The sequence below is a fragment of the Anas platyrhynchos genome, chromosome 1, assembly GCF_047663525.1.
Source record: "Anas platyrhynchos isolate ZD024472 breed Pekin duck chromosome 1, IASCAAS_PekinDuck_T2T, whole genome shotgun sequence".
Lineage (NCBI taxonomy): Eukaryota > Metazoa > Chordata > Aves > Anseriformes > Anatidae > Anas > Anas platyrhynchos.
Genome location: NC_092587.1, coordinates 181,801,815 through 181,903,208, shown reverse-complemented (window position 1 = coordinate 181,903,208; position 101,394 = coordinate 181,801,815). Strand labels below are relative to the sequence as shown.

General features: G+C 42.7%; 2 protein-coding genes across 3 annotated transcripts; one reads left to right on the top strand and one right to left on the bottom strand.

Annotated features, from left to right (window-relative positions):
* The first annotated feature begins 34,799 nt into the window (after positions 1-34,799).
* Positions 34,800-41,650, top strand: RFXAP (regulatory factor X associated protein). The gene is made up of 3 exons (XM_038174428.2): positions 34,800-35,519; positions 36,956-37,063; positions 40,134-41,650. Exons 1-3 carry the CDS (start codon positions 34,815-34,817, stop codon positions 40,242-40,244), a joined length of 924 nt encoding a protein of 307 aa, XP_038030356.1. The 5' UTR covers positions 34,800-34,814; the 3' UTR covers positions 40,245-41,650.
* Positions 41,651-44,854: 3,204 nt separating this feature from the next.
* Positions 44,855-87,254, bottom strand: SMAD9 (SMAD family member 9). 2 transcript variants are annotated; one of them, XM_027470553.3, is made up of 7 exons: positions 86,075-87,254; positions 71,913-72,521; positions 65,939-66,196; positions 63,016-63,126; positions 60,982-61,203; positions 56,306-56,562; positions 44,855-51,543 (listed from the first exon to the last, which is right to left on the bottom strand). In XM_027470553.3, exons 2-7 carry the CDS (start codon positions 72,322-72,324, stop codon positions 51,400-51,402), a joined length of 1,404 nt encoding a protein of 467 aa, XP_027326354.1. In that variant the 5' UTR covers positions 72,325-72,521; positions 86,075-87,254; the 3' UTR covers positions 44,855-51,399. The 2 variants fall into 2 exon arrangements, with proteins under 2 accessions (XP_027326354.1, XP_027326349.1); XM_027470548.3 differs by having other exon boundaries at positions 62,989-63,126; positions 86,075-87,249.
* Positions 87,255-101,394: the final 14,140 nt, after the last annotated feature.

Sequence of the window (101,394 nt, the reverse complement as noted above, 5' to 3'; positions counted from 1 at the left end):
ACTTGCCAAGGGTGGCTCTGTGAGCACCCTCACATACTTATTTTTTAAAGTGTTGTGAATATTAATCTCTTCCCTGGTTGTTTTTTTTTTTTTTTTTTTTTTTTTATTGTTTAATGTAGACTGTGGTTTAGTTTCATATCTCTGTGGATGCTTGAAGCTGTGCACTCACCTGCAAGCCTGTTATTCATTAAAATGCAATCAGCAGCACTGACAGTGAATTAAAGGTTGCATATTGAAGCTTCTGATAATTACACAGGGAAAAACAACTATGATCATGCCCAGTGCACTAAGTTACTAAACTATTGGTAAGACATAACTGAAGACAAATTATTGTCAGCTTTGTTGCTGCCAAGTGGACTGAGCAAAAAGTGGGAAGCTGAGAAAACCTCTGCTTCCAGACTTGCACTTGCTGTTAATGTGCCATGTTACATTGAAAGCAAAACGTGGGAGCTGGGAAGGGCCTGAGCAAGTACAGGCTCTCCACATCTACTGAAAGCTCTCCAGCAGATTGGATAGACCTTTACAATAGTGGAGGGATCTGCTCCATCTTCAAGAGAAAAGGGGGCTGCTCTTGGCCTTAATAAACCCACTGCGTCTCGTGCATCCTATCAAGAACCCAGGACACCAGAACTAGCCAGAATCATGGGAATATTGTACTCTGCTAACTTTTGATCATCTGCTGTCCTAAGCTTGTTTTGGGGCTCCTTGGTACCACCACAGAAACCAGTAGAATCTCGTGGATGCTTTTGTATGTCCACGGGCTTCTCACCCATGCCAGGTGCTCAGACTGCATCTCCTGGTCCTGTCCCATTGGAGTTATGGCCCATGCTGGGGAAATCAGCCCTGTCTCCTCAAACCCCCTGAAGTTGCTTTGCAGACATTTGTCTCAGGACAGGATTGTGTTTATGGAGAATAAACAGGTGGTATCATGGATATGTTTCTAAGCTATGTATAGAGTGCAAGTACAGCTATAACACAGCATCAAAATACTGGCTTGGTTTGGTAATTGACTGTTGTAGGTAGGAAGAGCAACAGTCTGAATGAGGAACATCCCAAGGGAAAATAAAAAGAAACTTTGAGAAAACAGCCAGCTAGAATCTGTGAAATAGAAAAAGGCTCCAACATAAGTTATAAAAGGGAAGGGAAAGGGAAATGGAAAGAGAAAGGGAAAAGGAAAAGGAAAGGGAAGGGGAAGGGGGAACTGCTTGCAGGATAACCTACAGAGACACCAATGAAGATGAAATGACATGATGTTTTTCTTGGGCAGGTCTTGGAGGAACCTCAGTTTTAGAAAACATCTACTGAATTAGCAAGAAAGGGCTAGGATAAAGGCTCTGTTTGTTTTAATCTTATTCTCTCTGCTTGTTACATTTCTATGAATAAATAAATCAGAGTAGTCTGGGAAGCAGCTGTGCTGTGTTGTTTTGATACCAGAAGAATGAAGGGTGGCAAATTGGTGTGATGCTAATTTTAAAAAGGCTCCATGGGAGCTCTGAGGAACTCGAGGTTCCTAGTATCCATGTCTATACCAAGCAAATTAATTGAAGTTATACCAAAGATTAGAATTTGTAGACATCTGAATAAAACTGGTCTTTTTGAGAATCAGTGTGGCTTTTGTGAAGAGAAATCCTGCATTGTGAACAAGTTATTTGAGGGGGTGAACAGGAATGCAAACAGAGGTGATCAAGATCATCCCATCTACTTGGATTTCCGAAAGCCTTTTGACTAAGCCCGCTGCCAAGGGTCATTTAGGAAACCAAGCAGCCATGGAGGAAGGAAAACAGTGTTTTCATGGATAAATAAATGCTAAGGAGGATAGAAAACAAACCTGGGGAGTTTTTCAGACTGGAGGTAGGGAGAAGCGTGGAATCTTCTTGATTTTTGACATATTTTGAATGAACTAAAAGAGAGGTTTGGTAACAGGCTACTGTGATATTTGCTGTTGAAACTAAGTCACTCAGGCATGTAAGGATGAAGTTGACAATGAAGAAAGATGGACATCCGAAAAGAGTGAGTGACTAGACAATAAAATGGCAAATGAAATTCACTGTAGGTAAATATAAAAGTATATAATTCAAAATAAAAACATGTAAATAAATAAACCCTAAATTAACATTTGAATTAACGGGATCCGAGATGATCATCCTCACTCGGGAATGAGTTCATGGAGTTATAGTGGACAGACCCATGAAAATGATGGCTTAGTTCTCAGCTGTGGTCAAGTAAACAAGGAAATCACAAAGAAACAGTGGATATCCTCAGACTACTGAAGAAATCCATGGTTTATCTGTATCATGAAAACTGTGTGCAGTTCTATTCCATCATCCCAAAAAGGTTGTAGTAGGACAGGAAGAAGACAGTACGATATTTAAAGGTATGGAAAGACTCAGTAATGGCTCTTTGTGACAGGTCTGGAGAACATACGCTGAGCAGAAATATCACCTGAGGTGATGATGTTTATTGGCTCGTGAGAAATTGTCCAGCACAACACTGTTTAGAAGGGGGAAACTGATTTATAAATTATTGCATAAATCACTTTTTGTTGTAAAACTGAACTTTCCTATCTTTTAATATTTAAGTTGCAATTCGCTTGTAAACCTAATAAGGATAACTGAATTATTTCCATGCTTAACTAGATGACACACTGAAAATTATAAGGTTATGTGAACTAATAAAGAAGTGAAGCAACATAATTACAAGAGTAACCTTGCCAAAACAAGGCTCTTGCATCTCAAAATGTAACACTGAACAGCTATGGCTTAATTTCACAGTGTCTTTTTCAAAATGAAAAGTGATGTAAAATGACATTCTGGAGTTCCATGTGTGTTGTTTCTTGGTTACTTCCAGACTGAACACACCGCCTTTATCAATAAGTGATGTGCTCTGCCAGCCCTGGAAAGCCTGCCTGCCTTCTAAAACCCAGCCTAGCTTCTCTTCTCCTTATGTCTGCTTCAATGCATAGAAGACGTCAAGCTGTGAATTCATTTAAGATTTGTCAGCCCTAAGATCTTTCAACTGTGCTTTATTTTCTATATTTTATTTCTTTACTTTAATTTGTACACAACTCTAAAACCCCAGGTTTGGTGATTACCTTGTTGAGATTGTCCCTAAGGGATTCTCTATAATCAATTTTAACTGTACTATGTATATGAGGTACTTGCAGAACTGAAACACCAAAAAAGAGAATTTCTGCCACAAAAGATCTGAGTGCAAGCACCAGGGAAGTGATTTGTTGAGTAAGAAGATGGCATTTTTACATACTTGCTTTCTCGAGTGTGACTACACTATAATTATTTTTGACAATACATTAAAGTACTCTGATGTATTCTGTAAAATTAATGAAGCCATAGTAATGTCAGGTAGATCAGCAGCACTTTGCTGTTATATCCTCAGGGAGTGGTTAATTATAGAATCAGGTCTGTATAGCAAGTATTTGTCCATTTACCTGCCAGCAGAAGTAGACTCTTGTGCTTTGGAAAATAGATTATTTGTAGGTTAATGAAATATAAACTAACAAAAATAATATAATAAACCAATAAGGTTCCTCTGATGGAGGATGGTGGATCTTTTACAGAAAGAAACCATGTGATTATGTTCAAAAAATTGATCAGTATACCTGCAAAATTGAGTTGTTTGCTGCGACCTGCTTCTTTAAATGCCACCTACCTTGTTCTGCGCAATGCCAGTCACAAAGGGTGAAGTCATTCCAATCTCTTTCATGGACCCTAAAGTGCATTTATTGTAGCTGTTTCTTTTAACTCAAGAATGTTCGGCTGCTGAGAAAGCATGTCTTGCTCACTTTGGGGTGCAGTTTTACTCTTTTTAAGTGTGGGAATAAATCAAAATGCACATTCCTGTTTTGTTGGATGTCTTCAATCCAGGAAACAATGTTGATTTCATCTTCCTGAATCAATAAACTCCTTTCTAAATAGAGAATCATCTAATTTTGTTATCAAAGTCCCTGAGGGCTTTATTAAGGGGTAATAATTTCTGAAACTACATGGGCAGTGAAGGTAAATCCTATATGGGCTCACTAAGAACCAGATCTGAGATCTCTCTGGAGCATGGGGTGGTTGAAACACTAAGCAGATGGCTTGTTCATACTCTGTCAGTCTACCTTCATAAGTTTTTAAACCTTATGCCAGTTCGTAACAAAATGTAACAAACAGAAAGGAAATGTTGATGTATCGTCAGTGTATTCTAGCAGGAGGAATTACAGTCACTTTGGGTTTGATAATTGAAACTAAAAGAAGATAAATCACAGAATCACAGAATCGTAGAGATTGGAAGGGACCTCTGGAGATCATCAAGTCCAATCTCGCTGCTAAAAGCAGGTTCCCTACAGTAGGTTGAGCAGGAAAGCATCCAGACAGGTTCTTGAATATCTCCAGAGAAGACTCCACAACCTCTCTTGGCAGCCTGTTCCAGTGCTCTGTCACCCTCACTATAAGGAAGTTCTTACTCATGCTTGTGTAGAACTACCCACATTCCAGTTTTGGCCACTGCACACCACTGAAAAGAGCCTGGCCCCATCCATTTATCTCCCACACTTTATATATTTATAAACATTGATCAGAAGTCACTCTAGTATCTTCAGGATAGGCCTGGGAGCCAGACTTGCAGAGTGCAACTATGCATAATTCTGCAACTTTATGCAAAAAAGCTGAGTCAGTCCTACATACATGCTGAGCTTTAAACTTGCCCATTGACTTTGCCAGGACTGAATATGCTTCCAGATGTTCTACAAGCCCATTATTGCATTGACTTCACAAGGAAAGCTTACAGTGTATACTGGTAGCCTTGCGTAGAGCTCTCTACAAGAGAAAGCAGGAAAGTGGTGGTTGTATTGCTCACTGCTAAGTAAAGAAAGATCTTTGCATTTAGTTTGATAAGCCATGGAAGGGAAATCAGAGTAAGTGGAAACAGAATCCTAAGACTTTTAAAGATGTTTAATTAAACTGATATTCCCCAACACTTTGGCACTCAAAGCTGCATTTTCAAAAGGTTTTTACAGGGTTATGAGAAACAGCTGGTGAGATGGAAAAATCAGTTAATCATATTCATACAGTGTATGAATAAATTAATAAATTCCCTCCAGTCTTATCATTTAAAAAATCTTCCAGCTGAGCAGATAAGAAACCTTTGGCAAGACTACAATACCTCCATCTTGTTATTTTTTACCTGCTGGCGACAAAAATGAGCCACAGGAATCTAGTAATAAAAAATAAAGAGCACACCAACTGATTTCTCTTTCTACATTTCTTTTTGATGTCTATGATGTCAGGTGAGAAAAAATAAGGGTCTTCTGCCTCGTAGAAATGTAGAACATTTTAATCTTCAGTATAACTGCTCTCATCAACTGTGTTTCTAATAGAGATGAGAAACCTGTCACTGAAGAGAAGTGAAGTTAGTTATGGGCTAGTGAGGAAGAAATGGGCTCACTACTGATGAAGGTTGTCAACACTTCCCCTAGGTGGGAAGTTGCCAGCTTCTGTTAGGGAAATTACAGTATCACGACTACTCAAAGTGTGATCCTGGGCACATTCTCAGTAACACTTTGTTGCCCAGTTTTTAACTTTCTGTTAAAACTACTGGAGACGTAGTTCAGTGTGAGAAACATTTCAAATTCATAGGCTGCCTCAGATATCCTCTGATCTTTTCAGTGTGGGGATGACATAAAATCCAGACACATAGCTAATGGAAACCAGAACAGATCTTTGAAGCTGAGGCCTCAAATATCCATGATGATTTTTTAAAATCAATTTTGTATCTTCAGGGCATGAAACAGAGCTTCTTTTTGCTCAGATATGTAAGGAGAAAGAGGTGTGTTAAAGACTGTCAATGTATCTTTTTAATAGGTTACTAAGTGTAATATAAAGGGGTCCTAAACAGATTTACATCAAGAAATGTCTTCTGAATATGTGTCAGTGTCTTTTGATGGAGGTATGGTGATACAGAATTTAACAAAATGCCAGTTCGGTATACTATGCCATATCTTAAAGTTCCAAACCACTTTGGGATTGCTGTTTGTCAGGTAGACACCTGAAATCCTGCTCCTTTCAATTTTCACGGTTTTGTAAAATTTCTCTGTGCAATAGAATTAGATATGTCAAATATGTCACTATGTATACCTTTACATTATTTGGCCCAAATTATCTGCCTGTCATGGATTTCATGCTGACGGGCCACAGGTAAGAAAAAAACAAAACAAAAAAAAAAAAAAACAAAAAAAAAAACAAGATCCTGACAAAGAATATCTTGTCCTTCAGTAGTAGTGTGGTAACAGAAGAGTTGATAAGACCTGTTTTGTTAAACTGATTTCAGGAGAAAAAAACAACAACAACAACAACAACAAAAAAATAGAGTTATAAAATATTTAGCACACAGTGGTCATTAATACTTGTGAGTGTCTCTTATTTTCATTTTAAAAGACCATTCAGAACAGACAGTTTAGTATTTACACAACTCACAAATTATAGAGCAAGATACTGAAGTTCTTTGTTCGTCACCCAAATATTCTTAGGATATCATCTACCAAAATGAAGTCCAAAGTCATTCTATCTTCTTATATCAGAATAAATTAGCACTGAAATGTATTAATAATTTACAAAGGAGACTGCATGAACCAAGTGATCAAAGCAACACAAATCTGTCATGGGAATTCATTTCCTGAAAGCATCTTTGCTTCTTTTAGTGTCCCTTTCACAGGTTTTTTATGACTTAAACCCTGGTGCCTCACTCAGTATTTCTACAATCAAAAGGCAATGATGGCTTTGCCTCAGAACATCCAGTGTGGCTACTGACCAAAGAACTGCACAAGTCAAACTTGTTCTGCCTAAGGTGCTCTCTTCCCCACAGCTGGAGGCTCACCCTCTCCGTTGAGCTTATGCTAGTGGATTGGACAAGCAACTGCACAAAGATTTATCTTTCTGAATTTGCTTTGGGATTGATCTAGGTCCTTACCATATTCACAACATACCCTCACAAATAGCCCTGTCAGCACAACTGTACTGCAGAGACCTGAAAAGGCAAGGGGTAGGGAAGATGGCAGTGCCTTAAGGTGTCGTTGAGCCACAGCTTTGGATGCATGCACTTTGACTAGAGAGGTCTTAAATTAATGAATAGCTTGTACTACTGCTTCTGTGTATTGTAGTGATATATGCAAACACATCAGTGAATTGATTGCCAGGTCATCTAAGAGTAAGCTGGTCTAAGACTGAAATCTGGCTAGAAACTCCTGTAAGTACGGGAACTAACTCCTGGGAAGGAGTTAGTGAGGTTGATACTGGTTTTATCCAGCACTTCTCTGACAAAGATAGACTCCTCTGTCCAAGGGGTACTTTGAATGAAGTAACTTTAAATTTGTATTGCACATTGCAGAGAATCAAGATTTAGTAATTTCATTTAATTCTGTTAGATAGAATTAGCAATAGAATTTGGAGAATAATTCTAGCATCAGAATCACATCGATTTCAGCATCAAAATTTGGAGGTGAAATTAAATACAATGGCTCAGGCTACCTAGCAGTTTGCTGCTGAAAGGGAGAGTTTTCGCTTCTCCCTCTTTCCTGTGCAGCATCCACATGAAGGCCCTGAGTGCATCACCGCCTTCACCCCACTTCCAAGGGTATGGCTGCCTGTGCTCACGGACAGTTCTTAAATGGGACAGCCACCCAGCCCTAAACACCTAAGTGATAAAGACTCTCCTCCAATGCTGCTAGGTTTGGGATGGTGTCTGTGGTGGCATTAGATGTCCAGCTGGTGTCAGGACAGCTCACGGGTCTCAGCTGCTCCTGTGGTAGCTGGCATTGGGACCCTTCTAGGAAGGATGCTGCAGCCAAGCCAGCAGTTCAGTGTAACCAGCAGGCTATCTGAAAAGAAGGGACAGTTAAAGCAAGCCAAGTCTGCTAACATCCAGGAATATCTGAAAGACAGCACAGGTATGCCACAGTGGGCCATAATGTACCTCTGTTTTTCACCCTGCTAACTGGTTGAGATTAGTTACATTGTTTGTCACCTTGATAACATCTTAAGTTCTGCTTTTAGTAACTGGGCTATATTGCAGTAAAAATTAGGAGGTCTTGCTTATGCATCTCTACAATCTTCAAGCTATCTTCATTTTTATGACAATTACAGTTTTTATTCATTTTTCTTAATGAGGAAGCCACACACCCCTAGAAAATTGGCCTTTTCAAAATTTTCAAATTCAAAATGCTGCTTTGTCAGGAAAGCAGCACAGTGAGAAGAATGCAACTGTAGCAAGAACATTCCCTCTCCCTTCTCTTCTCTTATGAAGGGTGAAAAAAAAAAAAAAAAAAAAAAAAAAGACTCTTTTTCTCTGCTGTGGCTGGTCATCTTGCTTTCTCAGCTTACTCAGTTTAGAAAAGAAAAAGAGAGGAATCCAAAGAAGCATGCTTATCTCTCCACAGCAAAGGGGCTCAAAAAAGCAGTAACCCCTAATAATATGCTCCCCCCTTCATCAGCTCGAGTGCTAACTGGGACCTGCCCAGGAAGTGGTGGTGTTGAGAGCAGCATAAAAGCTAGCAGGAGAAAAGAATAACTGGATGCTTACTGAAGCTGCAATGCCAGAGGTTATAAGAGGGCTTAGAAACACAAAAATAGTGTTAGGTGATAAAAAAAATACTAGTTTCTATCATGCAAAGTTGTGTGTAGGTCTTTTCTCATTTACCTTGTACACTGAGCACCTACTTCAGAGAACCCTGGGCTGCCTTTTCTACCAACGATGAAACACAGGCACTCTGAGGGCATGCACGATGGAAGCTTTTAGCTATCTACTTTACACTTTACACTGAATTCACTTATTCCCTTTGCTGACCAAAAGGAAAGCCCAAAATGGCAGCTATAAACATCCCAACCATTACCTCTTGCATCTCACATACACCCTTTGAACACCTCTCAACACAGAATACTTCTCACTGCAAGAACAGAGAGAGAGAAAAGGAGGTTCACTCAAAGCATTCGAGCAAAGTACAAGAAAGGCGATGTAAAGAAATCATCCATTTCTTTAGGAATGTTTTCACATCACATTCAGAACTTTTCTTTTAAAAAAGGTTAGTGCCTTTTCAATGAGTTGTCTCAGCCCTATGTAGATAATTATCTTGAATGAAACCAATTTGTCATATTGAAATGCTGCTTGGTGTCTCATTACAGAGATTGCAGCCAAAAATGTGCATCCAGTTGAGTTTTTAAATGGATCTTCTTACTGATTTACAAATATTAAGTGGTCTGAGATACCAATACTGTGCCTAGAATGAAAATAAGGTTGGATTCTTTCAGAGTAGCTACACATTCAGTTTAGGAGATGTAAGTTCATTATTTTATTCATGGTCATCCAAAATCAGTGTCATAGAGAGCTTTACTCTGTATTGAGTGCTGACCAAATGTGGTAGAGCCCATCTGGGTCAAACAGCTGAATAAAAATGTGAATAATGCGTGATAATCAGTAGGTAGTATTTTTTTACAAATTCAAAATGAGTTGATTTTGTTTCAAAATGATAGCCAGCAGAGGGGAAAAGCTATCACTTAAGGAGAAAAGAAAAGAAAAGAAAAGAAAAGAAAAGAAAAGAAAAGAAAAGAAAAGAAAAGAAAAGAAAAGAAAAGAAAAGAAAAGAAAAGAAAAGAAAAGAAAAGAAAAGAAAAGAAAAGAAAAGAAAAGAAAAGAAAAGAAAAGAAAAGAAAAGAAAAGAAAAGAAAAGAAAAGAAAAAGACCCACCTATTTTAAAGCTAGGTAATATATCTACAGTACTTTGCAGACTACAAGCTATGTAGACAAAAAGGGTGAAGCGGACTATTATTGCCTCCTGCTTTTGTTCCTCAATTGAGGAAATGAAGGATTAATCCTAGATCCTCAAAGATGATTAATCGCGAATTCAATGGGACTAATTATCTCTGAGGATCAGAGCCAAAGTGATTTACTAAAGGTCACCAGGAAGCCTGTGACCATTTCAGAAAAGGAAGTTGAATCTGGTGAATAAGAATCCAAAAACTATAATGAAAATGTTTCTGACTTCCACTTGAAGTCATTTAAGAGCCCCGAGGAGCCTACTTTGATGACAACGTCCCTGATATGTTTAATGCAGCAACAAAAAGCAGTTACTAATGGGCAAGAGAAGCTGTAGCTTTGCAAAGTATTTGTCACCCTGCAGCTACTCTTCTTTATATTATGGTTAAGTATCAAGTGGCGTGGCTTTGGCAAAAACAGGCTAAGCTAAATCACGAGTGCTGTAGGATGAAAATGTTCTTACAGGCTCTCCCATCAGAGTAGCTGCTGTGGTGTAAACTTGCCTTGCGGTAACTTGTTCACACAGTCACTTCTGCTAGATTCAAGGATTAACAGAATTCATGTCCCAGGGGTGAAATTGGCCACCTCTTTTTATTTTACCCTACTTTCTGTGATAAGTTATATTAAAATATTTTATGGTGGTTTTTGGTGGTGGTGGTGGTGGATTTATGTATTTACTTATTTGCTTGTCTAGTTTTGAATATGAAATAGGCTTACTGCAATTCTCCGACAGGAGACCTGTCATTACTAAGCTGATTAGAGATCCAGGAGCAACACAGCTGAGCTCCATTACAAGCTATCAGTAACAATCACCACTGGGAATTACTATGTACTCCTGAAGAACAAAATCCATTTTCAATCAGAATGAGAGATGTGGGACAGTCAAGGAAACTCAGAAGGTGACTGGGCAGTGTTATCAGTGAAAAAGATTTTATAAAACATCAACTGTTCAAAGCTTTACCTACTAACATGGTATAAGACCAGGCCCTCAGACATTCTGGATCTCATCAGGGGCAAAACTTGGCAGCGAAGAGGGAGCGGGGCTGTAAATCGTCCCTGACAGTTTGGTTCCTTGAAAGCCTGCAGCGGTGCAATCACCCAGCTTCCCAGAGCACTCGATCACACAGCTGGCATGCCCTTAGAGGGCTCCAGCAAAATGCCTCTGACACGCATTATCAAGCAGCACAAAAAACTGCTGCACAGGCAGAACCCCTGGCATGAATCAAAGCCTTGAAGGTTGTCCTCAGCTGACGAGGAACTTCCTGAAGGACATTTGGCACTCTCCCCTCCGATGCCTGACACCATCATCGTGATTCCTGTCTGATGCAGGCCAGCTACGTGCTGCTGTACGAGCGTGCAAGCTGGCAGGGAGCACACCAGCAGCTCTGTTACAGAAGTAGTCCTGATGGCTCCCTTCTTGAACCAGCATGGGGTGACTTATGATCACATAAGGTGGTGTGGCAAGGGCACAAACTGTCAGCATCCTTACAGTTGTTGTAGAACAGCGAGTTCAATAACTATTGCTTCCTCCCCCTCATCATCATCTTCCTCTGAAATGGACTCTTATTGCCTTGCTGCTGTTCGATCCTTATCACGACCTTGGCCATCTCCCTGAGTGATCATTGCTGCCTCTTAATAAGGAAATGTGGTCTTACGTAAGCAGCTAGATTAATGGTCATTAATGGTACAGTAAAATTATTGCAAGTTTCCTCAGACTTCTTTTTTGAGCTACTTCCTTCCTAATTTGGAAGAATTATCTATAGTTGCCAGAAGGAACCACAGAACCCCTATAAATCCACTTTTTTCTTTTTTTCTTTTTTTTTTTAATGTGTTGAACTAGCTAACACACACAGCAAGACAAAAGGTCTAGGAGTGTAACAATTCTCTCTCCCCATGGACTACCAAAGGCCCTTAAATTGCCCGTTGCTAATGATCTGGGACAGATGACTGAAAATAAACATTTTTTAAGAATACCTTGGAGCATATGCTCACTTATTGCTGAATTTAAAGCTGAATGGGCTTGAAAAATATCTCAAAGGGTGATCCCAAAGCCCCAGCTCCCACGATAAACTTATCCTGGAGGTCCCTACAGCTTGTTATCACATTTCCTCAGGACACCACCATTAAGCACTTTTTTTCCCTCTCCATATGCTCTCCTCCCTAAATGCTTAACTTTTATAAATATCCCCAGACAGTGGAAGCCACCATATTAAAATTTGGCAGTGACTGTCAAGGATCCCTTTTAGACAAGACATGGTGTAGACAGAGCATGATACTGGGTGTGGGGAGCTGTGCATTGTGGCTCCTGCCCATGGGGTAACTTCTGGTTTTATTCAAGGATTCTGTAAACTGCGGGATCACTTCAGAGAAGGGAATGCAGGTCTTCACTTTATAAACTTCTCACTGGGGACTCATCTGAGCTCATTGCGTTTGCCTTCTGTGCTGCTTACAGACTTTATTTAGAGGGAGGTGCCGTGGGTACCCTGCCCTTCTCACACGTACAGCCTGGAGGTCAACACACAGTTGGAAGTAAGGGTAGGCAGTTTGCACACACTCTGAGGTTGATGAGGATGCTGAATCCAATCCTCACACTTCTTGGATGACTGAAATTGTTAGAAGATGTGAATTCTGATCCGTCAAGTACTTTTGTCTGGATGTAGCATTCAGTTTGGAGGCACATGAACAGCTTGAAGCTGTGACAAGGACAGTTCAGGCTGGATATCAGGAAAAGGTTCTTCACTGAGAGGGTGGTCAGGCACTGGGACAGGCTCCCCAGGGAAGGGGTCATGGCACCAAGCCTGATAGAGTTCAAGAAGTGTTTGGAGAATGCTCTTGGACACGTGCTCTGATTTTTTTGGTGGTCCTTTTGGGAACCAAGAGTTGGACTCGATGATCCTTTTGGGTCCCTTCCAACTCGGGATATTCTATGATTCTATGATTTTTCTGAAGTAATGTAAAAAGAGAAGTCTCATTAGCTTTGTGATTATACTAATCAACTTCAGCCCAAATTCCCAGTCACAGTTAGACTCCAAATGGGACCTATTTCATAAGCCCTTAAAAAACTGTTCCCCAGCTTTTAAATTCATTACTAATTCTATGATCTTATGCCAAGATTCTTAATTTCTCACCCCCATCACCTCTCCCGGGGCTGGTGCTAGCTGCATCTGCAAGAGAATTATGAGTCAATCATGAGTCATGACAAGCCAAATGCTGTACACAATTAGCTGCCTATTTACAGTTTTAAAGACACACTGATCACATTAGGGTTGCAGTGACTTATGAGTAATTAGGATTCCTAGGATAGGTTTCATTCTTCCTGGTTGAGTAATGGATTGACACAGTCAGATGGCATTGTTTTCTCAGCATAGACCATTCACAAAGAAAAAATAAAATAAAATAATAATAGGACATTCCTATGCAGGAAGATCTGGTGCTAGGAGAAAAACGCAGTTTATAATACACACTTGTAGTCCCAATTTCAGTATTGAACACAGAATGTTTTGTTTTGCTTTGTTTTTCTGGAGTTTTCATAGCATCTGTTCTTTCTCACAAATGGACCCTTCACACTCAATGCTTACCTATGCTTTACACACTGCTAATATTTACCATATCTGATAATACTAGGTCAATGATACAGGGCAGTCTTTGAACAGAAAAGCTCTTTTGGATGCTTATATTGTTTGTTATGCAGTTTGCTTCACGTTGTTCAGTTGAGACAGTGTCAATCATAGTGGACAATCTTTTGGACCTGACTCCACACAAAACCCTCAAGTCTCAACACCCCATGTGGCATTTGACGTTTGTGTTTTACCCCAAGTGCTGCTTATGCCTTGGCTGTGCAGTAGACTTGTAACAAGAATCCCTTCTGCAGATTGTGTTCATAGAGGAAAATCTTCACACACTAGAGCTGACAAACACAATGAACTTCAAGCCTAGAAGACAACGGAAGGCACATTTTCCTCTTCTAGTTTTTTTTTTTTTAATATTATTAAAATTTTTATTAATTTTTATTTTTATATTTTAATATTATGTATGGCATCAAACACTAGGGACTGCATGAGGTAGTTACTCGTCCATCTGCTATTCCAAGGCATTTCACAAACTGATAGATAGAGATCAAAGCTGTTTGTAATGGAAACAGCACTGATCTGCAAAAAGAGATGGCCAGGTTTTAAAATGCAATGACAACATATCCAGCATCTGCTACAGATATGATGCCATTCATTCCCTATTGCATATAGAAACAAGTATGACCCAACAAACCTCAATCTTTTGCTGGTGTATTTGGTTCTTAAAGGTATTTGCCTCAGTAAACTGTTCCGGGAGCGGGGAGGGGTTATAAGATTGCCCAAAGATAAATATCCATTTCTTTAAATTGTTTAAAAACACACCAAATGACAAACAGGACAGGAAGCCATGCTAAATGAACTATGAGAAAAAGTTGGTCATGTACTACTACCTCCATTTTTTTCCTGTTTTTCCACTGAATCTTTCAGAATCAATTCTTTAGGGGAAGCCCAAGTCCAAGACTTTTATGGAGGTATGCCAACAGAGAATTTGCCCCCAGGTTTATTTTGTGTATGATAATTGACAGCCTTGTACCTGTAGCCAAAGGGAGCAGATGGAGGAAGAAATCCTTGTGACAATTTTTTTTCTAGTTTTATGCTTCAACAAAACATAAAACATTGCAAGAAGGTGCTTTCATTCTATCATTTTATATATCAAATGTGGATATCAGAAAAACAGAAGTCTCCATTTTAGTTTACATTCAGCTATGGAAGCTGCAACAGCACAATTTCCCAATAACACTTGGAATGGCTATTAACTGTTCCGCATTAACTGCTTTGTTGTTCTTCCTATTTTCCAGCTTCTGAATATATATATATATATATACACTTTCTGATATTCTGTCATATTTTTGTTATAACTACAGCCAAACCCCATGTTAGCATGCTTGTGACTTAGGTAGGACCACTGAGATTCAGTAAAGTCTCCTGATGTGGACTTGAAGCTGTGAACTCAAGCTTACTTTATGGACATGTCTGGAAGCTATTCCTTTGTTAATCCAGCTGTAAAGGCATACGGACTCAATGCCAGACATGCTATGAGCTGCTGCCTACAAGTATGACAATGCCCTTAACAAACCAATTCAGTAAGTTAATTATACTGTCGATCTTTGTCAATACAATTAGCTTTATAAGGATATTTGCCACATAAAACTCTTATTCACTAGGATATTAGCCGTTAGTTTCAGTGAAGCCTGCTACAACTGCTACTATGAGAGAGTTAACTTTAGAAGCAACTGTGGTATAATCCGGAATAATCTTTTTGTGATTCTTGTAAGGATATGAGATTGGCTGGACAGGGTCAAGTAAGTGATTCCTCTAGCCCAGGATTCAGCCTTCAAAAGAGATTACTGTAGTTTGTCAGCTGGAGCTCATGAGATGTGGCACATTTTTCCTCAGATGTCTCCGTTTAGTTATGCTCCTCTTGGCAATGTCCTTACATCTCAGGAGCGTGGACATCAGTAATCGCCAGACTCAAACATCTGGTATTAGGACTGATGCTTCTGGAAATCACAGAATCAGAATATGAGGGCAGTGACAGATGAGTATCTATGGGGTTTATGCAAACAGCTGGAGGCAGAAGCACCTGGGGGACTGCATCTTGCTCCTCAATTGCGGGAAGAGTATGTTGGGCTATGACTTGCATCAATAGTACTATATATGTAATAACTCTTTAGCATGCTCCAAGATCATGAGAACTCATTGTACCCACTGTTATGGGTTTTATTCTGGACTTTGAGGACAACCACTTTGATGTGCAGAAGTTCTATGTGCTGTGAATGTGGAGGACATACATCCCTGGAACGAAACACTCTGGACAAATATCTGAAGGAAGGGTGTCAAGAAGATGGGACCAGACTGTTTTCAGTGGTGCCCGGTTACAGGATGAGAGGCAATGGACACAAACTGAAGCACAGGAAGTTCCATTTGAATATGAGAGGGCACTTTACTGTGAGGGTGACAGAGGGACAGGTTGCCCAGAGAGGTGGAGTCTCTTTCTCTGGAGATATTCAAAACCCACCTGGATGTAATCCTGTGCAAAGTGCTCAAGGTCATCCTGCTCAGCAAGAGGGCTGGAGCAGATGATCTTCAGAGGTCCCTTCCAGCCTCAGCTGTTCTGTGATTTTGTGCAACAGGACACGAACACAAGTTGCGGGATGAGGTGCTAATGGAAGTGAGTCATCTCTTGGCTGAGGGACTACCTCAATACCTTTGCCCAGCTACATTTCTGCAAACCTCATCATGCACAGGAGGCTTCAGGTGGTCCCTTCACCACACCACATATATCAGTATCTTTCACTGCATCATCTACATGTACTAGGGGTGGCCCTTGCACTTTTCCAGCTGTGGTGTAGATGCAGGGACTCTATGAAATACAAGCACATCTCACTTTTTAATTTCCTTTTCTTCCACACATTGACAAGAACACCATTCAGCGGAGTAGAGCAAGGCTTTGGCCAAACCTGTGCTCATGGCAGCAAACCAACTTCAAAAGTAGCTGGAATGGGTGATGAAGCCACCCCAGTCAAGGGATATTTGCTAAAACACTCTATAGTGCAGTTTCCAGCACCCAGTGCTGTAGGACCACCATCTTTTGAGGAAAAAGAAAAACATCCCCAGGAAAACAGAGATCAGCGTGCTTGATAAAGACAATAAGAAGAGTATTCTCTCAGTAGTACTTTTTCCAAATGCTCTTATGGCAGCCATTCTGCAAATAATGATTTGAGGACTTTCTGAGTCAGAGATTTTGCCACTATGTTTATTACAATTTTATTGTACAATAGTGTAATATAATTGTGTTATACACGATGGCTATTTAAAATATACACCATATGCAGTTATATATGCACTATTGCATATAACACACTGAATTCACATTTTACTTTGAATGCAGTTTTCTTTCATGAATTTGTCCACTCACTTTTTGTAGTATATAAACTTATATCCTCCTCCATACATTTCTGCAGTTAAGACTTCCACAGTTCGACTGAATACTACATGAAAATTCAAACCCTTTGTTTGCTTTTATTTAGTCATCTGCTACTTTCATTCAGTGTTCTCTTGCTTTTGTGTTGGGTGAGGCATCTAATAACTATTTATAATTGTCTTTTCTAACCAATGATTTTCATAGACCTTTCTACCCTCTTGGTTATCTCCCTGCTAGTCTATTCATTTCTCTGTTTATTATTTAGCAGTTCCATACTTTTGATTATCCTTATCATTCATCTCTGTACTTCCAGTTTTGCTGTCTGCCTTGAGATAGAAGAACCAGAAGTGTGAGCTCTTCCTAGAGGCATATTGTGAATATTATTTTCTCTTCAGTTTGCTATTGCTTAATATTTTTAACATACTGGTTGCTTTTTGCACTGTGACTTTTGAGCTGTCATTCTCACTGAGTATGCTTTGCAGCTTTTTTCCTGCAGTTGAGTCACGGAGCTTATATTTTTATGTTTGTTAGCTTTTTTTTTTTTTTTTTTTGGGGGGGGGTGGGGTTGTTTGTTTGTTTTTTCAGCTGTACACCTTTTATTTACATTGAATTTCAGCTGGTCCCTCATGAGAAATGAGACATGAAGTAAGGAATGACAATTCCAGCAAAGAAATTCAAGTTAAAACACTACGAAGAACTTTCCAGTGGTAAGTAAAGCATGGCCATAGATTGCTTAGAGCGGGTACAGATCTGCCTTTTAAGAGTAATTTTAGAACAGATTAGGCAATACATATTGCGTACTATATTGTAAATTATGCCTTGGATTAGAGGATGAACTAGTTGACTCTTAAGGGTTCTTAAATTATTTCCATTAGCATCGAAAACAATAGTTTCAAGAGATTTCCCTAAGCCAAGGTTCATACATTATCACTAGTTTTCTTCTTTCTCATCATGCTGGACATTTGTGATGCAAAGGTAGCTTAATGCATCTGGACTGCAAGTTGATTTGATGGTGCAATGTTAAAAACAGAACAATGAAAAAAAATATATATATATATACCTTAAGAGAAATAGCAAGGAATTATCCTAGATTATCACTTAGCATGAACCATTTATGAACTGATCTTAACAGAAGTGCAGAAGCAGAAAAGCTGTTAAAGGAGTAAAGGAGCCATATATCCTCATAATTCAGAGGTCAAGAAACATGGAAAGACTTCTGCCTCCTACTGGACTCTGAGGAGCCATCTCAAATGAGAGCTTTTATTAAAAAAAGGCTTTTATTAACCTTGTGTTTTTCTTGCCAGCATTTAATGCCCTAAGAAAGGATTATGACATTTCAGAGGGGATGACATTTGAGCAGTATTTCATAACTTACTGGGCCAGAAGGAGATCTAGATTAAGACTTTATGATTCTCAGCCGGGGACAGCATCCTAAGGATCTTTAATTATGTAGCATGGAAGCTGGGACACGTGAGGGGACCGCTTCCTTACATTGTTAGCTACTATCCCAGAAGAAGGCTGTTCCAGCAATTATAGGACTTTCATCTGGAAGGAACTACTTCCATTTGGTATAATTACAAAGATCTAGACTGATTTCATTTTGATTCGTCAAAAGGCCTTTGAATACTAAAACAATTATGTTAGCTCAGTGTTTTCCATACAGATTTGGTTGGAATCAACACAAACACATGGTAACATTTGGAGGACAGCCACTGTGAAGAGGATTCTCCTCTGAGATTTCATGACTTTGACAAGTAATTAGGGTTTGAATTTTGAGGCATGACAGGAAAAGAAGAAAATGAATATGTAAAGAACAGAACAGAGACAGAATAGCATCAACTGAATGAGAGCAAAAAGAGAACTTCAATGGTTGTGATATCGGCACTTTGGTGAGAAATGCTGAGAATTTTTAAGAGTTGCATGAGGAAACTGGGAAAAGAGATGTTTGAGAGAAATCTGTCTTTTGAGAATGACCAATGAAGGAAAAAGAAGCCAAAGGGGACAGAACTAATTTAGAACAAGGCATGGGTGATCCATAACATTTTCAGTACCAGGTACAGCTTAATTTATTAAAGCTATTCAGAAACATTGATGTCGAGATGAGCATTTAAAACTGTTAGACCTCATCTACAGAACAGAGCCGTTGAGGCTCTGTTAAAAAATAAAAATAAAAAAAATAGCAGAACGTTCACATATTCACATGTATTTCTGCACTCACTAAAGTTTTAACCTATCAGCCTCACCAGAATCCTACAGTACTCACTATTTCAGGTGTTCATTTCTAAGAAAATTGGAAACATTTCCATGTGAATGCTGGAGAATCACACAGAACTGTGTGAAGGCAAATCTAATTCCCATATCTTTAGATTAAGAAGATATGTTATTTCAGATCAAGGCTAGAATTTGCTGTTTCAGTAACAGTACTCTAGATTTTGCAAGAATAAAGTGTGAAAGAAAGGAAACTATTCCTAATAAATGAAAGCAGCATTAATGGGTTTTCTTGTAATATTGGGGATTATGAATGTCATTCCTTACCTACTGCACTACAGTGTAATTTCTGAACCCACAATCTCTAAGAAAAACATACTGTGTCATGCATTTAGCAGGAGCAGGAAAGCAATGGCCAATGGTTATTCTGACATTTCAATGTATTAAGTGTTTTATCAGTTATGTGTTTTGAGTGGAGTAAGAGGAGTTGAATTACTGGACTTTTTTTTTTTTCCCTTCAGGCATTTAACAAACGGTTCTTCAGCTGTATGTCTAACTTCAGCTTTTTTGGCCTCTTTAACAGCTTTTGACTTATTTAGATAATTTTAGCTTATGTCTTTTTCTTACGATGATTCTTGGCAATGCCACTTGATGATTCTGGGACTCTTGGTAGGTGCAGCACAGCAAATGACAGAAAAAGCCTATGTGCCACACACAAAAAAAAAAAAAAAAAAAATCTGGGTAAGCACCAGACAGAACATGATCTGGTGGGTAAGACATACTTCACCCACATGAGAACAGGAAGTGAGAATTTAGCACATTTTCTCTTCAAGGAATTTTTCTTGATGGCTCACACCTCACTTCTTCCCTTCCCTCTCCTTCCATCTCCTCCCTCTCCCTTTTCGTCTCTCTCCTCCTCTCCCCTCCCATTCCCTGTTTCTTCCCTTCACTTTCTTTGACTTGCCTTGACTTCCCTCCACATAGTCAAATTATGCCCTCTCTTTTCTCGTCATTCCTCCCAAAACTCACTTTATAACACTCTCCATTTGAGATCTCAATTGAAAGTCCAGTTTTCCCTTAGGATTTCTTCTTTCCTCAAGCCTATCACTAGGAACGGTGAAGAGAGCGGCTGTGCATCTTAGCAGAAATGAAAGGAACATTTTGAGAAGAACATGAAAGGCATTGACGTGACTGACCCAAAAATTCAAAGTTGCCTTCAATGATGTTTTCATTGGACATCCCTTAGAGATGACTTGCACATTCAAACACAGCCTCCCTTGGCTAGAATCTTGCATAAGGGCATAAACAGTAAAAGAGAAGAAAGAATCAAGAGAAAATGGCTCTTGATGGGAACATGGCACAGGGAATATGCCACCAGGTCAAACCATTTTCACCCTAATTTATTTTCCAGTAGCAGTGCATAACTATTAGTGCACAAATACTACTATTAAGCACACCTGCTGCTACAGGAGAAAGGCTATAACCTTATCCTGCATTTTGCTATAATCATTAACTTTGCACATTAGCTGTAATTAAACTTACTTTGTAAGATGGCTATACTCCAAGCTTAAATTAATTCCAAACATGTATTTTATAAAAACATTTTAAAGGCAACAGGAAAATCATTTTTACTGCTGTACTAAAAGCTGAAGAATTTAATGCCACTTTTCTCTGATTCAATATTTATGTCGTATAGAGAAAAAAAAGCCTCTGAAAATTCTTCCCGTGGTATCATACAATGATATTTGCTAAATACTGTTGCCTGGTACGTAAATGCGTACCTTGTGCAAAAAGGCACATTATACTGGTTTTGCAATGAAAGAGAGCTTTGCACGAAGAAAAGAGGATCTGCTTCCTGAAGTGAATCTACTCTGCTGGAGGTGTGAGCTATGTAGGTTTGATTGTGAGTTTTGTCAGAGCAGAAGTTCTTGGGGACTTATGAACTAGTCTCTCACTACTATTGAGAGATTGAGAGACTAGTTCATAATAGTTCAGAAATAAAGCTCTATGTGGCATGTCAGAACTTGGGAGATGGCTGTAACGTGGTCCAGAGGTTGCCCAGGGACAGTACAGTGCAGAATTGGTACCATACAGATCAGAATGACATTAGGTCAGAACGGCTGCCTACACAACAAACCCCAGCCAAAACAGATCTGTGCCAAATGAGGTATTGCCCCTGCGTCCTTATTATTTTATGGAAAAAGAAATATACACTGTATATTAGTAATTATCCAGAGACATAGTGGGTTTAACTACAGCTAAAGCATGGAATTCTTCTGGTCTGTTTAGGTCATGAGTTCACTGATAGAAAATTAAGGGTAGCAGGTGAGAATGAGGTGCAAAAAGAATGATGTCAAGTTAGAGAAGAGTTCAGATGGCTGCAAATGGAACCGTGAAAGCAACAATCAGATGATCCTTGTTTAGAGACATTCAGGAAAGAAGACTATGGTTTATCATCTCTCCTGTAAAGTACACGTGTTTTCTAAAAAAAAAATTAAAAAAAAAAAATATATATATATATAAAATATTCACAGCTAGAGAAACTGTAGAAACAGAGTAACAGTTTTCATAATGCTAGAAACTTTTAGTTGTTAATTTTGGAATATACTCAGTTCTTTATATGAATAGCTAGCAGCATGGAATCTTACCAGATAGTGGGACCAGAAAATAGTAAGTTTTTATAGAGAATCTTTAATGAGAAAGCTAAAGTCAAGGACTTTCTGAAGTCCATTTTGTCCAATTTCTTTCCTCTGGACCAGAAATCAGGGGGTGGCTTTGAAAGCTAGAAATGACAGGCTGCAGGGGACTGAGAACTGTGCTACTGTATGTTACGCTTCCTGGTTCCTGCCAGCTTCTCCGTGAATTCCTCAGCCAAGCCTTTTCATTGGGAAGCATATGCACAGAAAGAACAAGATGAAATGCTGCCTTTAGCAGGGGGTTGTACTTGAGGCATAAAAAGTGTTAGAAAGTGATCTTTGCTCTGAAGTTGCTTTGTCCCTCCATGGAAAAGGCTGCCAGAACCACCACTATCATGGGTTTGGCCTCCTTGCCATGCTGAAATACTTACAGAGAGTGGAGCCAGACATTTTGTCTATTTCTTTTACTCTCCCTATATGATCTGCAAAACTTTTCCCTCACCTTGATTGTACAGTTGTGGTCTCAGCCACAGCCACTGCAGTGGCAACCTGTCTGTAAGAAAACCCTCCTCTTTGTAAGATCATTCTCTGTTTCAAATATATAATTGTTTGTGTGTGATATTACCAGGACTGTCTTTGCTGGGTCTCTTTTGAAGCACGAAGTAGCAGCATTATCTGAAATGCAGCTTTGCAGGAGGTATGCTTCACTCTACCTCGCTGACACAAGAACAGATACAAACTCCCAAACTGCTGTCCAATATGAAGAAAAATGAAAATGCCGTGGAAAGCCCCATTTGTTGCACAGAAGTGTGTTACAGCTACAGCAGCATTGAGCCTGTCTCCACAAACAAGGAGACGCCCATTTGTTCATATCCCAGCTCTGCTTCTCTGAATGCTTTAGAGAATAGATACCACCCGTAGTAGCGCTGACCATTATCTAGCCTAAGAAAACTCATATGAGCAACAATACGGAACAGCTCAGAGGTATAAAGGAAGAGGTGGAAAAGAAGAGGACAAGTTTTTGTGTTTGCCATAGCAAGGAAGTCAAAACCCTATACAACGGAGGGTTCATCATTTGATCTTTTCCCGGGACACAGTGGAAGGGAAAGAAACATCTGCAGAACATTTCCACTAGATTTGGCTCACTTATTATATTTAAACATTAAACAGTTTTGCAAACTATCTGAGCTAGTATGACTGGGCTTCTACGATCATTGATATGAATAACCTGAGTACCATCAAAATCAAGATTAATGGTACCTAGAATTGAGCTGAAGGTGTTTTACAGAGTTTAAAATGAGAAGGGGATATTAGATCATCCAACTTGAATCTCTTGTATTTCACAGACCATTTCACAGATGTATCACCCACTTCCCCTTTTATTGTGGTATCTTGTGTCTGGCTAAACACATTTTCCAGCAATTCAGCTAGGTGTGAATCTAAGAAATTGAAAGCTTGAGAGTCCACCACTGCTTTATTAGCTTAATCCAGTGGTTAAGCAGCTTCACCATTAAGAGTTCATGACTAATATTCCATCTGAAACCTACTGACTTAAATTTCCAAGAACTATTGTTTTTGCTAATGTTTTTTCTTTTTTTTTTCCTATCATTTTCTCTTCATAAAGGTATTCATAATTATGTCATGTCTCAAGTCTTCTTTAGAGAGAACATGTTATGCGTCTTATTCCAAAGCTATCCCTGCATTTTTCTCTAGGTCTTAAACCTATTTTGTAAAGGTTTTTCACATTTATTCTGTTTTCTATATGTTTGTTTTAAAATAGATGAGCTAGGTTTGTTATTTGTCTTTCAGAATCAAGTTTACTGTAAGTATTGAAAGTGATATTTTTACCAGAGCAGCACTGGGAGCCCTTGATGAAATGCTTGCACATTGTGACCTTTAAGCCATTTTCGGAACCCCATTCTTGCAGTAAAGGTTCACCATTCCGTAAGCAGGGCTTGAATTTCATGTTCTTAGTTTTGCATTTGGCTGTGGTAAAGACTGTATCAGTTGAGGGTGCTAGGGACACAATCAAGGCCTTACTGTAATTTGCCATACTCTGCATCTTGAAATGGTCCATAAATTTCATCAGCTGCAAGTTGTTTTTGTTTTTTTTTTCTTCCAGACCATTAATTCAAATGTTGAATAATATAAGAATTTAGTACAATCCCACCAAAGACATTCATTTTCTATGTGGACAATTTATCACTGATAACTGTTTAAAAAATCAGTTCCCAGACTATTTTCTTTACCTGTCAGTTCCAATTCATATACAATACTGAGCTCTATCAGAATGAAGTGACAAGATTTTTACCAAAATCTAAATAAATTACATTTTGTATTTTTATCAAACACATGCTATCTTAAAACACAACTTAAAAAAAAACAGACTTACTTTAGAAGGCCTATTTCCTATTGAAAGGAACGTTCATTGGCATTTATTCTATTTGTTATTCAATTCCTTAACTGCTACAACTAGTTCTCTAGTTCTCACTGTTAAAGTCAATGTATCTGTGACTTATACCACTATATCCTGTCTATACTACTTTGAGCTACCTTCCCTGTGTTGGGAATATTGCCACAGCACTAACAACCTTCCTGTCACTTGGAATAGCTGTGGTGTCCCAAGATTTATTAAAACTACATTTCAGCAGACAGGTCTATCTAGCCAGCTCCTTAGATCTCTAGTTACAAATTGTATTTGCCTGTAGACCTGAGAACATTTTTCTTTAGCAGATGTTTAATATCCTCCTTAGTTGCTATTGAACTATAAAATACTTCTCATTTCCTCTTCTGGTGGAATAGAAGCATCATACATTTTAGAATGAATTACAAGAAATATTTATTAAACCTCTTTTCTTCCTTACTAACCTTACCATCTCCATTTTGTAGTAGGCCTAAGCAGGATTTCATTTCTAATATTCTTCAGCTTCTCTCTTTTATAAGTGTGTGCATAAGTATGCTAGCATTCTTTAGCAATTTTTCTACATTTCATGATTATGTATTCATTGCCAGAGATAGCTCCTTACATATTTTTCATTAGATTTTTTTTTATTCACAAATCTTGTCTTGCCTTCATTACTGTGCCAAGACTGGCTGTATGCCAAAGTTGTCCCTTTCAGTAGATTGGAACTGTCTTTTTTAACCGTCCAATACATTATTCTTTTAAAACAACTTTTTTCATTTTTTTTCTTTTGTTCATTTTTTTTTCTATTTTAATCTTATCTTTAATACACATGCTGTGCATATTTATGTGTAGCACGTATTTTTAATTATTATTTAGATATCTTTTTTCCATAGTGACAGCAACTAGTCTTGGTTACTACTGGTCTACATATAACCACCATTTTTCCAAGCAGTAATTACCTCTCCTTTATCATAATTTGCCACAAACAGTCACTTCACATTTACTGCACCATCTCTCATGTAAGAAAATTATTGTCTCAAATTTTTAGGAAGTTTTAACAATGTCTTAGCACTGCTGACCTGAGCCCTCCCTCCTTGGTGTTCTACATTTCTAACTTAATAGGATATTAAGTTAGAATGGGATATATTTTTTTTAGAATAAACTGTTAAAGGATGGAAAATTTTGTTGATTTGCTTGACTGGGACATGCTTGAAAGACCATTAGTTTAAATACAATCGGTTTATTATATGGGAGTAAAGAAGCAGGTAAGACTAATAAGGCTAGAGATAGGTTAAAGAGCAACTCTCATGGATTACATTAATACACTAAGTAGTGCTGGCTGTCTTGCCTGTCAGCAAGCTATCAAGAAATTAAGGATATTATATATAAGCTCACGTCTGATGCCAGTGGAAATAGGTCAAACCCTGCTGCAGCTGGTCACGTCATTGCTAGCATCTGACACACCTTTGAAACAACCAATTCAGGTCATGGGCAAACTAGGAGGACTAAACAGTGCAAGAAATTATTAACCTATGAAGATGGTGAAGCGTCTGAAGGGATATGTATGAGGAGTGGCTGAGGTCCCTTGGTTTGCTCAGCCCAGAGCAGAGCAGGCTGAGGGGAGGCCATTAGTGGTGAATGATTTTCACGTTAATTCTCTTTTTTTTTTTTTTTTTTTTTTTTCCAAGCAAGATGGATCTTCAAGACCCCACCTGGATAAGTAAAGGAACTGCAATCTTATTTGAAATAAAGGCTTCAGCTGCAGAAGACATTGTCAATAAATAAATGGCTTCTAGGTCCAAATTCTGCTTCGAGTGATATTTGCATAGATATGTGAAAATTGGCAGGATTGACTTTGCTCTTACCAATTTCACCGTGGCTGCTCAAGCTTTAAATCAGAGCTGAATTTGGCAATTAACAGTCTATCATACTAGATAGCAGACAAATATATATAGACATAGGTTCACACTTTTAAATTATTTTTTTAAACTACCAAAACATTAGGACCTATTAATATAGATAAGAGGGTAAACTGTAACATCACGATTCTCTGCATCTAAAAATCTTTCTTAATACAGGCAGTTTCAGCACAGTCCAATGATCTAAACTTCCAGTTTGTGTTTACTATCCAAAACAAAGCATTTGCATTTTTCATCACCACTGAAGAAGTCAAAAATCTGCACCTATGCTCTCCTTACAATGCAAACTGTCAGTCAACTTCATTCTCAAAGCACTGGCCCAAAGCTATTGACCCTCCTTATTTCAGGGTAAGGAAGAGTGGAGGAACCTCTAGGTGGACTAGCAGTGCCACACGGAAGCAAAGAGGGACAGATTTTCAGTTTTCAGACTTTCACACATTTCTGACCACAACTTATAATGGCTTATTGAGAAAAAGCAGCCAAGCAAGAACTCCTTGGTCCTTAGACAACTTCCATACTTTACTTGGAATAAAGTTGTCTTCACTAAAACCCTTGTGTCAAAAGTAATTTATAATAAAATAACACCCACAGGAACCACTTGATTTATTTCATGTTATTGCACAGTAGCAGCATTATAAGGAACTTCTACATTTAGAAGTAGTGAGAAATTTCTATATAAACTACTCTGTTGAAGTGAGGTAAGTCATATTTGTCTTTATGTTAATACATGGGGAGCTAAACAATCCTCAATATTTTGAACATGTTCAAATTCCATTTTGAGCTCCCTACTCTGTTTTGAGCAATTTAAATGCCCAACTCTATATAGGACGGACACAACAGTATTGAAAATTGAGAGTGGAGGGCAGAAAAGCCTAGGTTGCACATTATTTACTTCCTCTCCAAACACAACACCATGGATGATCAGGAGATTCTGACTGTGTGGTGAAGTATTATAACACTGCTTGCAGAACACTATATAAAAGGATGTTGAATACCAATGATTCATTAAGCCTACACGATCCCATAGAGTTAATAATGAAATAAACATCATAATTACAAAATCCTTAGAAAGGAGTTGTCCTTAGTTCTCTCAACATTTAATATGCCAAGACCTCTCAGCACTTTTCCCATTTTTCCCACAGACACTTTCATGAATCCTTCTGCCTTGTAAGGGCATCTTAAATTTGCAGACTCAGCTACTCATTTTCTCCTCTACGACAGCACCGATGGCCCTTGGGAACTCAGGAATCCTATTTTTCTGAAAGTCACTTATTCTGTGCAATTCATAATGTTTGAAATATCATACGTAACATTATATATTATTATTATTATGTATAGTATTCGTAATGTTTGAATATAATTCATAATGTTTACTACGCATTGTCAACTCATAGTAAAGATTAAACAACACTCCATTGATGCAGTCCAAACAGCTTGGCTTCCTGTTCTGAACAGTTTCTGAAAATCTGCCACAGCTGGGACAGCACTAGTCAAAGGAGAACATTGTGCTCTGCTTCTTCAAGAAGGTGATCTTCTCTGACTACCACTTGAAGTAGTAACAGGGTAACTTCCTCACAAAGTTCCATGAATATCTGCTGCTTCTTGGGAAAATTATGTATCTGAAGCTGACCATCCCAAGTGTACAAAGCAGTATAATCTTCACTAATTCTCCTGTACCAGGACATGAAGCCAGTAGCATTATTCAGCGTAGACGTTAAGTCTTCAATGACCAAATTAACTTCTAGCTTTCTGTATGCCAATAGCTGCTTCTAAAATAATAATCAGGATCTGGACAGAGTCTGAGTGTCTACTGACTAGAACCATTGAGCCCAACTAGGAGAAGCTCATCCAGTGAATCACAACAGTTATCTTTCTGGCTGTAATGGCTAAGAGTTATGCAGAAATAAATGTGCCTCGGCCAAATGGGTTGGCAGGCTACAGAGACTTCTGGGTTTGCAAAAAGGCTCTGAAAAATGTTAAGCTCTTTTGCCTAGAAATGGTTGTTGATGCTGAAGTGCAACAAAGTTGGTGATATGTCTCCAGAAATACTTGCAACAGGGGTATGTAGCTGCAATATCAATGTGGTATAAAGACTATAAATCAATATGAATCCTTGAGGTGTAGTTGTATGACAGGACCAATAAACTCAATGTTTGTGTAAAGAGTTCCTAGTGAACTGTCAGTCCCAGGGCATCTAGTAACTAGTCAAGGAGCTGGTCCTACATGCCTGAAAAACAAGATGGAGAAAAGCAATTAAAATTGTGATATATAAGCAAATGACTATGTAGTGCTCTCATGGTCCATTAATGGCTCCATTTTGAGCTGTCCAAGTGCTGGTCTCCGTTGGTTTCTTGAATCTGAAGCTACCTTGATCCAGCTGGTAGTCTGGGCCCTGATTCCTCCAGAATCAGGAACTGTTTAAACATCCAGCTTTAATATAATGGCTTTGAAAAGAGGTGAGACCCAACAGACTTTCCAACAGCCTGTTAATCCTGGATGTTTGCATGCAGGCATTTGGGTCCAAATTAGACACACTCCTCGTTATCAACATGAAAGGCAGAAAATTGCTGTGTGCACAGAGTACAAAGAGAGCATATTTGACTAGAAAATGTTATGCCTGTTCCTAAATATACAAATCTTGTAACATCAGTCTGAGAAAGGGGAGAAGAAATAGCTTCTTAGGCACAGACTGGTTATGTTTTGAGGATCAAGCCATGCTTCAGTCCCATGGAGTGCTAATTCCTTCCTTTTCCCCTGCAAAACAAGTTATTTTCTGTCTCTCATAGACTGAATATGATCATTCTGAAGTCCCTATACATGAACTCCCTTTGTACATGTACTTGCCAAGCATTTCAAAGAGAACAGAGGAGCAACTTCTTGAGCAGAATACAACAACGGTATTCAAAGTCATGAGTTTGGCTGCTTTTTTTCCTGATTTTCTGTAAAGGAGTGAGCTAGAAAAGCATATAAATGAGAGACCTACAGATCTTATTCACTGGCAGTTCTTAACATGTAATTTCATAAACCAGGGTATTTTGTCTTTCTTGTGTCAACTACATTCTACATCTCTGTCCTTCCCTTTCTCCAAGAATGGGTGCACTCATCTACAATGCAGTAAAATAAATAAATAAATAAATAAAAAGGACTGTGATTCTCTTGCTTTTTGAAGAATAGTGGCTTAAACAGAACAAATAAAAACAAAAATCTCCAACTTCCTATTGAAAAACAAAGCAGCAAAACTTCTGTGACTGTGTAGAAGACTTTGCCAAGTTGCTATTTCACAGCTTCAACAAAGTGATAAAAAAGTGTGTAAAAATAACTCCAGTTCATGTAAAGAACTTCCTGTTAATGGGTTAGAGCCACCCATGAAGGGAACTCTCAAGTGTGAAATAAATCTTTCAGAATAACAAGACACTTTCAGAAACTTGTGGTGAGAACTGTGTGGCATTAGGCCAAAAATAGAAAATATAAATTTTGCTGCCAAGATAACTATGCCAGAAGAATTGTATCTTCCAACTTTTGCATATGTAAAACCTTATGAAAACTATTCAGGAAATACTTCACTGATTGATCAAAGTGAGAAAAGACTCCTCAGAACAAAACCTGTGTGAGTAACTCTAAGGTAGGAGTGACCCCAAGGCGTGACTCTTTTAGATCATGAAATAATGTCAGTGCTAAAGGAAAAAAAAAAAAAAAAAAAGTTAGCAAGAGAAAGATGCTGAAATTCAGAGACAGGTATGTGTTTCCTATACTTGGCAGTCACAGATGTTAGCAATGGACAGTGCAGCTGATTAGACATATTTTCCTGCCAACAGAGGATTGCTTCCCTTATCTAGAGCTTTGCTTCCATCTAGTTTTAACTTCCTCAATAAGCAAGGCTCTCCCTGTTTGTACAAGGAACAGAAAGTTTCATAGCATGAAATTGAGCTAATTACTTTTTTTTTTCCTAAATGTGTTCCATTATTTATGCTTGCTGCTTCATTAAGCAGAGTGACTATGACTACTTTTACTACTGTAAGTAATTTTGTTCTGTTATTCACTCTTTCTTGGCTATAAGGAGAGAGATCTGGCATGTTATTTTAAAATAGGCTTGAACCAAATGATTTAAATCTAGAAGGAATCAATCTGTGAAACAATGTTAACTAGAACTAGCAGATACTGACCTTTGCCAAGGTGATTCCTACTCCACACCACAAAGGACTGTATTGCGACTCACATGGAACTGAAGACTTTTCAGGATGCATTCAAAGATGCTGGTTCTGCATGGTGGGAGAACATGCAGTATGACGCTGATTTGCTCTTGTGCTAAAAGTAATAATCAACCATCCATTCACTGCAAATGGAAATTGCCTAGACTAATAAAATGACCTCCAGATAAGGTCTACTTCAGCAACTGAAATCATCATCAAAGAAACACTGTTCTGCAATTTAGAAATGTTCTAGTAATTAAAGCTATTGAGATCACAGGGGCTAATAAATGTCCAGTAAGAGATTCAAGACATATTCTAAATCCTGTCTTGCACATCTTTATTCAGCAGTATTTTGGTTTTATTATATGGTGGATGTGATTTTTGTGCTGGGGGTCACCCAGCTGGAAAGCAGCTCTGCAGAAAAGGACCTAGATAGACACCAAGTTGAACACGAGTCAGCAATGTAGCCTTGCTACTAAGAAAGCTAATGGTATTCTTGGCTCCATTAGGCAAAGTGTCATCAGCAAGTCAAGAGGGGTGATTCTTCCCCTCTACTCAGCACTTCTGAGACTACACCTGGAATACTGCATATAGTTCTGGTCCCGCAGTAAAGAGAGACATGGATATACTGGAGAGAGTCCAGCAGAAGGCCACCAAGATGGTCACAGGACTGGAGCACCTCTCCTGTGAGGAAAGGCTGGGAGAGCTGAGACTGCTGAGCCTGGAGAAGAGAAGGCTCAGAGGGGATCTCATCCACATCTGTAAATCCCTAAAGGGATGCAAAGAAGACAGAGCCAGGCTCTGCTCAGTGGTGCCCAGTGCCAGGACAAGAGGCCATGGGCACAGCCGGGCACCCAGGAGGCTCCCTCTGAGCACCAGGCAGCACTGCTGTGCTGGGCGGGTGATGGAGCCCTGGCACAGGCTGCCCAGAGAGGCTGTGGGGTCTCCTCCTTGGGGAGCTCCAAAAGCCGCCTGGACGTGGGCCTGGGCAGCCTGCTCTGGGTGTCACTGCTTGGGCAGGGCTGGCACCAGGGGCCTCCAGAGGTGCCTTCCAATTTCAGCCATGCCGTGATTCTGTGATTTGTAAGTTGGTTAATTTACTTTGAATTAAAATGAAATAAATGAAAAGGCAGGCTTACTTTCAGCAAACTTATTTACCTGCTGTCTTGAGACAAAGGTAACCACACAAAATGAGATGGTCCTGCAGAAAGAAACCCATTTCTGATGGCCATTTTACATCATACGTACATACAATCCAAACAGAATATATATCCATAATTCAAGTCAAATTTCTATTTGTTTATATGTTTATTTTAAGATTTCTCATTTGCAAAAATAAATCCATCTGTAATTCATACAGGCTGATATGCTTCTGACTTTCTAGTATTGTTGGGAAACAGAGACACTTGAACAGTGTGAAAAGGGATATTTACAATATTTGATAAAATTGGAATCAAAGTTTTTTAAACTTATCTGAAAAACAAGTTTTAACAAACTGCTAACAGTAGCAACACTTGCTTTGTTATTGGTGGAAAGAGCTCAGCATTCATTGTTGTTTGGAAGTTAGTATCTGTGAGCATAATGATCACTCCGCACTTTGTCTTCCTTTAAGGGAAAAGCTGTTTTGATGTTGCTGAGTTTCTGTACCCTTCCATGATTTGCAATTTGACCTGAACCCAAGAGCAAGTGGGAGGAATAAATGGAGAAGTTGCTAAGCAGTACGAGGTGCAACAAAGAAGAAAAATCTCTCTTACCTATATACTCACATTTTGATTCCCTCATCAAATGAAGTGTTCCCAAAGAGATGTGCTTCAAAAATGGTTAGTTCTCAGCTTCCTCAAGAACTCCTCATTCCCTTGTATCTTTCAAGTACCTTTCAAAGCTGTTTTAAAAATTCAAATGCTCTCCTTGACTTGACCTTTTCATTTTATAACCAAGCAATAAGGTTACAAGATGATTTGCATTTAGATTATGTTTTCTTTGTAAGGATATCTCAACACTGGATGCATGAATGTCATGGTTCCACTTCTCACAGAAGTTCTTAATATGGCCTGTGCTCTTAAAGATAAAGGCAAATGCATTTCTGTGTAAAATATAGATAGATACGTAAGTGGCCATTGAGTGAACTGAATTCATAACATCACTCATAGAAACATGCAGAAATAACTTCCAGAATTTGAAAATATTACTGCAGCTATACTCATTAGTACTATTGTATGTTGTTGTTGTTGTTGTTGTTTTTAATACATGTTTCTTCCTGAGACAATTAAGAACCACATACTAAGAACTGGCACAGAAAGCTAGAACATTAAAATGAACTATTTCCCAAGCACAAATGAGACAGCAGAAAATTACAGAATCTATTTAAACAACAAGCTGTCAGCCAAAGGACAAATGAACTTATTAGATTTCAATAATCACATATGGCATCTCCTTTTAATTACACCTGGGAAGGCAAAACATGATGCAGCCACTCCTGGCTGGCCAGCAATGATGTCCAGACCGGTTACAAAATGCTCAAAACATGACCTTCCTTCCCCAAGAGCTGGAATGCAAGAGATGGAAGTGCAGCCCATGGGAGCTTACACTTCGCTTTGTTTTCCATCATGATGTTTGTCTTTTCTGAGCAAACCAGGCAGAAAAAAAGCATCAATGACAGCCTTTTTAAGAAGAGCTTCATTTGTTAGTTGCTGCTAATTTAATTCCTGTTTATATTTCCATGCCCTCAAGCAAGCAGATGACAAGGTTCTGTGGTAAAGAGAATTGGGTTATACCTTACACTGTGGTCCAGTAACAGCTTCATTAAATATCAAATCAGTTTTCTGATTAATTAGCCCCCTTAATATTTTTGTAAGGTATTATCAGCTTTCTGATTTGTTGTTGTTGTTGTTCTTTTCTCCTCATATGAGAAAAAAGAGAACTAAGGAGCTCCAATGAGCAGCCTCTCCAATGAGATTCCCAAATATTACCAGTGTGTCTGAGGCAGAACCCAACTGAATCAAAAAAAGAGGCAGTTTTCAGAAGAGCATTTTCATGGAAGCCTTCATTCTGGAAATAATTTTCTCCTCTAGCCTCAAGCTGCTTAAATCTACTGGTCTTACTGGCCTGTGCCAAAACCTAGCTGTCCCAGTGGGATTTCAGAGAAGCAGTGAGGGAGGTACAAGTAACTCTTCCTCCTGTAATTTTAAAGGTATCAGCTTCCAGTTTCTTATTTGCATTTTAATTACTTATAGTGTGGATGTGTAGAGGTAGTGTGGGTAGAGAGAAATGCTTTTATTTTGGATTCATTATTACTTCTGATTTTATTCTAATTAATGTCAGGGGCACTGAGAATTTTAAGCAGGCGTTCCTTCAAGATGTGTTCCAATTGAAAGAAATCAACAAAATTACTTCAGTGGAGCTGTAATGAGAAAAATTCTAAACATTTACTGGTACCCTCTGCTCCAAGGAGCTCACCGTTTAAAGAGGTAAGAGGCAGGATAACAAGACTACATGTGATTTTTACATGCTTCACTACCAGCACAAATGCAAGTCCTAAAGAGAGGCTCTGGTGAGTCCTCTTTGTCTGCATCAGGGATGAAACAGAAACAGAGGCAGATGTCGGGAGATTCTCCACTGCCAAAAAAAAGAAATAGTCTGTAATTTTAGTTTAAACAGCACTAAGGCAAGGAATTATTTCGCTAATTTTAAAGGTGAGGTGGGTCAAAGGTGACAAGGATAAAGTACTCAGTTCATTGTCTGGGACTATACCATGTGATTAGCTATTTTGATAAATGAGGGAGAACTGTACTAGGCATGGTCAAGGGTGAAAGTGAATGGCTACAACTGTAAACAGCACAATCATTTACCTTAATGACAAGAGAGGGAATCTGTGGTAATTACCAGAGAACAAACAGGGTCAGCACTGTTTCTTTAATATGGGATGAACCTACCCATACAACAAGAAAGGCTGAACTCATGGGGAAAGGAGGTAAGAAAAATGAAGGGGGAGCCAACAGCAGATGGTCACGGAGACGGTTAGTGTAACCTGTCGGTGGGAGTTGGGAAAATTCAGTGCCTGTGATACAGATGGATGAAGCAGAAGGAAAACGGAAGGTAGGCACAATAGTTATGAGTTCTTTTTTGCTGGAATAAAATGCAGAATTTTTCAGAGAAAAAAAAAAAAAAAAAGTATGGATTGAGGAATTAAATGATGGCTGAGATTATGGACACAGGATTAATTTACATGGCAGAATAAAGGTGTTTACTTAGGAGGAACATATTTGTAATGGGACAAATTGGGTGAACAATGCTGCTCGGATGAACCCTTTAATAGGCAAAATGCATCCAAGGTGTCCTGTTAAAGTGAGCAAAGGTGAGAGTGAATACCTGAAACAATGAACGAAAGGGCAAGTAGCAGGGAGATGAAAGATACAAATGCAACAGATCGGTGGTCATAAGGAGGCTGAGCAGGAGGGGATGCAAACGGCACCCTTGGGTCCCACTCTCACTGGTGGCACGGATAGATGGCTAGCATAGGGACGGTATATGTGTCAGGACAGGACGGGTCCAGACATCTACCACCACATATGTCACACGACAGCAGCCTAGTTGGGCACTCTTCCCCCTCAGAACCTAGAAAACCCCCTGCGGGGCCAGGCCGCCTTCCCCACCCCACGACAAGATGGCGCCCACCGCCTGCCCACCGGGGCGCCTGCGCGGCCCGGCCACGCCTGCGCGGCGACCGCGGGGCGGCGGCGGCGGCGGCTGCTGCTGCTCGCGGCGGCCTCGCTGCCCGGTGACCGGCGCCCTGCGGGCCAGCCCCGCCGCCGCTCCCCCTTCCTCCTCCGCCTCCTCCTCCTCCGCCTCCTCCTCGCCGCCGCAGCTGGCGCTGCTCGTGATGCAGCCGTGCGGCGGCGAGGAGGAGGCGGCGGCGGCGGCGGCTGGAGGGGGGGTGCTGCCGCCGCAGCCTGCCCCCGGTGCGGGCGGCCTCATGTTGTTCTACGAGCTGGGGCCCGGCGAGGCTGAGGCGGGGGAGGAGGCGGCGGGCGGCGAGAGCACGGCCAGCCCGGAGGAGATGGACGACGAGGAGGCGGCGGCGGCGGCAGCAGCGGCGGCGGCCACCGCCTCCTCCTCCTCCTCCTCCTCCTCCTCCAGCGGCGAGGCGGCGGCGGCGGCGGGCGGCGACTGCAAGAGCTGCACCTACCAGGGCTGCAGCGAGACCACCACGCAGGTGGCGAAGCAGCGCAAGCCCTGGATGTGCAAGCGGCACCGCAACAAGATGTACAAGGACAAGTACAAGCGCAAGAAGAGCGACCAGGCCCTGGGGGGCGGCGGAGGAGGAGGAGGAGGAGGCGGTGGCGGGGCGGGGGGCGGCCCCCGGGCTGAGGTGAGGCACGGGGAGGGGGGGTGCGCCGGGGGGCTTGGGGTTGGGGTTCAGCTTTTTTGATAGTTCTGGTTATTGGTTTGTGATTCAATCCAGGCAGTGCTGCTTCTGATTATAGTTTTCCCTAATGAGTTAGAGAGCATTTAAGATTTTGTATTCACACCTAAAAAGAGACCAGAATGGTTTTACTTCTGAAGGCGCTGGCTCGTTTGTGCCTGAGGGGACAAGTGTGGGACAGTGGTTGTCAGAAGAAGAAAAAAAAAAAAAAGCTGCTTACCTGGCACAGACACTCCTGCTACAAGTGGCCTTTTTGTGTCAGCATGGCTGTCTGTGGAGCTGTGTGATCATGACCAGGGAGCTGATCTAACTGCAGAGCAGCTAACAAAAATACTGAACATAAAGACGTGTGTGAACTCCAGGTTTACATACTAGTGTGATTTCCCCTGCTCTCTCTCATTTCCTAATAATTCAGCATAGTCAGTTCATGATGTGACTACACAAATACTTGCTATAGCTCAGAAAAGGGGATATTATGGTACAGTTGCAGTATTAACATGTAGTGATGCGTTGTTTTGATCTATAACATGAAGTAGCGATGACTGCGTGTTGGAAAAGAGAGGGCTTGCTTTTCCCATTTCAGTAATGTTGAAACTAACATGCAGTAGTCGAAATTAAGGCCTGAACTTGCAGAAGAAAGCAGGATAGTTAGTGATAAAGTGGGTGTGCCTTTTTGCAGTGCTGATAGTGTGTTTTGGGGTCTTGGCAAACAGCTTGAGTCAGAGTGTCAGTAACCTGTGAATTTCATAAACACAAGGTTAGCATGATGATTGAAGTTTTCCAAAACATGAATGTTTTCTTAACAGAAAATCACAGGGCTACATTGTTTAGAAGACAGCGTAATTCGCCAGTGGTGATTGTACAGGGAACAGAACAAACATACAAACAAAAAGCATACAGATCTTATTGTCTCTTGCCTGTGGCTTTGACAAGTTCGTACAAGTATTCTGGTCTGTTCTATTTTGCAGTGAAGAACATTGTCGTTCCCACCTGATTGCAAATGCTAAATATAATTCACTTATGCAAACTATAGACTGAGGTGTTTTGAATTAGTTTACTCTTAAGAAATGCAATCAAATAAATTCAAGACATTAGCTGGCCATGGTAACTTGGTTAGGTTTGCAATTTAGAAAGCTAACTCAGCTGTGTTGCTGGAGTTGCATTCACTGTGAGTGATGGGATAAGGAAAATAATGTGGGAAGGAAAACAGGCTGATTCTTGCATAAATACATACCCGTTCTAGTGCTGTTATTTTCCTCTGCAGATTAATAGTGCAGATTCTTTTAGGACTCTAAAAGAATCCTGCTCTGGTGGTAAAAAGTAAGTGTATGACACCAGGTTTTACAGCCTCACTTTTCTATTTTTTTTTTTTTCTTTAATAGGATTGTGTTGAAGGTTCAGTTTCTGTTACAAAACAGAGAACTGGCTCCATTGGAGATCGCCCAGCAAGACCTACTCTTCTAGAACAAGTCTTGAATAAAAAGAGACTGGTAAGTTTTGTTTTCTTGGAGGTCTTGAACTCAAATAAATAAAGGCAGTGCAGCAATGTTTAGCTGTTGCCCTTCTGAAAGGTGAATATCAGTTCAGTGATCATACACAGTATGTGCATGTAGATTTGAAATATGCTGCAATTCAGGAGTACGTGTATGTTTCTGCTTCTGCATGAAGAATACAAAGGGGACAGAGTTTATTGGTGGTTGCCATGTTAACCAAAGTTGAATATTTTGGTAGTACTAAATAGGTGTAGTTGTTTCATTAGGGTAAATAGTACTTAAAATATAACTGAGATGTTTTAAACACACTAGCTGGACTTTTCTGTAAAGCTTCTGACAGAACAGTGCATGGGCTTCAGGTCTTCTGTAAACTTTAATCACTATATGTTTTAAAAGTTGTAGGCTTATTATGATACCACACTTAAAATTGCATATATATTTGCTGGTAAGACAAACTGAGTGGAAACAGTACTATGTGTGCTATTTGTAGACTGCATGAATGACTTATGCTGTAAGTTTTGTGTTGCTTCTGTTGCTCCTTTAAGTACATTGCAATAACCAAGCCTAATGAACAGTAATAATGCAGTCCTTACCATTGCTTGGGATGCTTCATTGCAATGCTTTCTACTTCGTTGTTGTTTGGTTTTTGTTTGTGTTTTTTTTTTTTACAATTTCCTTCCTCCAGAAACTAGTAGAATTGTTTGCCTGCTCCCTGTTATCTGTGCAAAGCAATTTGACAATTGCCATTAAAGTGTGGTAGTGCTTGTTCAGAAGTTTCAGAGAATCATAGATTATCCCAAGGTGGAAGGGACCTACAAAGATAATCAAGTCCAGCACCTGAGTCCCCAAAGGACCACCCAAAAATCAGACCATGTTTCTGAGAGCCTTGTCCAAATGCTTCTTGAACTCCAGCAGGCTCAAATTTGAAGTCTGTAAGGAAGCATCATAGAAGTCTTAAGTATACAGCTGTACAGACTTATTTTCTTGGATTAATTCTTAATATTTGGAGAATATCAGATGAACCTATCTGATGGTTATTTCTAAAACTTAGGGGGGTATCTGTAGCTCTTCAGTTGAACTATGAACTTTATTTTCACCATCATGTGTTGTTCGTTATGCCCTGATTACTAAATTGTTGTTCCCTTTCCTGTCTGTTTGTATTCATGTGGCTTTTAATGAAATTTTACAGATTTTTATTAATGAAACATTTTTTTCTGGTATATCAACCAAAAACTCTTGGAATAAATAGATGTTGAGAGCTTTGTGAACAGAGTTCTGTCAAGGCTCTTTGAGGATTAAGGTTTCTTTACATTTTTCTGGGGAAATGAGATTGAGATTCTCTTTGATCTGTTTCATGCTCCTCTCTCTGCTGTGACTCAGCTTCAGTTGGTCAGCATTATTCCTTCTATTATTTATTCTTTGCTTTACGTGTATCTGCACAACACCAGGCCTAAAGGACATGCGGTGACCAGGAAAAAAACACTTGTGACCTCTCACATTTGAGGCTTCTTGTACCTTATGTTGGGCATCTGAAAGTTACTGCATGTCAGTGGTAGCTGCCCGCAAGTTTATCATTTGGAAGAGCAAAGTCCTTCGTGCTTGCTCCTAAGTTTCTTGCATGTTGTGTTCATCTCTGTCAGGAGAGGCTGAGCTTTTTTGGCAGCCCCTTTGTGCCTGGATGTGCAGCTTGCCCTGGATGGAGAGGTAGAAAGCACAGGTGGGAGGCTGAGAAGCCACAAGGTGCTCAAAGAGGAGCCGGCCTCTGGCTTGAGAGGCTGTAGCAGTCAGGGAGGATAAAATGTCATAAAACAGCAGTAAATAAAGGAATTCTTACTGAGAAGTACCTTGTGCAGTGAAGTGACTTGAGGAAGCAAATGTAAGCTGCAGAAAAGCCGGCTGTGTGTCTGTTCAGTGAGATGGCTTGTTGTTTGTAGTCTGACCTATTCGGCTCTAGGTTGAAGCTGTATGCAACATTTACTTTTTTTTTTTTTTTTTCAGTAATAATCTATGCAGAATTGCTTCCTAAGGGCACAAAGTTCCGACACTTTCTTGGAAGCTGCAGGTCCTTTTCAGTGTGAATCTGAATTGCAGAGTTGCAGCACCTCTTTGGTTGCCGTAGTGAAGTGACTGCACAATGAACAACCAGTCTAGGGAATTAATTCAGCTAAAAATCACTTTTTTTCTGCATCGACTTTTGACCCATTTTCCACCTCATTTGCCATTTTGACCTTACAAATGGTAGTGCTGCCACCTTGCAGGAATGAGAATGAACAGTTCAAATTGGATGGCAGACTGCAGATGTTTGGGCCAGTTTATGCAATACTACTGTCAAATGTCAGTCTGCATCCTTGGGCTTTTTTTTTTTTTTTTCCTCATTTCACTTTCTATTTTGGCAAATTTCTACTCATTCACTCATTCTACTCATTCATTCTACTCTACTCATTAATTTAATCTGCCTTAAAAGGAGTTTATTCTTAAAATTTCACGTTCAGTGACAAGCGGTTTCATTGTCTCCGCACAGTGAAAGTTTTCAGTTGCTTTTGTCTAATCTGTTCCTAATTAGCTTTCCTATTCTAGGATAGGTGATACAATGTAAGAGTATCTAAAACTGTCTTCTGACTGAAGGCAGGTTGTTTGTTTTTTTTAATACATTCCTTGTGGCTGGACTACTTTTTTTGAGAAATGTTGAAAAATTACGGAATGCTCGGTGAAGTTTAGCTTTGCTACAGAATTACAATATTTAATTTATATTTATTGTAGCTCAGAAGTACTGTCTGTAGTAGGGAATTGGGAATTTGGCTCAAAACTGAAGCTCAGTTGAGGCTGACGTTGTTCTCAGTGTCTGTAGATTACTATTGTTTGCTGTTTTGTATGGTTTGGGCAATATCACTTGTTCCTTAGGTTCTGAATCTGCTTTTAGAATGTGCATTAACACTGGTTGTGGTTACCAGCTGATGTCCTGAAATGGTTTTGAGATGTTTTTCGTGAGCTTGCTTTGTATTTTATCACTATGGCAGATAATTTAAATTATCTGAGTTACTTAAAGTCCCCTTTCTCTTTCTTGCAGTCCCTACTGAGAAGTCCAGAAGTCGTGCAGTTCTTACAGAAACAACAGCAGCTGTTAAGTCAACAGGCTTTGGAGCAACGGCAGCAGCAGTTTCAAGGAGCACCTGGGTAATCAGAACAGATCAGTGACCTGCAAATGAGTCTGGTGCTGAAGGAGGATTAGGATGTGTATATTTTATTTAATTATAGAGAATCTCCATGTTAAAAGGAAGTGAGAAGTTGCTGCTGTTCTGTGTTTTATTTGTCTCTTCTTTGCACTTTTGAGGTTTTGAGCTGCTTGGGTGTCTGCAAACTTGTCAGCAAATCTGGAGGAGTCTATTTTTTGATTCTTTATAAAAAATCATTGTAATGTTTGTTTTTTTTTTAAGTGAAAATTTGTTTATATCAGTAATACTTAGCTGTGCACCCTTTTCCTACCAAAGTCTTCCACTAAATTAACATTTTTCTATGTAAAAGTTTAATGTTAAACAAGTCACTCTTTGATGACAATCATTGAAGGAAGTCGGTTACTTTCTATGGAAGTTGTGAAATAAAAAGTCCCCTTTGAGCCAGTCCCGTGGCATGACCTAACAGTAATTCCTCAGGGATATGAGAAGCTTATGTCCAGTAGAATCTTGCACTAAAGACAACGTGCCATCAAGAAGTCCAGCAGTGGCTCAGAAAAGTCCAAGCTGAGTGATCCTCCTGCCATATATTCATTATTTTCAAGTTGCGTAGGTTTGAAATGCTTCACTCTCTGTACAATGCACGTAAAGGAATTTGTGTTAAAAATCTCCAAAACAGAGAAACAGCAAAGTACTTTTAAGAAGATTTAGAGGTGGAACGTATGCAGTGGAGAGTTGGACCTTGTTTTGTGTAGTTATTTCTAAGGACCAACGTGTTACACATGAAATCATGTATCACAACTTATGTAAAATGAGCGATATTCTTATCTGTGAGTGAATAAGACTGGAGCTTTTAACTCAAATGCTTAAGGTTTTTAAGAGCAAATGCATCCAAAATGTAAAATGCAGTTGTGCATTTGTTTCCTTTTCATATTCTCTTCCAAAAAAATATAGTTAAAATTATTTGATCAAGACAACAGATACCAAATCAGCTCAAGTGCTGGAATTCTCAGGTTTTCAGCTGATTCAGATGAACTTAAAATTGATTTGGTTAAAATCCAAATGCTGTATTATGTAAATGTTGAATCCCAAATTTTGTCTTTAAATCAGAGTTTTGTATTAAACCACATTTCCTAACAGAGGTTGTCTGAATGGTGGAGATGCTTCTTAAAGTACTACTTGGATATTGCAGCTGTTTGATCTGCTGAATAATATCTGTTCAGGAGTGTTTGTTAGTGTTACACATTTTGTAAGCTGTGTTTTGTGTATGTATAGAAATTGTTCAGTAGGGATTTCTTGTATTTAGTATTGTGCAAGCTGTTCTTTTTTTAAAAGAGATCTAAAAAATTTGTACCAACAGCTCTGGACCAGTAAGTGTTTGAGTAAATCTGTGTCTTTTTTTTAAAGAAAACTATTTTTTTTGTTCTGTTCCATTTGTATGTTGCTTTGTTGTTTATTTCTATATTAAAATGACAAGCTCTAGGTAGGTGACATTAAAACCTCTGTTTTCCCAGACTCTTATGACATAGAAAGTTACTTTTGCTTCAAGCAAAATGAAATTACTGTTTTCAGTACATCAAAATACATGCAAAAACGTAATGGGCTGAAGTTAGAGGAGGAAGTATTTTGTTTTTATTTCAGATGGTCAAGGAGGAAGTATTTTGTTTTTATTTCAGATGGTCAGCTCATGAAAGCATTTAGGCACACAGCTCTGATTAAATGTTTTGAAAAGAATGAAGCAATTCCAGGTACCCAGTCTGGCCTTTACCAGTTTCAGTGGTAGTTGTTTTTCTTCTGTAGCTTTCCGATTTCTGTTCTTATTTTAACATAACGCTTGTTATTTTTAAATTCTCAAGAAGTTTGTTTCAGTTCTTCTTTTGCAAGGATATTTGTAATATTTGGAGTCCTTACCTGTATTTTTTTTTGTCTAATTGTACTCAAGTTATTTTTTCTACTTTTTACACTTTTTCTCTGATACATTTCTTAACAACTACTTGGAAAAATGATGAAGGTTTGATTTTCACTAACAAAATAGGAAAACACATTCTTTGTGTTTCTAGAAAATGTGCTTCCTTTAGCAGACAGAAAGATGTGCTGTACTGATGTCAGGCTTTTGCTGAAGAGAGCATAATTGTTCTTCTGCAACAAAATATTAATGGCCTGATTTGAAGTGACATCTGAGGTGTAAGTTGTTTTTTTTTTTTTTTTTTTTTTTTTTTTTTGCATATTTTTAGGTTTCTAATACGAGTCCCTGGAATGAAAGGTAAAGTTCACCAGCAAGGTATGAGTCACTGTGAAATGTGTAGTTTCTATTAGTCTCACTGTAGAATTATATGGGTTGGAAAGGACCTCCAGTGGACTGTAGTTCAACTGCCCTCTGGAAATGGGTCCCCAGCCGAGTTTTGAACATGTCCAAGGGCAGAAATTTTGTAGCCTCTCTGTGGTGTTTGATCACCCTGGAGGTTTTTAAACAGAAAATTGTCTGTGAATTTAACTCCCTTCAGCATCCATTTATCCAGTCCATGCATCACGAGTTTGGGTATATGGATATTCCAGGATGTCAAGTCAAAGACCTTGCAAAAGTCAAAGTAAACATTGTTTGCTCCTCTCTTGTCCATGGAGCCAGGCATTGTGTTGTGGAAGGCATCCAGGTTGGTTGGCTGTCACTTGCCTATGGTAGTTTGTTGCTGGCTGTTCCTAGACCCTCTCTCATCCTGTATGGGCTTGGAAATGGCTTAGAGGAGGATTTGCCTCGTAGCCTTTCCAGGAATTGAGATGAGACAGCAGCGTGTAGTTTTCTAGATTCTCTTCCTTCCATCATTGAGGACAGGTGTAATCTTTTTCTAGAGATAAGGAACCTCCTCTGGTCACCATGACCTTTCAGAAATGGTTGAGTGAGGCCATGCAGTGATACTGTCCAGATCCTACAGCACCTGTGACTGCATCCCATCTGGTCTCAAGGACTTGTACTTGTCCTGAGTGGCATAAGCAGTTCCTAGCTGTGTCTTCCTCCCGTTTGGTTACTGCTTCACTCTTGGATGCTGCTAGCAGGCTTGAGGTATTGGGAGTGGAGAGGACAAGCCTTATCAGAGAAAACCCAGAGACAAGAAGCACTAGGTACTTTGGCCTCTGTGTCCTTTCACTAGGTATCCTGCCCCACTGAACAGCAGGCCGTTTTCACCAGGAACGGAAATACAGTGTGGAAGAGAAAATCAGTTTTGTGGCAGACCATGTATTTCTTAGAAGACAGCCAAATTCAGCAGATCTTGAGACCCGGGGGACCTTCCTATTGCAGCCTGGTAGATGTGAGTCTGCCTCTGGTCTGTGTTCTCAGGTTCAGCCATAGCTGAGACGTAGCACATATTTCTAACAGACAGATGGACCCACACACATAAAACTAGCATGTGTTGGCCAGACAGCTCAAAAGACAATGCACGTACCAGCACCCAAATAGTCACATAGCACTCACCCAGGCTTGTACAGCACAAATGGGTCCTCAGTCCTCCACAGCAGCTCGCACTGAACAGGGTTGCTGGAACATGCAGGCACATGCGATGAGTCTCTCCAGCAACTCAGCAGTGAATCCACCAGGCAGCCCCTAGATCTTGCCTGGGATGCATTGTTATTTGCAGAAATATGTAACTGTTTTAGAAACAATTATTTAGAGCTGCTAATTCTAGGAACTATGTTTTATCTAAATGTTTTCATTGGGCAGGTTCCTTTGACGCATTTAAGAGCTTCTATTTCAGTTGCTTCTCATACGCTAACCTAAATGTCTCAAGAACTCTGAAGTTAGCTTCAAGGCAAACTTGAAGCTGATGTGCATAGACATTGGGGTGGAAAAGGGACGCAGGGAGTGTTAAGACAATGCTGAATGAGTTACCTCAGGACAAATGAAACATGCTGAAGATCTGCATAGAGATGTGCATCTCAGCTGTCCTGCACTTGCAATGATGTGATACCAGTGCCTCACAGCCTGGTGTAGACATCAGCTGTGCTGATAACAGGGCTGTCCTGTTCAGGTAGTGTCAGAGGGGGCTCTCAGGGGGTGTGCTACCCTTGCAGTCTCTGCGTGGCTCCAAGACCATTACCTATCCAACTCCCACGCTTCTATTGTAGAACCCAAATTCTGAGTTTAAGGAAGGAAAAATCCTGACTTTTATAACCAAGAACCGTACGTTCTTACTCTACCTACCTTTTTCCTTAAGTGATTCTTGACCTGCACTACTACAAATCTGTCCTTCCAGTAATGCAGATCTACTGGCCCACAGCTAGAGCTTCTGTCACATGGCAGCATCACTACTACTCATTAAATGCCTGCCAGGGTCTGGGTGGGTTCATCTGAAAGTAAGCAGAACCACCCTCTTGCATCTTCACATCTACCACTGGAAAATTAATGAGGTATGCGTGTTATTACTGTAACAGGCAGATTTTATGCCATATTAATTTTCAATCTATTTTGTAGTGTTTAGCACCCCATTCTCATCCTCTTTCATAAGACATACTTACATGAATAAAGGCTTTCTAAAAGCTCTGTTTTCAAAAGTTACTGGTCATCAAACTGCTGAGGCCAATCTCTTTCAAAAAGGAGGAAAAAAGGAGGGAACAAGAGAAGGAGTTCTTAAATCAGAAATACTTTATTAACAGTAAAACACAAGACGTGAATAATCCCTTTTACAATAGAATAGTTCCAGCCAAAGAAAATGGAGTGTGTTAAAAAGTGTACTGTTCAAACATCAGGCTAAATATGTTGACTTCAGGATGCCTCAAAGCAGACGCAGCAGTAGGAATACTGGTGAAATCATCCACTTGATTAGCAGTTGTATTCTTGATATGCCAGGGCAGAGTACTCTGGGGCTGATCAGAGGGCTCTGAGCTGCCCTGATCTTGCAGACTCCTGAAAGTGTGTCTCAGATTTTTTGTTCTCAAGAGGCAAGAGTCCAGCTAGCATATTTACACAGTGATCCACACTGTTGTACAGAGTATCACTAACTGTGAATACTACTTACTGTCTTCTTCCAAGTGGTGAAGAAGTTTTGCCTTGACTGCGATGGAAAAGAGAGAGGGCAGAATTGTTCGTGGGCAGAATTGTTCGTAGGCAGAAGTGGTACCATTAAATCTTTGTTTCACGTTTCCCTTTTTTGCACCAGACTGTGATAGCTAGTATTTAACACGAAGAAAACAGACCTTGCTCAAATCCACCATTATGGCCCCTTGGTTGCATACATCCTTGCAAGATTATGGCTTCATCGATCCACCCAAAAAGGCCTGTTTCTTTGTTTTTCTTGTCCCACTTCTCAGCCCAATTTGAATGGCAGAGGCGATACTGAAATGAGGGATTAAATTGCTAACACTGAATTGCTTGTAGAAAATACACCGTGGTACATTTAACTCGTACTTAGTATTATAAATAATTAAAATGAACTCCAATTACTTGAATAAGTGAAAAAAATGTATCTAGAGGTGCATCATCTCTGCTTGTCGTTACATTTGTTCCCTTGCTCTCCTGTTTGCAAAGCATCTCATGGACATAACGGTGAATTAGAAAGATGTAACACACTTCAGCATCAAAAAATCACTTTGAAACAGATGATGTGCTCACTACAGTGAAAGTGCAAGGGGTCAGACTTTACCAACTTTTTTTCTAGCTTTTCTTTGCTGATGAGGTCTGTATTTAAAATTATTAACTGGTTGGTCTAGTTCTTCCTATGCTATTCATACGCAATATTATTTGAAGACTAACACGGAATATAAAATAGCAGCATCCATGGATAATAAAAACACTATGACTGAAGATCTAAAAACCGTTCACAAATAGCTGCAAATGTTCACATTGGCTATAATGGAAGAGTAGCTGACTCTGGAGGACTTAGTGGTTATGTCTACCTTGCATAAGAGACGTGGCCTGCAACTTAGATTCATCAGCTGTACAGGCACCAAGTTTGCAAGCATGGCTTGGGTACAAGTGGAAGCATCCTCCTGACGGGACTCTCAGACATCTCGCCTCCTTGGCAGGTAAATGTGGCATCAATATGGCAATGTAACATAAGGTGCCCCAGGCAAGCTGTTTGGAAAGCCCTGAGGTAAACAGGGAACAGGAACTTGGTCACTCCTGGCCACTCTGGAGCTCCTGAGAGTTGGTGATCTGTACAAGCTAAAGTCCTGTGCTGGTGCACATGCAGAGGAGTCTGCACTAGAGACACTAAGCGATTTCTGTTCACTGAACAAAGACTAAATGCCCACTCAGGCTTTCTGTGCCTTGCAGAAAGGTACTCCCTGAGCTGCACCAAGAAGAAGCCCTCTCAGTGGCTGCAGTGAAGTCTCCAGGCTGAGAAGTGTTCTGTTCCCAGATCTAAAGCCTCGCATAATCTCTCTCCCTACTGCAAGATGGGACCAACTCTACCATCAGTCATTTTTTCAGCGGGTGGTGACCTAACCTCTTACATGCTCTCAGGGAAGCACACTGACCTAGAGGGGCTTGGGTTCGGATGGTCGAGTAACTTCTGGCTTCTCCAGAGCAATGAACTCACCTTTGGCTTGGAGAGCACACGTGGCATGCTGTGTTCAGTAGGTTTGTGAGGAAGACCAAGGGCAGATGAGATAAAGTTAGACACAAATGGCTGATTTGCTCCATTTTAAGAGTTGTGCAGTGGAGATGATGTTTACAGTGAGAGGTGTTTCCAGGGCAGATTTTATACTGAGGGAACATGAATACCTAGCAACTCTGTCCTGCACTGAACTTGTGAAAAAATAGCGGAGGATAAATAAACATGCTTCATCCTGACACCGTCTCTGCTAGCAGAGCTCCTGCCTATGGCAGCCCGCTAGCACTGGGTGTCTGCACAGAACCACAGAGCAATGTAAACGGGAAGGGATCTCTGCAGGGCATCTACTCCGATGCCCTGCTCAGAGCAGGGACCACTTAAGAGGCTGCTCAGGGCGTTGAAAGGCTTGGCACAGCACTTGCTGGAGACATGGAAGGAATTTCTTTGACTCCAGCTGATGTTACTCGGGGCCACAGTTCCCTTTCTTGTTGCTAACACAGACCGAGCATAGCAAAACACGAAATACTGATGAGGAGTGAAGATGCTTGTGGCTTTACAGGAATACCAGCAAGCACACAGCAGAGCCCTTGTGAAAAGTCAACTCAGTGTAGCCTTCAAAGCACGGGGGCTGCCTGGATGTGCTATGGGTGAAATCACCATCAGGCATAGCCAGCTGGGTTGTCTGCAAGGAAGGGTTTGACGGGGAGAAAAAGCATGTGCTGCACCTCTGAATGCTGCAGCCATTGCTCCAACGTACCTGATCTCCTGTTACAGGGCAAGGTCATGGGCCTGAGCAGTCAGCAACAGCGGCACTGAATGGCTTCATGCAGCGTGCCATAGCCGCTTTGGTCACCTCTGGAGGCAAATGGCACATTAATACTGGTGCTCCTGGAGAACTGGCAGCAATTAAGCAGTAATCTCTCAACTACTCAGTAGGAAAACCAGTGGTCTGGTACCATGATGGATGTGCTTTATGCCACCACCCAAACTCCCACCGCTGCCTGCTGATGCATGGTATTTATCCACAGAAACCTTCAAGAGGGTTTGGATTGTTGATGGCTTGCAAAAACATTTGAAAAAAGCTGCCTTCAACTAAGCAGTCTCCCTGTAAGTGGTTTTAAATCTCTGAGGAAGTCCATCTCAAAACTATTAATGAGTGCATTTAAAGGCTTTAAATTGAATATAGGTTGATAGGTTCATGAAGATCTTTCAGCAGGAAATATTTCCTTCCAAAAGGAGATATTTGGGTCTTGTTACAGCGAGATACAAAGTTGCCTAGCTGTAAATTATAAGAAAAACAAATTTTTAATTGATCTTAATTCATATACAAGAGAGGACTCTAAGAGAGAATTTGATCAAAAAGGAAGGGAAATACATGGTTTAGTAGCCTTATTTTTTATCACTGCATCTAGGCAGATCATCTTTCTATTTACTTGTTTGCCTCATCCACTGCTCCTACTTCTCCCCCATGGTGAGCTCTTCCCTTCTCCTGGGATGGAGCTATCAGATGCTCTGTTTGCACAGCAGCTCGTGCAGTGGGGCTAGCCTGGTCAGGACTAAGCCTCTAGAGGCCACCAAAATCAGAAATCATTCACAAAGTGATAACAGCTTGCCCAAAGGCTAATGGTTCTGAGGTGGATGTTGGCTTTGATTGCCCAGAATCAGTGCTTTGATCCAACTTTCAGCAGAGTTACATGATTCATCTCGTCCTAATGTAGACATTTCAAGTAGGACAGAAGAACCACGCTCCAGAAATGCTTGTTCCTTTCCTTACGAGTGAGGGAAATATTTAGGTGACTGCCTTTAATGAGATGCACGTGTGGGTTGCAGTGAAGCCAGAAGGGCTATATCTGCATGAGGATTAGAGAAAAGAGTAGAAATACAGGCAAGGAAAAGCTGCTCAGAATTTACCAACTTCCATTTAAAAACACAGACATTTACTAAGCAAGCATCACTGCCAGGCTGTGAGTTGTTTCACCTCCCCAGGGGCCCACCTCTCCTGCTTGCCCACATTTTGTGACCATGTGTTCCCCTTACACGCAGTGGGCAGACAAAATCATACTCAGGGTGCGGTGTATTTGACCAACCTAAAGCACCTTATGATAAAACAAATGATGCCTCAGAAAAACCTGCTTCTCTCCACTGACTAACCATAATTTTTCTTCTACAGAATCACAGGAAAATGGAAAATGGAGATGTTCAAGAGCAGGCGCACCTTAGCAAGGCCACCTTTGCTCTCTGGGAGGAAGATGACAGTGCTGGGGATGTCTAAAAGCAACCCATAGGCTTCCCTATATATTAGGAGGGAAGGAGGTTTCAGCCTAAAAGGCAAGGATGAATTTAGGATAAAGGGCAGAGCTAGAAGACAGAAGTGATTTTTAATTTGCCCTTAGCTGCTAAGTAAGCAAAGGGATGAGCAATATGAAAAGCACAATGAAATTACTGGAGAAAAGGTGTAATAAACACTGAAAACAATGTTACCAACAACTCAGTACAGGGAGATTGAAGACAAGAGCTGAGGAAAATGTCTGTTTCCAAACCTTTCTTTAGTCTGTGAAGTAGTAAATGGCATGCCTGGAGTTTCCGTGTAACAGTATTACTGGATTTCATTGCTGCAGGAGACTGTAAAGCTTTTCCTATTCCACACTGACACTACTGATGGCAAATGGTGACAAAATATGGTTCTTCACATTTACAAATTTTCTATAAAACTTGGCAATACTGCTCAGTCTTAACGATCACTTATCCTTCTGTGTCCTACCAATGCTGGAGGCAGCTGATGGTGCATTCAAAGGAAGTAACCCCTCTGTTTTACTCATTCTTCTGCTCTGTTCATGATTACTGCCTCAGAACAGGTATTACATAGCATCTAAAAGACACAGAAAGTCTTTCCAATGAATGTTACTTGGTTTGCATATGCGATGGACCTGAAGATTTCAGGCATCCTCTTCTAATCTTGCAGTAAAATGCGTAGCACCAGGTATTGTGTGAGAGGAAAAGAAACTTTCTGTAAAACATTTTTTCTCAGTATACTATGTTCTAAGGAAGAGTGAGATTTGAGTAACCAATCTTTTTGACCTTTACAGAAAAAAAAATAAAAATCAGTGGCCCAGAAGGAGCTAATCCTGTACCCTTTCAGCAAGGTAACAGGGACCGCCAAAAGACAGTAGGGTTTCACCTGCCTCCTCAGAAAAGGCCACCAAGTGAACATTTGGAAAGGCTGGCTGAGTGACAGTACGGACAGTAATTTTTCTTGCTTACAGAAGGACCACAGACAAGGAGCTTTTTTTTTAAAAAAAAAAAAAAAAGGTTTGCACATAGACTCACTCTTTGCTTGTTCGTGGCTTACACTGCCTCACCACTCCCTGCAGGCGAGGCAAAACCGCTGCAGCTGATGAAGCCTGTATCTAAGATGAGGAACCATCCATGGGGATGTACGAAGTGACTGACAGGGAAGCCCCCTCTGTCAAACCCAAGCGTTTCGGTCAGATCCCGAGGACTGGCACAGCACAGGCAATAGATGTGACTGGTTCACGCCTCCTCCTCAGTGCATCTTGTGAGCGTGGGGCTTCCTGTTCCCAATGCAGAGACCATCCCAAGACGAATTACTCAGTTCTTCAATGCACACTTCATTTCCTTTTTCTGAATCACAGTTCAAGTCCCTTTTAGACGTACCCTTGATATCAGCACAGTAGTCTAACTACAGTTAGTCCTAACTTTAAAACAAACTACATCAATACTGTATAATGGATAGGATTCAGTTTACATGCCGGATACATATGCAAGTATGTATGTACTTTGCAAAAAAAGTACTGGAAGTTAATTAGATTTTAAACTTCTAGGCATATATTTCAAATTCTCTTTTTTTTTGTTTTTTCTTAGGAGCTTGTTACTTTTCAGTGCAGCAGTACCATACACTACTGTGTTAAGAGTATCAGGCTACTCAGGTGTGTCCAGAATGCTCTGATAAGGCTCCAGAGCTGAAGGCATCCCGAGGGCTCTCTCCTCCTGCCAAATCCTAGGGGAGACAGGGGGCTCAGCTCCTCACAGGATCTGCTGTCCCATCACACTTTGCCGTAGGGAGACAGACTGGGATTGCTGTTTAGTCCTTCAATTCACTGGAAAAAAGTCATCTCTACGTGTAAGTCCTGTGCACCACTTAAGGTCCTCTTTCAGACCTGAAATTAGGATGTACGATGGAGATAAATGGTGCCGAGATCTGACTTTGGTTGCCTGCAGAGGGGTGAATTTCACCTACTAGGAACAGCTACAGCCAGGTTTCTGAATCCACGTGAAAGTGCTGAGAATTCGCACCATTTACTGGCTTGGCTGGGGAATGAAGATGCTCACAGAAACTGCTCGACACTTTTGCAGGAATTTGGCTTATTTTGTACTAGAGAACAGATACGCTATACCTGAATTTCTAAACTTATTGTACTGGCATCAGAGTAACTAGAAACCACAAAACATATCATGAAAAAAAAAAATAGGAGAGTAGACTATGTATAGGAATATTTACATCTACATACATCTACATATAGAAGCTTCTGTTCACCGGAAATCCTATAAGCCACTGCCTGCAATAGCATCCATCCTAAGGGACTTGTAGAGATGATTCCTAAGAGACTGAGGAGATGGGGTTATGAGGTGAGCCCATCTGTGTCAGCACCTTATCCAGCCATTGCAATGGTCCATGCAGGTGGATCTCAATCCAGCAGGGTGTGCTTGTAACATCTTGGCGGTGATACTCTGCTCCCCAGCCCTACAAAAGCATCAAAGGACCACAAAGTGAGACCTTAAAAAAAAATACAACATTAAATCACAAATCCAGTGCTGTCAGTCTAAGTTGTCGGTCTAAGACAACTGCAGGTAGCCCATCACCCCAGTCACCGGGATATAATGCTTTGTCCTGGGGATAATTTTCTCTGAAAACTTTGCCTTTTTAAGGTTATTACCATTGGTTCTCAGGATCTTTATACTATTGGATTAGAAGTGCTTCGCAACACTTGCAGGTGCTGAGACCAACCGGCACAGACTGGCCTGGTTCTGAGCTCGGCTGCCTGCAGATTGCCTGTAGGGAATGGTCCCTGCTGCTTGCACTCCAGAGACATGCCCACAAAAATCTGCCAGGCTGCTGTCTGGCACAGACAAAACACAGACCAGGCCCTGTCATAACACTTTAGCAGGAACTGGTAACGATCCCAGGCACTGCCTCATTTATCAGCAGAGATGCATCCCACCAGTCTGAGACTCTTACAGTTCTAGGTATTTGTCTGAGCCTATGGAAGCTTCCAGCAAGGTTCCTCCTACCTCCTTTACCTTAAACTTAACTCATGTATAGGCATTTTCCAGAGTTTTTCTATCCTTGAACACATCCTTTTTTCACACGGGAATTCCTGGCTGTCTGCTGTGGGAAATCCTGCAGTAATTTCACCAGCTCTTTCTGGGAGATGAGGGACAAGGAGCTCCTGTCAGAAGGTGGGCATGGGATGCTAGCAGGGAGAAAAAAGAACCAGAAGTCCCTGCCTCAAGTGGGCGCAGATTTTAGCCACCTGTGTACACCACTGCCCAGGGAAGTGGTGGAGTCACCATCCCTGGAGGTCTTTAAAAGACATTTAGATGTAGAGCTTAGCGATATGGTTTAGTGGGGACTGTTAGCGGTAGGTCAGAGGTTGGACTCGATGATCTTGAGGTCTCTTCCAACCTAGAAATTCTGTGATTCTGTGATTCTGTGATTCCCCAATCAGTGTGAGGGATCAACAAAATGCCACAGGACTTGACTAGCCAGATGTTTTTATCAGCACAGAACTACAGAAAAGAAGTTATAACACTCAGCATCCAACCCAGCAGTTCCTGCTCTCTTCTCTTCAGCCCAATACCAAAGCTCTGGAGACACGATGCTTGTGCAGTGATTTCACACAAACACGAGCAATCCAAGGAAGAGCCTGAGGTCTCACAGCTGACTTCTGGCCTCACAAAACAGAGCTCTGATCTCCACAGGGCAATCTGCAAAATGCTGTCCCGCTACAGGATGAGGTTCTGTATTTGCGGGCCACTGACCAGGGAAGCTGAACCCTACAGTTATGCTAGTCAGGGGGGTGATATTTTTGTCATAAGAGAGGGACATGGAGATATATTAACGCCAATGCTTACCAAAGGTACCTAAATTGTAGAGTGCTGAACAATTCAAACTACTGAGGATGCTAGGAACCAGTTCTCTAGACACTCACCTGCAAAACTAGGACCAAGACCAAAACGAGATGCCATAATAAGTGGTCTGGATAAAATTCATTTGTGCTTAATGGAGAAAAGGGGCAGAGAGCAGAAAATGAAGATATGGACCCACCAAAGCCCAACGTGTACTTTTAATCAGGGAGCATTTTTCTGCCCTGAGCAACATTTATCAGGCTAGCAAGTGCCTGTGTTCATAGGCAACTCAGATTAATGTTCTGGAAATGTTTGCAAAAAATGCCACTCTTCGAGTGCTGTCAGGCTTCTGACTTTGTTAAGAGCCTTAAATCCTCAGCTGCAGGGAAAAAACATGGCCAGAAGGGCAAGTGTCAGAGGAGTTGATGCATCTCCCCCGAACAACAGGACGGAAAACCTGTAGGAATAGGAATTGCAGGTTGCAAATGCAACCTGCCTGATTGTGAGGAGTCTGGCAGTCTGTGTAGATGGCCGGGCATCTCCCTCTGCTGGCAGCTCCCAAACACTTCCAGCCACCTTCCCCCGTTGCTGCCTGTGCTGCTGGAGGGTGAAATGCCCGGGGGCAGGGCTCCCTGGGCTCCCCCAGATCACAGCAGATCACGCAGGCTCCCCGGCTGCAGGGAGCTTCCTTCAGCCCCAGGGCTGATGTGAACCCAGAGGTGGAGCTCCCCTAAAATGGGAATAAAATGAGAACAACCTGCAAAGCTGTGTTGTTGTTTTGCACAGAGGATGGGAAGAGGGTAACAATACCCACAGGGGGAGTCTAGAAGTGAGCTTTTCACCATGGGGCAAGCCTGCTGAGGAACCCTGCTGCTCTTGCCAGCCCTTCCCACCTTGCGTGGGCAACAGCCAGGGTCCCAAAGCGCTAAGCTGCCTTGCACTGGGCTGCACTGAGCTGCCTTGCACTGGGAAGCATGACCAAGCCGTGCTGGGTCAGCCCCTCAGCCCCCAAACCTGCAGGAACATGGGAGGGAGGGCACTGCCTTCGGGCCTTCGCTTGGTGAAGGTCTCTGTCTCTCTGGTTTGTGCTTCAGCTGTCTCACCTGTGGAGAGGGGACAACCTGGTTTTGCTAGGTTTATCAGGAGGGCTGTGTGGATGGAAATTGTTACCTGCTCTCACCGATGATACATTCAGATGTGCCCCAGGGCTGAGCTCCTCCCAGCTGCTCCAGGGGCAAACCAGGGGTAGCAGAGAGGACAGGAGCCTCACTTCCCTGTCCCGTGTCCTGCCTCCAGAGAGTGATAGAGTCCTGGCAAGTTTCTCATGACTTAGTCCCTGCCCAGCCCTGCCTCCCAGCTGGTAGTTCAAGCACTGGTGGTGTAGGGCTGAGCCCTTTGGCTCAACTTGCCCAGCAGCACCTCGACACAAATCTGGGGAGAAGCCACAGGACTGCCCTGCACCTAGGGTCTTGTGGTGTGTGGCATTTTCTGGGGGTCTGACAGACAACATGCTCCTCTGCCCAATGCCCAAGAGTATTTCTGTCCCTGAACTAAACACACCAGGGCTCACACCTTCGGAGAGAAATAATTTGAGAAGACTGAGTACAGGAAAGGGTTTTTACAGGCTAGGAAGAGTCTGGGTGACATTTGCATAGCCATTTTCCAAAGGTCATGGGAAAAGGTTCAAAATAACTCCTTGCAAAGGTCTTCTGGTGCCTGAGGCACTATAGTGGCTGCTATTGTTTCAACAAAGCAAGGTGATAATACAGCAGCTGTGTTACTTAGTGCATCAGTGCCACCACTTCTGCTGCCATGCTGGGCTTGGAGGCAGATAACACATCAAAGAGACTGCCCCTGAGTTGCTGAGATAATGAAGATATTGCATAACTGGCTACACTGCCTTTACAAACAACATGCCCATTCACGTCTTCCATTAAAGAAAATGTTGTTTGTTGGGTTTCTCGCTTGCTTTTTTTTTTTTTTTTCCCTAATGCTTGCGTGTGAACAAGATGTCAGTTCCTTCCCAAGAACAAAGCAAGAACATGGTCACAAGCACGGAGATTTTGGCTTGGGCTCTTGGGAGAACTTACAGGGCACCTTAATGCTCTTAGAGAGTTAAGCAGATGGGTCCCCAACAATGGCTGGAAAGAGTAGGGCCAGAAAGCTCCCTGGGACTCTACTCGTCTGCTTTGCAGAATACAGGGGAACTGGGCTTGAGCCTCAAGCAGTTTTGTTATATCCTAGATGTGAATCCAATCAGCTCGATTCCGTCATTTGTATAAAACCAAACCTGCAAGACGAATGGACATACTCAAGCCACTTCTTATGGTACCTAACAGGATTGACTTGCTCCTAATGGTGCAACTTCCCTAGTTTGCAGGCTGAACGTTGCTGCCAGCTCTTCCCAGCACCACTACGGGAAGTCCGAGTCTAGCACATCTGTAAACAGTCTTGAAATACTCACCATTCTCTGGGGTTTAGATGCCACAGCAGGCACCCAAGTAAATCTTAAGTGCTAAAAGGGCTCAAGAGATCTCATTCTACTTAGAGGGCCATTTAGAGACTTAAGAAATTCCCACAAAGGCTGATACGTTGCACACAGAGAAGTCAGATTGCAAAATTCAGATTTCAAAGACACTTATGGAAACAGTAATGGCTTTGGTGGCTTCATGCTAAATAACAGGGGGAAGGTCAGTTGGTTTTTTGGATTTTGTATTCTGCTTGCAAGAAGTCCTTCTGGTAGTGAGGCTGACGATCAGGAATTAAGAGAACCTGTAAACAGGGATCAGAGAGGCGGCAAACACTGACAGTTCCCAACAAGCTCAATGGGAGCTGAAGGAGGAGCTAGTGTTTCTTGACTATATATATACATATATATACGTATACAATTCTATATATACAACTTCATAGTAACAGTGAGACTACAAATTGGTCTGGAGACATAAGGACATTTTTTTCAGATCTGTGGCTCTACCAAGCTCCCTTGCAAAGCAGTAACAGATCACAACTGCCTAAGATATGTACTACATTTACATGCTGCTGAGCCCATCTAAGCTGAGCTCCTTTTGCAATCAGTGGGGGTACACCACCGTTCAGTCTCTGCTTGTTTTCCACATGAGCCTATGGAAATGTTATTTTTGGAGTCTAGGAAATTTCAGGGTTGTCCACAACTATTGATTTTAACCACCTGCAAGACAAGCTTAAGGCAAGATTAGAAAACAGGCTGTCTCTGGAATGCAATTTGCAGCTTGGGTGCATATTCCTATTTGGGAAGGATTTGATAGGGTCTAGTTTTACTAGCTAGCAAGCTAGTTTTCAGCTAGCAAGTGATGGGATTGTCCTTTTCAGAAAGGCAAGAGAAAACAAAAAAGCCTTACTTTAACAAAGCTCATTCGAATTGTACACATCTTGGTCAGCTCATATACCACTTCAAAGCCATGGTTGACTGATTGGGCAAGCAGCTGGGCGAAGAGTTGGTTGTTGAATATCTTAAGGCTGCAGCCGCTGGGGATCTTGCAGACAGTGGCTGGGTGGAAGCCATGCTGATAGTTACAATTGCGGCTCTGCACAAAAATACTGCTGTCACTGACACATTCAGCATAAACTTCCCCGCCGACATAGTAAAGATGAACACCTCGAGAAAGAAAACAAGACAGGTATTATTCCTCCATTGTTCACAACACGTTATATCAGTAATTTAGTTTGTTTCTGTGAATTTTTTAACTATTTCACTGGTGTGGACATACAAGGCCAGTATCATTCCAGGCACTCAGTGCCTACACCATGTCTTTTAAAAGACAGTACACTTTGTGTATATCCATGTATCTGTGCATTCATCAGCATTAAGAGGAAATTGTCAAAAACAGTATTTCGAGGTATTGGTACAGGAAAAAAAAATCTCAATGTGATATTTTGCTTTGTTTCTCTGTGAATATTGGCTTACTTCTTTAACCCAACAGCATGGAACTTTATGATACACACACGCACATGTGTATACACACACAAAATGTCAAACATATGTCAGCCATATACAAAGTATGGATCCGATCTGTCAGAGAACTGACAAGTCTGTTACACATTACACATCCACATCTATTTGGTTTGAGCACAGGCACGCTGACCAAGACCCACTTCGTTGCACGCTATGTACTACTACTGGATCCTATCTGACGCAGCTCAAACACAGCATGGTGTGCCCTTAAAAACAGCTTTTCTGTATTTTATCCACCACATCAGAACCACATATTTACATTTGCATGTCCCTGACTTACTCACCAGATCTTTCACGTTCAAAGCAACCTTTAGCAAGAAACTGACTCATTTCCAGGTGGACTTCCCAGTGCCTGAATGCCTTACCAACACTACCTCCCAAACTTTTACCATGCCTTGGGAAATTAAGATGGAAGCATTTCTATCCATTCAAGAACTCCAGTCCCCCCAGACATCTGCTTGCATGAAGATAAATATAAAGTGGTGGGAGAATTGTTCTTAGCCCAATTTGGCAACCTTAAGGTTAGAGATCTGGTGTAAGCTAATTGTGTTGATGCCTTCCTCAGCTGATAGATGATGAGAGGCACAGCAACCTGTCGATTCACTCCATCCACCACAGAAAGTAGGTTCACAGACAGCTCAGACTGATGGAAGTCTGTGCTGGTGCTGAAAAGTCTCTCTCCCCATGTTCCTGATGCTTTTTCCCACACCTGCTTTCATGCTGGCAGCAAGGCTTGGACACTGGGCAGCCACCCAGGTCAGGGAACTGAACCCAATGAAAACTAACTTAAAAACAAACAAAAGGAAACAACAAAGATTTATTTGCAGTGAGATCTTCATCAGTGCCAGCATGGCCATGGGGACCCAGGCTGCTTAAACGTGAGCATGAAACCACACCCTGAAGGGGACCGAGTCATCCTGTGAAAATGAGATGAACGGCCTGGAGCGGTGGAAGAATTCAGGCCTCTTTTCACATAAAAACCACCACTAAAAATAATAAAATCCTCCCTACTCCCAGGTATGGCATTCAAACTCTGACATATAAATGCACACATTCAGACTCTAAGTGGACTGTCTGCAAAGCTAGTGATAACTATGCTTTTTAATAATTCAGTCATAATTTTCTTCATTCCGGTTGTCTTTCATACAAAAAGACTGGTTACACGTTCCCAGCCTCTGTTCCTGATTTTGTGGTCATGACAGCAAGGGGCAGCGGCACATCCTGAAAACAAAAACAGCCTCTGGAGACAAGTGGGAAAGGCTTGGGGAAAAGCAGGTTGAGTGGGAAAGGGATCTGGGAAAAATACGCTCTCCCATAGACTTCCAGAGTGACTCAGACAAGAACCCTAGTCTGTCTTCAAGCCATCACTTGACTTTTACTTCTGTGCACCCACGAGATCTCAAATTAGATGTGAGTGACAGGGAGGTGTGGCTCGCAGCACAAGCTCTTATTGCACTGGGAACACAGGTGAGACTACAGCTCCATCAGGCCAGTCACCAGCTCCAGCCCAGCTGCGCCAGGTATCACGGGGAGGTGCACTCTGCGGCTGCTATTACGTGACCTAAGGCTCCTTTCCCTCCCGTGGACGGGGGATGAAAGGGAAGGACATTAGATACTAAAACCACAAAGGCTCTAGCTGACCCTGATGGAGTCCGTGTAACTGCCTGAAATAAACAGTGAGAGCAAAGGGGAAGGAGAGAAGGACAAGGACATAAACGATGTCCTTGACCTCAGATCTTCAGGTGTAACTACTTATTTAGGGTGATTCTAGGTGCAAAGCTTTAAAGGCTGGATTTTCAGAATATATTGAATACCCAACTTCCAAAAAAAAAAAAAAAAGAAAAAGAGAATGTTTCCAAAGGCATCACCCAAACTGCATACTGCAAAAACAAAAACACAAAAGTAACTTCTGAAAGCTGAGGCTATAATTTTCTTTTTCCTTGTGGACTTTTTAAAAGCAATAAATACAGCAGCACTGAAATGTCAGTGTGCATTTCCATTCTTCTGGTATTCATTCGCCAGAGACAAGCACCCTGAAGGAAGGCATCCAGCTGAATGCATGCTTGGAGAAGGCCAAATCAAGGGCCCATATGTTTTAGCAGGATTTCATTGCTCTCTGCAGAAAGTGGAGGTTCAGCAATCTCCAAGCATCCACATCTTTTTGCCACTCTGATCAGAAGTCCTCTTTTTGTCCTTGAAGTCTGACTGCTGAAACAGGTCCAATTGCTAGTAGATGTTGCATTGTGTTCTGGATTGTTTTTAGCTTTGATGTGGTATTTCCAGGAAACCGTTTCACGCTGATACACTAGATGACAATTCAATCGCATATCCTTATCCTACTGAGCTAATCTTGTTTACTCACTCTTTTTTTCTCCCCTGTTAACATGTGACAATTGTATCCATTTCAGTAGCTTTCATCTGTCCAGCGTGCCTTTGAACTACAGGCTTTTGGAGCTGCTCTGTGCTCTTCTGCAGGCCTGTACTGGTGCCACTTCTATTCCACTTGAACATGTGTTTTTTTAAGATTTGCATAAACAGGGAAGAGCATTAAAATTAAGGATCTCAGATACACTAAGCTTCTCTCTGGGCAGCCTGCTCCCTTCCCTTGGGCAGATTCCTAGTGTGAGACTTAAAAGGACTTTTAATCAATGAAGGCACATCTTCAGATTTGAAAGGATGAGGACCATTAGCATTTACCTCATATTCTTCCTGTTCTGTCTCTTCCTCTTTTGGGGCAGAAATTCACAGGATGTAACATCCTCAAATGACAGCTTTGACCAGGATCTTTTGTCATTCTTCTTTTAGGGCCGGGCTCAGCTTTGATCTACACCCCTTTGACGGCTTATGCTGATAGAGAAGCTTTGCCTTGTTTTCTGAGTACGTTGGAACTAGACGTGCAACTCCTTTCCACTGCTCACCTCACACCAAACTACTCCGTGACACTTGTCCTAGACACATCACGCTAGCTTCACACTGCACATTTGCAACACAGATCCTTCTTTTCCTTCTGGAACAAAGTGCAAGAGCTAAGCACAATGTCTCCGGCACCAGCCTTCGGGTTCACTGGTGTTTGTTAAAACTATGTCACATTTGTCTCAGACCTTCCTCGTACACCGTCATTCAACACTAGACTATCAAGAGCCAATTAAAATACTGCTCTAGGCCTGGGAAATGAGGTGAGGTTGACAAGATAATAGGAGTGGAACAATTAGAGTTAATTAGCCCAGTAGGGAATCCATTCCCAGGCAGCTACTGGTGAGAGGCTGGGCTGGCAAGATAATGAGTCTAGACTGGATATACCAGAACAAGCAAAGCTTCATCTGCACAGAGAAGTGGCCAGCACAGGGCTTCTGACTCACTACAGCAAACAACAATAAATTCTGGGAGAATATCAGGCCCTACACAGCCCTAACGAGCTGGGATGGAGCGTGTGGAGCCATGCGTATCCAGGTGAGGTCTCATCCTACATGCCACCAGTAACCTCTGAGCTGGTGTGCCCAAGATGTGCACACACCAGAAGAGGAGCACACAAGACCTGCTGGAGGCAGAATCCATGACTTGGTTTTACTAGTGAGAAGCTGATGAGGAAGGGAATCAGATTGGACTGATTTTCTTAAGTTGCTACGGGGAAAAAGCTACAAAGGCAACTCTTGTAGAGTTCTTCAGCTAAATAGCTCAACTGCTAAGTGTTTCATCCATCTCCCTTTGTTATTTGGTGGTAGGAGAACCAGCCCTGAGGCACCAGCAATTATCCTTTTAGTGGCATTTCAATGGCAATATTCCCAGTTGCCAGAAGCTCTAATAAATAAAATGAAAATACATACTGCTAAATTAGAACATACAACTATAAACAACATTTTTCTCTTTGCTGGCCAAGTAAATAGCTTTTGTAAGGAGCTACTCTGCTGATTGTTATCCAGTCAGAAAAGGATCAGCTGCTTTTCTTCTATTTCAGAAGTAATCTCAGCTTTGTTTTTAAGACAAACACAGCTAAATTTGTTAATGCAATGTATAGCTCTTTCAAGCTCTGAATACTCCCAAGGAGAAGGGATTTTCTCTTACCTTTTCCTATGTGTCTCCTGGTGTTTTCTATAGTAGAATTGCGGTTTACGTTTGAGAGCAGTCCCAGGCAGAACCTGTTTTTGTTATTTGAGGGATCTGTAAATCCATCTATGAGGATACTTCGAGAGGAAGCCTGGAAAGTCTCCCCTACCCTGTTGTTGAGTTCATAGTATGCAACTGAGCACCAGTGTTGGGGTTCCTCATAGCAAACAGGCCGAAAGTCTGTAGGAAACAAAATTAATCAGCCGCTCAGGTCTCAGTAATACTTTTAAAACAATCATTCTCTGTCTCTTTTCCTCTCTCCTCCCCCTTCCATCCTCCCAGCTCTTCATCTAAACAGTCACTTATGTCAGGCTTTATCTCAACAGCAGCTTCTGTTTCTTCTTAATTTTATGATTGAAGCTCCAAATGTGCAAAGGGCTGGTATTCCAGCTTAACTCTAAGCCTCTGAGGAGTCCCACTTGTTCTTAAAAGTGATAACTCCAATGCATTAAATTAAGCACATGCTGACATTCCTTGCTGAACTGGGACCCAACCTCTACACTGAAAATAGTAAGGGATACATCTGCTCTGCACACCAGCAGCAGCTAGGGATGACAGATGGGCTCAAAGCAAGTCAAAACTGAGCCAAGCCTTCAGTCTAGTACCAAACGCTGAAGTTCAGAAGTAATCAATCACTCCCCCCCAAATTTTTTGCATGCTTTGAGGCTTTCTGCTTCCATGTGGGACTGTAAGTGGAAATGTCATCAAGGTCATTTCTTTCGGATCTAAACCCTGCCCAGGTTTTCTAACTCAGAGACGAAGACTCAATACCGTAACAGAATCTCTGAGCCTCATTCGTCCTGCAGGAATTAGTGGGAAACTTTATCCTGCCTGCCTCCCACAGGCATGTGAGACCTCTTGCCCCCAGAGCACCTTTGTGCTCAACCTCTAATAAAATTCCAACTAAGATTCACTGTGGCAGTGATCAGAGATGGCAAATTATGGTAAGGAGATTAAAATCTCGACAATTTACTTTAAAATATTGGTGTCTGATAACTAGTAATTATCCAGCCGTTCTGTGTACTCATCTGTTATTAACACTACCATCCTCAGCTTGCTTCTCCTCTGGTTCTCTGACAAATACGTGTTACTTCATGGTTCAGAAGCCTGGCATTATTTGTTTAATGTGCTTGTGTGTGCAGAATTCAGTCCATATGCTCTAAAGGACATTTGTTTAGGACTGCAATACACTGGACTACAAGGACAATGGTAGTTTTTCTTTTACAGCAGGAGGAAGCCAGAGGAAAACACAGCAAAGGAACTCAATTCCCCCATGCTGCTCTGCAGCAGTGGCCTTCAAAGGGTGGAGGATCAGCATCACCTGCCTTAATAGTCTGGAGGTAGCAGAGACCACACTGGAGAGGTCATTAAGATGCTTTGAGAGGGGGGAGGAATATCCCAGTCCCTTCTACTCTAACCACCCATGCACTTCCCCACTACAGAATCTTTTATATAAGGACATAGAGTTTGGCTGTCTGTAAAAACCTTTTTGTACTTCACTAGAATATCTCCTTTTCCATTCTAGCCAGTCACTAACGTAACATTAACACAAAGATGGTAGTAAGAAAGTTCCCAAATGTACAACTTTAAAGTACATGAAAACCACAACTAAAGGTGATAAAGAAAGTTTTGATATTGATAATGCTCTTTTGTGTTGTATTGCCTCTCCATCCTTGATTTGATATCTCTGTCTTTACAATGTAGATAACACTGTTTGCCTTCATTAACAACTTTCTCATTGTAGTAATCCATGGACGCAAGTAAGGTCTAAACTCTGTAACTCTGCACATAAGTCACTGAATTCTTAGATCATCCTATTCTGCTAGCTAATGGACATGCAGGAGTACATAGCCTTATCCTCAAACTGTCTGAGACCTATTGTTACAGATCACTGAACCTCCTAGTTCAAATAATATTTTTTTGCTTAACATTTTTCTTTGAAGAATAGTACAAATAGTTATTTACTTTCAGTTTCTCCATCGGCAGATTTACCTCCATTGGGCAAAGACAGTACTAGTTGGCTTTCAGATATTGCATCCATTGACCGCCCATTTAAGTTTCCTGGAGTTTCTCTTGCATGGTAAGGTGGGGGTGGAGTTTCCACTGTTAGAAAGAAGGAAAGAAAGAAAAGAAAGAAAAGAAACCCAAATCAATACCTTGGTCAATGCTCCCCAGCATTTCCTGGTGGATACTTACCACTTCTTCTGCACTGTTTAGCTAGAAAAAACAAAGCACAGATCTGAACCTGACTGCAGTATCCAGATTAAGACCAATATATGTTCAGGAAGAATGGCAAGGGAGAGCAATCGTGTTGGACTTGGTACACTTGAAAGAAGGAGGAACAGTCACAACAGTGCCTCAGGCCCAGAGCACTGTCCTGCCAAGTCCTCTGGTAATGCAAGTGGTTACACTAAGAAAGCAAAGCAGTTTGATCCTTCAGTTCCAGACTTCTCTCCTAAATGTAAAACCCTTGCAGAGGATGATTTAAGAGCAGAAGCTAACTGTAATTGCTCCTCTGGGAGAAAGCTTGCTTTCTTCACAGACTATAAAGAAGGCCTATGGAAAGCCTTCTAAAGTGCGAGTTGGCAAAACTACCTCCGGATTTGTCCTTTTCATCTCTGTCCTAGAAGGGAAGCACAGCCCTCTTCTGATTTGTTCAGTCTCCCATCAAAGAGCAATGGAAATGAAAGAAAAACGTGGAGAAAAAGTACCAACTCACAACCTGCCCAGACCCTGGTTCGTTTCCTTTATGGCACAGCAAGCTGGAAAACGTAAAGCAGCTCTCCGTAGTGGGGATTCTCAAGAAATGCAGGAGGCTTTACGAAGTCAAAGTGACCTTGTTTTCATATTGGAAAATGCCGATGTTCACTACATAAATTCTGAAAGTATGAAGTGAAGAGAAATTCAATGGACCTATGTGCAAGTTACAGTGATATGTGAGCCTAAAGGGTTAAGGGTATCTTTAAGAGAAGTCCAGGGTTTAACCCAGGTCCAAGCTGAAATTTCCTCTTGTGTATGGGGTCTGTTGACTGGCCCTCAAAACACAGCAACTTCACCCAGAGTGGATAAATGCGGACTGTCTCATAGGATAACCACTGAAACTTCTAAATATGCATTGCACGGGAATGTTATTAATTCTATTCAAGTAGTGCTCATGATTTAGGAATTTCATACACTATACAATATTCCTAACATACAGAGGGCATACCATTCCCACAGAAAAAGCAGCAAACTAGGACAATAAAACAAAATCAAGAAACAGTGGAAGATAATACAAGTTACAGAAAGAAATAATGTGGTTATCCAGGTATTTTGATGTCTACACCTAAGATAGTCACTATGAACTTTCCTAAAGAAAAATGGGTATTTCCAGACATGGTGCATCTCAGCTACGTTAGACATGTACCCTAAGAGGAAACGAATCTTGTTCTAGGAGTGCCTATTTTTCTCTGTTGACTACAGAGAGCATATAAACAATTGCATCAGATGCAGAAATTTGCATTGTTGACATCTATATTTGGTGTCATCCATCCCACTCAAGGTTCTTGATCTAGTCCTAGTTTGCCTTACATAGTTCATCCCTGATCGTTACACAGGCAAATTATGTTTATCAGCATTCACTGTGCTGTGACATACTGAAGCTCAGGTTGAGCCACTTACATTTTTAAGTAGCTTTGCCAGGCCCCAAGTTCAGTTAAATCACACGAGTCAGAGTCATTATGTACTTTGCAATGGTCCTGATTTACCTGTCAGAACCAGCTCCATTAAATCCAGCTCGGTTACAGAGAGGTGAAAGAAAAAGATGGGAGAAGACAAACAAGTCCTACTACTCTCTGAAGTGTTTGGATGTTGCTAAGTATGAGTTAATCTCAACTACAGATCTGGAGAAGAAATGAACAGAAATCCATTGAGTGTACCGGGAAGGGAAAAATGTTGAAAGTGTCCGGCTTAAAAGGAAGTTAAAATACTACAAATACCTTGTGAAAATAAACATCTTTCCTGCACTTAAAATAAGAACAGATATATCATTAAGGACATGAATTTAAATGCTTTGTAGTTGACACTTTAAAACATTAATCTACAGTGTTCTGACCTGAATTCATCCTTGTGAAAAAGCTGAGATTGCTGAAACTATTTCAGTTACAACAAAGTGCAGAAGTGAATTTCCACCATGCTTTGATATTAAAGCTAGCTCTCAGCTGTGTTGCATGACACCTTCTTCATATATTTAACAGTAAAAGAATAGTTAAATTTTTGGTAATTAGAGCAATACTAAGTAAGGAGTTCACAACACAAACAATCTGAGTGTCTTGACCCTGATGAATTAGGAACTGTGGAAATGTGAAACACATTTCAAAGTCATGGGTATTTGCCTGGTAGCTTCACCAAGTGTTGGATTAGATTATTAAACACCTTAACTTCCTGAAGTTTGCAGTCAGTGGGATCATCATATATTAAAAATAATTGCTGTGTGTTGATTTCCCCATTTTATTCTGTCTCTCTTGGTGTTTGTAAAGATCCCTATCCTGACCACTTCCATTAAAGTTGCCTGATACAGGCGTTGCAAATGGTCTTTTCCATGGATTGTCCCAGAAGCTTGGATGGGCAGCCCAGGGCAGAAGGTGGCCAGGCACACCTGCTCCTCTTTTGAACTTCTCCCTTACAGTAAACATGAAAGTTTATTCAGGCACTTCAGGAGTGGAATGACTACAGCCCTCAGTTCCTTGAGCCTCCATTAGAAGGAGGGAGACAATACTAAGAGACAGTCCCAAGAAATCCCATTCCAAATCCATCCTGTCCAACATTTCAATCTGTAGCTACAGTCTGGAGGGAGCACATAGAATTGCCTCCTGATCCCAGGCCCTGGCAAAAGCCTCGACAGCCTCTGTTGGGATGTCTGAGAGCTCGTTCTTACCTGTGAGCTGATAGGGACTCCCTGGTCCAGAAGAGCTTCCTGGTGAGTTGGGGTAGCTGATGCTGTTGGGCGACTGGGAGAACATGTGGCTGGGTGATGATGGAAAAGGGGTGCATGGGGGATGCTGGAAAGAATCAGGGTAGGTGGCATTGTGTGGCATCAGAGGCTCGCTGTGCAGAGAAGTATTTCGAAACTTGGCAAGGAGGCTGAGGTGAGGGTTAAACTCGCTGTGTCTTGGAACGAGTACAGGAGGTAGGACTGAAAATAAAAACAAGAATGGAGAAAAATCGATTTAAACTGCACTCCTGAGAGTATCTCTCTTCGTAAGTCAAAAAGAGCTATATTCCATGCTACCCAAATATTGCTGTCTATATACAAGTCACTGAACGGCAACAAACCTGTCCAAAAACAAGAATCAAAACATGATTTGGGACCCTTTTTCCCAGATTTGCAGCCAGCTTCTGCATTTCCATGTGAAGAATATGGACTCATTCCTGACTTAAGCAAGGTACCATAAAATTCACATGTACAGCATGGGCACACAGCCCTCTTACAGAAATGCAACAGACACATTCCTCCGTCTCGAAATTACTTTTCCTTCCTGAAAGGATGACAGTATCAGGGGTTTGCTTAATATTATAATCAGATTTTGCCAAAATCAGAGCCAAGTTTAATATCAATTAATAGCAGTCTGCAATACACGGCATTATTTTACCACCAGATTGGCAAAAAAAAAAAAAAAAGCACAGACCAGAAGCTGGAGACTAGATTTAAAAGGTTTTCAGGTACCTGAAAATGCTGCCAGCCAGACAGTGGGATCTTTAAAATGAAATGTAAATGGCAATTGAAATATTGCAGTAATATTAATCTATCTCTTGCAATATAGTTAGAAAAGATCTAGCATGAGGAGACAAATGTCAATGATTGATAATTGGGACGTGAAAAATGCAGGTCAGAAAACTGAAAGCCAAATTCATCTGTGTAAAATAGAAAAATAATAGAAATTATGCTTCTAATAGAAGAAAGCATCTCTCCTCACTAAATCTTTTCATTTGGATCTTACACTGTGCTGTAATATTGCAGCACTGTGAAAGCCAAAGTTCACCTGAATGATTTTGGATTTTGGATTCTGACAGATCAGGAGTAAAAGCAGAACTGGAGCCAAAACACTTTTAGAAACCCTCCTAGGTGACCTACCTACAAGATGTAGCCCTGAGGCTGGAACGCAAGGAAGCTTGCTAAGTATTTCTGTACATGGGAGTTCAGCTTTGGGCTTTAACTGGGTCCCTCTGTAGTCCCTGCAGGAGGGGGTAATAGCACCTATAACGTACCACAAGACTTCTCTTTTAGTCACTAGCTCATTCAGCACCTAATTGCCTTTGTTAAGGCCTTAAACACAGGCAGGGGAAATGAATCTCCAAGATCTAAAAGCAAGAACAGAAGATAGGGAGGCAATTTGGGTTCTTGTGACAAGGATGAATTGTCCCAACAACGGGAACAATCCTGCAGGCTTGTATCGATTGACCTGGTGTTGAGTTCCTCTGGCCTAAAACCCAGCCTCACATAATCTTTCAGTCCATCCTTACCGGCTTACGGAAACAAACAGCAACGGGCACCCTTGGTTGTAAATGCTGACACAAATATATTGTCTGAACGTGTTTAAACATATTGTTTGGGCCCAAGAGCTCCGTCTAGGTAAGGCCAATTCTTTTTAGGTAGGTTAGCTAGCACCTTTAATTACAGCGAACTCTCGTTTATCCAGTGTAATGAAAGAGAGGAGTAATTGCTATAAAGCAACCAGAGAGATAATGCAAAACATGTGCATGAGAAGAGGCTGCAGGAACACCCTCCTTGGGAGATGAGCACCCACTGCTTGCAGGGAGAGCTGGGGCTGTTTTGGTAGGAGGAGCTGTGCCTGGTCCCAGCAGCAGCTCAGGTCCCTGCTCGGGCTGGGCCAGGGTTAAGCCACGCTCCTGCCCAACCACTGGCATGTGCCATCGGAGAATTTGACAGTCACCTGTGAAGTGAAGCACTGAGCACTAAAAACTTAAAAAAAAAAAATGGAGTGATGGCAGGGGTTCACTGTAGAAGTTAACTTCTTACCCGCCAGAACTCCGGGGATGCCTCCACACCCAGCAGAGGTGCTGAGCAGTGCTGGCACCTCCACGCGGGTACCGCTGCTGGGGAAGCTGCTTTCCTCAGCCCTGTGAGAACTCAGAGCAGATCCTTTTCTAAATGAGGGCTGAGAATGGAGATGTGTGAACAGCACTTGCCAGGGAAAGCCATTGACTCGCCCTGAGTGAGTCAGCAAGAGGAATTTTCAGGCCTTGAACTCATTCCCAGCTCTGACCAGGGCACTCTTCATTTCTGCTCCTCCTCTGTACAGTTTTTGCCACCTCACTCAATCTTTCCACTGACTGCTCTGTGGCTGCCTAGAGGGCTGAAGCCTCTGTGGTGGTGAGGAATTCAGAGATTTTTTTTTGTTTGTTTGTGGCTTTAAAAAAAAAATCCCCTGAGGGCCTTGTTCTCCGTGTTCCTTTGGTAACGGAGGTCGCCCTCCAAGGCTCAGCCATTCTGAAGGAATTGTGACCAAAGGCATGAGACTGAGTGCATCAGGGTCAGTCTGTCCTGCATTTTACCTGCAAGTTACCTGCATTTTGCTACTCAGTGGGGTCTTTTTCTTCTACCTGCTATTCAGAGCCAAGATCCTTCCTTCTGTGTATCCCTAAGTGTTCACAGACCATAGAATCACTTTAGAATGGTTTGGGTTGGAAGAGACCTTAAAGCCCACCCAGTCCCAACCCCCTGCCATGGGCAGGGACACCTCCCACCAGACCAGGTTGCCCAAAGCCCCATCCAGCCTGGCCTTGAGCACCTCCAGGGATGGGGCATCCACAGCTTCTCTGGGCAAAGAGAATCTTTTGACAACCTTTGTTCAACTGAAGGCAAACACAGGCATGTCCCAAGTCCTGCCACCACTGCCTCTCCTGCTCTAGGCTCTCTCCTGTTCTCCTCAGCTGCAACAATTCTTGCTAGAAACCTGGCTGGGACTGTGGTTATTGAGCCTGTGACCTCAGGTGCTAGCAAGCAAGCTGTCTGCCTCACTATTTAATTCCAGATACAACATCCGTGCTACTGCTTCTGACACATCAGCCCATCTCTGCAGAGTCCACTACCTTCAGAGGTCCATCCTCTGGTGAGACCCACATGTTCCACCTGTTCACTATGCCCAGGACCATTGACAAACATCAGACACATGGCCAACAGTAAGACCATCAGGTGGTCTTCTAACTGGGAAGATACCACACTGCAGTCCTACAGGGGGCTGATGAAAGCTATCAGTTGGTCTAAGTTCACTTTGGCTCCTGCTATCTACAGCCACAGTGCACATCAATGATCTCATATAAAAATAAGGTGAGTGTTTAGGTGGCTTTGTATTTTTCCAGAAATGCAGCTTCTACTGAAAATGAAACATCCAGACTTATGACAAGCCCTTCAAGAGGGAATCTAACCAAGGGAGTCAAACCATCATGCCTACCTCCTTTAGGCTAGGTGGCCTAACCCCTACCTGCACTGTGATGTTGCACAAATGGAGGAAATCTTTTTTTGTTTCTTTCCTAAACGGCACCTGTGGTCAGCAGACCTGCAAGGGGGAGATCCACTTGAGAACACCTGCAGCAGCAACGAAAGCCACACAACCTGTGCAGCACTGGTCAGCACAGACCGTGACATGGCTGGGCAGCCTGAGGACCAACACTCGCTGGTGAAGGGATCTGCCAGGCCATTTGAGAAGGGACGAGGCTCTCCCATCTTGGACACGACTCACTCATAATGGATAAAAGGTAATGGACCTGGCCACAGAGGGGCTGACTCGGCAAGACAGACTCAGTGATGAAAGTAAGCACCAAAAGGACAGACACTGGTATGGAAGTAATATGGAAGAGCCTAGATGTGGAAGATTTCCTGTAGGAAAAAAAAATAGGACTGTTGTTTGAGCGGACTGGCACCTAGATCAATCACTCCCAGCCTTTTTTGTGGCGATCTCAATGCTTCAACTTCCCCACCAAGCTCATTTCTTTTCTTCCCTCACCCCCCATTTGCAGCACTGCTTTCCGACTGGCCCCGAGCTGCGTTACTGCCACTGGCAGTGCTGTAAGCTGTTTCTCTTTCCCCCCCCAACACAAAGTGGTCACGTCAAAGGTGTCCAAAAGTTTTTGTGTGGGCCAATGCCAGCCAGCACAGGTCATGGCTGTGCTGGGGAGCATGCAGGCATTTCAGCAATACTACAGCCATGTTCCACGTACTAGTGCAGACACAGCCAGTCTGTTTCACTGGCTTAATGGTAGGGACATATTCACAGCTGAAACCTTTTGTGTATCAGCCTTGTAAGCCATTTAGCAGCTGCTGGGTCATCCCAGCACTGTTTCTTGTCGGTGAGCACTGACCAGATCAGAAGATGGGGGTTTAAAACAGCCCCGTGCAGAGCTGTCAGCCATGGCGCTGAGGAGACTCCATTAGCTACGCGGGAGTTACACCAGAAGAAATGAGAAGGCACTGGAGACTGCAGCTTTCAAGGAGAAAGATACACAACATGGGATATTTTATGAGCATCTTTTCTTAGTTTCTCGAAGAGTTTACGTTAGCAAGGCAGAAGATCAGCTCTTTCCACTGAAAACTGTTGACAACGTGCACCACTCCCCGCAGCTGTAAAATTTTAGTCGTGACAATGTTTACAGCAGCTCAGATACAACTTCAACATGACAGCTCTGCTGCAGTGGGTGGACTATCAGGAAGGGGAACAGCCCCTGTTTAACAAATGTTAACAAATGTCTCTCCCTTATTTCATCTGTGTGAAAAGAAACATCCCACAGTTCACTTATCTGATCCTAATGTCACCTCAGAGTAAAGTTCATGCCAGACAAAGAGTAATCACAGAATAATAAGTATACACTTACCAACCGTATCCATTAGTAAATTGAATTACTGCGATTTTTTGGCAGCAAGGGAGAGCTAGGTTAGACATTAGAAATCATTTTGAACTGCAAGGAGAGCAAAGCAATAGATTCTTTTGCCTGGGGAGGTTGTGGAGCCTCTATCGCATGGGATTTTCAGAGCTAATTAGAAAAACATCTGTCAGGAATGTAGCTGGCAATTAGCTTTGTCTTGGGAGTGGGGGGAGAGGGGAACAGGTTGACCGCTCGAGATCTCTACCCTGCTTTCTAAGATGCCTACAGAAGTCAACAGTGAACACTGCAATTTTATAACAGCTGTCTCATTGACACAAAGCCCAACTAAATGACCCTTCAGTCAGGTCAGAAGTTTTCAACGCTGACCAAGTCCAGTCTACACAGGATCATCGGTGGAAAAAAAATAATAAAGTTTTATGAGAACTTGGGGGATTTATTCCACATAAACTACCCACTGAGGCCATTAAATCCCACTGAAAGCATACCATCAGGCATTTTAAGAGGAGTCAACTGAGCTAGTTTCACAACCATGGCAAAACAAGCCATCTTACTGCAACTCTAATCTTTACAGAGAGCTATACCTTTTTCCTTTGGATCAATGAGACGATTTTTGGTTTTCAGACAATGAGGCATAAACCCAGCCAAGGTGGTAAGACCAGGCTGGTGCCCAGCCTTCATGCACATGGGCAGAGCAGTGACCTTGGTCTATAGGGAGAGGGTCTATAGGATGACCAGCACCCACATCCAAGAGAGGAACCTCGCTTTCAGCACCCTGGACAAGATCCTTCAGGGGTCCAAGGACACGTGGACCCCTGCCAGGAGCTCCTCATTGCACATGGCCATGACTGTGATGCCCCTGGGCAGGAAAAGAGCCAGGGTCCTTCACCATCAAACAGAGCCTGCCTCTTCAGATCCCAAAGGAGGACTTGTTAGGATGTACCGGGTACAGACCTGCCAGCACAAGAGCTAATGGAGAGATGTGAATCATTTGGAGGTGAAATAATTACCTGGGGTTTCCACCCGCCGGTAATGGTAGGGGTTAATGCACACTTCTTTCTGTTTGGAGCCAAATGGGAACTCGCAACATTCCAGTGGTTTCAATTCATGGTGAGACTGTAAATCAGGCCAGCGCCACACTCTGCAGTATATGACATGGGGCAGCCCCTTGCGGTGAGACACCTGCAGCCGCCCATCCAAGGAACGCGGGATCGTGACACATTTACTGGGCTGACCCGGGCAGCTTAGAGCCCTTTCCAGTTCTTCCATGGCACCCTTTTTCTTCTTTAACTTCTTCACCAAGGAATCAACAGCTTTTTCTGCCCACTTTTCCTCTTCATCTCCTTGTTTCCAGCCCAGCAGCCTTTTCACTGCAGGGCTGGTGAAGGAGAACAAGGAGCTGATAGGGGTGCTGGAGTGCATAAGAAGCAGAGATCACACACCAGTGTCAACGGAAGCACGAATCACTCTCCCGCCTTGCAAGGCTTGCAGAGTTTTTACAGTATTGAGATGGACGCTTCCTTCCAAGAGAGGATTTTGTATTCTCAGGTGCTGGTCACGAGTAGTCCAACAGGGTGGGTCTCAGAACTTCCCAAACATCAAGAAACTGCCGATGAAGCCTGGAATAACAACACAGCACAGAGTTAAGCTTCACACACTCCTTTCATTGTTCCTTCAGCAGCATATTTTGAAAGACAAATGATTCAAAATGTGCATTTAATTTTCAATCATTTTCTGCTTTTTTGTTTGTTTGTTTTGCTTTTGTTTGGTGGTGTTTATTTTGGGTCCAAGTCTCTCCTCCCCACTATCCTCCACACTCATTTTACAGCTGGACCTCAGAAAGTGTCCAGTCACTTTCACTTGTAGTCAGAGTTGAATGCAATAGGCAAATTGTTGCAGATTGGGGGTGTATTTATTGTGAAAGAAAATGTAGTGTTTTGCTTTTTTTTTTTCTATGCTGGTAGCTGTAGGTTCAGCTCATGCATCTTCTACAAAATTAAATCTGTAATAGCAAATTGTATGGGAGCAACAAGTAGGATATTTTTCTGTATTCAGCTCCTTCTCTGCCCCTCCAATCTCACTCTGCTTGTCAAGAGCTGTACAATATTAACTGTGAAATTCTTTTAAAATTCAACTACTCCCAGATTTCATTTAGTGCCTTGAAAGATCTATCACTATTCTCTAAGCTTATTTACATTGTCTCACTTTGCAAGAGAAAACCTTGTTTGCCCAGCCAGTCTGTTTGGCTGTCTCCAATAATTCAAAGTTTTTTGGATGAAAATCACAGGCTTTTGGACACAGACTGTACTGGATGGATCCTGGGTTGTTTCTGCTAGGAGCTGCTACTCTGACAAAGTCCAACAGAAAGAGTTTAGTTCTTGAGGGCTTTTCTTTGTTTTTATTTTACTTTTTTTTTTTTTCTTTTCTTAATGTAGCTGGAGCCAGTCTAATTTTAGCTGAAAATGACATATTTCCACTGACTGGAACTCTGAGGAAAAACGTCCTTGTATGTCAAGCTATTTACTGCTTTAAATATAGTCCATGGACCCCCTGTGCATACCAAGTCCAAAGGACTGCACAAAGCACTTAAAACGGGAGATGGAGGCAGCTGGTGAGTGGATGCCTCCGGAGCAGCAGCTCCGTGACCACCCTGTGGGAAGAGCAGGTCCTTCTCACCCCCACGCAGCCTCCGAGGAGACAGAGAGATGCTGCCTGGTGGTGGCAGCAGCAGGGCTTCCCAAACCGTGTTATTCTGCAGTATTCCTAAATTCACAGCGGTTAGAATGAGTTCAAAGGGCGCTTGGGGACACCAGTCAGGAGGCCAGTCCCAAAGCCTGGTTCCTGAGCAGGGTCTGACACCTCCAGCACCACCCAACCCTGCAGCACGCTCTGGAGGTCAAGGAGCACGCGGACAACGCTCTCAGCCACGTGGTTTAATATTGGGGTGGTCCTGCGTGGAGCAAGGAGTGGGACTCGATGGCCCTTGTGGGTCCCAAAGGACAGAGAGCATGAAGGAGCCTCCCTGGCATGTCACAAGCTCCAGCAGTGGCTGCTGCTCCACCAGGAGGTCCATACTCCAAGCACCAGGGGACAGGAGGTAGCGTGAAAATAGGGACAGAACAACTACAGAACTGGAATGGAGAGGAAACCCACCTTGCTTCACATGCCTACCACAGAATTAGGGTCAGGGTTGTGCAATTTCTTTATTTTTATTCTGTGTATGAGTCTGATTGTCATTAGACATTGAGAGAGGCTCTTGGTAGAGTACGGCAACAAGCACCCCACTTGCACCATTCAATAATCAATAAGCAGCCCCACAGAACTGCTCAAACTTAAACTTGGCCCAGCAAGCAAAGAGAAACCTCAGATCCTTGACTTCTCTCTCCCTCTGTATTTGCAAAAATCCTACAACCTGGAGCGTTTAACTGGATCATTGCAATTGCCACTGAATCAGAGCCGAAGTTTATTCCAGACACTTAGAAGGAACAAGTGAGAAAGAAATGAGCTCAGAATGATTTATCCCAGGAAAAAACCCTCGAGCTGTTTGTAAAACATACTGCGGATGAACTTTGGGGCCGGCAGGCCTCGTGGGATCGGGCTCAGCCTGCAGGGCTCCAGCTCCTCCCAGGTGCCTGTCCCTTGCTGCCCATCAGAGCCTGCAGAGAGCCCGCCGGTGGCTGCCAAAGGCTGGGATGGCTGCGGGTCAGCCCTGAGAGCAGCAAGAGAAAGAAAGGAGAGGCTGGGATGAAAGCCTGAGGTACCAGCAGTGGTGCAGGAGGCTCTGCTGGAGGGGAAAAGGGCCGGCTCTTCTTATCTGCGGGGGTCTCCCGGGCGTTAGCGTGTGTCAACAGCTGCCCCGATAAAGTTAAGGCGACGCTGCAATCATCAGAGAGGAAAACATACGTGTTCACGTCGAAGTATTGTCCCGAGCTTTTCTTTTCCATTTTGACCGGGGTTTTAAATAAACACATTAATCTCGTTCGGTCAAATTAAATAACTCAACAGTGACATCAGTATGAGTCTGAGCACTATTGTTGCTAGTGGGAGAGTCGCCAAGGGTATGTGTATAAAAGCAAAAGCAGTGCTTTGCAGCCCATGTGATGCAGTCTCAGATAAGTACGTTGCACAATTTCCTATCGTTCTCCCCCCAGTTTCTCCTAAAATCTTTTTTGCCCCAAATCCGACTGACTTGCAAAATACAAGTGGCATTAAACACATTAAACAGCTTTCAAATAATAGAATTATCAGAGCATCCGAGTTTAATGTTATTAAATTACATAATACTGCATATTATTCAGCATATTTAGCAGCATAAGCCCTGTGTTGCCAGGCTTAGATACCCCATTATGAAATACCTAGGCAGCCACTCCGCTCCAGGGCTGTAAAGATAGAGATGTTAATTCACAATTTCATTTTAATGATCTCTTAGGACAGCAGTTGTTTAAACTGCACGCCTTTTCCACCAGGCAACTTGCCCACCCAACTGGAAACTTCCGATGCTGGAAGGTTTTAGAGCTGTGTTGGACACATTTGCCGTGCTGACGACCCATCTTGCTTCTTGATGCTCACCACTAGAGAACACAGAGGGGTAGGGAAGTGTTACGGTTGTGATCCACATCCCCACCACATGTATCGTGCCCTGGGCCGTACCACAATGGGAGTTCTGGTCTGGTTGCCTTTATCTCCTTCAGCGACAGCATGATGTACTATCGTATGAGTCACGCATCATTCAGGGGACAACTAACACGATTCCTTCTTCTTGGAAGACATGGGAAGCTTTGTCTGGCTGGTCAGAGACTAGTCAAGACCAAACATGGTCAGTCTTCCATGCCCTACGTCTTTACTCCATTGCCAAGTTTAAGCCTAAGGTTTAAAATTTGCTTTATGGGAGAGACAGAAGCCATACTGCATGTAAGCATGGACCAAATCTTTTTGGTTTTGTGGTCTGCAGGAACAGGAAAAGGTGAGACTGGAAACATTTCAGCCCAGCTCACCTGTTCTGTTCCCCCTAAACACAGGGTGCCCTCCTCAGCTACATCTAAGCTAGTAGATTAAACAATGCTGGGGAACATTTATAAGCATGAGAATTTGATTATGTACAGTGTAAATTGTTACCACGGTATCTGAAATGGCTTTGATCTGTGCCAAGCAGCAGTCTCTCACATAATTCTTGTGCACGATTCAGGAGTTAGCAGGGAGCAGGGCTCACTCCTAATAAGAAGTCTGCATAGAGCCACCCTGTTTTGGAGGATGAGACACCTAGTGCATGGAAGCAAGTGTCTCCCTCCCAGTTGGCCTCAAGGCCAAGAACAGTACCAGGCATGTTTAATTTACTAGTTTGGAGACAGCCTTGGGGTAGAATTTACATGGCCACATAAACACGTCCAAATTGTTGCCACTCCTATCTGACCTAGTCACCCTGAAATCCCTGAATACATACGTGAGAAGTACGTGTGGGTACGTGGCACAGAGCTCTCCGCTCTATTTCCACCCAGAAAAAGATCATCAAAACCCAGCACTGCACACAACGAACACTGGGCGAGATGAGTCCCACCTCAGCTATGAATGACTGCTATGGACACAGAGCAGAGGGGACTGGAATACTTCCTCCTGCTCCTAAGCACATTTTTCACCTGGCAGAGCAGAACCAGCCCCTAGGCCCTCAGGTCAACAGGAGAAACGTGTTCCTCCAGGAACTCCTCTACGGTAACTTCCCCTGTGCTGCTGAAGAGCCTGACATGCCACGACCGGAGAGAAGCAGACGAAACACCATCCCTGTGGGCTTGATGTTCCCTGACCCGAGCCGAGCCCTGCTGAAGCCAGTAAGAGGGGCTCCTTCCACAGATCTCAGAAATTGGATGTACCCCCCTCTGTATCTCATGTGGCAGCAAAAAGGATCCACTGTGCCACTAGGATTTGCATCATCCCCCCGCAGAACATCTGCGCAGGTCCCTGTGCTGCCGAAGTTCCCTGCTAATTCAATTTCAGTGGGCGTAGTGGATCAGTCCTCGTTAAATTTCGCTTCAAGCTCTATGCAAGAAGTCGAAGAGGAGTGCTGCACGGATGCTGGTGGAAACAGGCTTAAAACACAACACCAGCACGGTGCCCAGGCCATCCTCAAAAGCATATCCGTGCATGTGCACGTCTGTGCAGATGTGGGCTTGCAGCTGGTGCCAGAATCGAACTCCGAGGCTCGGCCCTGCCTCGGCTAAGTGAGCTGTGAGAGGCACGGCTATCAGTCTCGAAAATGGCTGACATCACCAGGCTCGGTGTCACTGCCACAGCTCAGCCAGGCCACAGAGGGAGATCTCTCAGAGGGTCGTCTAGACAGAAGCTGCACAGTTCTTGGAGATTGCACGCGGCTGGAAAACGGAACAGCGAGACAATTATAGCTGGAAGTCTGCAGCTCGGTGACTAAATCACAACAGAATTGGACGGGAGAATATTATTTCAGTCGAACAATGTAAGAAGGAATGCTGTGAACACGCACGCGGTTGGTTATTTTTACCTAGCAGTGAGCGAGTTACTTCTACCTCCTAGGAAAGGGAAAAGGACGTGAGTTCTCCCAGAGCTGATATTGCTGTAATTGAGACTTGATTTGGTTTCAAATCAATTTAGTGCCCAGCTGAGAGCAGCCAGCGTACTGCAGCGGACGGAGGACTGCAGGCTGGCAAAGATCTTCCTCGGTCACGTTGTCACTGCTGTTTGCTCTCTGGATCTTCCACTGCTCAGCGGGGAAAAAGGGTTTTAAAATAAAGAAATGAAAGACTGTTTACAAATACTTTGGGTCTCAAAGGAGTGAGGAACCTCACCAAGCTTGCCCTGGGCCTGCTCACACACCCTGAGTCTGAGGCAGAGATCCTGGCACTGGCACAGGATTTCACAGGCACAGCTGCTGGGAGCAGGGCAGGGGAGGGAGGTTTTTATGCATGCATTTACCCCTGCAGAGCACCACGGAAATGCATACGTGAGCCACACACACACACACACGTGCTGCTGCTCCAGCAGGCAGCTCACGGCTCGGGAACAGCGGCCCCGTGTTACCCCTGACAGATGCAAATCACCTCGGAAAGACCCATGTTCCACTTGTGGCACCCATGGCGTAATTTGGGATCCCCCGGGCTCCTTCTTGGGATGGGGACCAGAAAGACGAGGGTGTTGTTATGAACCCGTCCAAAACCACTGCCTTTTGCACCCAACAAAACACAGGGAATGAATTATTCATCGCATTGTTACCGAGTTCTTCCACAACCACAGAACCTGACACCCAGGGTTTTAATTAAATAGGATGTAAAGAAGGATTTTTTTTTTCTTTTAATTAAGAAACCAAATTTCTTCCTGGTTTGACCCTGAAGTGCTCCAATTGAAAACAGCTGCAATGATATGAGGTAAAGCACTTGAGACTCAAATTTACCCATGTTTCACACAGCCCTGGCAGCATCTCATTGTTTATTCCTATAAGCTTAAATGAATAATGCAAACTTCTGAAACTCATTTTCTTGTTTATTTCAACTTTGGTCTGAAAGCCTTTCTGCATTGAACTTTGAGCAAAGCCATCGATATCAAAGACAAATCCCACAGCCCTTCGTGCTCCTCTGGCTGCTCCTCCACACTGCGGAGCCCTCGCTGCATTCAGCTCCAGGATTAGAAGAGGACAACGTCTGATGCCAGTGTCTAAATGTCTGTGACTTCCACATAATCTCTCTGAGCTTGTGGAACCACTCAGATATTACCTCAGCACAGTCCAGCTTCTCTTGACAGGAGTAACACATCTTCGTTTGCTATAAAGGAGGACGGATTCAGACACATGAGCTGCACAGCTTAACGCAGCCACATAAATTTCCACTGGGCAAACACTTGTGGCTGTGTTTAAGAGGCATAAATTCAGTCACAAAAGTAAACTAAGTACCCAGTTTGCTTTTGGTTTGTCCGTGGTGCCTAACTGGGAAAGGATGTACTAACTGCTGGGGTGGGACCACTCTGAGCGAGTGCATCTTTGAGATGGTGCAGCCCCAGGCTGAATGCAGAATGAATTCATCTTTTGGGTACCAGAATCAGCAAAGCTGTGTTAGCCGGGAAGAAGGGAAGGACACAGATGTGGTGACAGCACGCTAATGTGCAAAAGGCTGCTGCAAGTAGGATAGGAGCAATCTGTCTTTCAAGTCCACATGAAAATGTGTTAAGAGTACAGCTATGTGTTGGGATACTTACTGCTGTTGGAGGTCTGAGAGAGCAGATCACAGCACCACAGGGTGGCTGAGGCTGGCAGGGCCCCTGGAGGCCCCTGGTGCCCCCCCTGCCCAAGCAGGGACACCCAGAGCAGGCTGCCCAGGACCACGTCCAGGCGGCTTTTGGAGATCCCCAAAGAGGAGACCCCACAGCAGAGATCCCCAAAGAGGAGACCCCAAGCAGAGAGTTACACAGCTTTCTTCAGGAATAGCTGTGCTGGCCTTGGGGAGGAAGAAGGGACTGGGAAGCCCTACGGCCCTCTACAATGAAGCCCGTGAGCCTCTCTGTTCAGGCACAGCACTACACTAACATGGTTACGCTGGTTTCGAGCCCTAGGCTAACTCAGGCAGTGCTACCTGCGTCCCGCTGCTCAGGATAAACACGCTCACCAAAAAAAAAAAAAACAACAAAAACAAAAGCAGAGAAAGCAGAGGACTGGAAATTCTCACTAATTTGCACCTTTGAAAATCGCCCACAATATTTGGAGGCACCACAGAGAATTACCACAACCAAAATCTGTGCAAAAACACGAAAGCGGACCAACTTATCACTGTGATCTCTCTTTGACCGCGCTTCCTTCCTCAGCATTAATTTTTAAAGGAAACCAGGGGCTGTGATGTTTATACGGAGTCAACCACAGTGCGTTCCCTGGCTGGGCCACACCGAAGTCTCTGAGATGCAACCCCAGAGGGATACATCCTCTCCCCTGCCCCACGCCCTGCTCCCCGCGGGCAGGAAGACGAACCATTCACCCAGCCCCTGCCTTAGCCCTTCCTGGGCTGCTTTGCTCAGGCACAGAGCAGCAGCTCTGACAAAGTGCCCATCTCCCAGCTGCCTTCCCCTCCTGAGATAACACCCTCAAGGAATAAACATGCTGCGGGGAAGCTCTGAGGACATACCAGTGGGAGAAGGCAGCGGGATACGACGGGTAGGTGCATCAACTTGCCTTGGGGAGCCAGCACATCTCCTCGTGGCTCTGGTCATCCCCATTTTATAGACAGTCGGTCCCGCATTCTTCACATGCCCACCATTCCCAGTGAAACTGTAGCAAAACCCATCGGTGTTGCTAAAAATGGAACAGTTGGAAATAACGCAAAAAAATAGAGTTCCTGCTTTTAAAATAAACGCTGACTCGTCTCTAATACAGAGCACGCAGCCAAGTGCCTCCAGAACAAACACTTCACAAAGGAAGAAGGGGACTAGAAAAGAATTTCAGCTTCATTGCTGGCCTGAAGTTTATATCCACACTAATCAGATCCTGTAATCCTTGTTATCAATCACTGGCATTCTTGGAGAAATTCCCAAACACCCATTTTAGGGAAAGGATTTGCTTGGAGTTAGATGTGAAGAATGCTGTGAATAGGGATACTTCTAAAGAACAGCTGCTTCACCTAGGATCTGGCACTCAGGTCTGATGGAGAGGGTATCCTGAAAGTTTGGTGTCTCTGTTAGAGAGGAATGCACTTTCTGAGCCCGAGTTGGACATTTACAGCATGTGCACGGGAAATGGGTAAGGCAACTGATTTTCCCCGTGTAGCACACGCCATCTGCCCAGCAGGAGATCTGAAGCCCAGCTCTGCGGCGTTCAGGTGCCCAACACCTTCATTTCCTGCTGGGACACACGGAAAAGGAGGGAGGCTGGCTCCCGGCGGCAGATCTGCAAGCTCTCAGCCTGACCACGAAACTCCCCGCGTTAGCAGTTTTGCAGGGAATCACGCTAGCAGCCCGCTGCCTTCAACCCGTATCGCATGCAAACCTGGCTCTCCTAAAAGGCTCTCACTGTGGGAAGCTGCTAATGCGCTCTGACTGACGTATGGGCTCTCCTGCTCCGACATCTGCAGCTGTCTGCGCTAATGGAGCCCTCACGGCTCCTGAAACCCTGCGGGGGGAAGGGAGGAGCATCCACGGGGCCTAAAACTGTTCAGAAGAGGCTTGGAAGACAGGTGGGCTCTGGTATGAGTGGGTTTCATCTGATTCACTGGCCGGGGTTGCCTTGGACAAGGGGCCGAGGCTCGCACTGAGGTGTTTTCCACAAGGAGTATCTGGATGTGCCTGGACTCTCGGTGGAAGCTGTTTCACCACGCTGGCTCTAGGAATAAAAGGAGCAGGAACTTGCCTACCTAGTTGCCTTCTGTAAGGAGAGAAGGAGGAGACGGCCGGCCAGCCCCGGCAACTTCAGCCAGAGACGTGGGTGCTCAGCTTCTCTGCAAGGCAGAACACTTGCTTATGGGATTAAACAGCCTTCACATGCCTCCGTGTGAGCCTGGGAGCACAAAATGAGGGCTGGATTCTCTTCGACATGCAAGATGACACGCCGTGGTAACAGCCAGCTCCTGAAAATGCAGGGTACCGAGCAAAGGGCAGGAAGAGGGCCCTGAGCCTTCAGAAGAAACGCGTCTCTTCTGCAAACTCACCCCAGGAGCCCAGGGAACATCCCAACTCAGTTTCTTCCCTTCCTCTCCCCTCCTACCACTCAGATCTGCCCAAGACCCCACACAGGTCCCTACCAAGAAGCAGAAAAGCAGCAGGGTGCTGCCTCACGCAGGGACGAATTTCAGTTTCCTTATCCTAGATGTCTCTGTGGAGGCCTCATGCCTGCCATGAAGCAATCCAGGAGCTCTCGATTAAGGAGATAAATTATCTACCTCACACGCTGCAGGGTAAGAAACTGCACGTTGGCAGCTGGACTCGTCTGATGGAGCCAAGTAGGTGTGGGTAGGCCAGGCCAGCAAGTAACCAGAAGGGAGTCCCAAAGAGCCACGTGAGCCCCTGGTGCCTTCGGTCCCTTCTGAGCCCAGCATGTGGGACCCCATCCTGTAAATAATTTTCCTTCAGGTGCCCTACATGTAGGTATCCCGACAAGGACTGTCCTGCAAAGCCCTCTGCACTCTCCCGATGAGGAACGCTACACGGGAAAGCTTTACCAAAAATAAATTAAAAGACTTTTCATTAAGGGAAGGCATGGCAAGGAACTGCAAAGTGATTAACCATTGTTTAAGTGCACCTACAACCTCGGCAGCACGGTTATTTGCATTATAAAGTGTTCTTAATTGCACGGAGCTTTGCTGTGAGCAAACACCACCTTCTGGAAAGGGTACCACCACCACCAGCCCGCTGCCTCGTGCTCCTCACAGCGCAGCTGCGTGGCCGAGCACAACCCGGGGCAGAACAAACAGAGGAACAGTTATCAAGCAGCGACCAATCTTGCTCCTTTTGTAGCCAGGTAATGAGGGTGAAAGGAAGCCTGAAGCAGAACAAACTGTAACGACCCAAGGATCTGGTCATTTTCTTTCCTCCTCCTTTCTGCCTTTCAGTGGACCGCAGGACCGAGGCCAATAGCTGTGGAGAACCCTGGAAGCGGGGAAATCTTTCAAAGCCTAACTAAAAACCAGGAGTATATAAAGACTCCAGAACGGGAGCCTGCGTGGAGACGTTTCAGAAAGGAAAACAAAAGATCCGGGGTTTTGGCAGGGGTCGTGCTGCCTGGGAACAGAACGTAGGTGGAAGAAGGGAGCCTGTTGGGAAACGGGAGGTTGCAGTATCGAGCTGGAAGGGTGCCACTGCGTGGACTAATGCTTTGGCAGCTGCAAACGAAAGGAAGGGGGAATGTAAGAAGTAACGTGAAGAAGAAGTGTCAGGAGACATCTGGGAGTACCAAGGCTTGTGAGGAAACACAGCAGTCAAAGGATGATGCCGAGTTTGGCAGAGGGAAGGAGGTGGTGGTGTGACTGACAATGAAGAAGAGTGGGAAGGAAACAAGTTCTGGAGGGAAGGATGCTGGAAAGATACAGCATTTCTCCTCCCAGGGAGAAACACACCTAGAGCTTCCCGCTGCCTCAAAAATAAATAAATAAAGATAAACCACAAGGTCGATTATCAGATTTTCTTTTCCTCTCTGCTTTCTGTTTTTACAGTGGCAACCGTGTAAGCTAGGAAATTGTGTCCACCTCCACGGTGTCCTTGCTGTGCCCTTGTCCAGAGGAGCTGAACCTCAGGGAAAACTGTTCTGCCTAGGATGCATCTGTCTAGGATGCTGCAACAGTTCTTGCAGAAACCTGCAAGCGGTCCTGTAGAAAAATCTGTCTAAAAATCACAGCTATCTGCACAAAAAAAAAAAAAAGAAAACTTGAACAGACAGAGTGTCACCTGCTCTGATGTAAACGTGTACGTACACCCGTCAGGATCTCGGTCTGGGCTCCGATCCCACAGTCTATTAGATCCCCTCAGCTGCAAAAGCTCAGCAAGGTTTTCAGCTACTCTCGTGAATACACGGAGCCCTAAGCTCTCCAATTCACCTCTTTATCTGCAGAATTCCCACACTACTACCATTCCAACATTATTAAGAATATTTTTGAAAAATTAATTTTATTACACTGCATTCAATCTAATATTTCTTACAACAAACGTCCTCAAAGACAGTAATAGGAAAGCAGTGATTCTCTCAAATTGTCATTGCTATTACTGTCTTTGGCTGTTAATGTACAATAACTCTAATGGTTCTTTATACCCGCCTGCAGCAGGAAACCACGCAGTCTACCATAACAGCCTTCTGTATGTATGTATTTGCTGTGCTGCTATCATAAATATTTTAAGTGAAATTTTTAATTATTTCTTCCCCATCCCTGTCATTATTATTGTTTGTAATAGATATGCTGCACAGCAAATAGAATCTACATACACTTTTACCACGTTTTTTTTTTTTTTTTTTTTTTTTTTTCAGCAAATTACCTAGAGCACATGTATTTTCCCCCCTTTTGGCTCCCTGAATTCTTCTGTTAGGTTTCTTTGAAGCAGGGTGCCTTGTGCAGCTGATGCCGGAATACTGCTAGCAAGTATCAGCACCGGTGATAAACACGAGCTAGTGTTTTGGTTAGAGGTCACTTGTAATTAGCAGGCATTGTCCTTTGAATTTAACAATGGAAAAATAAAACTTTATCGCGACAGATTAGCCTGGCCATCAGAATTACAGCACTTTAGCATTCAGTGGAGGATTAGATGACACGCTATCTGCCGGGCTGATAACAGCAGATAGCTAAGGATTCAAATGTGAAATGCACCAAGTCTGTAAAAGAATAAAAGGGGAGAAAGGAGGATTAACTGTCCAGATGTTATGTGATACATTACACCGACACTTCTCTGCTCCTATTTTACTGCATTAGGCCTTGTTCCGTCCCCAGCGAAGGCAGCACGGGGCACTGCTACCAGCTCGTGTGAAAGCAGCATCCAGACCTGAGCGGCTCCCCAATTCCTCTACACTCCTCTCCACCTTCTGTGGATATTTGGCATACGCGCGTGTGCCTCTTAGCTTTGGACAAGTGCATTAATAAAATATTAGCGCTCAACTTCTTCACAGAGTTGTGTGGCTGACAGCTCAGAGTAAACCTTGGTGCGTGTTTGTTTCAGTTGCTGCATGTGGATAAAAGCATCTGTCTCCAGCCCCTATCAACACACAAACCCTGATTACCACCAGGATGCGTGGTGAAACACGCTCAACCCCTATTTCAGTCATTTCTGCAGAATTACAGCTTATCAGCTTATATGCCTGTAACGTGGTGAAGTAGAAAGTGTTTGTTAATTCCATCGCAAGGGACAGAAAAAGGAAACTACTGCACAACTCAGTAAATGTAACACAACGTATACTTCTTGATAAAATTCATGTTTATCTTAGCCACTATACCAAATTAACTCAGTATTTAAAATAGGAAAAAAATACACTCCCAGCCTCTGTTTTAAAACCTAGCAGGAAACAAAACACAAACCAGCCAGACACTGGTACTTATCAAATCTGGACGAAGAAGGGAGTTGTCTGGCTGGATGAAAACGGATGAGGCTTGTTGGAGTGATGACATTTGTCCTACCGTCGCTGAGGGGAAGAATTTTGTGGCTTTTTTTCTCGAGCTTACACTCCCGAAGACGAGCAGGTCGCTCCTACCGCACGGACACGCTGTGTAAAGCCCCTCGCTCCTCCACGTCGCAGGTACGAAGGAGAGAAACTTGCCTTATCTGCAGTGTCCTTACCAAACAGCCCCAAACTTGAACACATTCCAAAGACGTGCACATCATTTCCTACTGCTACCCAGGGAGAGTTCATTCACTGAGAAGTTGACCATTCGGGGCTGAGTTTTTTCCTCATTAATCTATAAAATGCGAGTAATTAACAGTGTGTGTGTGTGTGTGTGTTTGTGAGCATGCAAGCGTGTGTCATTTATTTTTATTCCCACTAAGCCTTCTTTTAAAGCAGCCCTGGCTAGCATCAAATTAATTTACCCATAAAATCAAAGGAGGAAAACGCAGTTGCCACACAATATCGGAATTGTTGCAAATTAGCCAAACTTTGAGCTCCTGAGGCTCAGAGCTGCAGGGGCGCGGGGACAGAGCTGGGATGGGTCTGGCTTTGCCATGGGGTGGGCTGCTGGGTTTTGGTGACCAGCACCAGGCAGCCCAGGACGGCGTTTGGTCCGCAACCAAATCCCCGAAATTCTGCTCGGGAGCGTGTCCAGGAGCGGCATTTCTTGAGCAGCGAGCAACCTCTGAAAGGAAAACTATTCCCAAACGTGTCATGTGGGGATTTTTGTGTTGTTGTTTTGCTTTAGTTTTTTTTTTTTCTCTCCTCCCCCCCCTCCTTCAAGCAGAGGGAAAGCAATCATAACGGCGGGGAGGCTTGTCAGCGCTCAGCCATCCATAAAAACGCTTTTTTTTTTTTTTCTTTTTCTTTTTTTTTTTCCTCCTCCTTTTCGCTCGCAGCCCTGGCGTCGCCTTGTCTCTGCCTCTCTGCCCCCGCCGCCCCGGCCCCCTCCCGGCCCCCCAGCGCCGCGGGGATACCGGCACCGGCACCGGCCGCTGCTCCCCCCCCCCCCCCCCACATCTCCACCTCCGCTAACTTCGGGGGGACGGCTCCGCGCGGCCCCCGCCCCGGGACGCGGCGGGGAGCCCCGGCTCTTACCTGCCGCCGGCTCGGGCTGGGGTCTCGGTGCCTCGCAGGGAGGGAGCGGGGCTGGGAGCGGGGCTGGGGCTGCAGCTGCGCGGCGGCGGCGGTGGCGGGGCCAGGGCGCAGCGGCAGCGGCAGCAGCAGCCCCGGCCGGCGTCAGTCAGGCGGGAGCCGGCTGCCTGTATTAGTGCGCCGCGCTGGAGCGCCGCCAGCACCAGCGCGGCCGCCGGCCCGCCCCTGCGCTCCCCCCCGCCGCCCGCCCCGCGCACACACACACAGACAGTGCTCACACACACACAGACAGTGCTCACACACACACAGACAGTGCTCACACACACACAGACAGTGCTCACACACACACAGACAGTGCTCACACACACAGGCAGTGCTCACACACACAGACAGTGCTCACACACACGTATATAAACTGCACGCACACACAGACTGCTCGCACACACACACATACACAAACTGCTCACACGCTCACTCCTCTCACACACATACACACTCCCCCCTAAACTCCTCACACGCACACACGCTCCTCAAACCCACTCTCACACACATGCTCCTCACACACACACTCCTCACGTACTCACTCACTCCTCACACGCTCACTCCTAACACACACGCTTCTCACTCACTCCTCACACGCTCACTCGTCAAGCACTCCCCCTCCACACACACACACTTCTCAGGCACACTCCTCATACGCTCACTCTTCAAACACTTCCCCCCCCCCCCGCACGCACTCCTCACACATTCACTCACTCCTCACACGCACCCCCACTCCTCACACACCCAGTCCTCACACACGCACCCACTCCTCACACACACACACACACACTCCCCCACACACACTCCTCACACGCTCACTCCTGACACGCACACTCCTTACACATCCACTTCTCACACACATACACCCTACACACACTCTTCACGCACTCTCTCCTCACACCCCCACTCCTCACACACTCACTCCTCACTCACACACGCACAGAGCTCACCCTGCGCGCCCCCACCGCCCACACTGAACCCTCACCCCATGGCGCCGCTGCCTCCTACCCTGACAGACCTCTCGCCCCTCATGCACACACGAGCCTGTCCCCACCTCGCACACACAATCATATATACACTCACACATGCACACACACTCCGCACACTCACAGCTCGCCCCCTCACCCAGCCCACCGCACCCATCCCCTCTTTGCCTGTCCTGCACCCGCAGCCGCCCCAGCCCTGAGGCGCCGCCATTTCACCTCCCCACCGCTCCCCCCCAACATGGGGGTCCCGAGTGCCCCCACGCCCCCTGAGGGCACAGGGGATGCCATCAGCTCCCCCCTCAGCTCCTCATGCTACCCAGGCGCTGTGTCTTGCAGAAATTCCCCCCCCCCCCCCCAGCTTTCACCCACAGGAGACATCTGTAGGGGTCCTGCTGGCTGAGCAGTCTGCACCTCGAATTTGCTGTCCTGAAAATCCAACCGGTGATTTCAGGAGCCAGTCACATAGGACTTCCACTCAGACTTTAATAGCAACGCAAGGAAATAAAATATTTTGTAAATAGGATTTAGTAACACTTTCACAGGGGCTTTGAATGGTCCTGTTGGTTCATGGGACTGGCCAGAGAACAGCAAACCATTTCTAACTATATGCTAGATCAGCTGTATTGGGTAGCATATTGGATTAGCTGTAATAAGGACAGGCTGAAAGAGAAATATCGGGTAAGTCCAGTGGCTACAGCCACTCATACAGGAGGACACCAGAGACAAAAGGTACTTGTGAATTTAGGGCTCTAGGCGATGCTAGGAATAGGTTCTGGCTGAACCTGCCTCTGATTACATTGAGAGTTCCAGTTAAATTGCACTGAGCCTTTTGAAGTCAATCAATAAATATGATTAAAGATATCATCCTGCTGACATTTTCGCCAAATTTTTTTTTTCCTTGTAAAACATGACAGAAAAGCTAATGCAGTTTGTGTAGACATCAGAAAGCCACAATGGAATTACAGCTCCGCAGTGCAAATTCATCAAGGCATGTGTGTGTGGAGGGAGAAGGGGGATGTAATGCAACTCCCTGAATACCTCTCTTTGCCACTTTGGTCCAAAACATCTTAAAATATCAGCTGCTTCCCCACTGCTGTCTCCCTTCTCCTGCAGGAGACTTCTTGACAGATGAGTGGCAGAAGAGACGCTGGTATTTATAAATCACTGTAAACATTTATGAAGTGCCAATCACACATCCTAACTCGGCATGACTGGAGATTTTACATCCACAATGCTGTTTATTTTTAACTTATGCACTTAAAACATCAATCTGTAGAAAGATTATGAGGAAAGTAGTATTATCACATCAAATACGTCCACACTATGATAGGGGAGTTGCATATTTAGGTCTAAAACTTATCAGTCAGGCTCCCTGTTTAGACCTCTCTCTTAAATCCTGTGCTTTTGCCCTTGCAAGTGGAGGCGCTGACACAGAGCACCATGTAGGTGAGGATGCCCTCCTTCAGCCTGCGCACCATCCAGACTTCTTTAAAAAAAAAAAAAAAGAAACAAAACAAAAAAAACTTCAGTTTCTGCTCCTCTGCCTTGCTAGCCTTAAATCTGGTTAAGGTGCATTGGCTCATGCTTGCTGTTGAGTAAAGCCAGACACACGGACAGTTACGGTGGCTCAGCTGAGGTGTGGTGTGTAACTTTCTGAGGCATGACTACTTGGTCATGAATCTTCAGGGCTTTCATACCCGAGTTCTGCCAAATCTCACTGCATCTGTTCCAGGTGCTAAAACCTCTGGTTTCTCATTCCTCTGCTCACAAGTCCTGCTGGCAGCGAAGAGAAGGCAGAACAAGGTGGTCTCTACTCCCACCCACCGTGCTATCCCCAGCCCATCTTCCTTGGTGGTATGAATTAAAATGCCACTTCTGCTACTGCAGCTGTCCCAGCCAAGAGGGCACAGCAGCAGGCAGACACTGCCTAGGTTTTTCAGTCAGTCCGTAGATCTTTACTTTGATAGTAGCTTTGAGATAGACTCAGATCTGTAAAACAACTGAATTGCATTCATGTGTGGTGCCAGTTTTAACTGCACCGTGTCGATCGCATTACCTGTCATCTGCTAACCTATTGAACTATGTATCTTCTCAGGAGCAAGGCTCATATATAACATCTCCTCTTCTCCCCTCTCTCCCCACACACTTTAAATCCCTTCCCTAAAGTCCAAATCTTTGCCCACGTGGCTTTCAAATCCTGTGTTCTCATTTTCGGGATCCACTCTAACCCTTCTTCTGCTGGTGTCACTCATCACCTGTCAGTCCCCTGCCCTGCCTAGGCTCTGCTAATTCCGTTCTTCACATGTTGTTATCCCTCCTAAGTGTCTGGTTTCCTATCCTGCCCCTTGTAAGCAAAAAAGCCCAACTTTGGCCTTCTCACAGTATAACTTTCCTTCTCTAATCCCACCCTGTAAAACATGGACCAACCTCCTTTACTCATAAACCCAAACCTGGTCTGAGTGTTCTCCTCTGTTTGGTCTGCATTTTGTCTTTTTGTGCTGGATAGCTCTGTAAAGAAAGTCAGGAGTAAAGGAATATGTGGAAAACTATGAAGACTGGAGGAAGCTGTGAAAAGGAAGGAAGGGTTCTATTTTTGTTTTTGTTATTATTGTGGTTTGTTTGTTTTGTTTTGTTGTTATTATTTTTTTTTTTTCAACACAGACACTGTGTAATATGCATAGAATAAAATGAATTTTCCACTTGGAAGGGACTGCAAGTTCCCAAGAGCTGTAAGTACATCTACTCCCTGTATGTACTGTTACAGGGTTCCAGTGAAGTACTGGCACAGTCCACCACCACCCAACAAGAAATAACTGTTGCAGCAGCAGTGTTTTGATGAACCTCGCGCTCTGGAGATACCTCAACCCACTCCAAGTGTGCTGGCACGGGCACGAGAAGATCTGCAGCCACAGCACCATGGATTTACTGAGTTACGTTTTCCTTGTGGGCTTTCTCTAGGCAAAGACAAAGCAGACACTTGCCTCTGGCAGCGGATTCTTGGGAACTGCGACATAGCTGTGGTTCTGCTGCCTGCTCCGCCTGTGCCAGAGCCCTGGAAAGCGAGGGCTGTTCCTGTAGCTGAGGGTGGAGCCAGACATGCAGGGCAGCATTGCCAAGAAAAAGAAGGATGACTCCTTCAAGTAGTGGCAATCACCATCCCTCAGTGGGTGCATGAATAAGATCAAACCCTGTCAGGATGCCTACCTCCACTCCTTTTGTTCCCCTTCTCTCTAATTGTAGGGCTAGAGCAGCCTCAGCGCCTCATCCTTGGATTTGGCTAAGTCTGATGTTTGTGGTGTCCAGAAGCTTGGAGCTTGCTCAGTTTACCCTGCTTCTTATTCACAGGTTGTTTGAGGATATCACTATTCAAACAGAGGTCTGAACAGCTTGGGCACATCTGTATCAGGTTTTAAATAAACACTTGAACCATCAGGGAGTCTTCTGCCACACATCTTTTCCAGCACCGACAGAATAAGACACTTGTTCCGTACAAACACGTTTCATGCTGCTCACATCAATTTTCTGCATGTTTGTGGCATTAAGATGCTAGTTCTCAGAAGAAAAACAGGTGGAAAAAGCAGCTGCTATCTTATGCAACAAGTTGGTGAATGCAGTATTGCAGAGACTGTGCTGGGCAGCTGGTTTCTCTGTTCCCTCCCAGCAAAGACATCAGAATTACTCTTGTCTCACTGTGCTTTGCTTCAGATCCTAGAAGTGAAGCTATAAATTCGGAGAAGCTGAAGAAGATGGAGGCAGGCAGACAGGTTCAGAGATGCACGACTAGAGGGAGAGAAGGAGAAAAGGGAATCAGTATAGTGGATATTTAACAAGAAGCACCTGAGAAGACTGTGTAATGATAGCAGACTGTATAATAATAGCACAGAAATATTGCTGTGTAATAATAGCACAGAAATACTGGGAGGCACTGAGGTGAACAGGCTGAGTAATTTCACATACTGCCACCAGAATGTGGATTCTGTCCTTTTCTGGGTCAGACAAGCAGCGAGATCCAATAATTATCATTTAGTTTCATGACACTTTTCATCCAGATGCAAAAGAGGTGTCAAGAGGTGAATGAGAAAACTATGATATGGACAAATGGAGATAAACCTTCAGCCACCAACCAAAAAAAGACTCAGAAAAGCATTTAAACTGGCTACAACTGAACTTAATGCAATTTGTAGAATTGAAAAGGATGATTTTTCTAGCCAGCACTGTAATTGAGCTAAAAATATTTGTTCTTGTGTGTATGCAAGTACCTGCTGAAGCAGCTGCACAAGATGAAGTCATATTATTTGTGATTAAAGATTTTAGGGGCAAATTCTACTCTGAGCTACAAGAACATAAATTTGAAGTAATTCCAGTGAAAGTTGTCATCATCTAATTATATCAAAACTCCATAGAGTCCCTTTTTTTTTTTTTTTTTTATCCACATACTGAGACCTGACTTTAGACCACCAAAGTTTTTAATGAATTGAGATCCAGCAACCTGTTTTATTATTCGTGCTGCGTTTCTTTTCTGCTGCACAAAGTAAGACTCTGAGATGCTCAGAACGATGTGATGTTGGGATATATTTTTATTCCAAGGGATATGGTTAAATCACAGACTACAAGATCTTCCTGTTGATGGTCTTTTTCTTCCTCCTCAAAGCTATGAGACTGTGTGGAGGAAGAGGACAGAGATACATCCCTGGGCTGCTGTACTGGACAGGCTGGGACTCGAGATTGAACTCAAATCAGGACTGTGATCTGTGGATGAGTCCTCACGGGAGCAAGTACACCCCAAAGCATCTCTGGCCATGATTAAGTCCACTCCAGAGCAAAGTACACCTTGAAGTATCTGGGGCCACAAATAAGTCCATGCCACAGCAGGTACACGTTGTGGTATCTGTCTGTGGATAAGGCCATGCCCGAATGCCTCAAAGCATCTGTGGCTGTGAGTAAGTCCACCACACAGCAGGCAGAGCTCTGAAGGGACTGTGGCTCGTGGCTAAGGCCATGCCAGAGCAGGTACACCTCTAAGGGACTGTGGCCAATGGACAAGGCCAGGCTGGAGCACAGGTGAGGGGAGGAGTTCATTGCAATGTCAAACCCTGTAGCCTGGTCTGGAGAGACCAGGGCAGGAGTTTGTGATAGATATACCTCTAAACTCTTGCAACCTGTGACCTGAGTTGCATGTTACAGGAAGTCCTACAGCAGGAACCACTCAAACCAGTGGAGGATGAGCCTTACAAGACAGTGCAAGTGCAGCTGTGACCCAACCTGAGCTGGCTTTGGTTGTTTTGTTTTGGATGTTTTGGTTGCTGCAGAGCAGCGCTCACACAGAGCCAGGACTGTTCCGCTCCTTGTGCTGCCCTGCCCGTGGGGATGCATCAGGAGCTGGGAGGGGACACAAACAAGACAGGTGAACCAAATTAGCCAAAGGGATGTCCCACAGCATGTGGTGTCATGCTCAGAAATAAAATTGGGGTAAGGAAGGGGGGGATGCTGGGTGTGATGGCATTTGTCTTCCCAAGAAATCGCTGTGTGTGCTGAGCCCTCCTTTCCTGGAAGGGGCTGAACACCTGCCTGCTGATGGGAAGTAGAGAATGAATTCCTTGTTCTGCTTTGCTTGTGTGTGTGGCTTTTGCTTTCCCTAGTGGACTGTCCTTAACCCGTGAGCTCCTGAACTTCTGCCTTCCCAATTCTCTCCCCCATTCCACCTGAGGAAAGTGAGCAAGCAGCTGGATGGCACTTAGCTGCCTGCTGGGGCTAAACCACAACAGCTACCTTTGCACTTGTTGTGCATTTGCATAACAGTGTTGATGACTTAGTAAACCTTAGAAGGTAAACTCTGTAAGGATTCTGTTTCCATTCTGTTTAGCCAGCAAGGGCTGAAATGTGTAATGAGAAGTCACTTCCCTGCAGTTTGCCTGACCTGGCTGGAGTCTCAGCTGGCATTAGTTCAAGACCCAGCATAATTCCTTGCTTTTACTTTACTTCCAAACATTATGCCTGATGTTGGGAAGAATCAGAGGCACTGTCAGCCATTTCACCCGATTCCACTCTTTATCCTACTTTATCCTACTAGTCTGAACAGTTTTGTCATTGAAAATTTGTTTGGATGAAAAGAAACAGTACATAAAGATACAATATGTAAAGATACACAAACATCCAGAGGCAAAGTGAACCTCTGACTCCACGCGTACCCAGAGAGCCTGAGACTTGGCTATCCAACTGGCTATGGATGGGCTAGAGCAAATCTTCTGGAAAAACGTAAGGATTTTGAAAATCCATTACAAGCCTTGCTAAATTGTTCCATGGTTAGGTTTATCCTTCCTGTAAAGAACAATGGTTATCACTGAATACCTTGCTGAGATGATGCCCAAAAGCTCTTTAGATTCCAGGTTAGACTCCCCATTGTCTCTGCCTACGTTATTTCTTACACTTTGCCTTACTTTTAAGCATGCAGAAACATGCACCAGGCTTACAAGCAGATATTGGAATAAATTCCCTATCAGTGGGGAGAGACTCTCCCACAGAAGAGCAGATTAGCTAACAGGCTGTCACCTGGTCCTTCCTCGGAAACAGGGTGGGGGAGATGGAGTGGTCGCGATGTACTCACCTGCCCTGTTTACAGTCTGACTGTGTCAGACAATTTTTTTTCTCTCTCCTTTTTACTCATGCCATAATTTGAGTGATTAGCAAAATTTTCAATATCAACTTCATAGTTAGTTCTGGGTCATTGTTAAAAACATAGTTAAATACTGCAAGGTTAAGAAATGATTTCTTTGGGCCCTCATTAAAAACCCATCAGGTTGATAAAATTTTCCCCTTTTATGGTGACATTTTCAGACCTAGTCAGTTTTTAATCAATTTAGAGTAATACAAATTCAATACAGCTTACATTAATTTACTAATTAAAATGTCAGGTGGCATGAAGCTGAATACCTCTGAAGTCTGTAATATCAGACCCATTTCCTTTGCCAGCCAAACTTCTAATTCAGTTTTAATTTCACCAGATATTTTTTGTTGACTGGTACTCACATTGTCCTCCCTTCATTTTAATAACTAAGACCTGTATAAACAGTTAATCACATCACTCATTCCATCTATCTCCTTAAAAATGTTGGCACGATATTAGCTGTTTTCCAATTTAATGTTTCCAGCCTTCCCAAACCTGTTGAAACAACGTGCATGGGTCAGAGAGCTCCTTGGCCTGCACATTTAAAATTCTTGAGAGCAAGGTATAAAGAACTGATGATTTCACAGTGAGTTAAGTTAGACTTTGCTTTTTATCATCATCTTCAGCTACTGCTAAAACAGAAAATATGTTATTAGCTTGCCTAATAATACCTAATGTTTCATGTAATGATACCTAATGTATCAATTTCAGATTTTTTTCAGATACTTTTTGAATGGTCTTTGCTCTATTACTCACAGTTCTATCATTTCCAGCTAGTAGTATCATTTCCAGCAGCAATATTAATTGTTGTTCAAAGGACTTAATTTCTGAGATGCTTAACTCCTTCCTCACTGTTAATTCTGCTAGCTGTGGATTTCTTTTCCTTTGATTCTCCTTCTTGATTTTTTTTTTCTTTTTTTTTTTTTCTTTTTTTTCCCTCTAAAATCTCTATTTCTTTTTTTTTTTTGTCTCCCATGTTTTATAGAATCACAGAATCATAGAATCATTCAGGTTGGAAAAGACCTCTAAGATCATCAAGTGCAACCTATATTTGCATTCATACCTCTTCTGAGTCTGTCTGTTCTCTGTTAACTAGAATTGCCTCCATTCTCAGTTGTATTGTGGTTTTTAAAGCATCTCCTTGAATGTTTTAGGCACTTCCTTATTATTATTCCCTTTGCTATTTATTTTCTTTCTTTTCAGCTGATTTGGCTTTTAACTGTTTTCAGCTTTGTGAGACAGGCTTTTTGCTTTTTGCTTTTTAAATTGCCAAGTACACGTATGGCTGTCTGGTTACATGTCACAAACAAAATTATCATGATACTTTGCACTTAAGCAATCTCTTTAATTTTGTGTTAGATTTCTCTTCAAGTCAAGACTGAGTCTAACACATACTCGTTTCATGTTAGAGACAGAATTTTGGGGGCTAGGAAAGTAATCTCTAGTTAAGAGAATTTTTCGCATGACATTATTAACGTGAGAGGATATCCTTCCTGACCCTTCCTGGAAGTACATTTAAAAGTAAGACTGTAGGCATTTGTCCATGTTTTTAATGAAGAATAGGTATGAAGAAGACCAACATGTTTTGAAGAGTGTGGTCAGCTTAACCTACTAAGTTCTATTCGTGCTGGGCTTTTTCCATTTGAAACTCAGCTGAACTCGTTCCACCTATGGAACTTTGGTGCAAAATAGATGAAAAATGCTTTTGTCTTTATGATAGTAAGAGATTGGCATTTTGAGGTATTACCTTAGTAGCCTGTGAACTTCTTGATATTTCTCAATGTGTTTTATCTTCATAAACCAGCCATACTGAAGCAGTGATCCCTAGAAAATCCGTGTGATTTTATTTAGGATGCATGGTTATTTGGATCCTCAGAAGCTCATGTGGTTTCTTCATATTTTTGCTGTAGAAAGCAAAAAATACCAGTCATGACAACAGGTTGGTAGGTTGGCAACATTCTGCTTTTTTTGCATTTTTTCTCCACCTTCTTCTGAACTTACTACCTCATTAACAAACGTCTCAAAATAGAAAGGAGAATCTCTGAAAAGATATGCAAAGGCTCATTTTGGAATGTCATTTGAGACTCTCCTCACTAAATGCTGTCCTCAGACTTTGCTCTCCAGATGAAAACATGAAAAGATGTTCACAATTAATGCTGATGGCAAGCATCTCCTTAATAATGTTTTATTTTAAAACACTCCCATGTTTTAAACAAAGACAGTATATATGCCTTCCAGGGGAAAAAAGACATCTCTATAAACTAGCCTATTTAAAACTTAAAATATAATGAGAGGGAAAAAAAAACATAGTGATATTTGACAGACAAGAACATTTTACTGATAAGCACAGTTTATTTGTGCAGTGTTGGCATTAAAGCAGGATATAGTGAGTAGAAGGGAAAATGCCATTTGTATTAGAAAACTCACTGTATTTTAATTAAAAACTTGATTTATATGGATCAGATTTATCTGTATTTTCACTATCTGGCAGAAGTAAAAAGAGTCTTGTAAACTTATAGTTGCTTCAAGCAACAGGGGTCAAGCAATGCACCATTTTACCATGTGGTTGCTTTAAAACAAGTTGGGGACCGACTGAATATTTTGCCTAGGGGCTCCAAGAAGAAAATTGTTGTGCTCCAATCCACTCCTCAGAAATAAGCTAGCAGCAGTTCTCTTGAAGACCATTATGTTATTTCTACTCTGTAGGACCATTATCAATGGTCTGTTTGGAGGTCTATGCCTTTCAAAGGGAGATGCATTTGGTAATTTATACCCTGATTTTAAAGCTGACTGCAGTTTATGGGCACTACCACCATTTTTCAATAAGTTATAGATCAAGCAGTTATTAAGTAAAGATTGCAAGATTAAGCATGTGATAAATTCACTCCTCTGGGAATCACCTGGCAGCAAATACCAGGCCTCGCATTTAATCAAGTTATCAGAGAAGCTGAGTTACATTAAAAATCTTTTTAACAGAATATCAGTTCAATTAATATTTTAGACAGCAAAATATACAAATCATAACGAATATTTTTATACCTACAAAGATTTTTTAACCCACTCAATGCCTAACAAAAAATACTTTGAGATAGCACATTAGTCTTACAGTTTCGGGTGTTACCATAACATAATAGTGGGAGAAGCAACTGTTTTCCTATGTAGGAAAATAGATGAACATTTAAAGATGTGTCACTAAAAAATATACTTCCAGATATATCACTATATGAAGTTAGGACAAAATAAATAAATAAAAAATATATATATCCCTTAATTCATGAAGCAGTTACTTGTTTTCTAAAATCTTTCCATGTTTGCATGACAGGGATGTGCAGTGGTGCATATGCTGTTGTCTTTTTATGTCTCTTCGTCTTTTCCTGCCTTCCAGTGCATACTCCAAAAATTCTTCTCAGTCCTTCCACAGGTACTTCTGGTCAAATGCCTATAAAATGAAGCATTCTTTGTTTCTTTTGTGGCTTCTGAAGTTTTATTTCCCTCCATCACAAGACTTAAAGGCACCATATTCTACAAACTAGCACATTTAGATGCAGTGAAACTCCATGTTACTGTGCACTAATGTAATAATGAGAAATGTAATTAAAGTCACTACTATAATAACATCTTATCGGAATGCACAATGAAGATAAACTTGCTTATTCCAGAGACAGAGGGCTTATTGCATAGGAAGCAGTTTGTTCTGATGGATTCTTTGATCTACAACCAGTATCTTTGTTAACTGGGAGGGTGGGGAAGGGCTTGGTATATATTGCTACATTTTCCTTCAGCTGCCAAGCAAAGAATAATTAAAAGTAAGGGGGGCTTCAGGATCAAAGAAATGGAAAAAGTTACGTTGCCTAGTGGCTGAGGGAAAAAGTTTTTAAAAAGATCTTCATTAGTAAATATTTAGATTGCACAGATGCTGAATAAACACCTCGTTTAGCTAGACTTCAGCAGAACAATTACTGTGTGAAAAAAAATCAAAAGACTCAAAAGAAAAACATAAAACTAGGTTGGTGGCAAGTATGTAAACTGTGTATAGAGATACCGCAACTATGCACAAGGTATCAAGTTTTCTCCATGAAGGGCAAGAAATTGCTCTGACTCATCTCCCCATATTTTGTACACAAATGAGACTGGATGGCAACTGAAAGCCTCAGAGATGTTTCAGAAGTCATTCCTGGGAATGGGGTGAGATAGTGTCAGCCCACTGGCACTATCACACATTGGCACCATGTGTCTCAAACACGTAGGGTCAGCTAGCTCCAGTCTTTCCCAAAAGGGCCGCTAAGAAGCTGAGGGAATATAAAGAAGAAAAGGAGTGATTTCTTTTTCTCTGCTTAAGGCATGCCAAAGCTAGAGCACAGCATTAATAGTTTATTCCAAATGCTTAAACACTCGGTGCATGGTTCCATGTTTGCAGAGTCCAAGTGGAAATGACTCAGCACGAAAAAAAAGAGAAAGAGCAGGCTGCCCTGTTGTAATTCACATAATTAAAATATTCTGCCTAAATGCATTACATCTCCCCACACACATCAAAGGCTTGTGTTTCCTCAAACTCTCCATTTACATTTAGGGAAGCCAGAGTTCTTAAGCTCTTAAGAGAGAGTAAATATGATGTGGCCTGGGCATCTCTGCCTTGGTGTGGATAACAAATCACAAGGCTGTGTAAAATACAAGGTCCCGGGCAATGATGCCTCATATTTAATATGTGCTGCAGCAGTGCCACAACTCAGTTACCCTTTGCTGTTCTAACAGCATGCAGTTTGCATGTTAGCCTTTATTGACATGTGCCTGCAATAGGGCACCTAGCTCCCTTAATGATCTACACCATCAGCCCAGTTGTGTAGGAAAATGAGGTTGCAGGTCAAGGAATCAGCACAGGAATTTATATCCTAGCTGGGGGGTGAGTGATATTTGTCTTAGTTGGGTTTTGAAGGGTGGGTGGGGAAAGTGATGGGAATTGGGAGGCTTCCTAAAGGGGTGACACTTCAGATATGCATAGGACAAGGGCCTGCTGTGCCACTGGTGGTGGTGGTAGGTTGGGGCTGCCCTCCTTTCCTGCTGGGTTAGATAAAATCAGTGAAGACTTCCTGCACCAGCTTGTGTGAGGTATTCGCCGTCTTACCTAACAGCCTCCAAGGACCAGGAGGTCGTGGTGTGAGGAGAGCAGCAGCTGTAGGTTTTGGTCCAGAAATGAGAGTTGCAGTCATAGCAGGCCACATCAGGTCAAGGAGGCCAACTGATGCAAGCATGGAGAATGGATAGAAAGGAAAGTCTTAGGAGAAAAGCTGGATGCTGCCTTCCCTTTCTATAGCCCCGTTAGCCAGGCCTAGGCCCAGGTCAAGGGACGTGAAAGAAGTGAGGTAGGGGACAGGCTGTGGGGTGGTACCCCCTGTTTCTAGGTGTCAGGTCAGATCTTTGCCTTAGGGGATGGTTTTCTGGCTCACTGTGTGACTGACAGGGTCACGAGCCTTTCCTGGTGGGGTCAGCCACTTCAGGAGCTGGAGTCTCTCACCTGGCCCATATTCCCCATGTCTGATGCCTGCAGGGGAGCCTCATGTAGGGTTAGTGACATGGCTCTCTATACTGATGGTAGCGAAACTGTATGGCAATTTCTGGTTTAATTTTTATGTCTGGGGTGGGGGAGCAAAGCCATTTGGAGTCAAGCTGCTAGAAAACATGTTGTGGAGGTGTGTTTCAAGAGGCACTTACTCACAAGAGGGCTTCACAAGGGACTTGTAACCTCCTTGTAGGAAAGTGAGCACCAAACCATCTTCTGAGGCAGGTAGGAAGTAGAGGCTGTGTTACCCCAGTAATGTAATGGTTATAGCAAAACGGAGAAGAGAGGTTCTGGTTTCTCCTTAGCTTAAAAATAAAATAACTCATGGTATCTCCTTTGTAAATAGCCACTGAGCTATTGTTTAAATTGGGTTGTTCAGCAGAGGGTGCAAGACTCTTGAGGACATAGGCTAAGTAGAGAAATAAACACTTTTTTTTTTTTTTTTTTTTTTTTTTTTTTTTTGTGTTAACACAGAGGAACATGCTTGAAAATGGAGATTCTTGGTTCTCATCCATGTGCTGGGAACTGCTTCACAACACTTGCCTGTCAAGTCATTGAATAAAATGCATCTGCAGCACTGGAAACAAGACCCAGGACTCCTCTCCCAAGAGGATATTTAAACTTTTCATTGGAAAAGATTTAAACTTTTCATTGGACATATTTTGTCAGCAATGATTTTATTACTCAGTGGCTATTAATCATATGCCTTACTGTGGCATTCATATTTCAAATCATTAGCCTTTTACTTTCTGGCAAAAATGTAGTAGATCTGTAAGACTGACTGTTCCCTGCTGTTGAAAAATCCATGGCATCATAAAACTTGAGAAGTCTTGCACTAATACAATCAATCTACTAAATGACATCTATATTCGAAATGCAGTGTGCATGTATATTGCTTCACAACAGAAAACAAAACACTGGTGGTAGTGCCTGTTCTGGCAATTGGTGAGTTTCTCGTATGTGAGGGTCTGTTCCCCCAGACTTCATAGCACTTACAATCATGAAGCTGTGTTGCCACACAACATTTTTTTGTCAGGTTTGTATCGTAGCAAAATGATGATTACATCTTTTTTTTTTTTTTTTTTTTTTTTTTAAGTTATTATTACATTATTTGTTGGTTATGAAAGATAATGTTTGCCATTGACTTTACATCCAGTGAATGTTTCCTATAAGCCTTTTTGCTGTGTAAAGCAAAGGCGTAGGAAATGTGAGCCAATTTATTTTGAAGCTCCTAACTGTCTTACTGTCTAGAGAGAAAACTGCCACCGTATGTGCATTGCTTGCTTTAATCTGGTCTCTTCCTTGAGAACGAAGGATTAATCTATACAGGATACAGTCCTAACTAGAAGGACTGTATGGGATTCAATTGTGAGTGAATACAAATGCAGATCAAATTAGGAGTAAAATGTTGACAAGTCTCCAGCAGAACATGAAATCCTATATGAAAGAATGAAGCTTTTGCAGAGCTAGGAACATGAATTTCCTAAGGAACTTTTAGGGTCCTTGTAAACTACTGTCTAGGTACAGCTGAGAATATCAGTCTACATGCTCACTTTTCCTAATTCTGAAGTTATCTGACTGAGCTTTATGAATGACCATTCTGCAAACGTTTTCTCAAAACATTTTGCTTGATGGAAAAATAAAAGCTCTTGCACATTGCTCAATCTGGTGCAACTGTATTATGCATTAGATTTGCACTTAGTAGCAAAAGTATTTTCCCCAAAGTAATCACTGCACGTAATAAAACATACTTAAAGTGGGGAATTGGTGTTGGCAATTGATTGTTGTTGACTGTACACCTACTGAGCTATATGCATAATGCTTATATTAATAGAGAGGAAAGGAGCTAAAACCCCAGGATTTTTAGAGCAGCCTGCAGAAAGGGCAAATGGGGTCAATGAAATCACTTCATCCCCCCCTGCGAGTGCTTGCTATTCACTGCGAGGAGCTTTTATTCCAATGTATTCAAATCTTTTGCCCTAACACTGGAAAATTCAGAAGGATTTTTTTTTTTTTTTTAGTGTAAATAAATTATCATGCCCTTCTTCCAGATTAGGGATAGATTGATGTACTG

Bases quoted from the DNA above. Each gene is read 5' to 3' on its own strand.
- RFXAP (XM_038174428.2), top strand. From the start codon at position 34,815: ATGGCGCCCACCGCCTGCCCACCGGGGCGCCTGCGCGGCCCGGCCACG. The intron at 35,520-36,955 runs GTGAGGCACGGG...TTTCTTTAATAG, and splicing joins GGGGCGGCCCCCGGGCTGAG to GATTGTGTTGAAGGTTCAGT. The intron at 37,064-40,133 runs GTAAGTTTTGTT...TCTTTCTTGCAG, and splicing joins TCTTGAATAAAAAGAGACTG to TCCCTACTGAGAAGTCCAGA.
- SMAD9 (XM_027470548.3), bottom strand. From the start codon at position 72,324: ATGCACTCCAGCACCCCTATCAGCTCCTTGTTCTCCTTCACCAGCCCT. The intron at 63,127-65,938 runs GTAAGAACGAGC...TCTTTCTAACAG, and splicing joins GAGTCCCTATCAGCTCACAG to TGGAAACTCCACCCCCACCT. The intron at 56,563-60,981 runs GTAAGAGAAAAT...TTCTTTCTCGAG, and splicing joins CAGGAGACACATAGGAAAAG to GTGTTCATCTTTACTATGTC.